The following is a 144179-nucleotide window of genomic DNA, read 5'->3' on the forward strand; positions in this document are numbered from 1 at the left end:
TGTACATGAAAACATAAAAATATTAATATTTTTTCATATACAACATGTAAACTTATATATATCCGGTCCTCCGAAGCGTAAAATAAACGCGCAGAAAACGAACTAGAAGCGGTTTCCTTGCGTTCGTTGGGTTTTGAACGCCAAGAAAAAGCTGCATGCAACGTTTTTTGATGCCGTATAAACGCGCAGCCGGACAAACGCACGTCACCAAAGCCCGTGTGAACACTCTCATTGACTCCTACATGTAGAAAACACTCGGCGCTTGATCCGCACCCGACACTACGAACGAAAAAAAAAACGCTCGATTTTAACGCCCGTGTGAACAAGGCCTTAAAGAGGGGTTATGGTAGAGTGGCCGGAGCGGTTTCCGCTTTGTGATGCGGGCAGTCCTCGCTTAAGTGCACAGGTGAGGAGTCGTCCGCATCTGTACTTATTGCCGGGAGTTGCTAATCGCCACACCTGATCCACGACCCCGTAATATATAATGGAAGCTTTGGGGGCGGAGCTTAATAGGGAAGACCAGCGTGAAACACTTGAGAGGATCGAAGGGATGACAAAGGACAGCACAGTTAGTTATGAAAATGAAATCCTTAAAGTGTGGAATTCTCTGCCAAATAATCTTATTAGGTTAGACAAATTATCAGCATGCATACAACAGCAAAAAGCACATTAATTGTTCAAAAGCATACCGAATGCAAACTTTTACCTTTCAACAAAAAGTTGTTTGTATCATTGAAAGCTCTGTTATTATGTTTTTCTTTTAAGACAAAAGATGTTAATGTATGAGTTGCTTTTCTAAACTAAAAGCTCAGTAGATAGACAGACAGAGCATCAGTATTGGCAATCCAGTCCAATTTATCATCCAGCTGCACTCCCAGGTATTTATAGGTATGCACCCTCTGCACACACTCACCTCTGATGATCACGGGGTCCATGAGGGGCCTGGGCCTCCTAAAATCCACCACCAGCTCCTTGGTTATGCTGGTGTTCAGTTTTAGGTGGTATTCAGGTTAAATTGCCATGTTGGCACTTTACGATAAATAAGTGGGTTTTGGATTGCAGTTTGGGCACTTGGTTTCTAAATGGTTCACCATCACTGCCCTATAGTATCACTCTGAAGAATCATACCTTTATTTTTAAAAAGTGCCATAGGTACTAACTAGGGCCAATTTAGCATCGCCAATCCACCTAACCTGCTTGTCTTTTGTGGAGGGAAACCGGAGTACCTGGAGAAAGCCAAACTCCAAATTTCAATAGTTTATTTAATAAATGATAGAATTATTATGGAAAAAATAAGATCTTCAAATGCACTTAATCAAATTTCTGGTTCTAAAGGCCACAGCCTGCATCAGCAGCCTTGAACACAAGGTAGGAACCAGCTCTGGGCAAAGCCCCATTCATATGTGTAACACACATGCCTATGGGGAATGTGGGAGGAAAACAGGAGTACCCAGAGAAAATACAAGGAGGATGTGGAGCATTCAGACGCAGGATACAAACCCTGAATTCTGGATCTGTGAGGCCATAGTGCTAAATGCTACACCATAAACCACATCTTCAAAGCTGTCTTAGGCTCTTAAGCTAAAAGATCTTGGATTTCTTCTCCCAGATCACAATTGTAGGTCCATGCTCCACCTCTCCTTTATATCAATGCAGGGCCAGTGATGCCAAAACCACAATTTCTAGTATAAATGGACATTTGCCAGATAAGAGCAATGCTTTGACCCAAGCTCATTTATAAATTCTTACTTTCTAATCTAATGATTTGACCCAAAGTTTGCATGGATAGTATGTGGTAGCAGTGAAAGGAAATAGATAACCAGGGGCCTCATGTATAAATGGTGCTTATGCCCTTTTTCACACTCACGTTGAGATATATAAAAACTAAACACTACGCACTTTTTCACAACTGCCTCAGACCATGCATATGTACGTTTCTGCTCTGTTTTGTAAACTGGTGTCAAAGTAGTGTGTCTTTTTTATGCCCGCATCCATGATGTGGGCTTTATTAAATACACTGAAATGAATTGTTTATCGTTTACAAATTTAAACTTGATTGTAATCATTCTGTATTATTATAATGGTGCACGGAATGGCCAGACTATTCAATCTACCATGGCAGCTTTAGCATTGTTAGAAGACATCGCAAATGGAAGAATTAGAAGAGAGAGCGCATATGTAAGATGATGATGACTGGCTTCTAAGTCGATTTCACTTTCCTAGACCTATACTCTTGGAGCCGTGTGCTGAACTGCAGCCGGCTTTACAAAGGCAGATTTTGAGGACTTATGCTCTACCTTTGCAACTTCTGTTCACTCTCGGGTTTTTAGCAACATGAGCTTTTCAATGTGAACTGGCTGGCTGGGTATTTCTCAATCATCACTGATCAGCTGTATGGCATATTATCCACTTGCTCTCCAGATTTATAAGATTTCTTACACTGTGGTTGAATGAGCAAACATCAAAGTGTAATTCGCATCAACGTCTGGTTTTCTAAATGTAATCGGAGAGATTGACTGCATGCACATTGCTATAAAGGTGCCTTCAGTTAATGAATTTGCTTATGTAAATCAAAAGCATTTCCACTCTGTTAATGTGAAAATTATCTTGGATTCAAAAATGCATTTCATTAACGTTATGGCAAGGTATAAAAATATATATAATTTTACCAGTGATTACAGTAGCTCGCTGCTCAAACGGTGTGAGCCCCAGAATTCCGCCCCTTCCTCTAGTGGTGTTGACACTCTGATGGTGGACTGCGACTCGCCTTTTCACGTCGACTTTGATATCTGACTACTTCTTTTTAATTTCGGGCATCTGTGTGAATTTTAAACTTGAACTTTTGAGTGCCTCTGTCACACTGTGCCATTCCATCAATTTCTTTTTGTTGCTTAAGCCACCAAATAGTATTTTTCCTTGCCTTGACTTCACACAGCAGGACCTCCATCTTCTCTTTTACACATACTTTAGCCTTTGCCTTTTAACAAAACACTAAATGGAAAGGGCTATTTATATTGATTTGCATATTCAAATAGGCAAAATTCTGGAAAAGGTGGGCTGTAGGCCTGTACGTTGATTTGTAAAGGGAAAATACACAGAACTTTGCTTACGCACAGTTTTATGCATCTGAATTTTTTGTGCATATGTACATTTCTAGTTTTGTCTATACGTCATGTCTTACTGTGAATTCTACACACGGCGTTATACATGAGGCCCCAAAAGATGAACAGACTTAAGAGATGAATGCAAAGGTGTGATCTGGGACTTTAACTTCAGGATACTGTAAAAGGTAAGGAGAACCAATTGATAAAACTTAAATATAAAGACAAAGAACAAAGTCAAGGAAACAAAGAAATGGTTTAAACAGCAAATCTTCTTAAAATAAATAAAATAAAATCAAAGATTGCAAAAACTAGGATTGCAGAACTGTGTGCTACCATGAAGGCGAAGTGTAAAAAAAAAAGGGTCACATAAACTTCATGACATATCACTAGAAACAGGGATATCAACAGTCAATTATAAAGCTGCAGCTGAGCCCAGATTGGCATAAAATGGTGGTGACTGTTAAAAAAAAATCCTAGTGTTACAAAATGTAGGTTCATAACATCTGATCTTTTTGCATTGTTTTTGATTTAATTCATTTTTATTGTTTTTGAATGACTTGGATTTCTGGACTTGTTTTGGGTTGCATTCTGCATTGCTGTCCTTGATCATTCCCTCTTTTACACCATTGTTTTTATGCTGTATCCTTCACTGATGAGCACACATTATAAGATATTTTGGATCTTATACTGCAGCAAAAGCCTTGGAGGATATTTATGATGGAGGACTCAAATCAGTCTTAATGTAATCTATACTAATAAAAGGAAAAGCCCTCACTCACTCACTCACTCACTCACTCACTCACTCACTCACTCACTCACTCACTCACTCACTCACTCACTCATCACTAATTCTCCAATTTCCCGTGTAGGTAGAAGGCTGACATTTGGCAGGCTTATTCCTTACAGCTTACTTACAAAAGTTGGGCAGGTGTCATTTTAAAATTCTACGCGTAATGGTCATAACTGGAACGTATTTTTGTCCATATACTGTAATAGAATGCAGCTCGATAGCCGTAGGAGGCGGAGTTTCGTATTAAAATAATTAACCAATCACATTTCAGCCATCATTTGTTGCCAGGCAGAGAGAATAGACTGCAGCTCGATAGCCGTGGAAGGCGGAGTTTTGTATTAAAGCATTTAACCAATCACATTTCAGCCATCATTTGTTGCCAGGCAGAGAGGCTTTCACAATATGTTGTGGAGGCACTCTAACACAGAATAAATGTTGATTAACTTGTTGCTTCAACCAATCAGATTTTGAGTTGGTGTCAGTAGGGCCCTCTAGCAAGCGTACGGCAACGTCACCATATTCAGACCCATTGATTGGATAGAAGCTGATATGAGGAACTCTCTGAAGCCACTGAACACACCGCAAACGTTCCGAACGAAAGATCATTGCGTGCACTACGGCCAACTCCATGGCAGGATTCTGGACAATATTATTTGCCAGACACAGACCAGATTTCAAGACCACGAAAACCTGATGTTTGTCACGCTCCTCGAGCCCCAGAAGTTTCGGGAATACAAGAAAAATTTCAGGCTTGCAGCCTTCTCCACTTTAACAAAAGAGCCACGGAGCGCTTTTTGATCTGTCTCGGCTAAAAACAGAACTGACTGTAATGTATGCCATGGATGATGCCTTGGAAAATCTCCCGCTGATCTCCTTGACTTCCTTCATCAGAAAAATCTGAATGAGAGCATGGGGCAGCTGTTCACATTGGTATATTTGGCGGTGAGCATTCCTGTGTACACTGCTTCTGCCGAGCGGACATTTTCAGCCCTAAAGCGAATTGAAACTTATGCCAGAAATACCATAGGGCGGGTTCACCTTTCAGCATTAGCTTTGATGGTGATAGAAAGTGAGGTTTTGATGGAACTGAAGCGCACGGATAATCCGTACGACAGAGTAATTGAAGTGTTTTAGAGGAAAGAGAGGACGATGGATTTTATTTACAAATAATCCGAATTTTTGGTGAGTAAAATGTTGCGATTTTTCTAAATAATATTGCAAGTTTCTGAGTTATTATTGATATTTTTTATTTGTGTCACGGCTGTGGCTGCAGTAGAAAGGAACTTGTTCATCCCTGGTTTGTCTATTCAATAAAGGCATTTATTGTGCCTACAGGAGTTATCTTTTATATATATATATATATATATATATATTGTGGTCCCGGCCGGGGACCAGAGGAGGGCTTGTGCCTCCTCCAGACCGCGAGGGGGCGTCCATCCTGGTTATGTTGGGGGCCACGGGTAGAGGGCTTGGAAGCCCAACCCTGTAGGGGCCCGAGGCCACCGCTAGGCGGTGCCCGGGTGCCAGAGGAACCCTGGAGCCCAGCACTTCCGCAACACAAAGAAGTGCTGGGGGGAAGACAACAGGGGACACACTGGTGTGTGGCTAGGACTGATTGCCGGGAAGCAGCTGGAGCCCATCCGGGTTCCTATAACAGGGCCGCCTCCCTCCAGTCATTGGCGGAAGTCGGGTGGCAGAGAGACGGAGCTGGAGAGAGGACTGGAGGCGGCCAAAAGAGAGAGAGAGGCATTGTAAGGCCTGAAGAGAGAGAGAGAAAGAGGCATTGTAAGGCCTGGACATTGGGGGTTCGTGAGTGCATGATAAGACTTGTATTTAACAACTGTAAATAAAACAAGTGTGTGGTGGAACCAACGATGTCTGTCTGCCTGTGTCCGGGTTCAAGTTCACAATATATATACACACACACCCCAATCTACATACTGTCAAATAAATGAACCACATGCTGTGGCACAACATGAGAGGCTTTGCCTCTAGCGCTGACATCCGAAGTTCGATTCCCAAGAGGGGGTGCAGTGAGTGTGTATGCCTGATGAGCCCAGAATTAGGGCAAAACACGTGCCGCGTACTGTTTGCATTATTTGACAGTAAAACTATTTCAATAAAGGTTAACGCAGAAAAACAGATCACCAATTGAAGCTTTATGAATAATGGATACTTTATTCACCATCAATAATTGTTTTGGTAAAGCCATACTCAGTGTAATCCTCCTTCCATTTTATAATTTTTCCACAACTAGCCATGATTACATGAACGGTAAAAAAGTAAGAGTGAAGCGAGGGTGACTTATTCAGGCAGGCAGGCGACAGCTCAATAGCTCGAATTTGGATATAAGTAGGTTCTATTTAGTCGACAGAAATATCTTTGGTAGGAATGGAAGTTGAATTTAGTCTTTAAATTTCTATGGTGAAGAAAAATTTATGCAATGATGACTAAATTTAACTTGCATTCCTACTAAACATATTTCTGTCGACTAAATAAAAATTAATTATATTTAAAATTTAAATAGAACTTGAACAGATACGATAGTTCATAATACCCATGCAGCACTAATACCTATGTGCACGTAAGAGAGTCATCCGTTTTAACAAGCAGTGTATTGCACTGAGACGAAATAGCCTGCCCATTTAATTATTTAGGAATGGATAGATAAATTAAGATTTTGTACAAATAATGTTTTTAATTTTTCTTCCTCGATAGATTCTGGCACCCCCAGCAACAGCTACTCGCACCCCAAAGGATATATATATATATATATATATATATATATATATATATATATATATATATATATACAGTATATATATATAGATAGATAGATACATATATATAAATAATATAGATAGAAAGAGATATAGATATAAATATGTGTATATATATATGTGTATGTATATATGAAGATATGTATGTATATATGTGTGTGTGTGTATATATATATGTGAAAGGGCGCCCGGACACAGACAGATGGACATCGTTATTTCACCCAACACACTCATATTTATTATGCCAATATTTGCATAAACAGTTCAGTGCACAAACCCAGTGCCTCCAGCACCGATCCCCCAAAGTCCAGGCCTCACAGTCAAATGCCTCTTCTCCTGGCCGCCTCCAGTCCTCTCTCCAGCTCCGTCCTTCTTCCACCCAACTTCCGCTGCTGAATGAAGGGAGGCGGCCCCTTATATAGGAACCCAGGTTGGGCTCCAGCTGCTTCCCGGCAATCTCCTGCGGACACACCCCCGTGTGGTGGAAGTGCCGGCTGCGCACCCGGAAGCCCTTCGGGTGTCCCTGCTCCTCTTCCCCCCAGCACTTCCTGGTGTGGTGGAAGTGCTGAGGTTCAGGGTTGTTCAGGCAACGGGGCGCCCTACAGGGTTGGGCTTCCAACACAACCAGGGCAGGCGCCCCCTCGCGGTCTGGAGAAGGTACAAGCCCTCCTCCGGTCCTCCTGGGCATCCCGGCTGAGCTCCACCCCCAGCCGCATGCGACAGTGCCCCATTGCCATATATATACATATATATATATATATATATATACTATATATACATATATATATATATATATATATATATATACTTTCATTATTTTTCTTCTCCTTTTGTGGTCAGTTTGCATTTTAATCACCTGCTCCAATAAGGATTTTTTGTGAGTAGAATGTGCGCCAATCAAAATACTAGCAGAGGATGGACTTTCAGGTAAAGACAGGAAATCAAGTGTGCAACTAGGAGGAAAAAAATTAAAGAGACGCAAGGCGCAATAGACGTGTAGAGCAGGAGATTTCCTTCTTAGCAAAGGTCTCTTCATTATCACTTGATCCACATCTTTGCACCATCATTCAGAAGCCTGGCCAAGGAGAAGAATCAGAGACAAGGTTTAGGGTTAGGTATATTTTGCTTTGGACAATGGCTGTCCTTAGAGTTAGGGTTAGCCAGATCAGAGGATTATTCATTTATGTAGTTATCCTCCTCTGCTATATTCTTCCTGCGATTACTTTACTTGGACAGTTAAAGCATTCAATCGGACTTGTGTTTATATCCATATTGTATCTGATTCTGTCATTTTATGTCATCATCGTGTGTATATTATTATGTAGGGAACGGGATTGTGTGTTGTAGAAGGTGTACTGCTCGGAAAATTTCTAGCACTCAGCGGTCTTCTGTCCAGGACACATATAATACACACTGCCCTAAAAAGGATTATTGCTGACCTCAAACAATTTGCACTGTCACTTTGCTCACTTCACCGCTATGAAAAATGGCTCAGAGCCATTAGCACTTGCACCGTGCCGATCACAAGGCTACTCAGCTACTACTCATACTGACAGCCACTAGTATGGATCCAATATGATCAATAATTAATACATCACTATGATATATGCTTTAAATGGACATGCCGGCATTTATGTGACTTTTTGCACCTATGCGTATTTCGTTCGCAGAATTAGCCTACATTTATAAGCCCATACAGTAGTACTAGGGTGTTATACCATGTTTGCCATTATTGAATAAAAAGTGTAATTTTTCTTGACTTCTCGCACAGTATAAATATATTAGTCTTGTCTCGAAATATGGGAAGCTCTGAGCTTTAGAAGAAGGTTCTTTGAAATGTATTCATCCAGAGATAAATTTTAAAACAAGAATGCAAATGAACATCACGCACAGCTTGCCTGAATATTTTAGGTATTGAGGAAAGCGTTAGAAATGGAAACATGGAGCATATGGAGTTGCTTAGGAGCAAATAGTGTAAATATTATTTGAATGAAGTGATAAAACGGAGCAGCCACATTACTCTCTGGCTGCTACTCTATTTGTTGTATCTTCATGAGTTAATGTCTGAGTTCGGTCATGTTATCAGTTATTAAGCCATCATGTCTATGGACCTTTCCTCCAACCTAAGGCAAATGGACACATCTGCTGAGAGTAAGAGGTCCTCAGCCTCAGGCAGAAAAGTAGCCTGTGTTATTAATATGATGCCCTGACAGATGTTTGTTTCAATAAATGATGCCAGAATTAAGCGCTAAGCAAAGTTCTTTTTTCTGTAGTCCTCAGCCACCTATGTTAGTGGTGAGTGGGATTTTGGGGTACCATTAAGTCTGAGATAAATTAGCTTTCTTTACCAGGAGTGTGTGGCCCTGTGTTATGTGATTTATCTTCCTACATGTTATAAATATTTCTCTGTTGTATCCGTAGGTCTGTTGACATTGTACATATGTTACTAACCTATGGAAGACACACAAATAAAAATAATTTCATTTTATTGTGTACATATACCAATACAATTAAATCTATTTTTTTTCTATAGCAAAAGGACAAATCAGTTAAATGCTAGGTTAAAGCTCAGGTACTTATTCAGTTCACCGTGGTGTTAAAAAAATTTTGTTTAGCTTTGCATATAATTTGGTGAGGTCTGGCTTTGTATACTACTGTTAGCACTTCAGTCCATTAATGCTGCCCATTATTTCACAATGGTCAACTACATTCTTTAATTTTTTGACATATTCATTGTTTTTCATAAGATAAAACTTATACACTTCCTGCAGATGAGATATGTGAACAATTGTATATAAGAGCAAACTTTTAAGGCCATTAACCAACAAGAAATCATTATTGTTGTGTGAGTAAAGAGCGTATTGAGTGTGTGGAAGTATCCCCTGAGGAAGATAGAAATAGTTCACTCAAACAGTCTTTATTCAGTCACGGATGAGTACATGGATTACACGTTGCAAGGCAGAAGAGCAAAGTTCCCCTGTTTCAATCAGCTTTTAATAATCATTTTCCTCCCTTACTTTTGAAACAGCATCTAAGCATTTCTCTTTATTATAATAAAAAAATCTTGGGAAGAGAGGCGAGACGTGACTTTCTCAGAGAGACACTTTCACATTCCACAAGACAAGACTTTGCTCCAAGAGATTTAACCACACCCAGGGCTGGAAATAAAAGACAAAGAGTAGATGACAAAGTAGAACATCATAAAGATTTAAAAAACGTTGCCATGGTACACATGCAGAGCAGATTAGAAATAATGGAAGTATGAACATTCGAAAGTCTCAAAAAACTGATAGTAAAGATCGCATTAGCGCAAATGGAAATTATTACTTGGTGAAATAATGGAACAGCGAAAAGAGATTGAATATATTGTTCATATTTAAACTTTAAGTTGGAGACTTGTAGATTGTCTAATTTGTGTTGCCATCAGGGAAAAGTAGTGTTTTTTCCCAAAGAAGAAGTGTATCTGCAAGAATTAAAAGATTTGTTGTTTGGTGACAGTGAAATCCCACGGGAGAAAATTTCAAGCCCCACGAGACAAGATGCAAAGAGATTTGGAAAAGTCCTGCCCACATCTAAAACATTTACAGCCATGCAAATAATTCAATCATTTCTCATTTGTGTGAATGCTATTGTCAGACACAGTTTGTGTAGAGAGAAAGAAACAATATTCACTCACTGGCAGTTATACGTTGCGTTGACACAATGTAATTCCAAACACAGAATCAAAATTCAATGCGATATTGATGAAAAGGTAAAAGCGAAAAGAGATTGAATATATGGACATAGGTAATATGACAGAAGTATGTAGGTATTGTTTGGTTTTAAACTTTAAGTCAGAGACTTGTAGATCGTCTAATTTGTGTTGCCATCAGGGAAAAGTAATGTTTCTTCCCAATGAAGAGGCGTATCCGTCAGAATGAAAAGTTTTGTTGTTTGGTGAAAGTGAAATCCACATACGCGAGCGGCAGAGACACGAAGTTGTTGGTGCGTAGTGCAGGTAGGGGGGTTGGCGAGCGAAGCGAGTCATCTTATATTACGCAAATCGGCCAACCGTTTCTTTTTTGTGTACGTATCAAGAGGGGTCCCAAAGAAGGAAAAGTCATCTTGCCTGTGCTTAACGGACGCATGCTAAATAAAAAAGTTGTGTTAGGTCAGCTTACTGCAACCTGTCTTATGACAGACGCCTGTATGAATAACCTGCCATTATAATAAAGCAGCTTTTAACCCTTAGTAACTTGCAAGCAATTAAATTTTCTTTCACAAGTGAAGGCTTATTTTTTCAAATGTTTGGAAGAATTATCATCAGTCTTTGTATATGTACATTTATGAAAATTACTCATAACTGATTCTTCACTTTTATCACATTGTGTTATTTTGCAGCCTTATGCTAAAATCATTTAAATTGATATTTTCCCTCATCAAACAACACACAATATCCCAGAATGACAAAAGTAAAAACAGGATTTCAGGAGTTTTTGTGAATTTGTTGAAAATAACTGTAAAATAAATATCACATAGACCCAAGTATTCCATCCCGTTGCTATGACACCTTGTTTGGAGACCACCCGTGACAATTCAGTTGATTACACATGATTAGTCAAGGCACACACCTGTCCTAATCAGGTCCCATAGTTGACATTGTGTATCAGAGCACAAGCAAAGCCATGAAGTCGAAGATGTTGCCTGCTGAGATTAGAGACAGGATTATGTTGAGGCATAGATCTGGAGGAGACCATAAAAGTATCTGCAATATTGCAGTTTCCCAAGAGCATAGAGGTATCCAACATCCAACCTGACATAGCTGCAGAGAAGAATGGCAGAAAATCCCTCAATCCGGGTGTGCAAAGCTTGTTGTGTTAAACTCAAGAAGACACCAGGCCATAATCTCAGCCAAAGGTGCTTCGTCTAAGTACTGAGTAAAGGGTCTAAATACTTCTGTCAATGTGATATTTTAGTTTTTTGTTTTTAATAGATTGGCACAAAATTCTGAAAACTGTTACATTTTCTGTATGCTTCAGTCATTGACACGTAGTGAATAGTTGTCTCTGAGCTTTTATAATGGAAATGCTAAATCCAGAAATTTAAAACTTGGCAGTTGCACCTTTGCAGTCACTGAAGATTTACAGTACGTGTCAGCCCTTTTAATGTATAATCACAAGGCCAGGTCCATATGATAGTTTACATACAGCAAAAATAATGCATCTGTACAGAAAATAAACATAATCTTGAAAATTTGCATTCATAAGTTTCATAATGCCACCTAAAATAACTCTTATGTTTAACTTGGTTTATGCCTGATGGAGGCGAAGGCACAAAGGCACCTCAGATATCCTTACAGTACAGGATATATTGCATGCTGGTGTGCAGTAAATGATCACTTTAAATTAATCTTGTCTCTTAAGTACATTGTGTCATGTCACCCTGTTTTCTGGTTAATTATGTGCTGCTGAAAGCATACACAAAGGTTTTAATCTAAAAAGTCGATATCTATTACAGTAAAAGTGTTTTCTTCCTTAAACATGTAATTATTGCCTACTAAATGAAAACAGCTGCTCATTCAAAGCTGGTGCTTTCGTATTCTAAACCTGTATTAGAGTAAAAGATTTCTTGAACATAAATTTATTCTTACTGTGCTTAGTTAAAAAAGGGATCTAGTAAAGATAACAGTGTAATAAACTGACTGCACAGCAAGATTATGAATCAGTTTGTACTTAACTGAAGTAGATATTTAAATATGTACCATATATATGCACATATAGATCTACAACGTAGATAGATAGATGAGTCAACAGGACACTCCATGGTGATGGCTGCTGAGAACTTGGGCTTCGTTCCTCGACTATAAACAGAACTCTCCTATTGATAGGTAATCTCTTTATGTACTTTTATTAAGTAATTCAGAATACTCTACCTATCTTAAAGAAAAGACTATAAAGAAATTAATATATTTTCTTGGACAGACAGCTGCATATTAAAAAAAATAGACAACTTTAGGTAATTTTCATGCTCTCTTCTGTTTTCTTTCACAGAATTTCTAAATGGCTATCATCAAGCTATTGTGATGTAGTAAGCTAAAGGACTAGTTTGCCTTTGATTAGCTTGGAAAATGTGTATCCAAACTGAAGAAGGCAAACAAGTAAACTCTCTGGATAAGGGAGAGAATTTGGAGTGTGAAAACGCAGGAGCAGACACCAGAATGCCTTGACGATGTGACTAGGGACAAGTTGGTAGGGTTAATTCTCCCAGGTTTCCTTGACATCTCTGCAATATAAGTTCAAACACACTGTAAAAGAAATAAGAGAACTGTGATAAAGAGTTGGGGTAGCAGCCTGGTAACCCGGTATAACTGAATTGCAAAGCAAAAGAAAAAACACACAATAATTACAGAGACATCTTGTCAGATGTTATCTTGGGATGGAACTGACAAAGATGGGAGAGCATCCGGTTTCTGGGAACAGATGGCTGTCCATGTAGATGGACACAACGGAGGTGATGTCAGTGATGTTATAGCTGCCAATCATCCAGTCTGCAGTGGAAGGAAGAATAAAGACATTAGGACACAGCACCATCACCAGGAGGGGCAGTAGAACTGCAGTCACTAAAGCTCTTCAGCCATCCTCTATGCACACATACGTGACAATACATATTATGATAACACATTAAGAAAATAATTTATAATGCCTAAATGTTGTTAAATTGCTTGCTAATCTTTCAATCATCTATTTTGTTACAATCTACCACTTTGATTAGTGGAAGAGTTCACCACATTGTCAGTGACTGCATGTGCACACGGTATGAAAGTGAAAGCCCAGATGGTCATGGCAGTCTGCTTTTGTTTGTGGTGTCAGAATGGGGGCTGGAATCAAATCTTCTGTTGGCTCATTTTACTAGAAATTAAAGCAATTTACAGCAAAACAACATAGAATGCATTTCTTTAATATCAAATAAATACGTATCTTTCAATCAATCAATGTTCATTTATTATGCACCCACCCATTCCTGAGTGGCATGGTCATGCAGTGGCTGCACATTCTCAGTTTCATGTTGGCCATATTTTGGCTTTGAATCTCATGTTTGGTCATTGTCCGTATGGAGTTTGCACGTCCAGCCCCAACATTTGACTAATCTCTCTCAAATATATAAAGAATTTGAGTTTACAAAAATCAAGTTTTACACTTTTTTGTGTTTTTAAAAAAAGTATCATATTCACAATAATCAATGAATGAAACGGTATGGAAGAAATACAACTGTCTCCCTACCTTTATGACTCCAGCAATCCCTCCCACCATCCCAACCCATCGTCAGTCAGGAATAAAGTTCATTAAGTGACTAATTAGTGACCATGGTATGGAAATTGTTCCCCAACTTCAGACATACCTTAAAAATAAAGTTGGGTCTCAGGGAACCTCATTATGGAGGTTATGGAAGATCTGCATTGCAGTGTCCTAGGTGAACACAGTCCTGTTGTAAATGGATGTATTTGATGTTCAGTTGATCTGTAAGGAATTGCAGCTTATAAATGGAGGATTCCAATTTTTTTCTATGGAGGGCCAGCATTGGAGACCTTCAGTGCGAAGCAAGGATTGATTTTGATGTAAGAGAGCTAAAGCCTCCACTGGTTTGTGTTGAGAAGATCTAAAAGAATTGAAGACTTGGTTAAGAGGAGGATAGCTACAGAAATAAAAGATGACAAAGAATGACAAACATAAGTCCTTAATGGAAAGACAAGAGGATTTTGCTAAGAATATGAAATAATAATTATAGCAATAATAAGCAAGAAGATAGAAATAAATAATACAGAAACGATTCAAATACTATATAAAAAACACATTGCTTAATAGACTGGATGGTGGCAGGAAGTATCATGGTGAGCAGATAGCTGTAGATCTCTGCACCACAGACCAGGAACCAAACCAAAAAGGCCGCAAGAAAGGAATTTTAGTCATCACATGCTGCACAGCATGGTGAGCTTCCTTTTAAAGATGCCGTGTTCATGATACAGGGCCCTGACTTCAGCATTATAGCCACTGACTTTAGACTGCAGAAGGTGTATTCCTTCGATAAAATTTGCTTGTTGTCCTTTTATCCAAGTAATGTCAGCTTTTAAGTAAGAAAAATTATTTTGAATATTTAAATTCAGAGTTTTTAGTATACTGTGTTAGGAGGCTCTTCGTTGCATGCTAGCATGAACCTATGTCACCTGTAACATCTGAAGATGGAAGGCTGTGCCCAGAAGACAACATAGTTAGTGCTACAAGATAGGCAGAGTATTCTGAATTACTTAACAAAAGTACATAAAGAGATTACCTATCAATAGGAGAGTTCTGTTTATAGTCGAGGAACAAAGCCCAACTTGTCAGCAGCCATCACCATGGAGTGTCCTGTTGTCTCCTCCAAATATTTTTAATTTTTCTTTGTGGACAAACAATCTATCTATCTATCTATCTATCTATCTATCTATCTATCTATCTATCTATCTATCTATCTATCTATCTATCTATCTATCTATCATGCCTTTGGATTTATTTAAAAGTTTCTCAATGATATGAAAACTATACAAAACTTGAAACCAAGTGACCTGAAATCAGAATTAGAGGAAGTTCCAAATTTCCTGGTATGTTGTAGCATGACAGTGGCTTCATCAGTATTGTCACTGCTCCACAGAGTTTGGAAACTACTGTAGGTATATTATCTTGGCACACTGCCTCCTATGTGGACTCATTTTCATGTTTGCCTGACTTTTCTTCCGGATTATATATTTTTTTCTTAAAGTTCATAGTCAGGCTGGGTATTAATGGTGCCCTAAACTGTAGATGTCTTTGGGTATTTCTGTGGATTGGAGCCTCTTCCAGGACTAGCTGTCAAGAAATGCTCTGAGCTCTTCTTACCCCAAACATCAAAACTGGATGCAACAAATCCAAAGCATGGCATCCAAGCCATGCAAACAAATGTTGTTCCAGTGTTTACTAGAAAGTGCTTTAAAAATTCATGTCTGCTCATTGCCTGATGCACTGCTGGAAATGACACCAGTCAAATACAAAGTATTAAATTGCAAATTGCCCACTGACACAGGAACAGACAAAGCACTCTAACCCAGGCTTTTGAGTTTTTTACATTTAATACCAGACGTCTTAAACTAAAACAACACATCATACAGTATGAAGTACAGCTATTTATTATAAATACATAAAAACAGATTGTAAAGGGGTTTCACATTGCTATTTGTTGACTGACTCATTGATGACAGGCCATATACATTAGGATGGAGACACCTGGGTTCTCTTTACAACATGCTTTTACTCTTTTAAAATATCACATATCATTTTTTTGTGTTACAGTACTTACATAACATCCCTCAGGTGTAATAAACCACAAAGAAAACAACAGTACAAATAGTATCAAGTACAGAACTGAACATTTCCTTGGGCTGATTTATTTTAAAGTGGTGATCTACCTTACATTGTCCCAACAAATAAATAAAATATTATAGTGTGAGAAGAATTTTGGTTTTGCTTATGACTTTGATAGATCTGCGTAAAATTACAAACCACACACTGCCCCTCTTCTTATAAACTAGCCAATATTTTGTCTATATAGTGCCTTCCAAAGTGATTGTTCCGCAAGTGGTATGCAAGTACAGAACAACCAGACTGATGCTTACAGTCACATACTGGTGAGTGAGTTTCATGGCCGATTAAAAGCCAGTAATGAGTAAACTAAAAGGCTCAAATTAGTGACCCTGAACACTCCAGTCTAATGTCTCAGGTGTGGCCATTCTGCCCTTCACTAAACTGCATAAAACTTAAAGCAAATTAGAGATGATTTTATTATATTGTGTTTTTGTACTGGCAAAAGGCACTATATAAAATAAAGCTTGAGATTCCACTAATTCTGGAAATGCATCCTTTTGTGGTGATTGAGGAAAGTTTGTGGTTGTGCCCATTTTCATCTGTGTGCAAAGTTTGCTTTATTTGCATTGTTTTCTCTTAAAACTTTATTTATTTATTTTTTTACTAATTTTATGTCATGTATTCATTCATATTCCTATCTGTTTCTAATTTGTTTATGTTTTCTCTTTTAACATCTTCCTTGACATCTCCTAAAGCACTTTGAGCTACGTTCTTTGTATGCAAATGTACCATACAAATAAATGCTGTTGTGGGTTTTTACCAAAGTGTTCTTTTTATAGCGCCTTTCCCTGTAAATGTTGTTTTTATCAGCTGCACAGGAGCATATTGAACATTTGTAGTGGGCAGGCAGATGCAGACATCCTAGCATGTCAAAAAATTAAGTGATTCATTGGTGTCTTCGCTGCTTAACTGTGTAATTGTGATTCCGTATAAAGAAGAAAATACTTGACAAATCGGTTATGTCATGTTCAAACCAGCAAGTGTTCGTGTCAGTGAGGGCCTGTCACATTTGCCGACTATGATTTTCAGCCATGTCCTCATTTAAATAATCTTAGCAACTCTGAGGCAGTCAGTGCTGCTGTCCCATGAAGTGAATCGTCTAGTCTGACATACACAGCGATTCACTTCGATAAGTCCGAGACTCGTCTTGACAGCATACAACAGGAATGATTTTGTCTTTAGTCATAGAGCAGGCTCTGTGTGCATGATGGTCAATGGATGCTTGTCTGGAAGTACAATGGTTTAGTCCTCTCTTGGGTTTATTTTTATTTTACATTTTACATTCTGGTGTTTTAACAATACTCAACATTCTAGAGTGCCCCATACTGTTTACACCATCTTTGCCTTTTTTAATTCTGTTGCATTAATGCAAGCACTTTTTAAAACAAACCAAAGGACTGCATTTTGTAAACCATCCATGACTTAAAGAGTTTGGGGTTGGTAGTGTTCATCATGGCACGCTGCTAAGTGCTAGTTGCTTGAATCCTGGCCCTTTCACTCTCATTAACATGTTCTCTTAATATTGGTTTGGTCACAATATACTCAATATAAGTGTGGATGTATGCCCAAGTGTGCCCGGCCCCATGCTGCCCCTTAGAATTGAAAATGGTTTCAACCAGGGGAGGTGTCAACTTCTGGGTAGCTAGTGAAGTAGAAAGGGGCAGCTTTCATTTCAGACATATTTGCAGAACACAGAATACAAGGCAGTCAGTCAGTCAGATCTTCTCTGGCACTTCATCTCCATAGAGACTACGCAGTGAGAGGAGCTGGGGATCTCCATTTTGTAACATAAATCCGGTGCACTCGCTCTGCTCCCTTACTGAGGAGTTGAGTGTCCAGGTGGATCTGCGACTCAAATGGCTGGTTGTGGCTCGGCTTCCACCTCTTCCTCCTTCTGCACCTTCTTCTTTCATGCAGCAGCTGCTGCATATGACCCATGGGTCTGCTCTCCTTGATCCAGATGCAGCTTTGCCATAGGAGGGCAGGATGGGCCCCAAGGTCTTGTGACAGGCACTGCGGAATGTTGAGGAGGATATGCAGAAGATAATTGGGTCCAGGGCACTACTGACATACCAGAGTGGCAGAGACAAGTAAGACTTGAGGACGATGTAGAGGGTGTGCACTGCTGTGGACCACTTGCTGATGTAGACATGCATCAGGGAAGAAGCCAGGTCCGGGAAGTTGCACACAAAGAAAGCCACAATAACAGCCCCTGGAGATAAATATGGCAAAGACAAAGAGAAGTAAAAGGTTTGTATTTTCCATTAAACAACTTGAAGTTATGGATTTGAAAACATTCTTGTTTAACATGGGAACTGAGAGATTCAGAAAGTTACAAATTGATCTGCTATGCAAGTAAGCATTTCACTAAACTCTACACATGACTACTGCTGCAACTACAATATACCCACACACATTCAGCAGTCATACCCCCTGCGCTCCAGAGCTAAAGCTAAGTATGCTGAGCCTGGCCAATATTTGGATTGGCGAGTATCTAAGATAAGCTTGGGTTGCTGCTAGAAGAGGTGTCGATGAGGCCATCAGTGGGCTCTTACCCTTTGGTTTGTGTGTGGATACCAATGCCCCAGTTTACAAATTGTCACCTGCCTTCAGATGAGGCATACAACTGAGGCCCTGACTGTTTGTGGTAATTAATGATCCCTGGAAATCTTTCAAAAAGAGTAGGTTTTATTCTGATGTCCTGTCTAAACTGTCCACCATAGCTTGGTCATTCTGGCGTCCTAATCATCTTCTGTCTGTAATTGGCTAACTGTCTCTCTCACCTCTTCACCACCTAATGACTAAAGTATGGTGAGAACACTGGCACAAGAATGGCCTCTATTACATCATCACATCATCCAGGTAGGTGCTCAACATTGATAGTGGCTGAAATGGCTCCCCACTGCCTATGTAAAGCACTGTGAATAGCGAGAAAAGTGCTATATAAGATAATGAATTATTATTATTATTATTATTGCACACATTCAAACAGGGCCTATGCAGAGATACAACATAATTGTACCTGCCTGTCTTTAGGATATTGGAGAAAACCAGAGCATGGCACCATCTCATGCCCAGTAGTGTTAGTCTTTCACAGTTTTATTGTTTGTCAAGATTTGACGATTCTTACCCTGCAGAATTCAATTGAATTCTTCTTTTTATTATTGTACACATTTCTAATAATATTAGCATTTTTATTCTAGTTTTTATAATGTTGTCTTGCCACCATTTTGTGTTGTGGTTTATTTTCATGGGTGCCACCATTTTGTGTGTTTTTAACATGGCTGTAGTGGTGCTATTTCACTATGCCCATCGCTCACTCACATGACATATTATGTCATTTTTACCTGCCTAAATAAGACAACAGGACATCACCCTCAGTGTCAAAGTGTCCAGATAATTACAATAAACTTATGTGCAAAATCTTTAAAGGAGTCAGGGCTTTTCACATTTAATTCAACTTTCTTTCTAATTTATATGCTTGTCAAGTTAGATTTTGTTTCTTTAATTTATTTTGGGCTGTATGTTTTTTTTTATTCTGTTTTAATTTTTAATATTGGTTTTGAAATATGGGGAATCTAAGGGCACCTTTATTTTTTAGAAAAAATAAGTTAATGCTTAAAAATGATTTGTTTTTTTCTAATTAGCATTATATTTAGAATTCCTGCAATGCCATTTTGGGTAAAAGTTGCTAGGATGTGATTTTTGGTTTAGTAATTTCACCTCGATGCACATTAGATTAGATTCCCTGGTTGCGATCCTAACTTTGTTGCTTGACTTTATCTTGATCTCCATTCTTGATTCTTGATCCATGAGCTCTGCTCACCTCTCTAGTGCAGTATAATATTGCTGCTAGGTTTTATTTTTGTCTTTTTGGTCCACACTTTGTTTTCAACCTCATTTTCACTCTAATGTTATGGTTCTTGCTAAATATTTTATTTAATTTAAAAATATTTATTTAAAAAATTCTTTTTTTCCTTCTGTGCATTGTTAAGTTTTAGGATCACTCAATAGTTTAATGAAGAACAAATTCTTATTTTGTTTTGTCGTTTTTTTTTTTAGTATAGAAATCTAGGAGCCCAGGACTGAATAAGATTGCCTGGAAAATGTGTACATTTCTTTAAGTTTTGTTTTGTTTTTGATTGTTGTCCTGGTTTAGTCCTAATTGTAAACCAAAAGATTATGCGACTGACTGCAATCTGACAGTGAGTTCTAGTTTGTGTGTAGTGAACTTAGCTTGTGGACTTCTAGTTTTTTTTCTTTTATAATATTAAATATGCAACATTTAACCTATTTTATTTTAACAGTATATTTGTGATATCTTTTTGGTGCGATTTTGCAGTTTGATTTTCTTGTGGGAGCTGCCATTTTGTTTATGTTTTCGATGATTGCCTGCATGTTATTTATCACTATTACGTGGCTGGATTCTGTTAATATATGTGTCGTCACTTTGGGTTTCCTATATAAGATGATGGTGTATGATTCTGAGTAGACAATCTTTTGAATGGGCGGAGTGGTGGCTCTGAGGCTAAGGATCTGCACTGGTATCCCAAAGGTTGCCAGTTCAAATCCCTGTCTCTGCCAAAAGAGATCCTACTCTGCTGGGCTCTTGAGCAAGGCCCTTAACCTGCAATTGCTCCAGGGACACCCGTACAAAGGCTGAACCTGCACTCTGACCCCAAGGGGTATGTGAAAACTAACAAATTCCTAATGCAAGAAATTGCATAAGGCGAAATGAAGAACAAAAAAAAAATCAAGTAAAACCTTGTCAGTGTTAGCATTTGTTAGGGGCCTTCATTCTAGTAGTGGTTGTTAACTCTGCTTTGATATTTTGAGAGTGATTTTTGATTAACATTTTGGTTTCAGTTGCTAGATCTTCTGCACTTTCTTTCTGGATGAAGACCACACTTGATTTTTGACTATTCTTTGTTTTCCCTGTGAACATGCTGATCATTTTCTGGTGAAATATACTACAAAAATAAATATGTCCTTTGGACAGCTTATTTCCATTTGGATATAATATTGTGGGTATAATTTCATCTCTGCCATTTTAAAAAAACTATACAAATGATTTATTGGGTTATAGGGAAAATGATGACTTCTTTAGTTTTATTTCATTACCCGAATCATGATACTTTCAAATTAAAATATTTAATTCCCACAGATTATATCTTTAGTTGATGATTTTTGACAGTTGTTATTTACTGTCTTTCTGGTGCCATCTTCAGTAGCACCATTTTGTTTCAATTCTATCAACGCTGCACATTGCTAGGGTGCATGTGGCTTTTTCAGGTAATCGTATGATGTCTCAGTTAAACTGGTTATCATGGAGATGCCTTCAGCTTAGTGTTAGCTATTTATTCACATAGTTAATACTCATTATCTGAAAAACACTAGCTTCTGAAGCAGTTTGCTTTTGTTTAGATTTTGTTTCTGTTTTTTAAACTCCTGCCTGTTTAAAGTGTACAAGATCTGATTGGTTCCTTTGTTTTTTGTGACTTATAAGCACATTCATTTCATCCATCTGACTTCTCTTTTGAAAACTCCCCTGAAACATAATTTCTTTGTTATTTCTTCAGTATAGATTTCCACAACTGCTTTGTTCAGATGTTTGTAACAAGCATGACAGCCAACATGCTACCTCACAGCTCCAGGGACTTAGTTCAATTCTCAGGCTGGAAATTTCTTTACAAAGACTGCTGGGTTCATTAACATTGTGCACATACATGCTCAGGCCATCCAGTGACCGCTGAGCAAAAGCTTAAACACGTACACAGCATGCAATCAAGTGAAAAGAAATTAACAAAACTCACAGGCATACATTTAATGCTGTATGTTTGTGCAGAGGAGTACATTTACAGTTTAGGGCCACTGGGTGCCAATGATTTTCACAGCAGCACTGGGTGTATGGCAAGAAGCACACGTGGTGGCAGAAAAGAATGTGCTGTGTGTAATCGAGTAACAGAAATCCATAAGTAAAATGCCAGTTTAGTTTTAATGTAGTTATTTGCTATAAATATTTTGAAAGAGTCTGACCTGGTGGTGCAGCAAATCTTCAGAGGCTCTCTTTGGGAATGGAAAAGGGAGAAGGATGTTGTTTACTTCACAGCACATGAAGGACTAAAACGTATTTCTCAAACACAAGAGAATTATCATGCTTGGCTGTGTTTCTTTTCAGGTTCATGAAGGTTTATATATGGACTTAAGACTTAATAACAAATGTGCAGTTTTTACAAGAAAGAGTAATGCTAAAGTAACACACTGTTTGCAACGCATTAGATTTTTTAAAATGTGACAATATAATGTACTGTATGTATTTAGATTTTTTGGTAAGAAAAAAGTAATGTAACTTAAGTTATTTTTAAAAGTAACATTCCCCCAAACTGATCTTAACTAATCTACAGAGTCCACCTATACAGTACACCTATAACCTGAAGGATGGCTTCTTTTCTAAAGGCACAAAGCAATACATATTCTCTCCTTTTGCCGTTTCTTTCTCACTCTTCTCTGCTAGTGAGCCTTCACTCCAGCTCACTTCCATACATAATGCAGACACAGTGAGTTCTCACAAAGAATTCCCTTCCAGGCCTGAGATCCTACAGCTTTCATGTTCTAAGGTGGCTACTGCTTCAACACACCAACTCTCACTCAAGGTCAGTTTACAGAAGGTCTTTGTTCACACAGCCATTTTCCATTTGTCTATAGAATTTAGGAATGGGTTTTAATTTTAAACATCATAGCAGTAAATATCTCTGTTACAAGCAATATAAACTGATGTTAAAAAGTTACTTAGAAAAAAAATCTTTCTTTATTTAGCACAGGGAAAATGCAAAATGCATATTCACCCATAAGCTGAAGGGCCCTCTTTTCCGAGAATGGCAGCTTTCCACAGGATTTTTTGTCTGTGGACTGGTGTGGAGATGTTTCCATTCGCCTTAATCCCATTTTCTCTCGGTTGCGACTGTTTTGCTGTAAATGGCAAAAAATGAGGATGTAAAGACTGAAGATGGAGGCCAGAGGCACCAGAAAACAGAGGATTCCTCTCATCTGAAGAGCACCTTTGTAGATGGGATAGGGCTCTGTTTCAAGCAGCTCACATACTGTGGAGTACAACATGGCACCATCTGGAGATGTGGAGGTGTAGTCCAGGATGCAAGCATTAGCTTGGCCATAAACAAGTCCAAAAGGGGTTGAACTTCCTAAGGACAAAAGCCAAATGGCAATCAAGAGGTAAGGCAGACGAGACTGGCGAAGTCCACTAATGGACCACATTGGGTGGCATATTGCCACATAACGCTCAGCAGTGAATGCAACAATTGTCCAACTTGTGCTGCTGCAGTAAACCTGTCTAATCATGAAGTAGAGTTTGCACACAGGGTCGCTCAGGCGCCATGGGTAGTACTGCCAGTAGTAACGATAGAGAGTGATAGGAATGGTCATCAAAAGCAGGATGTCTGATAAGGTGAGGCTGAGCAGGTAGAAACGAATAGCACTGGTTTTCATGCGGCCATTTCTCATTAGGGTAAGAATGCTCAGCCCATTAGCTAGAATCCCAAAAACAAATAGCAAAGCATAAAAGGCTGTTACAGGAATGGCAATGAGCTGAGGCTCCCTCTGGGTGGCACCAATAAATAGATGGTCACGGCTTTGCTGGCTAAAATTGGGCAGATTAGTCAGATCACCCTGCATGGAGCGATTGTAGTCCAGTAGGTAGTCCAAGCAGAAAGCTGTGGTGACAAGTGAAGATTTATTCATTGTGCGGTGGACAATGCTCTGGATCTAGATATGCTGCTCTATTAAAATGTCAGAAAATGTTTAGGTATGGCAGTTAGTTTTCCCAGGGAAAAGTAGATAAAGTACTTTCTGACAAAACCATGGAAAAACTGTGATGTTTTGAAATGATGATGGAGTTATCTCTGCATTGTTACCACTGTGTTGCTGGGTAGAGCTTCACTATTATAAATCAGCTCCAGATTATTCCCTTTTTGGTCAGCAGTTCTCTTTTAAGTCACTAGGTGTCTGCCGTTCCTCTTTGGGGCTGCAGTCATAAAACAACAAAAGGGAAACTGCAATCCAAACCTGACAGAAAAACGACAATAAGAATGAATTGAAATTCATTAATTAGAAATGTTAGTGTGTTGTTTATTCATGAAAAGAAACAGAACATTTAAGAAAAATAGTCACCCATTTTATTAGTAATAGTCTAAAAAACATACTGCTGTATATATCATTTGGTTTGACTTCAAGCTTACCTGCTGATGACACTTTTTGGCTGAATGAACCTCTTGACAGTTCAGTGTTCTAGCCTTACTAATGCTCCAGGACTGGGTGAATATACCATCTGCGCAAATCTCTCTATTATATAAAAAAAATCCTGGGATGAGACAAGACTTTTTCAGAGAGATAATTTCAAGTCTTGAGAGACGAGACTTTGTGCCAGGAGATTTAACCATGCCCACGGTCCACCCAACTCTCATTTGTGTGAATACTAGCTTCTGTGCTCTCAGGTCTTATAAATTGTTACGTTTTCCTCATTTTAATACAAGACAAACAATCTATTTGTTTCCTTCGATATAGTCCTTTTCTAGACAATCTATACTAATAAAAGGCAAAGCCCTCACTCACTCACTCATCACTAATTCTCCAACTTCCCGTGTAGGTAGAAGGCTGAAATTTGGCAGGCTCATTCCTTACAGCTTACTTACAAAAGTTGGTCAGGTTTCATTTCGAAATTCTACGCGTAATGATCATAACTGGAACCTATTTTTCTCCATATACTGTAATGGACTTCAGCTCGATGGCCGTGGGGGGCGGAGTTGTGTCTTACATCATCATGCCTCCCACGTAATCACGTGAACTGACTGTGAACGCAGTACGTAGAAAACAAGGAACAGCTCCAAAGAGCGCTGAAGAAAAAACGCATACAAGCATATTCATAAGTGCAGCTACTGCACAAAGCACGGTGTAAGCCGTAAGTTTAAATTAAGTTTATAGACACGCTCACGCTAATGTTTGTCATGCCTTCGACGAATACTTTATTCGCGAGGTACAAGTTTAATGAGAAGACACGAGGTATAAACAAGACTTTGGATCACTTTCTAACAGAAATAAAATTGCTGTAGCGAAAAACTTTCAAGTGCCAGGTCTTAGCTAACATTAAATAAAGCTGTGGACATCGCAACATCACACAAGAGAGCAGCTCACGTGAACTGACTGAACACAGTACGAGTGATCACTTACATGCATTAAACCTGTTCAAAAAACACATTACACAATTGACAAGGTAGGAAAAGAATATGCTCCGGGCTGAGCTCCACAGCTAACGCGGTCTTGCAGAAGCAACTTTGTCACGCTGCCACCAAATACTCACAGAAAAATCCACAAGTTAATACACACGCTGTCTCTAGAGATTCTCCACACTCTGAATGTATTCCTCGCAACACCGTTATATCCTCTGAATCTCCCATTTTAATTCAAATTCCTCCAATTTCCAGTAAGTCTCTGCTTCGCGATGACAAGTAATAAGTCTCAGGGACAGACCCAACAAAAGGTTGCCATTGATTTGAGGCAAGATTGCTTTTCTCCTGGACAACTGTACGTTGCATTCTCAAGAGTGAGCTCACGCAGCTTTGTCATATTACAATGGAGTGCTGAACTGACAACGTGCTATATAAAGAGAACTAAAACAATCGTAATAAACGAACAATAAAACATTGGAGAACCCTTGGATTAAATAAAAAGGCAGCTTCCTTGGCGAAACAAGGAAAAAGGATGGCCTTATATGTCGTTCGTTTATAAAACAGCGGAGAAGCTGTGTAAAGGCTGCTTCACAAAAAAACAGCAGAGCGCTACACTCTAATTGTATTCCTCACATCACCATTATATTCTCTGAATCTCCCATTTCAATTCAAATGCCTCAAATTTCCAGTAAGGCTCTGCTTTGCAATGACAAGTAATAAGTCTCAGGGACAGACCCTACAAAACGTTGCCATTGATTTGAGGCAAGATTGCTTTTCTCCTGGACAACTATACGTTGCATTCTCAAGAGTGAGCTTGTGCAGCTTCGTTATATTACAACCGGAGTGCTGAACTGACAACGTGCTATACAAAGAGATCCTTAACAGATAGTTATTGGTATATTTTCCCTCAGTTTAAAAAGGTTTTCTTTTCTTCTTAATAAAAATTTAAAAGCAGTACTTCATCACTGCGAAGCGCCGGGATTTTGCTATATACAGTTTATATATGTAGATATGTATATATATATATATGTTTGTATGTATGTGTATAATATATATATATATATATATATATATATGTATGTGTATATATATATATGTAGATATGTATATGTATGTGTGTATATATATGTAGATATGTATATGTATGTGTATAGCTATACTAATAAAAGGCAAAGCCCTCACTCACTCACTCATCACTAATTCTCCAACTTCCCGTGTAGGTAGAAGGCTGAAATTTGGCAGGCTTCTTCCTTACAACTTACTTACAAAAGTTGGGCAGGTTTCATTTCGAAATTCAACGCGTAATGATCATAACTGGAACCTATTTTTTCTCCATATACTGTAATAGACTGCAGCTTGATGGCCGTGGGAGGCGGAGTTGCGTCTCACATCATCACGCCTCCCACGTAATTGAGTGCCTGTCCATATAAGGTAAAGTAAACACTTAATTATTTACTCCTTTCCCTGAGCTATAGCCTAGACAACTGCAAACAAGGGATCCCATTTCTAGACCGCGGCAAACTAATATTAAGGCGCTTCACACTTTCTTTTGCACATATACGATTATGAGGTAGTCAGGTCGGATTATGAAGACACGCACAGGAGTGGAGGACCGACAGTGCCATCCCGGCCAGTTAATAGCAGGGCTGTCTCTCCAGTCTACACGAGACCCGCCACGACGCTTCCCAAAAGGCGCTCATATCGTCAGCGAAGATGTCTCTCTACACCATATAAAAGAAAAAGGCAAGTTTCCTTTCTTTACACCTTTTTTCCTTTTATCCCAAACCAAAGCCTTTCTCTCTTAACACTGCAGAGGACACAAAACTAATTTTCTTTAATTGTTGGTGATGCCGGGAAAGCAGATTGCCACAGGCAGAAATTTGGACGTTCACATAGAAAATGTAATTTCTATACCACAGCCGTCGTGTAGCGCCTTTCAGAAGGGATCTACTACCGAGAGATGATCCATATACATTTTAGCTGCTGTTAGTACTACTTACCTGTTCTGTTACACCGTCTTTAAAATGTAGTTTACCCGAAACCACTCCAGTAGTGCCCAATGTATCTGTACTTCTTAAAACGTTAATGTTTTACTGTTTAATAACTTATAGACTACATTTTATTTTTTTCCCTTGCAATCAGTGACCAAAACCAATGGGTAATCAGCTATATATATATATATATACAGTATATATATATATATATATATATATATATATATATATATATATATATATATATATATATAGTCACGCACGCATGAGTGGGAGACCGCGGAAGGATCTTGACACACCTGGGAAGACATTCGCTGGCAGGGAATGGCAGGGGACTAACTTTCTCCCTATGCTTCCTTACAGGAAAAAAGACGCTCCACCACCATAAGCCGGGTTTGCCTGCACTACGCTTACTTCCGCCCTTCCTCCTCCATCTTTTCCTGACGTCATCGATCGCATCCTCCCTCACGGTTCCTTCCCAGCATTCCTCCACTTCCGGCTCCTCCTCCATAAAATGGCCGCCGACGCCATGATTCGGCGTCGCGCTTATGAACAGTTCTTTGTTTATAATTTTAACCAGTTTTTTATTGTGGATTGTCGACAATATACGGGGCCGGAAAACCCCTACCTTTTTGCTGTCTGCTCCTCACTCTTTTACAATATATATATTTTGTATGGTTATGGTTGTACGTTTGTATGGTTATTTTTATATATTTTAAGCCCTTATAAACTCTCCCACACTGTTAACATTATTAGATCCCTCTAGTCAAAAGTTTAAACTGTGCTCCATGACAAGACAGAGATGACAGTTCTTTCTCACAATTAAAAGAATGCAAACATATCTTCTCTTCAAAGGAGCGTCGTCAGGAGCAGAGAATGTCAATGAGAGAGAGCACGCGCGCGACAGAAAAGCAAACAATCAAAAAATCAATAGGGCTGTTGGCCTTTTAAGTATGTGCACCGCGATAAAGCAGCCGCAAAGAAGGGAGCAATGTGAAGGTAGTCTTTCAGCATTTTTAGAGTAGCGTCCATATCTTCTAGGCAAACAGCCTCTGTGCAAACAGCCCCTTTGCTCACATCCCGTCTGTCAGGCGCAGAGCATGTTAGAGAGAGTGAGAGAGAACAAGAAAAGCAAACAATCAAGCACCGTTCGGGAAGCACATCTTATATCATTGAGTAATTTTAGTTAATACGTAATACGTGCTCTGATTGGGTAGCTTCTAAGCCATCTGTTTCATTTATGTTAGGTAGAATGCCCAGAGGGGACTGGGTGGTCTCATGGTCTGGAATCCCTACAGATTTTATTTTTTCTCCAGCCGTCTGGAGTTTTTTTGTTTTTTCTGTCCCCCCTGGCCATTGAACCTTACTCTTATTCAATGTTAATTAATGTTGATTTATTTTGTTTTATAATTGTGTCTTTCATTTTTCTATTCTTTAATATGTAAAGCACTTTGAGCTACTGTTTGTATGAAAATGTGCTATATAAATAAATGTTGTTGTTGTTGTTGTATCCACCAATAGCATCCCTTGTATGAAATCAACTGGGCAAACAAACTGAGGAAGCATGTACTTTAAATTAAAAGACCCATTGTCCGCAGAAATCCGCGAACCATCGAAAAATCCGTGATATATATTTAGATATGCTTACATTTAAAATCCGCGATGGACTGAAGCCGCGAAAGTCGAAGCGAGATATAGCGAGGGATCACTGTATATACACACACACATATAGGCACATACATATATATACACACACCTATACACACATACATACACATATATATATATATTTGTGTGTATGTATGTGTGTGTATATATAATGTAGAAATGTATATATATATATATAATGTAGATAGGTGTGTATATATATACTGTATATGTATATGTGTGTATACAGTGGTGTGAAAAGCTATTTGCCCCCTTCCTGATTTCTTATTTTTGCATGTTTGTCACACAAAATGTTTCTGATTATCAAACACATTTAACCATTAGTCAAATATAACACAAGTAAACACAAAATGCAGTTTTTAAATGATGGTTTTTATTATTTAGGGAGAAAAAAAAATCCAAACCTACATGGCCCTGTGTGAAAAGTAATAACTGGTTGGACCACCCTTAGCAGCAATAACTGCAATCAAGCGTTTGCGATAACTTGCAATGAGTCTTTTACAGCGCTCTGGAGGAATTTTGGCCCACTCATCTTTGCAGAATTGTTGTAATTCAGCTTTATTTGAGGGTTTTCTAGCATGAAGTGCCCTTTTAAGGTCATGACATAGCATCTCAATTGGATTCAGGTCAGGACTTTGACTAGGCCACTCCAAAGTCTTCATTTTGTTTTTCTTCAGTCATTCAGAGGTGGATTTGCAGGTGTGTTTTGGGTCATTGTCCTGTTGCAGCACCCAAGATCGCTTCAGCTTGAGTTGACGAACAGATGGCCGGACATTCTCCTTCAGGATTTTTTGGTAGACAGTAGAATTCATGGTTCCATCTATCACAGCAAGCCTTCCAGGTCCTGAAGCAGCAAAACAACCCCAGACCATCACACTACCACCACCATATTTTACTGTTGGTATGATGTTCTTTTTCTGAAATGCTGTGTTCCTTTTACGCCAGATGTAACGGGACATTTGCCTTCCAAAAAGTTCAACTTTTGTCTCATCAGTCCACAAGGTATTTTACCAAAAGTCTTGGCAATCATTGAGATGTTTCTTAGCAAAATTGAGACGAGCCCTAATGTTCTTTTTGCTTAACAGTGGTTTTGTCTTGGAAATCTGCCATGCAGGCCGTTTTTGCCCAGTCTCTTTCTTATGGTGGAGTCGTGAACACCGACCTTAATTGATGCAAGTGAGGCCTGCAGTTCTTTAGACGTTGTCCTGGGGTCCTTTGTGACCTCTCGGATGAGTCGTCTCTGCGCTCTTGGGGTAATTTTGGTCGGCCGGCCACTCCTGGGAAGGTTCACCACTGTTCCATGTTTTTGCCATTTGTGGATAATGGCTCTCACTGTGGTTCGCTGGAGTCCCAAAGCTTTAGAAATGGCTTTATAACCTTTACCAGACTGATAGATCTCAACTACTTCTCTTCTCATTTGTTCCTGAATTTCTTTGGATCTTGGCATGATGTCTACCTTTTGAGGTGCTTTTGGTCTACTTCTCTGTGTCAGGCAGCTCCTATTTAAGTGATTTCTTGATTGAAACAGGTGTGGCAGTAATCAGGCCTGGGGTGGCTACGAAATTGAACTCGGGTGTGATACACCACAGTTAGGTTATTTTTTTAACAAGGGGGCAATTACTTTTACACACAGGGCCATGTAGGGTTTGGATTTTTTTTCTCCCTAAATAATAAAACCATCATTTAAAACTGCATTTTGTGTTTACTTGTGTTCTATTTGACTAATGGTTAAATGTGTTTGATGATCAGAAACATTTTGTGTGACAAACTTGCAAAAGAATAAGAAATCAGGAAGGGGGCAAATAGTTTTTCACACCACTGTATATATGTATATGTGTGTATATACGTTGTCAGGGACGCCGGGACGCCTTGAGGGACCGGAAGAGGGTCTACACCCACCCTGGATCACGTGGGGGCTGCCATCCTGGTTGCTTTGGGGGCCACGGGTAGAGGGCTAGGAAGCCCAACCCTGTAGGGACCCGTGGTCATCGCCGGGGGGCGTCCCAATGCCTTGGGGACCATGGACCTCAGCACTTCCGCCAGTGCTGGGGGAAGAGGAGAAGGGACACCCGGAGAGCTTCCGGGAGAACAGCCGGCACTTCCGCCACACTGGGGCGTGTCCAGGGAGGAATGCCGGGAAACACCTGGAGCTCATCCGGGATGAGATAAAAGGGGCCGTCTCCCTTCATTCGAGGCTGGAGTCGGGTGAAAGCAGGACAAAGCAGGAGAGAGAGTGGAGGCGGCCCGAAGAGTAAGGCATTGTGTGGCCAGGACTGTGTTTAGGGTTCGTGTGTGCACTAGGAATTGTAAATATTGTACGTAATAGTATTGTAAATAAATGTGTGGTGGTGATGAACAGCATGTCCACCTGTCTGTGTCCGGGGCGCGTCCACAATGTGTAGATATGTATATTGATATATGTGTATATATATATATATATATATGTATATATATACTGTATATATATATATATATATATATATATATATATATATCCATATATATATATATATATATATATATATACAGTGATCCCCGCTATATCACGCTTCGACTTTCGCGGCTTCACTCTATCGTGATTTTTTTCTCATACACGCTTACGTCACTACACATGCGCTTTCTGAGAACTTTTATCTAAGCCCTACGATTTATCCTAAACGTGCTGCTTTTTCTAAGCCTTCTGACAATAAAACTAAGCGCCGGAGGAAGATGCTTACTATCCAGGAGAAGGTGAAACTCTTGGATATGATTAAAGATGGCAATACCCTACAAAAGCCTCCTCACGCATATGAAAAGACAGCGCCAGCAACTGCCTATAAAGATTTTCTTCAGCCGTGCACCCAGACACCCACTGCCTACTACTTGTACTCCTTCAGCGGAAGAAGACAACAACGCACCTGCTGAAGATACTGCACCACCTCTGAATACTCTCCTACTGAGGTCGTGCCTTCATAGGTTAGTGGTTGTGTGTAAGAACTGTGTGTGTTTGTGTGCAATTAAATGTACAGTACAATAATCTACTATATAAAAGCGTTCGGGATTGTCCTTCCGTCCCGTGAGTGCAAAGCGTAGCGGTATTCCGCTTATTACAGACTTACTACTTGCGGCTTGAGGTACGGCGACGCAATGTGAGCAGAGTTCTGGTGCTCTCATCTTTCCCTTGCTTTTGTGCGCGATGCGCTGGAAAAATGATGTCTCTGGAAATAATTAATGTTGATGGAATACAAATGCCTCACCGCGTAGTATATATCAGGGGAGATGGTGCTTGCTTATTCTCATCTATAGCTTATTTAGTGCATGAAACTCCGTCTTTAGTGGTACAGATTCGGGCTGACATTGTACGACTTTGGACAGGCACTTGAGGGGATAAAAAAATTAGGTTTTCGGGAGATGTTATGAATGGGCACTTTGATGTTCTCATTCCCTACACTTACATGCCTGATGTACACATGGAGCGCACAAAAATTGAGGATAAAAGTCGGTCGCCTTAAAAGGCGAGTGCCTAGTAATATGATATTTATAATGTCTAATATGTCTTATTTTCTATTATTTTGTCTAATATATTGGGTAATACGAGTGTAATGGTGACTAAAAGGTGTTATTTTATGTCTAGAGAGCTCTAATAATGTTAAAAAACATATTTAGAAGGTCGTAAACAGGTTTTCTATACTCTAACTGATTAGATAAAGAATAATAAAGAATCCTACTTCGCGAAAATTCATTTATCACTGTAGAGTCTGGAACGGATTAACCGTGATAAACGAGGGTTCACTGTATGTAAACTCAAACCGATTATGACAGCAGCAATCCAAGCTGTGAGAAAACAGTAAAAAGGAAACGAAAACAACTTTGTCACACTGCTGCCAACTACTCGCAGAAAAATCCACAAGTTAATAAACACACTCGCGCTAAATACTCGCAGGCAAATCCACAACTTAATAGAGACGCTGCTGCTAAATACTTGCATAGCGATTTGGGTAGTGAACAGTTCGATGAATGAAACCTATTATCTTTACAACGGTTAACAAACACGGAATGTAACTTAAACGCAACACTTCCTCCAAATACGAACCTGACTGAAAGAAATAATAATAATCAAATCCTTAATGACAGCAACACTCATAACAGTGACAAAACAATTACTTTGACAATCATGTCACGTTATTTTTAAAATGTTTCCTTTTCTTTTTCATTACTTCTTTAACACACTACTTCTCCGCTGCGAAGTGCGGGTATTTTGCTAGTATATATATACATATATATATATATATGTGTGTATATATGTAGATATGTATATATATGTACATCTGTATATATATGTGTCTGTGTGTATATGTGTGTATATGTTTGTGTATATATTTGTTGATATGTGTATATATATATATGTAGATGTGTATATGTAGATATGTATATATGTATATGTATATATGTTTATATGTGTGTGTGTGTGTGTGCGGGTATTTTGCTAGTAATTTTATATGTTCTACATGAAACATCAATGACTAAACAAAGAAGAAAGTGCAGCGTGTCGAAAAGAGGTCCAAAAACATTGGAGAGAATAGAATTTTAGAAAAGAACAATAATAATCTAAGTACAAATTTGGAAAATAAGGAAAGTTATAATCAGCCCGGACCAAGTGGATTTGAAAACCTAACAGGTCCAAGAAGGGTTGGATAATAAAGACAAAGAGTAGAAGACAAAGTAGAACATCGTAAAGAGGTTAAAAAACGTACACATACAGAGCAGGTTAGGGATTATGAAAGTACTAAAATTCTAAAGTCTCAAAAAACTGATAGTAAAGATTGTATTAGCGCTAACAAACAGAAATTATTACTTGGTGAAATAACGTAACAGTAAAATAAGATCGAATATATGGACATAGGTGATATGACAGAAGTATGTAGATGGTCTAATTTGTGTTGCCATCAGGGAAAAGTAGTGTTTCTTCCCAATGAAGAGGCGTATACACAAGAAATAAAAGATTTATTATTTGGTGAAATTGAAATCCACAAACACTACAGGCAAAATATCCAAATCTATAGCACAATAATCTGTTCGCGTTCACATCATTCAATGCTCAAAACATAGATTTACATGATTCAGGACCACACGCTATGAGAATCTGTGGTCCCACAACAATTAAAGCTACTACAAGTTTAATTTCATAGAAACCACCATTCGGTCAGTTTTATATTTATAATCACGGAGAAGCAATGCAACATAGAATGGAAAGAGTTAAATGATCGGACTTATTAGAAATTTTGCAGCCAATAAAGGATACAAATCCATGTGTCCAAATGTATCACACTTTGCACAAAATTTATCTGCAAAACACGGACAAAGAAGTTTTCTTGGATTTTTATATGAATCCAAAAGATCACGCTCACATATATAATAAACCAGCTTGTGAAAAATTGTCAGCGATAATAGTTTCGAAAGACGGAAATATCAAAGACAGAGTTGATATTCATGTTTATCCAAAAGCACAGCACGATTTGGCGCAAGCGGAAGATCCGGGAAATGACTAGCACGTAGGGCCCACATTGTGGGCTGGCTTTAAAACAATTCTTTGTGACTTTGATTGTATTATTATTTTAATAAAATACTTACATGTAAATTGCACTTAGCAATAGCATAGAAAATTACACATAATATAGTGGTCTCTCAGTATCCACAGGGGATTGGTTCTAGGACTTCATGTGGATACCAAAATCAGTGGAAGTCTCTTATGCAAAATGGCATAGTATTTGAATTTAACCAATACACATCCTCATATATACTTTAAATAATCTCCAAATTATTTGTAACTAGCAAAATATCCGCGCTTTGCAGCGGAGAAGTAGTGTGTTAAAGAAGTAATGAAAAAGAAAAGGAAACATTTTAATAATAACGTAACATGATTGACAATGTAATTGTGTCGTCATTGTCATGAGTGTTGCTGGCATATATATATATATATATATATATATATATATATATTACACACACATATATTCCAAATCGTAACCTTAGATCTTCAAATGAGTGTCTCCTTATAATTCCAAAAGCTAAACTTAAAAGAAGTGGTGAGGCGGCCTTCTGCTGTTATGCACCCAAAATCTGGAATAGCCTGCCAATAGGAATTCGCCAGGCAAATACAGTAGAGCTGTTTAAAACACTGCTGAAAACACATTACTTTAACATGGCCTTTTTATAACTTCACTTTAACTTAATACTGATACTCCATATGTTCAATTCTTCATAATAATTATTCACAGTGGCTCCAAAATCCATACTGACCCCTACTCTCTCTTCTGTTTCTTTTTCCGGTTTCTTTGTGGTGGCGGCCTGCGCCACCACCACCTACTCAAAGCATCATGATGCACCAACATTGATGGACTGAAAGCCAGAAGTCTACGTGACCATCATCATCAGGTCCTTCCATGAAAACCCTAAATACAAAGAGGACTGTTTGACTTATGTTAGGTAGATTGCCCAGAGGGACTGGGCGGTCTCTTGGTCTGGAACCCTACAGATTTTATTTTTTCTCCAGCTTTTGGAGTTTTTTTTGTTTTTCTGTCCACCCTGGCCATCGGACCATACTTATTCTATGTTAATTAATGTTGACTTATGTTTATCTTTTATTGTGTCTTCTATTTCTCTATTCATTTTGTAAAGCACTTTGAGCTACATTTTTTTGTATGAATATGTGCTATATAAATAAATGTTGATTGATTGATTGATTGATATATACACACATATATATATACATATACACATATATATATATACATATACACATATATACATATATATACACATATACAAATATATACATATATACACATACACACATATATATACATATATATGCATATACATATCTACATATATACTGTATATACACATATATATACATATATATATTAGGGGTGGGACTCGATTAAAAAAATTAATCTAATTAATTAGAGGCTGTGTAATAATTAATCTTGATTAATCGTATGTAATTGCACATGAAAATTTGCTCCAAATTGCAAATGTTTTTTTTTTTAATTTAAAAGGGTTTTAGTGGGCAACAGAATCAAATAATAGACATGGATATGAATATTGTAAACTCAAGCTCTTTTAATTTCTGAAAAAAAAAAGCATTTAAACTGCATTTCAATTCAAAACAGAAACAAAAAATATCATCCCTGGCTAAAATTGGGCAGACTTAAAAATAAAGTGGTATTTTAAGTAATTTAAGTACATTTTCAGAATGGTATTGTCTTTAAATAATAATAACAAAACTTTCAACATAAAGTGCAGTTTTTCTTCTTAAAAAAATAAGGTAGAAGCATAAAAGGTAATTTGACCAGCCTCATCTTTAAACTCTGAGTAACCTTAGCCAAAATTATTTTGTACCATTAGGCTAAAACAGTATGATCATTGAACATTCTGTAATTAGATGTAATTAGAATTACTAACGGTCACGGAAGTCCAATGATGCCCAGTAAGAGCCACAAAGTCCGCTTTCTGTAATGCATCTAATTTTGCTTGCTTTTCAGTGTGTACAAAACCATGCTTTTATCAAGGCTTCCGTCGGGTAGTCTTTTGAAATGAAATTTGCCTCCGATCAGTCGTAGGAACGCGCTTCATTCCGACTCTAACATTTTTGTAGCTCTGATGTGTGCATCAATGTAATCGATGTACCAGGAAATCATGCACTGACAAAAGTTCCCCTTTGCGTGGAATGCAAAGTGTGATTAAATGCGTTATTTTTTTTAACACGTTATGGAGTACATGCATTGAAGCTTCTCAGCTGTGCTTGTGCTAAGAAAAGGAAACATTTTAAAAATAACGTAACATGATTGTCAAAGTAATAGTTTTGTGACCGTTATGAGTGTTGCTGTCATCAAGGATTTGATTATTATTATTTCTTGCAAAACAGGTTTGTGTTTGGAGGATGTGTTGTGTTCAAGTTATATTCCGTTTTTGTCAACCGTTGTAAAGATAACAGGTTTCATTCATCGAAGCGTTCACCACCCAAATCGGTACTCGTGAATGTAAGATGTTCAACAGGCATTCCTGGGATTTAATTGTGGAAATTGCCTCCGAACATTTAGCGGTAGCGTGTGTATGAACTTAATTTAATCTTTTCCAGTCCTGCAAAGTCAGTTGACATGAGCCGCTCGGAGTACATGCATCGAAGCTTCTCAGCTGTGCTCGTGCGATCTTGCGATGTCAACGGGTTTATTTAATGTTAGCTAAGACCCGGCACTTAAAAGTTTCTTGCTACAGCAATTTTAACTCCATTACAAAGTGATCCAAAGTCTCGTTTATACCTCGTGTCTTTTCATTAAACTTGTATCTCGCGAATACCACATTCGTCGTAGGCATAACAAACGGCAGTGGGAGTGTGTCTATAAACTTAATTTAAACTTACGGTTCACACCGTGCTTTGTTTCCGCAGTAGCTGCACTTATGAATATGCTTGTATGCATCACTTGCTTCATGATCTTTTGCTGCCTTCTCAATTGTGAAATGCCGTTTTCTGTTCAGCGCTCTTTGGAGCTCTTCCTTGTTTTCTACGTACTGCGTTCACAGTCATTTCACGTGATTACGTGGGAGGCGTGATGATGTCACACGCAACTCTGCCCCCCACGGCCATCGAGCTGAAGTCCATTACAGTATATGGAGAAAAATAGGTTCCAGTTATGACCATTACGCGTAGAATTTGTAAGCTGTAAGGAACGAGCCTGTCAAATTTCAGCCTTCTACCTAGATGGGAAGTTGGAGAATTAGTGATGAGTGAGTGAGTCAGTCAGTCAGTGAGTGAGGGCTTTGCCTTTTATTAGTATAGATAGCACTGGAAACACTAACACTTCCAGGAATTTGAGCTTCATTTTGCTTTATTGTGCACACACTTTATTCATTCCTACTGATCTTATGGCCCACTTCAGTAAACGATATAGCATTTTAAAAAGATTTTTAGATTTTTTTCTTGTCAAGAGATACTTTACGCTCTACCTTAAAGCCCTTTTATACTTGGACACAGGCTGCACACTTGAATTCGTACCCTGGTCTTTGTATAATGAAGTTTGGTGCATTCCACTGTGGGAGACTGTGCTGTTGCAGAATCCCCCATGTTTTCTCCCAAAATGTTCTCTTTGCCTTTTAATAGCAATCTCACAGATATTTCCATTTTTGCCTGCATAAACTTTCAACTTTGCGCATGGTCTGGGTGATATTTCAGTATTAATCTTTTGGCTATTAATGTGTGCTTTTAATGTATGTTTATGTAGGTATGGATAGAGACACTTCATACAACTGTTCCTTCAATGAGCGCACATTTTCTTGTCTAGTGCAAGTGCAGTCAACACACACAGGTGTGCAGAGGGTCACAAGGGTCTGCGGGCCAGGACTGATGAAGAAATCTATATCCCGTGCACCCTAGGAGACCACCCTAGCCTTTGAACTCACACTATTTAAATCCCTACCCTTTGTACACACCTTCCACCGCTAGTGATTGGATGGTTTAGTGAAGTCCTCAGATTGGCCCTACCACAATCACTTGCAGCATTTGTTAGAGTGCCAAAATGACAACCAAACTTGACCATAGAGGAAGTAAAGAAACATACATTTTATAAAGTGTAATTACCTTAAATTACAAGTGAAAAGCTAATAAGCATATTGGAAATACCAAAGAATACCTGAGAACTAGGGCTGCTGTTTGATTACAAAATGTAAACCCGATTAATCAAATGTTTAAAATTTTTAACTGCATATTAATTGCAAGTTATCATATTTCCTTCAAGCATATTTATATTTTTTTGTAATGCAGAAATGAAGTGTTACTTATTTCTAATAAAAGAATTAATAATTAAAATGAATAATTGCTTGCATATGCATAATAAACTGTTACAGTTAACACCCAATGAACACAACACACGCCCACCAGGGATTGTTAGAATATTTGGGAAAACCAAACAGTTGCTGTGTTGCCTACTTAAATCACTAACAATTACACAAACAATTATATATTAAAAAACAGAAACATCAAATCATGGTTCAGCTTTTGTGAACAATCAACACTTTTATAGCTCAAGTTGTGCTTAACTATGTGATCCACACGAGTCAACTCCATTGCTGTTATCTGGAAAGGAGGACTCTTTAATTAGATTGACAATGTGCATAGAGTAGGCTTTTAAATAGCAAAGGATAAACTGTAATGAAACTTCTACATATGAAGGGTTATTTATTTAGAGGTTTATTTTATAATTCATAAATAAAAGTAACTAGCTTAATCTTCAGCCCAGATGGATGAAAATATCAGCATGATCAATTGTCACTAATTATTGCCTTGTTTAATTGATTACATTATAGTGTACATTAATGTAGGTTATAATGTAGGCCACAGTACAGGTAGGTAACATACAATTGATTAAACAACAACAAATCATGTCTACGTTGGGGGTAATGTGAGTGAGGTGTAAGGAATCGAGTGATTCCACTCTCTGACATCTGCTCTTTAGCTGCTTGGACATGGGTGCACCGTGCTGTTTCTGGTCATATTCATTGCCAGAGACAGGGCTGATCCACTGCCCTTCTGTCTTACATTCAGTCCTATACCTCGACAGCCTTGTACATTTCATGGGTGACTTGCATCACCATCTTGTTCTGGATGTTCCGCTGCCCTGTGCAATGTGTTTTCTTTTTTTTTTTAACCATCAGTGCAGCATAATGGCAAAGTTGACGCTGATGCGCTATTTCGCTTATTGCACAGTGCTTGTCTGTCTGCAAAGTTAGAGTGACGTGAAAATGAAACTCATTCACTTCGCTATTGTAACTGATTTGATTTGTTCTCATGTTATTCTCTTCTCTTTGAAGAGCTAGTGTATAGTTGAAAGGATGTGTATAAAATCGTGTCCCTTACTAATTCAATGCGGTAATCTGTATTTTATGTTCCAATACAGGACAATCCTGTTTTACAATGGATAAGTGGTGACTCTTCTGGCGTATGTGGATGAAGACCATTATCAAGAAGCAACACTAGAAACGATCAAGCGCTGTTAATAGACTTGACGCAGTTTTATTAAGTGTAAAATACAATCAAATTGACCAGAATAGAGGTTCAAGTAAAAAAATTTTTGCAGAAATTTTAATGTGTTTCTCAAACATGTTCACAGAGATTTTTCAGCAGCTCTACCGAGAACACTGAAGTGCGCCTATCATCTCACACAAGAATTAAAAAGTGATGATAACTGCCTCAATTGTGTTTATAGTTCAGCACAAGGAAATGTCATTTCAAAAATTCAAGGTGATTGGATTTCTTCCACTGTTAACTTTCATGTATGAGTATCTACTTTGATAGATCTACTGTACATGGGTGCTCAGATGATCAGACAATGGGTAAAGAACTCTAAAGAGAAGAACACGCATACTATCTATCTGCCCCATAGTGGTTGCCTGTGAACTGCCTAAGTGTCAACGACAAAGAAGCGAGCTATTCAAAACATACAATCACCAGAGCCAAAACAGGAGCCTAAATTGAGTTTAAGAAACTTTGCAAAGATTCAAAAAAGCTAAAAGACTGCAAAATGAAAAATCATAGAGAAATCTTTTAGTATGTATCCACAATGGTGGACACCACATAGAATGCAGTGTCAGTTTTTAAAGCATTATGTTTGATTTGTTCCTGTCTAATTATACTAAGGAAATAACAATTTTGAATTTTGAATCTCCATATTTTCAAATCAAAGTAAAACTCATTAAGAACACAAGAAAAAAACTGAAGCACAAAAAAATCTTGTCAAATTATCAGTTTCAGGAATCATATTTGAGATCAAAGATCTTGCAAGACCTATTCATGAACATTTTATTTCTCTTGATCATAGCCACACTGACCTCTCTGTGTTCTTTCAGAGAGTTTTAAAGAAACCTTTTGCAGAAAACAAAGGAAGCTAAGCTCATTCTCCGATTTGGTTCACATGTTTCAGAAGCAGTAAATGTCTAGCTAACCTCTTCTCTCATCTTCTTTGCCTTTTGGACCCATCATTGTCTCTCACTGCGTCAATCTCCACCAGCTTTGTACCCTCCATCCTCTCCTAGACATTTAACCTGCTTTCATTTCCATCACTAAAGCTAAGAAGCTCCAGGTTAGGAGACAATTCCTGTTTTGAAAGGTATCAATAGAGTAAATAGCCAATAATTGACACGGGAATGCTACTCAGGGTAGGGCATCTGGGGCAGCACCTCACTGTTCTCTTCTGAACATCACTAGAGTTCCTTTTTGTTTTTGAATATTTCCATCATTTGCCGTTGAATGGCAAAATTTGCCAAAGTGTTTTTCATTCTGAATTTTCTGAGCTCACCAGTGATCTTAATCACCCAATTTTTCCCTGGATATTTGCCATGACAGGCAGCATAGATAAAATATTTTTCCCAGCACCACATGCTGCTTTGTAAGGCCAACAAGACATTATAGAGCTGTAGCAGTCAGTGTCAGATAAGGACATCACTACCCGATCTGCGTTATTTGCCCGATTTGTATTGTGCAAGCACAGAATTTTCATGAATGAAGACTGTAAGCATACCTCACCTCACACTTTATGCCATTACCTGTACTCGTACATGCACTTGTGTGTAATTTATGGTGTATACGTGATTGTGTAATCTCAATACCTGATTGGGCTGCATTTCACAAAAATGAATAATCTTGGCGATTATGATGCATATTTGTAATGTACAACGTACTTTTTTACGTGTGTCCCAAAGCCCCTCTTAAGTGGACAATTTACAAGTGAGCATAAAGTACTACTTTGTTAACTACTTAGTAAACCCCACCCATTCCTTTAAGTTGCCTATAAAAAAAGCATCAAAACTCAATTGAAAAGCAATTGATTAACAATAATGTCATTTTATGTTTTTGTTATTGGTCCTTCAGTAGAATCAAATGAACTTGTGAAAACTTGACAACATGACATTATAATTTAATAACTAAATATGACAAAGAGTAAGCATAAGTACAAAATTGAAAATGATGTGCAAATACCATGAAACAAAATCAAATTAGAAGGGATACGCTGTAGCTACTTTTTCCATCAACACCAGGTAAAGGAAATTTTCAGTGTATCCATGGCACCAGGACTTCATCAGGTAATTGGCAAAGCTGCATCCCTAGCCATCTGTACCATGTATTGGCACAGCGAGAACATTGTTTGAGTAGTAGGCCTCATGCTGAATCCAGGTAACGTGGGTACACCTGCCTTGAATTTTATCCAGCCAGGACCCACTCCGTATGATCATTAAAAACGTGGACTAAGTGGGTTCAGTTTGCTAAAAAAATCCAAATTAATTTCTGAGGAGGTTCAGTGTTAACTGTTGTTTCAGCTGCTCTCTTGTTTGTTGTCAACTGGCTGTATGTTTTATTAGCCTGATTTTTGACAAGGCTGAAGTAAAGCTGTTTATTTGGTAACAAGAGGAATTGATATTTTAAAAGGTACTGTATATACAGTACTGATATGTACCAGTAACTGAAAAGATCCTGTAAAATTCCACATTATAATTTCATTTGAATTTGACCTGGAACACTGTCACATCTGCTGCACTGAAGAGGACTTACTATGAGGTTTAAAAAGGCTCACTAAATGGTTACATCACATTGGACATTTGACATAAAGGGACTTCAGTGTCTCAGTTTTTTAATAACAATTATAGCTCAAGAGAGATTACATTGAGTATCTGTGATCTGCCCTGAAAACAAACTATCTAAAGCTTAGATTATGAAACTTTAAAGAGACTTTATTGCAGTGACATTTAAGAAAGTTAAGAAAATACAATCTGCTGTGATTCTTTGCAAATCAGCTCTTATAATTTGAATAGATGATTCTGATACATTCATGATCTACAGTACATACTGTATAGTGTATATGTGTACTGTTAGGGGTGTTACTGAGCCCCAAACACCAGGCAAAACTAAACCACTCACAGTCCTGGTGTCACATTATTATTATTAACACAATAGTACCTCTTTTACACTGTGTGGCACAGTACTTCTCTTTCTCGTCAGCTCCTCCCAGGCAAGTGTTGTCCTGCTCTTCTCCCAGCTCCAACTCCCCTGTCAAAGTGGAAGTCTCCCTTTTAAAACCAACCATGGAGTTCTTCTGGTCCCTAAACCATTCTTTCCAGGAAGGACTTCCGGATCAGGAGGAACCATCCTAGAATAGTGCATTCATCTTCCACTAGCTTCCCTTTTGGCTTCCAGCACAACTTCCATGCTGCTGTGTGGGCATCTTTACAAGAGCTTCTGTCATCCAGTGTTTTGAGGGGGGCAACCTGCATCTGGGGGGAAGTTTCCCACTGTCCCACATTTCTTCTGGCCTCCTGGTTTGGTAAGGGATTCCAATCCATTGCTGTTGGGATGCCAGTCCTTTTGCATCAGCTGCTGCAATGCCTCTGGTCCAGGTTAGGGAATGGTTCAATGTCGGCTGGAAGGCCTGTCCATCCTTCGCTATATATATATATATATATATATATATATATATATATATATATATATATATATATATATATATATATATATATATATACCTATACAGCATGTATGTATACAGTATATATATACATATATAAAGTATATATATATTGTCACACACGTGCATTTGGGAGACAGTTTTCTGGTTGAAATAGATGAAGTTACCTGCCGAACCAGCGATTGGTGCTGCCCTCTATCTCTTTTTCCTCTGTACCAGCTAAACAAGTGAAGAATCCACCCAGCAACATCACTTCCAGTTCCAACCCTCAAGATCCCACCTCTTCATAAACATCACTTCTCATTCCTGCAAACTTGACTATACTGTATATACCACCCTCATTTTCTCTTGTATCAACTCCAATTTGAACTCAGTCTATAAAGTCATCATTTCCTTTTCTGGTGTGACAGTATCCCCCAAAACCTTTCACGGTGTTCTTGTGGTTATTTTACTAAGATATATAGAGCTATGATATATATATATATATATATTATTGTCGGGGGTGGCTCGGAACTTTAGCTGCTGAGATGTCCTCAGAGTGGAAGGACTGGGAAGAGAGTGTGCAAAGGGCATTGTCTCCCTAGATTTCTAGATGGCAGACCCCTTGGGTTGCGGCAGCACCATGGATACCCACAGGGCATCATGGGAACTGGAGCTGTTTTACTCAGCACTGTTGGGTTCCATGAGTGCTGCAGACCGGGAGCAGAAAGGACAAGAAAAAACTACTGAGAGAAGACAAGACATAGAGTTGCAGAGTATTGTATATTGTGTCCTGCTTTGTCACTTTGTTTGTAGTGTGGGAAAAATTTGATAATGAAATGTTTCTCTCAAATAAAATACCTTTTGTATTGGTGACTTGTATCTGAACCTTTTCCGTATCACGTGTTTGAGGAGCTGAAGCACCACCTGGTGGCCGCAATGAATATATACATATTAGCTGTGCTACCCATCTAAAATGGGTTGAAATCGAAGTAATCAACGTAAACTTCAACATATTCAGTATTAATGTTTGCAGTGCGCCATCTATTGGAATGATTTTTGTAATGCATGTAATAATAAAATGGATTGTATTTTTCTTTTAAAGAGATGGCGCTTCACAAACATTAGCAATCCTTTAATGAAGCCCATACCAAAGACATACCAAATGACATAGCAACCAGACAGACACACACACAGACATTTGTCCTTTAATTAAAGCGGATAACTGAGTGTCCCCACACTAGCTCAGTTCCCAATAGCCCTACATTAATAAAGTATCTATCTATCTATCTATCTATCTATCTATCTATCTATCTATCTATCTATCTTTTCTCGGGATAGCCCTGATTCTAAACCTATCCCAGTGGCACCAGGCACAAGCTAGCAAGCATCACTAGACCAGGCCTCAGTACAACACAAGGTGTGATTGAGTCGTCCCTGTGGTGGACTTGCCACTCGCCCAGGGTTGGTTTCTGTCTTGCATCTGAGCCTGGTGGCAAAAGCCTGTCTCTCTGTGACCTGATATCAACTTGCTTATAAACACACAGTCATACAGAGTTAGTCACAATCATTTCTTTGTTCAAATTACAACATAAAAGTATCAAAGAATAATAAAATGCTCATGTAGAAAGGTGAAGTGACAAAAGGTTATGTATCAGCACAAATAATTCATTACTTACATTTTCACTCAGTCTCTTTCATCAGGCAGGACCTATAACAGAGAGTGGGCACACTGCATCTATCACACAGAGCTTCTGAAGCCAAACGATGCTTATTGAAAACCTTGGAACACTTCCACAAAAATCAAAGTAGTTGAAAAATTATTTTGACAGGTTTAATGAGCAAAGTAGTGAACAGATGGTAAAAGCTCAAACACCTTTTAGAAATTGTTTGAACGCCTAATGAGATCATAGAGTGGTCCAGCATTTCACCACCATAGGGTGGCTATTGATCTGAGACTTCTGACTTTACACTAATAATTAAAATTCTTTGACCTGAGATTTTCACATAATTGAAGAAAAGTGCTAGTAAATGGAGAAAGATTTGTTTAGCAGAAATTACAGAATGTAAGAGTCGATGGTTGTACTTGTGAAGATGATACTCTAAAGTTGTTAAAGATATCTGCAGGCAAAAGATATTTACAGTTGCTAGTACAGGGGCATCCTTGTTTAAAAAGGTGGAGCAGATTGTGTGACTCCCTCAGCCTTCTCAAGATTCACTATGCTGGAGCACCGAAATAAAGAGATTAGATAATAGTTAAACCTCAAATTTAGGAACAACAATGGAGAGCCTTTTATAGCCTTGGAACAGTAAGACAATGCTTTCTCAGATATCTGAGGCATTGTGGAAGTTTCCCAACCCTGTTTTCTCAAGTTTTGCAGACCGAGAAAGGGCTTAAGGTTAAGATACATTTACTCCAGGTAAGCCTTTGAAGATTTTGCTAGTGATGCATACTGTAGGTGCAGGCTCACTGTTGCATTCTGTTCTCTCTATATAATGTGCAGAACTAAGACTTAATTCAAGACATTAAATGTAGAGAAAAGCCAAGCAAAATGACACCTTTTATTGGCTAACTAAAAAGATTACAATATGCAAGCTTTCGAGGCAACTCAGGCCCCTTCTTCAGGCAAGATGTAATCAAAGGGGCCTGAGTTGCCTCGAAAGCTTGCATATTGTAATCTTTTTAGTTAGCCAATAAAAGGTGTCATTTTGCTTGGCTTTTCTCTACATTCGTAATGGCTAACATGGTACAACACCCTAGTACTTCAAGACATTAAGTAAGCCAATACCATTTAGGGTGAGTATAGGACTCCCCCAAGGGCTGTCATTTGAAGAATATCAATTCTGGGGTCCTCATTACTACATTTCAGGAGTGGGCATAATGCTGTTCTTTTGGTTTCATCAGGCTGTTGTCTCCTGTGTGCATTGGATCTGTTCATCAATGGATGTAATGAAGCTCCAGCACCTCCAAACCTGAGGTCATGGACAACAACTGCTTCATCACTGCAGGTGAGACCTCACGCCATGGAGTTTTGTTCTTGAATGACTGAGAAGGCAATTGATAGACTGATAGGGAATCGATGGCACTGAAAGTGTTGTACTGGGTGGTGGTGATGAAGCAGGAGCCAAGGCCCCTGAAAAAGATCATCATTTAGTATTCACTAGAAGAGTCAGGACAGAAGAGCATTCTTTGCCTTCCACCATGACCCTCACCAGAAGTAAGCACTACAGAGAATGAGATGAAGCAAGATGACATATTTATTACACATCCATCCACCCATTTACTGAACCTTCTTAATTCTATTCAGGATAGCAGAGAATAATTTTAATTATAAATATATGGTAGAAATACATCTTAAAAAACATAAAGGGCCACTGGAAAATAAAAGTAACAATCAATAAAATGTTGCAACACGGGAGAAAGAGCTACTGTGAGATACATGCAAGCACACACATTATTTTTGAGTTGCATAATATATATATACATATATATACTGTATATATATATATATAAATATATATATTATACAGTATACATTATTTATTATGGTGACATTAAAGATTGAGCAGGATTTACCTTTACAGTTGTTATATAATGAAGCAAAGTGAATGCCTCAGGGGGCTTTGTGATTTCACTTGTGCATTTCAATGTGACTTCTCTTTAATGTTTCAAACAAAAGGGCTTTGGAAAAAGAAAAAAGAAAAAACTCTTAGAACTCTGTAATAATATTCAATTACACTACCCACTAAAGTATAAAAGAAAATAATGATCAAATAATCATGAATAATTTAACTTGTTTCTCAGTGTTAGCTGGGCCAGATCCAGCCTGCAGCCCCACCTAGCGGCACATCCCGTCACATATCTAGAAGTCAGCTTATGGGCTCCTAAACTAACATGATAACCTCAGACCCATTTAATCCAATTTAAAACCCAGCCTCCTCCTCCAGAAACTGAGATATTTCATTACTTTCTAAGTTTGATGCAGTTTTAGATTTCTTTGTTGTTTGTTGCAGGTAACTTTGAAAGGCACTATACAAAATAAAGACTGTTAATGTTTCAACTTATTCACACTTAGCATTTTTGCATAAATGCATTCTTTTTTATGGATATTCAGTTCATTGTGATGTGTGTTTGTTTTGTAATATGTGAAATGAACCATAGTAATGAGTGTGGATAAAAACTTGAATCGACCTCTGGGTAATTGGAGCTTCTACATATGAACCATGCCAGAAAGCAGCACTTTCTGGTGACCTGTAACCTTGTCTGACCATATGCTGCTCATTGTGCTACTAAGTAGGTGTCATTCATCCATCCATTTATCCATTTTGTATTCCTCGATATCCTGGTCATGCATGCAGCAAGCTACAACCAATCTCAGAAGCACTGGACACAATGTTCAGACCCACCCTAGATGAGAGAACTACACCCAGCATTTCATATTGTGAGGTGCAATGCTTTGAGGAACTTGAAACAAACTGTGTCTTCTGTTCTTAAAATACAGTATGAAGTCTGAATGGCAGCATGTTGCTTTAATCTGTTTATTTTTAATATACTGCAGTGCTCTCAAAGCTTTTCACACCACAGTAGAGCAGAATAAAGGAGAAAGGAATGGCAAAAGCAGCATTTCACACAATTGGATCCTTTTAACCTCTTCTTTGTGCTTTAAACTAATAATTTACTGTAGTCATTCATCCATATGCCCTGCGTTGGGCTGGCACCCTGCCCAGGATTTGTTCCTGCCTTGTGCGCTGTGTTGGCTGGGATTGGCTTCAGCAGACCCCTGTGACCCTGTGTTAGTATATAGCAGGCTGAATAATGACTGACTGACTGACATTCATCCATATCACCATCCATCACATAATCAAATGTGCTTAATCCAGTTGGTGGTGTGGTCCCCGGCCGGGGCTGGAGCCCGGCCGGGACGCCCAGGAGGACGAGAGGAGGGCTTGTGCCTCCTCCAGACCGCGAGGGGTCGTCCGTCCTGGTTATGTTGGGGGCCTCGGGTGCAGAGCTTGGAAGCCCAACCCTGTAGGGACCCGAGGTCACCGCCAGGCGGTGCCCCGATGCCGGTTTATCCCGTGTGGTTCCGGGCCGGGGATGGAGCCCGGCCAGGACGCCCAGGAAGACCAGAGGAGGGCTTGTGCCTCCTCCAGATCGCAAGGGGGCGATCGCCCTGGTTGGATAGGGGGCCACGGGTAGAGGGCTTGGAAGCCCAATCCTGTAGGGACCCGTGGCCACCACCAGGCGGCGCCCTGGAGCCTGAGGAACCCTGGAGCCCAGCACTTCCGCCACACCAGGAAGTGCTGGGGGGAAGACTTATTGTGGCGACCGGAGAGCTGCCGGGAGGACAGCCGGCACTTCCGCCACGCTGGGGCGTGGCCAAGGAGTGGATGCCGGAAACACCTGGTGCTCATCCGGGAGCACTATATAAGGGGCCGCGGGAGGACTGGAGGCGGCCAGAGAAAAGAGAGAAAGAGGCATTGTAAGGCCTGAAAAGAGAGACAGAGGCGTTGTAAGGCCTGGAGTTGTCGAATCGGTGCAAGAGGCACTGGGGAGTTGAGCGCGACAACCTGTAAATATTGTAAATAAATAAGTGTGTGGTGAGCAATAACGATGTCTGTCTGCCTGTGTCTGGGGTCAAGTTCACAGTGGTTATGAGGGAATGGAGCTTTATCCTGGAAGTACTGGTTACAAAAAGTGCAGTACTAAGGACACTGAGATGGAGTTTGCCTGGCACAAGTTAAGTCTCCACTCTGGCAAGTTGGCCAGTTCATTACAGGGCAGATTCACTCCTTCAGTGCCAGTTTCAGAGGTGCCAGTGTGCTTAGCCAACATGTCTCTGAAATATGGAAAGAAACTGGAGTACCTAGAGACACGTCCAGAAGACAATGAGCAGGTTGGGATTTGAATCCAGTATTTAAGACCTGGGTTCAAAGCACATTTAAAAGGGTTATGAATAACAGTCTGAAAACTACAAGAAGTAGAAATATAAAATTCCACACAGAAACCTGTAGTAGCGTGAGAATATAAGCACAGAAACCTGCTGTCCTCAAAGATACTGCTGTGGACCACAAGATGGCCAGTGTTAGAGCAGATCCAATGTAACACTCAGTTAAATTCAGGTGATCTGATTTTGAAAAAAATCTCAAACAGCTTTGGTTGGTTACTGTTTTCACATGAAATTTGTGAAAATAGTATTTGATGAAGAAGCTCCAAGTCTTTTAACTGTTGAAATCTGAGAGAAAGCAAAAAAGGGAAAAAGTCGGCCTGTGTCATTAAATGCTTTGACCACAAAGATAAGCAGCCAGATGCACTGGAATATAGAAACACAAAGTTTTACAATTGCTAGTCTTTTGTAAAATTTTCCAAAGCTTTTCAGATTTATTTTGTGATATTTTTTTTGACATGTAACAGGTGACACCTCACTTTCAAAAGAGAACCTAAAATGAAAGTCAAAAGGATGAGTAAAAAAATCATTAAACTAAGAGATAAAAAAATCTATCTATTATAAAAACACAAAGAGGTTTTATTTATCCATAATCCAGTAGCAAAAAGTCATCGGGGGCAACCATTTATCTTATTGAGTCGATAGCATCACATACCACAGCAATTCTGGACTGTCACTAAGGCAACAAATAAACAAATGACAGCCCATAAAAAAAGTAAAAACCAAAATGAAATCAATGCAGAAAGCATAATCTCCATTATCAAAAAACCCCAAAAGGGTGAAAGAATAACATTTTTGAAAATATCTCTTTAAAGGACCAGGTTAAAAATAAGTATGAAATGTCATTATAACAGCTAGGGGGCTTGTCCCAGTAGCTACACTGTGTGAAATCACCAGAGTGTCACTGTTCATGCCAGTGATGTGTTTGTTAAGATTATGTTAATATTCTGAATGCTGCTAATTTGCAGATTGTTGTTTAAAATTATTTATTCATTTCTCAGTTATCTGAATTTGTTTAGGTTTTCTGAATTCAATTTTATCTTTATTTTGTGCTTTTAGTTTCATTTTAGTGTGAATGAAATTTTTTCACATTATATTTTTTATTTAACACAATGTCATTATGTTTTTTGAAGGCATTGCCATTTTGATAGTTTTATTGTTGGGGAAAAAGCTCCTTTGCTACCATGTGATTTGGAAGTTGTATCATTAAGACATCATCTCTTGGAGGGTATCTGAGATGGTGGCATGCTGTGTTTGGTGTCCAAGGTTATGAATATTTCTTTTTTTATCTTCTTAGGGACAAACAAACTATATCTATCTATTATTAAGTGCCCTTTCATATCTATCTATCTATCTATCTATTGTGGCGAGTTGCTGTGGCTGCTACCCAGCCGGGACACCCAGGAGGACCAGAGAAGGGCTTGCCTGGACCTGGCCCTGGACCACAGCACTTCCAGGAACACACGGAAGTGCTGGGGGGAAGAGGACTGGGGACACCAGGAGTGCTTCCGGGTGCACTGCCAGCACTTATTCCACACTGGGGAGTGCCAGAGGAAGATTGTTGGAATGCACCGGGAGCACATCCGGGTGATTATAAAAGGGGCCGCCTCTCTCCATACGATGGCTGGAGTCGGGAGAGAAGGAGATGAGGTCTTGGAGGAGGCAAGGAGGCGGCCTAAAGAAGAAAAGGCATTTTTGTAGTTGGCCTTGACTTGTGGGGACTTTTGGGGTTTGTGTGCACTTTTGTAAATAGCTCGAGTGTATATTAAACGTGTTGTGGGTGAACCAACGATGTCCGCCTGTCTGTGTCCGGGCTGGATTCTACAATGGCATCCCAGATGGGACTCTCCGCCTGTTAGCGTTGTTACTCTCACTGCACCTTCTTTTTTTCTTAAAGCTGCTCTCGTTGCCACAGTGGATCATGCTTCCTATTTGAACTGCTTCTCACACGGCAAACGCTTCAAAACCTTTCCTGTACGGACCTCGCGGTTCAGAAAGAGTTTCATCCCAAGAGCTCTAAACGCAATCAATCAGTCCATCAACTACTCCTTGTAGAACTGTTTGTACTTACAGTATTTGTACATTCACCTCACTGTAAACTTGCACTAAAGTTATAATACTGCACAACCTGAGTCACTTTATAAAGCGTATATTTACATATGATGACGATATTACTGTTTAAGATGAAATGCAGCAGAATATGTTTATTATATTATACAGATAAAACTTTAACTTCATTTAAATAATCTATATTGTTAATAATTAAAGGACACGGTGTCGCTACGCTAGCAAGGATCTGGCGCTCCGTTTACGGATTGCTCCTGCCTTACTGCATGCTTCACTGGGACTGGTGTGAAGGATATAATAAGTAAACAAGTACTACGAAGATATTTCAATGTTCCTTAAATGTTTTGAAGAATCTGCGTTCTAAGCTTACTGATGGTTTAAAGTCTATTACAGAGATGATTGTGTGGCAATTGGTTACTTGGAGAAAGATAAGGAAATACAGGAATTAGGGGTTAGTACGTTTGAAAGAGACAGTACTGCAATAAATTATTTCATCGAAGGTCACGCACAATCACTGCGCCACCGTGTTCCATCATGAGAATTCTATCAAGTATACATCTCAGTATTTTAATTATTCAGAGAGCTGTAATATTACGAATGTAATGTATTCTGTGTCCTGTCAGAGAAGAGAAAGCCCGGAAGCACGTAGTGATTCACACACATAAAGCACATTGAAGATCAAATACAAAATAAAGCATTTAACATGCGACTTTAGTTATGATGGGATTTGAGAAACTAGTTAATTAAATGATTTTAAGATGAAGTTTATGATGTTCTACTTTAATGACAAAATAAACTATGTGATTAAAGTGGAAATTTCGAGCTTAAAGTTGACATTTTGTGCTTTTTCCCCACTGTTTGCCTTTTTTTTCTCTGTATCCAAATAAGGTTTCATATGAAACTCAGACGGTGGGCTACAACTCAGCTTTTCACGGCGACTTTAATATTTGACTTCTTTTTTATTTCGGGCACTGTGCGACTTTGTGGACTTGAGCTTTCGAGTTTCTCCGAGACGCTATGTCACTCGATCAGCTTCCTTTTCTTGTTTATACCACTGTTTAAACCAACAAATAGTATGTTTTTCCTTGCCTCCACTTGGTATTCACTGAAATTGTTCTATTTTTCCTCATGGTTTTGCCATTGCGTTTTCACAGAACACTGAGCTTAAAGGCTATTTATATTGATTTACATATTCAAAGAAGTGTAAGTCTGGGAGGTGATGGGGCACGTGCACATTAATTTCCATGCTGACCGGGATTTATGTAGCGGAAGAACGTGGAAGTTGGCGAATGCACAGATTTATGCATCTGTATTTTTTTGTGAGTAAGTACATTTCCGCTTTTGTGCTTACATCATGTTATAGTGCAAATTCTACGCGCAGCGCTATGCATGAGGCCCCTGGAGACGTAGGCCAACTACCTGCCCACAACTGTGCTTTATCTCCTCTTCCACCATGTTCCTGCTTTCTGACAGACTTCAGTGGACTTGTTTTTTGTGTACTTTAATTAGTAGGATCTGCTCAAAGGAGCTTCAAGCCATGAAATTTCAGTGTTATCATTTCACTCCTCTAACTCCAGCCAGCTATCCATTAAAGGACACATTCTAAGTAATCTTAGAATCATTAGGTGCAAAATAAAATGAACCCTAGACCAGTCCATGACATGGCATACTAATGCACACATAGACACATGTCCTCACAGTGCCAACATTCAAATTATGCAACAATTAAAAACTGAACCAGGCTTTTAGAACTGCAAGGCTTCAGTGCTGGCCATACTAAATATTTTGATTTTGATTAAATTTCATCTCAGCAGTGCAGACATTGTGTTTCTGGCATTCTTTTATGCTTTAGTGCAAAATTAACTTGCCACTGATCATCTCTTTGTGACTGTGCTACTTTACAGCAAAAAACGCGCAGTGAAATAAAACAGGTGACACTTAAGTAAAAAAAAAATAATTCCAAAACCAGAGTAAAGGAGCAGTTTTATTGGACTACCGAAACCCCATCAATTGGTAGTGCATTGGACATGGAGTCAAACAGGATGCACCCTGTGGAAAATTCATCCTAGCATTTTGCACTCTCTTCTCCAAGAATGAAGAGATGAATGAAAATGCCCAGTTTCATCTCAAATGTAGTTTTGTGAATTGATACTAAACTTTGTTTTGCATGGGTTTTCGTAACCACAAAACTCATTAAAAAGAGTTTTTGGAGATTTCTAAGAATGCTGCTCCCTAAAGCCTCATTTACACTTTTGTGTTTGGCTGTGTTTCATTTTAAATTCAAACTTGCTGTCTCATCATTGCAGGAAAGCAATGGGCTATGGGAGGGCAGGAAGCTGTAAAACTAAACTAAGAGGAGGTCAGGTAGATTTCTGTCTTCACATTTACATATAGCAATTAGTCAAGGAGAGTTTGTAAGGGTGTAATGAGCAGTTCTACTAGATATACTGTATAATGATCTTAATTACTAGTTATATCAAAGAGGTGCCTTGAATGGCGTAAGAAGAGATTCTTGTACACATATTGGCTTTGAATTAGAAACACAGGTCAGAACACTACAGTTCAGAATAGGCACTGTTAAACCAAGCCCTGTTAACCAGATGGCCAGCAAATGTGGGACAAATATTACTAAATGTAATCTTAAATGTCAGCAGGACTAACACAATGGCTGGTAGAAGATAATTATAAATGGGAAAAATGGATTATACAAAAGAAACAGCTTATAAAGCTTGTGAGTTGAATGTTAGACATGAAATCTTTTATGGCTTTTATGGACAGTAGATTGAAGAATCAAAAGAAATGGACATTCATGGGAAAAGAAGCAAATTAAGTCGGGGCAGTACCCTGATCTAAAAGTTGTGGTAACTCCACAGCTAAATTCCCTGTCGCATTAAATACCTGATGCTCCTTCAGTCCTGACCTTAAATTCCAGTTTAAAACGTTAGAAATGTTAAAATGTTATCCGGGGGATAACAGGTGGGTGTCCTGCTACCCACCACCTCCTTATATTAAAATTCACCAGGCTGCTGTCCATGTCCCACAACAATGTTCTGGCAGTCAGCACATACTTAACTTTGTTTCACTACAGAAGATCAAGAGAAGTGTAGAAATTTGCCAATCAGAGAATTTGCACTGTACAGTGAATAATACCATAGAGGTGGAGGTGCATACACCCTGGAATTCATTGGATAACTGGGGTATAATGAAGGATTTGGGTAACTAAACAATAATATAAATACCTTTTCAGCAGGATTGGAAATAGTAATACTTTCTCGTAGACCATCATCGGAGGATGTTTTGTCTCAGTAGGGTTTTAGAATAGTTTTAAGTAGACATTAACAGCAGAGCTTGTCCTAGGATTTTTGCTGCCCTAGGCGAAGTTGTAAATGGCGGACCACCACTCCTTTGCTTTGAGAGGAATCATCACTGCCAGACCTGTACATTGAGACCTGCAGACAGGACTGAGGACGGCAAAGTATTTAGGACCTCGAATTCACAATCTGAGAATGTTGAGTTATACCAGCATCTGTTTACAAGACTTTCTCAGTAAAATACACTCTTGAGGGGTGCCATTTCAGAAAATAAGTAAGAATCGGGCTCTATTAATAGTCTTTGTTTATTCTCTAAAGAAAATTAATAAAGAAACACTTAAGATTTTGCTAAACCTATTGTTTATTTTCTATATTTGTCTGTTTAAACCACCAACTAAATGTGTGCCTTTTGATGATGGTGACATATAATTTTTTTAACAGAAATATGACTGTAACATAAACATGGCATTTAAATTAATAAAATAAATTGACATAGCGTAATGACAATATTCAGTGAAATTAAGAATATAATGATAATCTTTAATAGGAATCTTTACCCACACTTTCTATACTTTAGCATGCCCAGAGCTAATCTCACAAATGGTGTTGTGCAACAGAGGATCACATTTGTTTTAACACAAGTTTTAATGTGTGTCCATTTGGGAGACGGTCACAGTTTAGGTAAAATTTCAGCTTTTAGCAATTCACTCAAGAGCTACAGTCCTGTTGCTGTTCTGATTGTTTATTTAATTTCACCATGTCTGTCTCTTCTATACTACAGTTTGAGGATTATTATTATTGGCATCATCATCATTGTTGTTGTTTGTATTATCGTTGGACTGTATAGGTTGTCAGACTTTAAGACTGAACATCACTAGTATGCGAAAATAATATAAAGAATATAATCGGAAGTTCGCTTTGTGGCTAAGTGTTCACAGGTCTATATTATTTTAAAAAGTGTTCTGTCGTGTGCAGACAGTGCACACGCTGCTGAGGTGCACAACATAAACATTTGTTTGTGTTCAGGTCCAGTCCAGACAATTTTTTCTAAACAAAATAAAGATGAGAATGTCTGGATGGGGCTGCAGTAATGTGCCCTGACCACTACCGGGTGCCCTAGGTGCCTGCCTAGACCGCCTATGCCCAGAAACGGCCCTGCTTAACAGAATGTTCCAAATTTCATCCATAACCCTTGTATGTTTTCTTGTTTCAGCCTGTATACTGTTGAGGTTGACTGCTATTGTGGTTAAATACTCTCTCCCATTTTTACACCTATAACCCTAGGCAATTGAAAAGAGTACCAGAATGGACACAGTTACACTGTTTATTCATAGATTAACTTAAGTTTTACAGTTGTGCCCAAAATATAAACAGAGTCAAATAAGTGTGCAAATCTGGTCTGACGTGGTCCAGCATGGACATTGGGTGGACTGGCAGAGACATAGCGCAAACCTTCTATGAATGTGATAGCAGAGGCAACAGTGTGCCTCTGTAAGCCTCAAGTTATGCAATCCTGATGGTCCTTGACACACTTCTTGCACCAGTAGTGGTGTATTGCATCAGCTTGCTCTCAGGAATTACTCAATCTCCATTCCACCCCTGAGCTTTCAGTTCGGCAACCTGTATCCCCCTAGGCTCTCTTCCTGGAAAGGGAAGGGGTTCTCATGCTTCCAGAGCTTGTCTTTTTCCTGGAGGTTAATACATTCTACCTGTATCCATACCTCCGATGTCACAGATAGAGTATCAAAGCAGCAGCAGCTTTGCACTAAGCAGCTGTGTGGGTTATACTGTAACAATGCATTCTTGTAGAATTGGTTTCAACCAGATCAATGGAGAGCCTTCAACCCCCTACCACAACAAGCTTATTCTTCTTCCCCTTAAACATTATTATTTTTAAAATGGCTCAAACTCATTTGACAAAGGCTTCTTCCTCTTTTATCTTTTCCCACTTCTATGTAGTGTCAATGTGCTTGATTAACTTTCTCTGAAGAGTTCGGTCCTGCACCTCCTCCTCAATCAGACCGTTTTCTTTAGATCTTTTATTACTTAATCCATCCACCTCTGCTTTGGTCTTCTTCACTTTGTCTAACCCTGTACTTTCATTCCCATCACTTTTTTGCCCACATATTTATTATCTCTCCTCATCACATGTCCATACCACTTGAACCTTGTTTCCTGTATTTTCTTAGATATCTCTGCCACTTTTGTTGTACCTCTGATTGTCTTATTTCTTATTATGTCCTTTTTTATAACTCCCACACATCCATCTCAACGTTCTCATTTCTGCCACATATAACTTCTTGCCCTGCGCTCCCCTTCCTGTCAACGTCTAAACCCTAAACATCACTGGTGGTTTTAATACTGTCATAAAACCTTACCTTTAACTTTAAAAACAGTTTTACTTAATAATTATCACTACATATGTGAGATATTACTCTCCACTACAGAGGGATATGGTATAATTATTAACATCTATTGAAGTGTGTGAAATCAATTAATGGCAAAAGTAGAAGAATATCAAACAGTTCCAGAATAGTGGGAGTTGTTTAAACATTGAGGGATTCAATCAAATGTCATATGTCATATTAAAAGAAATGCATCTATTTAAAGTTTACTGGAGCAAAATATACAGTTGTTTACAAATAAATTGTGGAAGAACCAGAGGAACATTGGGGGAGGTTAAGAGGGCTTTTGAGAGATAAGCAGCCATGTTTTAGGAGTACATGACCTACCTTGCTTATTAATGTACTGTATTTACTGATGGGCTGCAAAGAAAGGTGCAAATGGCAGTTAAATAGCACAATGTAGAATGGAAGAGTTTTTCTAAAATACAAGCAAAATCATCAGCTGTGCAATTTCACCACTAGGTAAAAGAAAAGAAGCAGACATAGATTGACTGGCCCATTTCCTCAGAAAAGACATCTTTCCATCATGGTGACCATCTTTGTGGAATTTGAATGTTTTCCTTGCATGAGTTACTCTGCTAATGTTGTTTCAATGTTGCCATTTCTTTGAGAGTGACCTGTGACTAAATGACACCACGGCCAGGGCTGGTCTCAGTCTTGAGTTGATATTGCAGCAGTACGGATCAGCATCAGTCAGTCCTGAAATGGAAGTAGCAGGTTCAGAAAAAGACTGATTTAATGGTGAACAAAACCTCAAGAGTATTCAAAAGCCATCCAGCAGGACAGTGTCCCATTAGCATGTTGTACAGTAGGAGGCTCATACATTCTAAACTTAAAAGTGTCATCTTGGGATGAATATCCAGTTTTTATCAAAAGTGTTCTAATGTTCTAAATTGTCACCGTTATTTTAGTGCTTTTGAGTCAGCTGATTTTTTGATGGGGACTTTTGTGGGTCAACAAAAATCGGAGAACCATGAATTTGTTGTGTTTTAAATTCTGCTGCTGGAGTGCCTTAATTTGAGGCCATACTGAATTATACCTGCTTGAGTTCAGTGTGCAAGAATCTGTCTTTATATGATGTCAGGGACTTGATGTCTGGAACTCCTACTTACCATGGTTCTTACGTAAATGGTGCAAAGTGCAAGCCCTGCAGATGGGAAAAAAATCTTGAATGCATTCTCTTATGCCAAAGGCACAGAAGCCAATGGTTTAAAGATTATCCACCTGTTCAAAGTGCCAGGATGTGAAGCCTTTCCTGGTAGCACCGTGTGTAAGACATGAACCCATCCACAGATGGAAGACTAGTCAATCTTTTGAACACTTGGACACTCTTCCACACTCAGACTCACTCAGTGTCAGTTAAAAGCTGAGTAACAGAGGAAAAACCTGCCAATAGAACATCTATATATATAATTCACTAAGGCAAGACACCCATGGAAAGCACGCCGGAAGGGGCGTGGATTCACTAAGCCACCGACAAGTAAGACACCTATGGCGCGCAGGGAGGAGCCACGCCCACCAACTCCAAGACCATTGGATATGACGTCAACTGGCAGAGCCACGCCCACCAACTCAAAAGAACGGCGTCATTTATATTCGTCTGTCGTAGAGGCCTCATGTACCTCCGAGCCACCTGACTGTTCATAGAGGCATGCTTCTCGCAGAGATGAGTCGCCATATGCAGCGTGTAAAACGGTTTGCGAGGGGTATCCCATGGGATCCTTAAAACAATCCTTTACAATTGAGGTTAAAACACAATGAAGTAAGCAGTCTTTAAAAACCGAGTTTTCGGTTACGACACACGACCGCGTGCACCATAGCAAACTGTTTTACACGCTACATACAGCAATTCGCATCCACGACAAACATGCGTCTTCTTCACTCATGGACAATTATATGTTGCTCTCTCCAGAGTTCCATCTTTTCATTCACTTTCTGTTGTATCCTCAAACCCTCCCTTTTTAGACAACTGTGTCTTTCCAGAAGTGTTCAACCGTCAATAAATAATTATGCATGAGATTGAGCGTGTGTCTACGCGGCGCAGAGAGGCTTGGGTAAGCTGTTGAACCCCATTCGGGCTGCAAACCGTGGAATTCCCACTAATTGCTACTCATACGCTCCCACTGGTTACGTCCCTACCCTTTGTACACACCCCCCTCCCACCTCGCTACTACCGTGGTCGGGTGTCTTGGTGGATTATATATAGAAAAGCAGCCAAAACCACACAGAACAATGAAACGTCTACGTGAGTCACAGGTGCATCTGGACTGTGTAAAGACGACAACGACTCAAGTGACGAGTTAGAGGTGGGCACATGAACAGGCCGTGCATACTGAACGAGCAGACTAGCATGATGGAGGGAACTGAATGGACGTCCTTCTCCTCTCCTCCTGTTCCACACTCCGCGCCGTGCACTCCCATCCCTCCATCTGGCAGGAGAAGGCGCGATGGCGGTCCGCCAGTTTTCAGTCACGGACGATTGTGTGTTGGTTCTTTCCGTGCATTGTTACAATGTTGCTTTTCTTGCTGATTTATTACATTACCCATTTTTCAAATGCTAATTTTCTCCCTGTGCTTAAAAATCATTAAAAAACAGGGTTGGCTAGTACAACATAATACACACCCTGGAGCTGTCATGCATCACCACAAACCAAAGCTCACTCCTGAAAACAATCAAAAAGAGAACATTTTATTGAAACTTTGTGAGATTTGAAATGTTTTAATTCTACCTATGAAGCGTACTAACATAAATGGAAGAAATGAGGAGTGCATCTGTATTTTTTACCTAGGAGGCCAGTATACAAATCTGCACATAATTCAATACGGCTCACTGGAATATTGTACTATTAGGCTGTATAAAACTGGATACTGCAGCACCCATGCATCTTTTAGATAAGAAAGCACAATTTGACCAACAGAAATGACTGATACCTTTTTGTAAATTACACTTTGAAATCTTTCCATTTTATAAATGTGGCTATTAAGGCATCAAACATAATGACAGCTATTATTATTTCAAGGAAGCTCCATTTTAACAGCTGCCTAATATCAACAGATGCATTAGCATTAAAACTTCTGAAAAAATGATAGTGGACTGTTTACTTTGACGGCTGGCACCTACGATTGTAGAGTATGAAACCCATATTCATGTTGACCTTTCAGTTTTGAAGTTTCATAGGCTGGCATATCTGGTTTGTTAATTTTACCACTCACGAATGTAAATATCAGTTCTGTTTTATTTTACTTGATTAGTTTATCATTATGACAGTGACATCACCGTGTCACCATTTTGAACTGCAAGCTATTGCCAGTACTGTTCACATGTAGTGTCCCATTCTGCAGGTATGTCATGTGTGACTGAACTCTTGGTTTCTACCACAGGACTGCCAGCATTGTGATGTGTGATGTCGTCACTTTAATTGTATTGAAGACGGTGACGTGGTGAACCTGATTTCCATCCCTGTGGATATTCACTCAAGCAAATTTCTTTTTTAGTTACCATTTTAAAAACCAAATGTATCTTTAGGCTGCCAGGAAATTTTTCTCTTATGTATTAAGTAAGATTTTTGCCTTTTGATTTTAGAATTGTCACCAGATTTAGTTATTTCTTATTATGTATTAATGTAAATTATATGTACTGGATTTTATTATTATTTTTGTTGTTTTTGAATAGTTACGTTTTATTTTCATCTATCTTTGGTTTGGGCTGTAATTATGTAGTGTCTGATTAAAAATGCCTCCATTCCTTGTTCCTTGTGGGTGGAGCCCCACAAGGCAGGGCCACCCTGATGTCACAGCTGCTGGGCCCTCCCCCCGGCTTTATTTTCAGAGGCAGGACCTTGCAATCAGGCATTTGTTTTTGGTGGAGTTTGTGAGAATAACTGTGTTGTTCCTGTTTTGGATTTCTGGTTATTTTTGATCTCTTGCATTTGTCTGAAGAATATTGGATCAGGTCTGACTACATTGACTTTGTTGTGGATGGTCTTTTTAGGCATATTCTTTTGCCTATTTTTGCTATTTGGAGTATTTTGCTTGTATTTTTTTGCATTTTATTTGTAAATCCTTGGTTTATAATGAATCTGCATTGCCCTTCTGTCCACTGTTCTGTTTGTGGTTATCCTCCTATTGTTGGGGCTATTTGATATATTTTTGGGACGCTGAAGTTTGTTCTTGAGGCTAAAAGCCCCTTTTGGGTTTGAACTCCACTGGGCTGATGCCTTTCCCGGTAGGGTATGGAGACCACACCTAGCCTGGCCAGTAAGGCCCCTTTATGGGTCATTTTAAGAGGCCTCGCTCCCTTTTTGTTTTGTTTTGATCTTCAAATCACAACACTTCCAGTTTTGATATGAGCACATTTTCTGATTATTCTTTTTTTTCTCATTTTGTTCATTTACTAAGCTATCTTTCTTTTAGGCAGCTCACTATTTGTAATCATGATATAGAATTTTAGGAGCAGCTAAACAGCATCTGGATATGGAGGTGTTTAATGTTTTTCAGTAATTTTGATAGATTTTTTCATTAAGCAATATTTTTTCCTTATTTTATTGATGTTTTTACATTTTCTGGTGGTAAAATCATCAACAGCCAGCATACAGGTACATGTCATTGTAATGTCAAAGTTTTGAATTGTGACATTAGGATTACTGCTTTACTGTACATGTTATTGAACTGCAGTTTAAGCATCAGAAATGCTCTATATAAATAAAATGTGTTATTATTTTTTTTTAATACTGACTTCTCGTGTGAATTTAGGTTAGCTTAGGGTAGTAAATTATCAAATACGATTATGAAGTAGGCATTCTTTTGACCACAAGTTTGTTTTAATTTTTTGGGAATTCACTGTTTTGGTTTTGATTAATTTTGTTTTTGACTTTATGAGGGAAAAATGTATTTTTGATCTTGCCTAATCTCTTCAAAATATCAATCTCTGTCACCATATTCTAAAATAACAGATTTTTTTTTTTAATGGGACCAATGCTGCTGGAAAATTGCAGGTAGCATTCAGAAAACAACCGGATACAATAAAAATGAATATAATGTGAGAGTATACCATATCTTTTCACTTATCTTGCATTTCAGTGCAAATGTGAATGATGATGAAATGTTGTTAAGAATGATTATCTAATGTGGCCTTTGTACTTCTCCACCCCTGTTGGGTACGTTGTCTTAGTGAATTTTTTCAGTCTTTCATGACTCTTTCGGTACAAACATGCACTCTATTTTGGATTTTGTCTTCCTCAAGGATGTTCGTAGTTATACATGTTTTTTGCTTTACGGTTAAGTTTTGTTTTTCTAAAATTTTTTGAGTGTTTTGAGCTCATGTTTTCAGGAATGTATTTTCTGAAGTCATAAACCATCAAGTATGACTCAACAGGATAAATCTTCACATATGGTCATATTTGTATTGTGAGACCCTCCTTAATGATGACGCGCAGAAGCGCTACTGCTGCATCTGTTGATGGCTGCTTGTCCGTTGCCGAGGTAACTGCAGATTCAAAGCACCACAGAAACAACTAAAAGCTGACCGTTGCCATGCGCCCGATGTGTGATGCAGTGAACTTTATAACGTGGCCACTGACCTGGCCCTGACTCTGCCTGTTTGCTGAGTCTGTGTATAGTAGAATAGTGGATCCTGTTACAATAAATAACCATGCTGTTCCTGTTTTGAATTGAATAAAGCTGATTTTGCTAAAGTGCTGAGACTCCGCCTCGTCTCTGGGGTGCAAGACAGGGACTCACGTATCACAGGATCCTTGCTATTAGCTTTGTTAAAGATTTGCTGGATAAATACCTTTGCTTTTGTTGTTTCGTGTTTTGTTTTGATTGCTGTAATTCTTGATCTCCCAGTATTCTATCCCTTTGCAGTCTTTTGACGATATCTTTTCTCCAGGTTACCTTTTTAAATCCTTCATACTCTGCCACAAAGCATAACATTTATGTATGCATTACTTCACAGTTGCTACATTTTACAAATGTAATTGGATTAACACAGACTTCTTGGTGATTCTTGAAAAGATTTGAGAAGGAAAAAAATGAACTAAAAACGACAAAGCAATCTAATAAAGTATGCTGATTGCATGTAAAACAAGTAAATTAAAGACAGACACATATTCAGCTAATCAGCAATTTTTTAATCCTTTTAACAAGTTCAGGATCGTGGGTAGTGTATGAATTGTTCTGCATTTGTATTTGGAACGTTCAAGGGGAATTATGGTTAGTGTTATATATTGTTTTTTTTGTTTGTTTTCCATTTCTTTGTTAACAGTGTGGACTACTGAGGCGCTCTAGCTGCCCCAACCCCGACACAGACAGAGACACAAGTTCCAGCACAGCACACATTTATTTGCAACAGCACAGTACATAGAGCACCAAATATGCAGTCCCTTTCGTCTTCTTCTTCTTTTTCTCTCCTTAATGCAGTCAAGCTTCGTCCCTCTTTATCCCGACTCTGGCTCGTTGAGTGGAGTGAGGTGGCTTCTTTTTTGCTGGCCCTGGGTGTGTTCCAGGGGGCTTATTAATCAGAACTGGAATCACTCCCAGGTGTGGTGAAAGCCCAATGTAGGGCTTATCAGCTCCCCCTGGAGACCCCCACAGAACCCAACAGGGCTGCACCAAACTCCAGGTCCCAGCATGCTCTGTGGGAATCTGTGGCTCCACAGACACCCAGGAGGGATGCCCCCTAGCATCCCTGGGAAAGCAATGCCATGCGGGTGCTCTCCCTCCCAGTCCTTCCATCTAGCTGGGTTCTGCAGTTTTTATGAATGGAATCATTCACATTAGAAATGTTCTATTATTATTTAATTATTTTTCATTTTTTACTCCTTTTTGTTAATCATTTTGTAATATTCCTTTTTCTTCATTTTTCCTTGCTACCTTCATCTCTTTATACTGAGTGGGTGGGACTTGCCAAGTTGCTGTTAACAGGATGGCCTCTCAAGCCCCTCATTAAGAGGTATCCAGGCCACATGCTTACTGCCTTTCTTAACCTTTGTCTGTAACTCTTTTTTTCTCTCCTCAAACATGAGAAAGAGTTCAAACTCTGGGAAACAGAATTTTAAAAGGACTAGGAGAACAAAGGAAGCCTAAATCTTAAAAGGGCAAAACCAGAAAAACAACCAATCAAATTAAAAAAGCCCAAAATGCAAACCAATAGCATCTAGATGTTGTGACACTTAAGACTTCCCAAATAAAAAAGTCCCAACAGTTCCAAAGATGACCCCTACAGGGGAAAAAATATCAAAACGCCAGACTAATAGCACAGAAGACAAAAACGATTAGAATAAAAATGGTCTGTAGCATGAAAATCGGCTCTGAGAAGCACAAAGGCAAATTCTGAACAATAAAGGTAATCTGATAACAAACAAAGTCCCAATACATTAAGTTAATGAGAAATCAAATATCCAGTAATACATACAAAGCACAAGAAGTAATCACAAATCCAAGAACTTACCACCCCTAAACACATTTGAATGAACCACAAGGGACTGGGGGTTGCCCCTGCCTTTATAGGGCTGAGGACAGTTCCTTGTAGTGCAGCACATCTCGGGAAACCACCCACAAAACACAAGGAATGCAACTGAGGCAGACATACACAGACAAAAATAAATACAAAGAATAATAAATCAAATCAAAAATGAATAAAATAGACATAAAACAAGCATTTGAACTCCAGGCAAGTGAGGCCCCCTTGGACACTGTTATGGATGTGTAAACGTGCCAGAGGATTATTGTGAGTATAATTAAGCCAGGAGATGATTACAGTAGCCATAAACCACCATCAGTACAATTGGGGGTCACAATCCCATGAAAGTCAAGCAAATTTGAAAAAGCAGAAACTGAAGAGACAAGACAAAGTAGAAAGTCAAATGTGGAAAAATGATTGTGACCAGAACACACAACCTACCGCTAGACCCTTTTGTTTGAAAGCTATCACTAGGAAGAAGAAGGGTTTACTGTATTGTATTGTATTGTCACGTCCTGTGATGTCATTGGCGCAGTGAATGCAGTCACATGATCAGCTAACCAGGCATCATGTAAACAAAGATGACCACAAAATATACAAAAGCACACATATAAATCAGACAAATGCTACAGATGTCAGCAGACCTACAGCAGCAGTTTAAACAGTGCATTGTGTGTGTTGGCGTGATAGAAGCAGGATGGCGTGGAAAACAACAATACAACCAAAATTAGGCAGAATATTCCAAAATGCTTCTGCATGTGCAAAAATGTTTCACAAAAAGGTGGCTCGGTGACATCACCAAAATAAAATTAATAAAGGAAAATGTGAAGCTGAAAATAAAAATGCAAAATAAAACAGAAATGGACTTTGCGTAGTTAAAAATAAGCCTTAGAAGTTGAATGTTTTTGCTTGTTGAGTTTTGGCCTTTAATATTTTTTGTCCTTTTCTTAATTATTGTTTTTGTTTGTTTGTTTTTTTGCATTGTTTGACTTTTTGTGTAGTATGACTTTTTCATTATAGTATTTTTTGACCTCTGTATTTCCTTACCTTTTCTTCAGTGAGTATTTTTGTCTTGCTTTTTTGCATTGCTTGGCCTTGTTCTGATGTTTTTCTGTTTTACTTATTTTGAATTTTCAAATAAACAATTAATACATTAATTAACATATAATCTTGTGGTTTCTGGGTCTCCCCAGTTTATAAACCCAAAAACACAACAGTAGAAAAGTACAAAGTGATACATGTAGGTGAACTAAAAGATGGATAAGGTTGACCTAAAGGAAGCAAACACTCAAAAGAATTTAGGGGTTTATATTCATATAATCGTCCAGGCAATGTACAAAAGATGATCAGAATGTAAGGTTACATTATAGAAAATACTGATTGCTGATCAAGGAATATAATACTCAAATTCTTCATTACTCTAAGAGGTTGTTCTGTACAAGATCTGGACTCAATGTTAAAAAATAACACTGCAGCAATAGCAACTGTGCAGAGAAGAGCAATCACATGAATCTTAGGACTAAGGGACTCTTCAGAGTGATGTGTAGACACCAGCACCACTTTGTTAAGTACATCTGTCTGGTTAGTGGGCAGTCCTCTAATTTTCCCTCCAGAATAACCTGAATTATTCAAGGCATAAACTGAACAATAGTTTTGGGGCCATGCTTACTTGATAGTCTCAGTCAATTCCACCAGATTTTTTCAACCACACATTCATGCTGCTTACCTCTCATTACAGCTCAACTTTAAGGTCGGCTGAGATGTGGATATTGCATAGGACTCTAGAGTTAACTAAAGTCAGTGACATGCTTGTGAAATATTTATGTATTCATAAAGCACAGCCTGTGGTCCTAAGGGGATTCATATTGTCATCAGTAATGCTTGCACCCAAATATATTGTCACTATGGCCAACTGGGGACCACCTTCCTGGTTTTGATGCGGAATCCAATACCACTTTGGCATGAGAGGGGGAGTTGGGGCTTGAAGTATCTTCTATTTCCATCATTGTTCAGAGAAGATGCCAAGGAGGATGCCTAGCCCTGGCTCTGCCCCTTCATCCTCAAGCACCATAAAAATGGGGAGTCCCTGGAAGGTGGCCTTAATCTTTGGACCTGAGAAAGAAAAAAACTTAAAACATTAACTTGCATTCCTTTATGAGGAAAGGCTGACCTCTGATACTATCAGAAGACCCCGTGAAGAATGTAAGATCTTTATGGACTATAAGAATGTTTAAATTGATTCTAAGTGGGTATAAATAGAAGGGTGTATTCCTTAGGAATGCAAATGGCTGTTTATTTCATGTTTTAGGACATTCCAGTATGTCATAAATTAAGATTTAACCTTAATCTATGTTAACCACAGAATGATCTGCTAGGGTTTTTTTTTTCTTTTCTAGGATATAAAAGAGAGAACGGGTTTAGTTTAGGGATTCTGCTAAAACCCAAATCAGTTAAATGAGTTGGGAAGAGGTAGTCTCACATTCTCCCTACTCACCAAGAATTAAGAATAAAGAAATTATTTTTATTTTAATTGGGTTTAAGTTCTTCCGTTGTTTTCAACTTCAGCGCTCACAGTTTTGGCGCCCAACGTGGGGCAGAGGCGCGCGAATCCTTGAACGGGATCGTCCAGAGGACCGGTAAAAGGACCGACACCGGCCGGGTCGGCAGGACCAGATCCGGAAAAAGTTAGGACTGGCCTGCCTCGGGCAATTGAGGCGATGCGGAAGCGCAATGAGACGCTTTCTGCTGAAATTAAGACCCGAAAAGAAAAAGAAGAGATGTTGCTAGCATTACAAAAGAATAAGACAGAGACAGAGCCAGAAAATAGGCGAAAGAAATCAGATAAAAAGAATCCCCTTTACCCAATCATTCACACCCCATCTCCTTATCAACCCCCACCACCTCTTCCTCCTGCTCAAAATGCCCCACCGGCTTCTCTTGTAGCCGATGATTTACCCGGAGCAGATTCACAGCTTCACTATGACTCGTCTTATCATTCAGACCTGGATGACGAAGACCGCGGCGCCCGGCTGGGAGACAATACTAAATCCCAGCCACATGCTTCACTCCAATCCCCTATTTCTAGTCATACAAGAAGCCGAACATTACAATCACACCGAAGCCCCCGATTGGGATGCAGCTTTATTTCACTAAAGCCGCAGAATTCTGGAGCCGAATTTTCATGTCCTTTAATACAAGTCCCAAACCCCAGGCACAACCCCAATAAACCCGCGGGAGCTAATAATCCCACCACTGTTATGATACATCCAAATTGGGACATCCAAGAATTAAAAGATGTGGTGTCAGAACTGCCAGATCCAAAGGGAGTCGGCTTAAAATTTGTTGAATCACTTCAGCAGCTGGATGACATGTATAAACCAAATGCTGCGGAGTGGACGCAGGTGCTGTGCCGAAAGCTTGGCACCACCTGGGCAATAGTGAATCACGGAACCAGAGGGGATGGAAATGCTTGGAGATGGGATGAATCCTTGAATCGTGATAATCAGGAGCCCCAATTTTTAGAACAATGGGAATTATTAAAGACCGCAATTGCAGGAAAATACAAAAAGGGAACAGATTGGTCACATATCAGCTGCCAAGCAGCGGAAAGATGAGACGGTTGATGAATGGGCCCATAGAATTCAAGACCTGATGGCTAATCATTCTGGTTTGCGAGAGAACGAAGATCGAAACCGCGCTGCCGTTCCCCCTTTTGTCTCGGGTTTAAGAAGCGACATACAGAATAAAGTCAGAACGTCTTGCATAGGCTGGGAAAGTGCTACTTTTGAGGAAGTGAAACGCCATGCTGAGCATGCTGAGAGACAATCTAAACAAAAAGAATCTGATACGCAAACTAAATTGATAGCGGCACAGCTTCAATATTACACCGGGGGAACGGGTAGGGGCAGAGGATTTCAAGGTCGTGGTCGTGGCAACTCCTTCAGATGGAGAGGAAGTGGAAAGGGAAGAAGGCTCCAGCCCTCCATGCCTACTGACCAGTTCACCCAGATACCTAAATCATCAGAACAGTTTCACACACCTTACACCTGCTACAACTGCGGTGAAGCTGGCCATTTTAGACGTAATTGCCCAAACAAGCGCTCACCTCCACCACTTCCACTCCCGGAATCCAGTGATATTCCCTGGTCCTAGGAATTAGCAGGGACCCCCAGCCATTTTTCCCAGTTTCCCTTGCTCACCCGTCATGCTGATGCAGACCCTTTACTAACTTTGATAGTAAATGGTAAGGAAACTGTTTTCCTTGTGGACACTGGAGCTACCCGTTCAACTTTATCGCTGTTGGAGGTCCCTGCCTCGAAAGACACTGTGAAGGTCCTCACTGCCTCAGGACAACCTCATACTTTATCAGTATCTAAGCCTCTTCAAGTTCAACTGTCCACTGATAGTTTAATTTTGACACATCGATTCCTGTTAAATCATCTGTGTCCAGTTAACTTATTAGGAAGAGATCTCATGACTAAACTGTCTGTTTCAATCTCCTTATCTGAACAAGGATTCTATTGCTCCATTCCTAAGCTCCTGTGCCAAACTCTCCAACCCCCTCGACCTTCTTTTGCTGCCTGGACCCTAAACATTTCCCCAGAAATACTCCTTCTTAATGCCCTCCATGCTTTCCCATCCTGTAATTTTCCCCACTTCCAAGTCCCTGACACTCTTCACTGTACTGCCCAATATTTCCACACTGAAGTTGATATCCCTTGGTTTGAATCTTTTCTCTCCTCAGCCCCTTGTCCAGAGAGTCTTCACATCCCTTGTATTTTCATCTCTCCCACTAAAGCTGCTGCTTCAGTTCACCTTACACACTTACAAAACACTTTCTATTTAGAAGGTGCAGTCCCCCATGTTTCCCTGGCAAAATCTAACACTGCTCGTTGGGTAGAAATTGGGGACTGGGTTGAACAATGTCAAAATAGGGCTGATTGGACATACATTGCACCAGGAATTTTTGTCATCCTTGATCACCTGGTTACTAAGGTGATAATCCAAATCGACCTGCCAGTCGTTCGTTCCCTCTGTCACCCGTCTCCTTCTCTGTATTCCTTGCAAAGAGACTCTTTACCTTGGCTATCTACAATTCCTGACATTCTGTGGTCTCAGGGAAAAAACGATTTTGGCAGAATCGCAAATTGTGAACCTTTAGTGGTCTTCCCAAAGTCATCCTTCCGGCCTCGTCGTGCACAATATCCTCTTTCTCCCGAGGCTGAACTTGGAATTGCTGCTGTACACAAAGACTTAGTTGAACGGGGAGCTATAATTCCTATTCAGTATTCTCCTGTTAACTCTCCCATTCTGCCAATAAAGAAAGCGGATGGATCTTGGCGCTCGTCCAAGACCTCAGACAAGTCAATTCTGCTATCTTTCCTAGAGCACCGATTGTACCTAATCCTTCCACTATTCTGTCTACTATCTCTCCTTCTGCATGTTATTTCTCCATTATTGACCTTACAAATGCTTACTTTTCTATTCCTGTACACGCTGATTCGCAATTCTGGTTTGCTTTTACTTTTCAAAATCGCCGCTGGACCTGGACCGTTATGCCACAAGGTTATACGGAAGCTCCTTGTATATACGGACAGGCACTTGCTCAAAACCTGGAAGGCTTCTGGCATAACAGGGGAAGTGTATTAATACAGTACGTTGACGACTTATTGCTCTGTAGTGAAACAGAGGAAGCATGCATGCAAGATACGGAATTATTATTAAGATATCTTGCGGAAAATGGCAACAAAGTCTCTAAAGCAAAGCTGCAGCTAATTAATTGGGGCATGACATCACTTGTGGTACCAGAGCTCTGTCAAAAGACCGCATAATCACCACCCAAAATCTACCCAGACCGGTCACAAAGCAACAGGTAATGTCTATATTAGGCATTCTATTGTCGACATTGGATCCTAAATTTTTCCGAAAGAGCACAGCCCTTACAAATTCTAGCTAAAACTGTCGACCTTCCTCTTACAGGCCATGTACAGTGGAATTAGCAGGCTGAGAAGGCTCTGTGTGATTTAAAAAGTGCATTATTTTCTGCGCCTGCTTTAGGACTCCCTGACTATTCTCGTCCATTCACTCTCTTCGTGGACGAAAAGGGGGGATATATGAATGCAGTATTAACACAGCTCCATGGAGAAAAACAGAGGCCAGTAGCTTATTTTTCAAAAAAACTAGATCCAGTGGCTACAGGACTTCCGACTTGTCTTAGAGCAGTTGCAGCAACAACGGAGGCTGTGATGGCAAGCACGGATATTGTGCTTATGAGTCCCCTGACAGTGAAAGTGCCTCACGCTGTTCACTCCATCTTAGTCCAGGCCAAAACCTCACACCTCACTACTGCAAGGGCAATACATTATCAAAATGTAGTCTGTACCCTGTCAAATGTCACTATTGAAAGATGCTCAACTCTGAATCCGGCTAACCTACTTCCCACTGAGGGAGAGGGGGAACCACACAACTGCCATAATGAAATAACAAAGGTCCTGAAACCCAGGCCAGATCTCCAGGAAACTCCACTAGAAACAGGAGAAGTACTTTATGTGGGCGGCTGTTCCTTGAGATTGGACGATAGGACACCTCTCCACCAGTTATACAGTGGTCAAAGGAGATCACTTACTTGAAGCAAATCGAATCTCTTCAAACTTAAGTGCACAAGCAGCTGAATTAATAGCTCTCACCCGAGCTTGCCAGTTGTCCAAAGGGAAGGTCATAACTATTTACACGGATTCCAGATACGCCTTTGGAGTCTGCCATGATCATGGGGCATTATGGAAATTAAGGGGATTCAAAACCAGTACTGGTAAGCCCATACAACACCAGAAATTAGTGGAATCCCTTCTCGAAGCTATAACAGAACCATCAAAACTGGCAATAGTTAAATGCCAAGACCATACTGGGAAACAGAACCCAGTCAGCCAAGGAAATGAACTGGCTGACCATTTTGCTAAACAGGCCGCTTATAATATTACACCAGTCTCTTTATTCCAACAGAAGGATGATAAAGACCCTGATAATCAAATTATTTCTTTACAGAGCGCTGCCACTGACCGAGAAAGGATAAAGTGGTCCCGAGAAGGATCCCTCTCTGCTGGGGTCTGGACCCATAAGCAAACTAACAAACCTTTGTGGAAAAATAATAAAAAGTTGATCAGTATTGATCAATCTGGTGTACGTGACAAAAGCCACGCAGGCCTTGTTTTGTCTATAGTGCAAGTGCAACTTCTTGTTTCTCCTAATGAACAAAAAACCACAAGTGACCAACTGATGAACTAAAAACCACAAGTGACCAACTGATGAACTTAAAGGATGTGGTAAATGCTGATCCAAGCAAAATGTTATAAGATGTAACGGTTTGAAATTCTTGTGCAACTAAAGTCATAAGACAAAGGCTCTATAAAAGATTTGGGACACCGACCCCTCGGGGCAGATAAAGGGCAGGTGTCCTAGGACTGTGCTTCTCTGTCATCTTACCCTTGCCTGGTGTGTATTAATAAAAGATTTTTTACTAACTTTAATTATATCTCTCTGTCTTTAGTCACAAGAAACGATACTAAAGAAAAAGTGTCCACACCTTTCCTCCCAAAAGCTTCTTTTCCAGAAATGGCAAAAATTGCACATGGCCTGGATCATGCAGGAAAAGACACTATGACTCAGGATGTCGAGTGGCATTGGGAAACCTCAGGGTTCTCTACATATGCTGAACAATTCTGCCGACGATGTGCACTATGCCAAAGGTTTAATGTAGGTAAAGGTACTCAGGTAAGCCCCGCCATCACTTCTAACCCAATGGGTCCCTTTGAACACCTGCAAATAGATTTCATTGAGTTAACACCGTCTAAAGGCTACCGTTATTGTTTGGTAATTGTTGATGTGTTCTCCCGATGGGTGGAAGCTTTCCCTTCTAAACATGCAGATACCAAAACTGTGGCTAAAGCTCTAATAAAAGAAATTATTCCAAGATGGGGAATACCACAGAAACTGCAGACCGATAATGGTACCCATTTTGTGAATTCTGTAATAAATGAGCTGACTACTTGGCTCCAGATAAATGTGTATTATTACTGCAAATACCATCCCCAAAGTGGAGGTATTGTAGAAAGGTGCAATGGTACCATAAATCAAAATTGGCAAAAATCTGTGAGCAGACAAACTTAACCTGGCCAGATGCTCTACCCCTGGCCTTGATGGGGTTGAGAGGAAGAACACATCGACAGTTGGGACTATCACCATTTAAAATTTTAACTGGACGCCCCATGCCCGTTGGCATGGTTATCGGAAATGCTACTCTGCATACTGCGGACAATGATCTTCTCTCTAGTCTTGTAGGTCTCCGAGCCTCCCTGAAGGAAGTCCACGAACAAGTTAACAAGGCTTGGTGGACCGGTACCCCACCAACGGAGTTCAAGATCCCCCTTGGAACCAGGGTACTGGTCAGAGACACCTGAAGGAAACATTGGCATCAAACTCGCTGGAGGGGACCATTCCAGGTGCTATTATCTACACCTCACGCTGTTAAAGTCGAAGGACTTCCTGCCTGGATCCACGTCTCACATTGCAAAGAATGGCATTCTTAGTTCTATTATTAATAACTTCTTTTGTCCCTTGAACATGGGACAGCAAACTTATGGGTACCTTCCCACACTAACTTTCCAAGTAGGGAAGACTACCTCACTCCAGATTGACTTTTGTACTGTTGCTCCTTGTGGAACCGGTAGCCATGAACAATGGACTAGGGCTGAAAAATATGTGTGTGTGACTATTGTCTCCACTCATTATGGCAGTAATTGTGAAAAATGGCAGTGGGTATTTGCAAATACAGGTACCTATGACTGGGGTTATCAGCCCTGGAAGGCTCAGCAACATGATCTCAAGACAAGGTTCTCTATCATTAAAGGACATACTAGCAGAACGTGTTCACATGATAATTGTAACCCATTAATTATCACTTTAAAAGATCTGTCACCCTATGATGGGGGTATTTACATATTGGGGGCAGATGTCTCTGGAAAAGATCCTTTTGGGAAATTCATTATTCGTGTCACAGCCCTAAGACCCGATTCTGTCACTCCTACCTCCTTAACCTTCCCTATCACTGTCCTTCCTGATGACTCTCCATTGCACCCTGTGCAGTATTTAAATATTACCTCCTTGTCCTCTACTTTCGCAGTTGAGACTGGTTATGGGGACCAGAACCGATGGCTTCAGTGGGTAATTTACTCTGCTAAACAGGTGAACCAATCAAATTATTATGCATGTGCTATGGCCCAACCACATCTGGCCACTACCCCTTTCCCCTTAACAGACTTATTGCACTCTGCAGGTCTCTGTTGTGTGTTGCAGCTATTTTCCTCCCCGACTCCCCCTAAGGACCCCTTATATACATCTCGACATCATCTCTTTCCTCCTTTTCCCCCTATGACCCCGCCAATGTACCGTTCATATAAGGCCAATTATACTTGCTTTTTGCGAAACGGCCCTGATTCCTTGAACTTCGTTGGTAAACTACCACCTGAATGGTGTCATCAGACCTATAATGTGTCCCTCGGCTCAAGCACTCATAAAAATCTTTCTCATTCCTGGTTTTCCTCCCATAATTCCCCACGTGCCGATATATGGTGGATGTGTAAAAAGAACATGTTACTTTCAATCCTTCCCCCTGACTGGAGTGGCCGTTGCGCCCTAATCCAATCACTTATGCCTTTCTACCTCTTACCTCTTCACTCTTCTGAGTCAGTTCGTCCAGGTAAATCCCGGAAACGTCTTTCTACCCTTGAAATGTTTGATTCTAATGTATATATAGATGGTATCGGAATCCCCAGAGGAGTTCCAAACCAATACAAAGCACGTGATCAAGTGGCCGCTGGATTTGAATCAATTATATTCTGGTGGTCAACAATAAATAAAAATGTAGATTGGATAAATTATCCTTATTACAATCAACAGCGATTTCTAAATTTTACTCATGAAGCCATCGAGGGCATCCATGAACAACTAGACAAAACTTCTCTCATGACCTTTCAAAACCAGATAGCACTTGATATGCTTTTAGCTGAGAAAGGCGGTGTATGTGCCATGTTTGGGGACAATTGCTGTACCTTCATCCCTAATAACACTGCTCCTGATGGCTCAGTATCTCGTGCACTTGCTGGTCTTACTGCCCTTTCTGTAGAACTTGCAGAAAATTCTGGTATCTCCAATCCCCTTGATGAACTATTTGAATGGTGGTTCGGAATTTGGGTGTAAAACTATTTTCACCACTGTCCTCATTTCCCTTGCAATCGTGGTTATTTGTGGTTGCTGCCTCATCCCCTGTATTCGTGGCCTTCTTCAGAGGCTTATTGACACCTCTCTCACAAAAGCCTATTTTCTTCATGCTGACAATTCCCAAAACCCTGATTACAACCCTTTGCTTTCGGAACTTTCTCCCTCTTCTGAATATAATATTATTCCCGATAATTGGGTGTGATCATTCTCATGTGCACATTTTTTGTGCAAATGGGGGGAACTGAGAAAGAAAAAACTTAAAACATTAACTTGCATTCCTTTATGAGGAAAGGCTGACCTCTGATACTATCAGAAGACCCCGTGAAAATGTAAGATCTTTATGGACTATAAGAATGTTTACATTGATTCTAAGTGGGTATAAATAGAAGGGTGTATTCCTTAGGAATGCAAATGGCTGTTTATTTCATGTTTTAGGACATTCCAGTATGTCATAAATTAAGATTTAACCTTAATCTATGTATAACCTCAGAATGAACTGCTAGGGTTTTTTTTTCTTTTCTAGGATATAAAAGAGAGAACGGGTTTAGTTTAGGGATTCTGCTAAAACCCAAATCAGTTAACTGAGTTGGGAAGAGGTAGTCTCACATTCTGTCTACTCACCAAGAATTAAGAATAAAGAAATTATTTTTATTTTAATTGGGTTTAAGTTCTTCCGTTGTTTTCGACTTCAGCGCTCACAGACCCGACTCATGACAAGGACAGAGTTCCCACTGATGGAAGCCTATTTTGAGAGCACACAAGGCTGAATCAAGCCAACCCTGTTTTGCGCCAAGAGAACTGTTGTGTGATTTTTGTGCCAATTAAACGGGTAACTAAGCTGGTGCCCCAGAATTTCTTCTCTCATCTCTTGCTCTGTTCACCCGGTCACAGTATGTTGTACTGTTCATTTGACGCTGAGTTAGTATTAATAACCTACTGTGTTTCTGCCTGAATATTATTGCACTACCACTACCAATCTGTACTGCTGACTCAAGGCAAGATTATTTGATGGATTTAAGCAGTTTAGATCAAATTCTCATCCTACCGTCTTCATGTTACAATGATGAAGATTAATGAGACAAGACGACTTTCTTCCATCATGGAATCATTCAATTTTGGTGACCTCATAGTCACAGTATCCTCTACTTCCTGTTCTTAGCTGATAGAAAGGGAACCTAGCATGGTCCTCTGCTACCATAGACCATCCACCTCAAGACTGAAATCAACAATACACACCTTTGATGTAGCAAACGGTTAACCTTTGATGTAGTGAACGGTTACTAGAGTATTTGTGTTCATCCTTTTTGTTGGCTTAAATAAGACTCATTTCTCTCATTAACAACATGTACTCATACACATAACTGCTGCTTGGTGGCTTTAACTAGACCATTAGATCATTAAAACAGGCCATTTAGCCCAACATAGTCACCAGTCCTATTTATCTAGATTGTCCAAAATAACATCAAGTTCGAGATTTGAAGGTTCCTAAGGATTGTTTTTGTTTATTACTCCATCCTCTGTAAATGCAAGAGATTGTAATGCATGAAACACCAAGAAAAGCAGCTTGAACCATCATAGCAATCCTATCACAGTCAAAGCAACTTCACTATTTGTATATTTGGTTGAACAACAACCTGATGGTGTTTGCATGCTGAGATAGAGCCACATGGCTGGCATCTAGGGAACAGACTGTTTGATTGAACTAGTAGGGGGACCTGATAAAGCAGTCAATCAGTGTATACTACTTATAAATAATAACAATACTGGTGACTTTCTTAAGGTCATCCACTTACTGTATGTGTCTACAACAGATCCGAGCTGAGAGAGTGAGGACAATTGAATGACATAGTGAAGGCCATGGAATGATCCTACATGAGGACAAGCCACAGTGGCCACTAAGGATGAACCTAATTTCTATTATAATGTTATAGGAAGTGAGATGAACTTCAGTCAGGGTGGCAAATCTACTGTAAGTCTGTTTTGGACTGCTGCTGTGTAACTGATCTTTCAATGTTGGTGTAGTTGTTCACAAGCCCTGCCTCTCACATCCTAAAGGTGTGTAGGTTCTGCTCACCAACAACTCTAAATTTACCAGGTGTGGGTTTAGGCATGAGTGTGACATATGTTGGACCGGCTCATTATCCAGGGTTGGATCCTGCCTGATGCTGCTAAGATGACCCTAACTATGACCCTGAACTGAAGATATGTTTTCTGGAAATGAATAAATTGATGAATGATTCTGCCTGCTACTTCTGCAGAGGTCGGCCTGTGAACCTACCCCTTCATGGTGCAGCCACTCCACTCAATGCAAATGCCACCTCATTAAACTTTAAAGGTCCCCATTCTGTATCTCAATATCATTCCATATGATGAACGAGTACTTGAAACGCTTGTTATGGCGCCTGTGTAATAGCAAGTGATGGTGGTGTGCATTTTTTCTACAAGCTTTTTTTAGGGAAAGTGACAAAGCGCTTCCCATTATAATGATCAGCATTGTCATTTCACTGTTCATTTTGTTTGCCACTACAGTAGCCATGTATTTGTTAGACAAGGAGTGTTTACTATGCCACATAGCAGAGTTTAGCAACAAATCAATAAATCAGCCTGAGAGATTTTCATTCTTTTAATCTGTTACAACTTCAAGCGTCTGGGCATGTACATAGAATAACAGAGAAAAGAAATGAGAGAAGAAAAAAATAAAACAAAAAGTGTACTCAATAACACTTACAAAATATTTTTTTTCAATTAAGTAAAGGAAATGGAAAACAAAAACCAACAGCATTTTAAAATTGTTTTTTCACCGTGAGCAAGGATCACGAATAAAAAGAAATCAGCCATTTTACAATTATGTAGTTTTTCAGTACTTCGCCAGTCAGTCCCTCAGCTGCAGGAAGAAGTTCAAGTGTGGGGTGCAATGGGGGCTCAAATAATCTATCAGTAAGCACAACACTTATTGGAGTTCGCTGTAACCCAGCAGGTGTTCGGATGGCATCTTTGTGAATTGGCGATTTCTCATGCAAACTGAATGTTGAAGTGGTTTGTGCCAGCTGGAAAATCTTCTCTTCATGAAAAGCCAATCCATCCGCCTGAGCTGATCTAAAGCCACTAGTGTTTTTGCACAGCTTGGAGTCATTCGAAAACAACAAAACACAATCTGGTTCTACAGCACAGTGAGGCCAACTCCATTTATCACAGCACTGTGATTCAAAAAAATGGAAAAAAGCTTTTATCTTCAAAATGTTGCATTGCTCCATGTTCCCCCGGCTCTCGTTTTTCTCTGCTCATGGTTCTGAGGTGCTGCTGCACCTGGCAAAGGATCCGGGCGTAGTTGCTAATCTGGTGCTGTCTACTTGACTAATGTTTGGTTTCTTCTCTCATGCTGGCAGGAATGCAATCGCTACTGAAGAGGACCAACATCAATGGGAGGAAAACTGCTGTCAGACGAAACGTCGGCTGTCTGCGGGTGTTCAGACCCACTAGGATTGTTAGCATTTGATGGAACTGTAAAGAATCCCATTATGTCCTTTTATGCTGTCTTACTGTGCACTAAACAAGGTGAACATGCTAATGTTATGTGTGGTTTGCAGTGCTCTCTATCTATCATTTGCTGGTGGGTGTGGCGGCTGCATCCTTGGCACCCCATCATCCTCCAGTCTCGCTGTGTCCCACAATGGCCAAAGGCCTCCTTTAGGGCTAGCCAGTACTGCCTGAGAGCCATCACTCTGAATAGTGCTAAAACTGGATAGAAGAGTAATTTGTACTTTTGGCTTTTATAACGGAAACCTTTGGTCTGTCAAGGCTCATGAAAAATGGAATGGCAACATCGCTGTATTTGACCGGCAAGAACAATTTGTTGAATTGTGATGTTATCTTTAACCGTAATTATATTAATCCAATTTATGACTGCAGGAGTGCAAAGGGGTGCCAGCAAATTGCAGGTACCTCTCACATGCAATCACCCAACAACAGGCTGATTCCCTTGATGCGATAATCCATAAAAAGCTCACACAGATAAATGGAGACCATGCAAACTCCATGCAGACAACAACCAACCCAGGCTTTGAACCCAGGACACAGGAGGTATGATGCAGCAGCATGAACTCTGTGTTACCATGCTGCCCTAGCTTGTTTAAGGGAACACTTCACAGAAAAGTTTATCATATGTTACTTATGCGGTTTCTAGTGCTGGCCGAGAACAAATTTTAACCTCATGCTTTCATGCAGAAAAGACATAAAAGTTTCTAATGGAACAGAAATATATGGTGACCAGCATTGGACAACAGCAAACAAAATAAAAACATCCATGAAAAAAACCTGACTTTACTTTTGTTGCCTAATCCATATACCAGATATCTAGTTGCATGTTCAATATTTTACTAAAATATTGTTAAATAAACCACTTCTGAAAACTGAATTGTTAAATCTCCTCTTGTCATTGCATTAACATTCATACCTATTGCACAACTAGAGAACTTTGGAATTATTTAGTGACAGGCTGTGAAACTACACGGGTGAGTTGACCTTCTGCTCACTGAAGCATTTGGATGTGCACAAGTCCGAGGCGTATCCAGCCGATAACACACGGCCAACTTAGAGTAGCCAATTCACTGGTATATTTTGGAGTATGTGGGAAGAAAATACAGATAGACGCAGAGTGAATGTAAAAACTTGACTTGTGTTTTGAATCCATGAGGCACCAGCGCTTACTACTGACCTGCCACCTAACAGCACACTATAAATGTGCTGACAAGACATCTGCAGAATTTGTCCCCTATCATTGAGGATGACTTCTTACATAAATTATTAGATAAGGCAGAAACATTTTAAATTCTCACTGCTGAGGTCTTAAGGAGTGTTAAGCATAAAAACGGAAAAACACAACTATGGGAGGAAAACTCGATGACAAAATTTACACAATTTGAAGTTTTGTGCCAAACCTATTAATATAATATAATTAATATAATTTTTGCCACAATTAACCATCTTGTAAACCTTTAGGAGGATGTTTCTCTGAATTATTAAGAACATCTACAGTAAATATAAGTAATTTGCCTCGTTTCAAGAACAAGATTTCTAAATTAAGAATAGAATGCACGTCAAACTACAGTTTTCCATTCTATATTTTCTGATCCACCACGCACTTATCTTTAACTTTTAATGTTCTGTTGCATACATTTCTTGGTGAACTTTGCACTGTTGATACCATGTGGCGCACAATGTTAGCCAATGAATAAGCTGTTACTGGGCTGAGGAGACGGGTCTTCAGTTTAAATGCTCAGTTTTGTTTGAGTGTGTTCTATTTTAGTTCTTGAGAGTATTTTCCACAAGTAATTTATTCAACAATATTTCAGTAAAAATACATGTGTTTGAGACATTGTGAGCACAGGACTGGATATCTGATATCGGGATTGTGTGACTCGAGAATTTTTTTATGAACGTTCTGACATTTTTTGCTTTTGTCCTGTTTTGGTTACTATAGAGTTGTATTCTAATAGAAACGTTTTATTTCAGTTCTTCATGAAAACACAAGATTACATTTTTTTTCTCAGTCATCACTACAAACTACACGGGGTAAGGAACACATACTGTAAAAATTTAATTTTTGGGCAGAGTATCCCTTTTAAAATTAAACTACGGCTCTAAACCATTCAGAGACCAGGAACACTTATTATTAAAAGGTGATTGTTAATTGTCAAGGGTAGAAATTGGGATTTTTTCCACAAAATGGAGCACATTGGTATACAGGAAGCATGGTCTTTTATCATTAAGCACATTCCGCACAAACCACACGCTTATCTGGAGACAAACACGGGATACTTCAGTCACATTTTTAATATATTGCCGTATTGTTAATTTTCTCACCTTTCATTAATGAGTGACTTGGTTTGATGTGGGGATTGGGCCATTCTTGTTACACTGTGCTTTCCGAGGCCATTGTTTCTTTTTCTAAAATGGACAGGGCAAGTTTACAATTTACTTGAAACTAAACAAGAGGATGAAAACGCTTGTGGAAATCTGAATTTTGGGCAAACTGTTTAAATTGTAACTATACTAATTCATGACTCTGGACTGGCCCAGTATGAGCGAATCTCACTTTGTGGGTCAGTATGTCCTGTGAAGGACTAGCATCCCATCCTGGCTTGGCTCATGCCTTAAATTCAGTCCTGCTGGTCTAGGCCTGGGAACAGCCATGCCTGAACTGGATAAACAGGATTCAAAATGGATGGATGTATCCATGAATGGTTTATGCTTTTCATGTGATGTTGCCATGCTTCATCATTTTAATGGAGAACAAAATAACTGAGAAAACAAGGTCAGAAAAGCTGAGGTTATGGCTGGTCTGGTGGGCTGTGAGAGACAGGACCACCTGCAGCAGGTCACAGCTGACAGATAAGCTGTCCATCATTACCTATGATGATGATGATGAGGTTAAACACTTTCATTTTATGTCTCCCAACTCCACTGAGGTTTTGGGGCTCTGTGGAAGTAAATGAGATCTTTACCCTTGAGGAAGTCACCAACAGAGGCTGCTGTGCCTAAGGGAGGTCCAGTAAACAAGTGCCACTTGTTTCAATTGAAGACCACTCTATAAAAGACAAGTGAGGTATGTCCGAATTGGGGGTCCCAAGGGTTCAGCTCTGATCTTGAGGTCAGGGATTGAATTTGGGCTGAAACCCCTTTGTGTCTGAGTCTAACAGAAGTGGAAAAAGCAAAGAAAGAAGGAGCCATGTCTGCAGTGCAGTAGTAACCAGTAACATGCATGAGTGCAACAAATAAGGCAAAAAGCAGAGACAGGTAATGGATGAATAGATGAATAGATACATGGAGGATCCTTATTATTTTTGGTTACATACATGTGAACACAGGAGACCCAGATATCTAATTCCAGATTACAAGGGGCTGAGTGGTCAGCTGAATCTGTCACGTCCCTCCACCTTAGCTGTGCCTCCAGGCCCTCTGTGAATCTGATGGCAACACACTTAAGAAAACAGCGGGTTGATTTTTTTTTTTTTAAGAATTACAGAACTGTATGTCAAAAACCCTTTTATTTAATGCTCTTTCCAAATGTGAGTCAGGCATTGTGAACAGAGCATGACAGAGGGTACTGGTGAATCAGAAGTGGCAGTAATTAAGGATAATGCTGGAGAAAAAGAAAGTGCTCATAATTTCTGGACACACTGCAGTGAATGCACAGCGATGGCTAACTGTGAGACGACATGGGGCACATTCAAGGTGAATGGAATCAATGCTCTGAACTCTACAGAAAAAAAAAAACATAAATGTAAAAAAAAAAATGCCGTAACTTAGAGAATGTTAACATCAGAACAAAAAGTGCAGCAGTGGTCTGAAGAGAACAAATCACGACTGACTAAGTCCTGCCAACAAAAGACTGGCCCTGCCAGCAGAAGCGTTCAGACATTTACTCGTACTAAATAGAGATTTTCACATAATGTGTTTAAAATAACACAACAACTAAACAAAGGAATTACTTATTTGGGGTCAGCCCAGCAGCCAAGGATGGCATTTGATCCTTTGGCCTACAGCCGACGATCCCGTTTTACCATTAAAATGTATTTGTTTGATTGTAAATCTCGCATAAAGCATCCACCTTCCTATTTTTTGAACCGGGCAGAGCTTATCGCAGCAGCATCTCTCTTGAAATAGTATCCAGACCTGAATCGGATGGCAGTTTATCGTAGGGCACACTGACACACACACAAAACTCATATTTATTCACACTGGAAAATTTAGTCACTATTTTACCAGACACACACATATTTGGGATTTTGAAATAGAGCAGGAGCACATGGGCATGGGGAGAACGTGAAGAGAAAGCGACCAAGTTAAAGATTCAGACACAGGATGCTGAATCCAGAGAGCAGCATTGCCAATCCCTGTACTACATTGCTGTTTAATTTGTTGGTTACACCAGGTACAAAATGAAGAGATCTTGTCATTCCTCAGTGACGTCATAATGTGGATGACATTTTGGGACCCTGTAAACAGCTCAAGATTGCCAGCAAATTAAACAAAAAGATACAAAGGCACAAAACAGGGTAAAAGGAACCCCAAATGTTTATCGAGCTGAAGTTCTGTGCTGGTTTCAAGGTGTGAAATGTGGTAGGTTACAGAGGGGGTGGTCTATGGCCCCATAATTTTGGGATAGTTCATGAATATAAGTTATACATTATTTGGTGTGGATGATAGGGAATTCATCCAAAATGTATTTGCATCCATTGCCAATGTGAACACTCATAAAATTATAATGGCTGGGGATTTTAATTGTGTTTTAAATCCAGACCTAGATAGGACTCCTGTCACGGGGCAATGACATCTAACACTGCAAAGACAATTACACAGTTTGTAATTGACCACAACTTATCAGACCCCTGGAGATTTCTAAACCCAAATTCAAGAACATATTCCTTCTACTCACCAGTGCATCATTGCTATTCAAGAATGGATATTTTTTTGTAGATAACCATTTCTTGCCTACGATTAAATCCTGCAAGTACGACGCCATTGTTATTTCTGACCATGCCCCTCTGATCTTGGAGCTAAAATCATCATGCCCCACATACTCATCTTGCAGATGGTATCTCAACCCACTTTTATTAGCAGACGAGAACTTTACACAATTTATATCAAAACACACAATTTTTTTCTAGAGACAAGCACATCCTCAGAGGTCTTTGCAGGAACACTCTGGCAAACCCTGAAGGCCTTCTTAAGAGGACAGATTATCTCATATCTTTCCCAAGATGTTTCCAGGGCAAGATCCAAACTGTGATTGCATTCACTACACTATTAGCACGCAGACTTATTTTGCTAAACTGCAAGAATCCTAACTCTCCTCTTTTAAGTCCGTGGGTAACTGATGTTTTATACTATTTGAAATTGGAAAAAATCAAATTCTCACTTAGAGGATCTGTGCAGAACGTTTTCAAAACCTGGCAGGATCTAATCAATAATATTTTAGAATAAGCTTTTAAAGCACTGAGGAAGCAGATTCTCTCCCTATTCCGTTTTCTTTTTCTTCTCCATTCATCTATAGTCACTTATCAATTCATCTATTTATTTATTTATACTAGGTTTAAGTTTTATTCTGCTGCCCATGCTCACTTTCTCAGGGGTGGGGGATTTGTTTTTAATCCTATTCTTGTAAAATTGATATATTTGTATGGAATGTTGTGTGATTTCAATAAAATCAATAAAAATTAAAAAAAAAAAAATTCTTTGGTGCCCAATCCTGGGTTGCAAAACAACATTGCAGCAGTCAATATACAGGAATTAATAGGCTCAGCTGGGGAGAGTGCTTGAGAGGCAGCAGGTTATCCAGAGTCCTTTGTCAATTCTAAAGTTAGTTAGACGAAAGGGAACCGAGTGTTTTATATGAAAAGAATAAATGAGATGTTAGTCCTTCCCCTGGTCTCATTGATGCTGAAGATTGTGACCAGAGAAAGTGAAGGCAATTGCTGGTATTGTGATAAAAACAATGTTCATGTTGCAGAAAAAACGCTGTTACCTTTAAGGTGATGCAATTCTTTATTTTGTTCTCTTAACCAATTAGAACTACATTGCTGGTCAGTGGCAGGATGGAACTGCAGCAAAATGGTTCACAGCATGCAGTCACCAAGATGAAACTAACATTTTAGTGCTGCACACACAGCCTGTTAAGCGTGTTCATGTCATTGTAACATAAGTTTAATATGTCACTGTGCTCTGTACAAATATGTTGTAAATCCACTTTTCTTTCCACTCACATGCACAGCTAATACAAAGCCAAAATTTAGCATACAGGAGTTCACCATATAAGAACTGCTAGGCAAGCAAGACAAGACAGGGACAAGTGCGAAATGGGCATTGTATATGATTTTTGTGTGTCAAACTCAGCATGAAACTATCCTCTTTGCCTTGTTTGGAATGGCATGATTCACCAAAGTGGGGGCCTGCACATGAAGAAAGAGTATAAAGCCTAGGAACATCGCCCGGCACACTTTTGAAGCTGACGGACGGATGGGAGATAACGTCATCTGATCCGGAAAATCCTTCCAATACAGCGATGAAAATGGCAGACTCTATACATTGGTCCCCCACTAACAAACTGGGTTCTTGTCATGGCTTCCTTCATCTGTTATGCCGCGTAAACCGGCATTAAAGAAAGCTTATTTCTCCTATGTGATTTCTTACTGCTCTATCACTAAGGGACAGGTATCGCCTTTTTATATTATATCTATATAGTTTCAGGTTACGTAACATGCCGCAATTACAAAAGAACGTATTCCAATAGGGGGTGCTAGTGCCCCGCGCTGGATACAGTCATGGAAAGTGGTCTTGGTTAGAAGTATGAGATATGGCAAGACTTAGTTTGCAGATTGCTCATCTGTGTAAGGTTTGATTTATTTACTTAAGATATGCAAATCCTATTTAATCGCGTTCTCCATAGCAAATTGATTGTATTTTTCATAGTACTAACAAGGCCCCCTAATTAACATGAGCCATTTCACATACTGGTTAGTATGACTATAAGTTAAATTCTAGCATTTTAGAATAATATCCAAGCCACACTTCCTTTGTCACGCTCTGCACCTCCACCCTTTGATCCTGCACAATGGGGAGAATATGACTACAGGAAAACTCGAGCGCCTTACATTCCTGGTTATATCAGATGGTGACTGTACCACGATAAACATAATACAATCCTGAAGAAGCCACAGATGAACAGATGGCACTGGTCTTTTAAAGTTCATCCTGTATAGTAGGGGCTGATGTTTTGCTCCAAGTTTTTTGGCCACTCTTTGCACATGACGCACCTGATCTGCTTGACTAAGTAAGGGTTGTTAGGTAAAGCCATTTAATATTGACAGGGGTGACAAAATAACGAAAGCACCATGTGAAAAAGGACTTCACTTTTGAAGTAACTAAATGACATTTACAAATACAGCTGCGAAGATGACTCATTTTAGCTTGATTGCCAATTAGCAGCATGTGGCAGCTGTAAAAGAGTTCTGACAATTAGCACTTTGAAATGTGAGTTTTCAAATGAACACGAAGCAACCAACAGGGCTCCAAAGAGACCAAACATTCAGTGCCCAAATTGCAGGTGCACTAGTCGCAAAGACTGAAAAATGATTTCTTATGTCAATGGCAATAGTTTCTAAAACAATGAAAGCGTATGCCCAAATGTGGAAAAACAGCATTGGCAAAGAGAAAGAGCGGCCACCATGACAAGCATAGAGAGATGCAAATGTACAACCACACAAATTCTCTGTGACAAAGCCTCCACAAAGCCTGAACATTGTGAGTTTTGCAAAGCTGGAATTTATGGCAGGCTTCCATTCCGCTATCAATTGTATCCAAGGTCAGCACACAAAGACACATTACATTGTGTACATTGTGTAATGAAAACAAAACGTGGACCTGGATAATGGATAAATAATATGATCTAGTGAGTCATGTTTCACATTCCTACATCCATATGATTTGTTTGAGAAAACGAAAGAGTGTCTTCTGCCTACAATATCTGCTGTTGGTGGAGGATTTATAATGGTATGGACAGCCATTGTGTGAGCTGTCCAATAATTGCTTTGCATAGTCAGATAACAGCCAAGGAACATGATGCTGTTTTTCTGGACAGGCTCCCTGATGTGCAAATACTGCTTCCTCATGAGTTTCCCCATACTCACTACTAAAGCAGTTTAAGGGTGGTATCATCAAAAGCAGGACGACTTGAAATGCGTTTTCAAACCTCCCCACTCACCATCTCTAAACATCACTGGAGTGCAGAGAGTGAAGCAAATGTTCACCTCCTTCATCTCTCAAAGAACTGGAGGCTTTTTTTCTTGAACGGCAGCAGGAGAAGGAGAAGCTGCGGAGGAGAAGTTGCTGCAGCTCGGTAGACAAGATGGCTGCGGACCGGAAGTCCCTCCCCGAGACAGGCAAGGGATTGGACGGAGTGTCTTGTGTGCCTGCCAATGATTGGATGGAGGCGGGAACAAGGAATGTCCATCCCGAGCCGGGGAAGGACCCAATTGGGCCAGAGGAAAGGCCCCAAAGGAAGCAGCCGGCTTGTGTGACTGATCGACAGGTAGGTCCACCGTCGACTGACTTTCTGTGCTTGCCGGCAGCTCTACGTGAGCTGGAGGAGTGCCTTCAGCCTGCAGTGTCGCTTTCACAGGTGATTTGTGCCCTTTGTGAGGAATTGCAGAAGCTGGAGAGGAAGGCAGTCGTGTCAGTGAAGTCGCTGCATGAGTGGGTGGAACGACGTGACATTGGATCCTTGATGTTAATGATCGGAATCAAGTAAGGAGGGCTCCGATCGTGGATGCGACGGTGAGAGATGAGAGCGCAGTGGGGGCGGAGAGAGCGAGAGGGCAGACGGGAAGCAGGCTGATGAGTGCCACAGGTCCTAGCGCCCTATGCCCCAAGCCAGCGTCTGTCTCATGCAAATCCACAGGAATGCAGATGGGACAGGGTCTATGCCTTTCCCATAGGAAGACCCAAACCGTCACGGCGTCCCAGAGAAAGAGGAGGAATCGAGGGAAGACAGCCGGTTCCTCCGATAAGGGCGGATGTGAGGCAGGATGCTCACGTCCAGAGAAGGGCTGCCCTCTGCGGAGGCTGAGGAAAACCCCAAAGCCAACTGAGGTGACGGAGGTGCAAGTGGTCCCGTCGGATGTCCCAACTAGGGGGGCACGGAAAGACGCCGGGTGGTGGTGTCCAGGCAGCATCTCCACCCCTGTTTCTGCCTATGGTGTTCCAGGACCAGACCAGGAATACGCAGTAGGACCCGCTTCATTGGAGATCTGCCCTCGTGGGACGGACTGCTCCACCAGATGGGTCTTTGCTGGCGATGGGGCACTGTGGCAAGTGGCTGGGGTGGTACCCAGCTGGGATGCCCAGGAGGACTGGAGGAGGGCTTACACCTCCTCCAGACCACGAGGGGGCGACCACCCTGGTGGCTTTGGGGACCACAGAAACTGAGCTTGGAAGATCAACCCTATAGGAGCCCATGGTCACTGCCAGGGGGCACCCAAATGCCTGAGGAGCCTTGGCCCTCAGCACTTCCGACACACCAGGAAGTGCTGGGGGGAAGAAGACCAGGGACACCCGGAGTGCACACTGGGGAGTGCCGGCGGAAGATTATCAGGAGGCACCTGGAGCATGTCCGGCTGGGGATAAAAGGGGCCGCCTCCCTCCATTTGTTGGCTGGAGTCGGGAAAAGAGAAGGATAGAGCTTGAGAGGAGTGGAGAGGAGGCGGCCTGAAGAGAGTGAGGCATTGTGTTGAGGCCTGGGCTTTGGGGGAATTGTGGGATTGTGTGTGCACTATTGTAAATATTAGTTGTATAATAAACATGTCGTGGGTGAACTAAACATGTCTACCTGACTGTGTCTGGGCCACCTACCACAGGAGATTATTTCTCTGATGGGGTGCATGACATGGTGCACTAGGAAGCCGGCTATTAAGAGTGAGATGGTGCAAAGTGAGGTGCATTTGGAGATCACAGGAGACAATTGCAACTTCACGGGGAAGATTATTGCTCTGATGTGGTGCATGGAGTGGCACACCAGGGAGGCAGCTTTATAGAGTTAAGTGGTGGGAACTGCTGTGCTCCACCTTCACCGATAACCCAAACTTCTATCTGATTTGCAATATCAGATAGATGGTGAGGGGCGGCACGGTGGCGCAGTGGTAGCGCTGCTGCCTCGCAGTTAGGAGAGCCGGGTTCGCTTCCCGGGTCCTCCCTGCGTGGAGTTTGCATGTTCTCCCCGTGTCTGCGTGGGTTTTCTCCGGGCGCTCCAGTTTCCTCCCACTATCCAAAGACATGCAGGTTAGGTGGATTGCCGATTCTAAATTTGCCCTAGTGTGTGGGTGTGTTTGTGTGTGTCTTGCGGTGGGTTGGCACCCTGCCCAGGATTGGTTCCTGCCTTGTGCCCTGTGTTGGCTGGGATTGGCTCCAGCAGACCCCCGTGACCCTGTATTCGGATTCAGCGGGTTAGAAAATGGATGGATAGATGGTGCTATTGCTTGTGGTCAACCAATCAGAACAATTTATTACCCAAGCCGACTCATGATAGTACATAGGGAGTAGGATCTAAAAAAGTACCCGGAATTATAAATGGCCTGAGTTCCTGCTATGGGAAAGCTTCAAAAGTTTCTGAGTTTTTAAAACGTTCTTGGTTCCTGAAAAATGCTCCTGCAGTGGAAAGTGATATACTGCTAGCTGCTTCTGTTATTTTGTCGAACCCTACGGCACATTGTCGTATAAAAATAGCTGATGGAAAGATGTATACAGTGGCATGAAAATGTTGGTAATAGTTTATACTTTGAAAAAATCCTTTCATAATGCTTTTATATCAAAAATACGGAGGCCAAGGCAAAAAGGTCACCCTATTCGCAAATTAAAGGCAATCTGGTGAGAGGCAAATAGGTAAGAGCAGAGCAATGAGTGAGATGCAGCATTCATGTTCATCCTCAAGGTTTTATCCGAGTGGGCCACAAGATTACAAGGCCCCACTAGGGACACCCAAGCAGGTGGTGCAAGGCCCTTTATTTGAGAAGATCTCATATTTTCATCCTTTCCCATAGCTGATGTTTTTTTGCACAGCTTTTAGTGACAGTTGCTTATGAGTTGAAGCTTACAGCAAAATGGAAAAAGGGACCACCAAATCTTAGAAGAGCACCGGGAAAACACAGCATGAAGTAAAAATTTTTGATTGTTGTAACCAAGATGGGGTGCTCCAAATTTTACTTTAGGACTAAGATTTCTTCTTTTGACTCTAAACTGGATTATGTGGATTTAAAAATGACCATGACTGTCTTATGGGCACTAATTATCCAAAATATATGTGAAGACAAATGCCATTAAAAATCCATCCTGCTACTCTTATATATAAATGTCTATACGTGGAAGTGTGTGTGTCTGTGTGTCCGGCCTAGAAATGCGAGACTATAGCATGAAGCTGAAAGAAAGTGACTCTGTACCACCGACGACACACAAACTCTTTTAGCCGCTAATACACATGCGAGGCGAACACACTGGCAAAACAAAACCTCAGAGGAGAGAGAAACTCGCTTAACCGCTGATAGACAAGGGGAGTGAGTACGTATGCAAAACAAAACCACCGACTCGCATTTCAGTTTTTTCACTGACGATTTCAATAGTTTGTTGGAACCCAGGCCTTTTACAGCATGGGCTTACACAGCTAGTGATCAGTACGCATGACAAACCTAACAGGTGTTCATGTCTGTCTAAGAAATGGGAATAAAACTTAAAAACACTCTTCCCTTACCCTCACCCTCACCTTGGAAATTTAGCTGTCTAGTAAAAATATTGGTCTTCTTGCAGCGGCTCACCAATGCAGAGCATCCAGAAGGAACGAGGGAAAGCAAAACCAAAATTCTTTGGATTTAGCCTTTAGATATCATCAAGCGATGCACCCGCAGTGCTCACTGTAAAGTGAATAGCAGCAGGAGCTGTTGTTGTAAGTAATTAAAGTAATTTTAAAACTGAATTATCTGACATCTATTTGGTAGCAGAACTTTTCCAGTTGCAATCCTTTTCATAAGAGGCATAGTTTTGACAAAAAAACAAATAAACACTGATAAAATTCAATAAGAAATATTTTTCTCTTTGAAAATAACTATGTTTGACAAATCACTCAAATATAAGGCAGCACCTTTCTCGGATTTTGTGCCCTACAAAATTTTTGTTTCAGTACTCAAAATCTGGGAAAATATCCTGTTCTTAAAACTCACAGTAGTAAACTGGAAAACATACCCCCAGGGTCAAAATTTTGAGTTCCAAAGTAATTTATTGCCTTTTCCTGACAAAGTGGGAAATGTGTGCAAAATTTTATTGTGGAATTATATATTGAAGAAACACACACTGCCATGCATGCATGTGGCGCATGACCAAGGTAATCAATGCCACTTTGGTGCAAGAGGGCCCTCTGTCGTTAATGGTATCATCTTCTTTCTCTACAGCTCAGAGAAGATGCCCACTGAGGGCATGCACAAGCGGCCATGATATCATTAATGAGTCCCCCTCACGGTCACTCCGCTGTTATAATCAATGAGAAAGAATGGAGGCGACTTTATCACGATCAGGAGCAGAGTGCAGTGCAACTTATAGAGCAAACAACATTAGATAAACCACAACAGGCTGACATTGTTTCAGTGTCTTTTGAGTTCAAAGTTATTCTTATTAATATGCAACTACCTGTTTATTGTTGACGTTTTAATTGAATTAAATGGGATTACTAGAGTGGTTCACCAACTGCTTCCTTGCCACCATTCACAACACACAAACACCCACATTAAGCTTTATATATAAGATAATAAAGTGTGCAATAAGAAGCTTGTCCATAGTAAACTGTTATCATATGATACAGTACTTCTTAAATCTTCTTCTTTCAGCTGCTCCCATCAGGGGTTGCCACAGCGGATCATCTTCTTCCATATCTTTCTGTTCTCTACATCTTGTTCAGTTACACCCATCACCTGCATGTCCTCTCTCACCACATCCATAAACCTTCTCTTAGGCCTTCCTCTTTTCCTCTTCCCTGGCAGCTCTATCCTTAGCATCCTTCACCCAATATACCCAGCATCTCTCCTCTACACATGTCCAAACCAGCGCAATCTTGCCTCTCTGACTTTACCTCCCAACCATCCAACATGAGCTGACCCTCTAATGTACTCATTTCTAATCCTATCCATCCTCGTCACTCCCAGTGCAGATCTTAACATCTTTAACTCTGCCACCTCCAGCTCTGTCTCCTACTTTCTGGTCAGTGCCACCGTCTCCAACCCATATAAACCCATATAACATAGCTGGTCTCACTACCGTCCTGTAGACTTTCCCTTTCATTTTTGTTGAAATTTGTCACAAATTACTCCTGACACTCTTCTTCATCCACTCCACCCTGCCTGCACTCTCTTTCTCACCTCTCTTCCACAATCCCCGTTACTCTGTACTGTATCACAACATACTCATTTCAGCAAATATTCAGCAAAATCAGTGTATAAGTCACAATCATCAAGTCAAGCCAAGTCAAGTTGGGGAGCATGCACTGGTACAGTGTGTTGCCGCACCCACTACATGACGAAACAACTCAGGATCCCGGTTGGCAACCCCCCAGGCAGACACGCGGTCCAGTCCCACCCACTGGAAATGACCCTCTATCTGCCACAGCCATGTGTTACATGGGTGACCCCTTGGCCTGGTCCAGCGACTCAGACAACAATGAGGATATTACGAGCCGGATCACCCTCTGGGAAATGCGCCACATGGCCGTAGTGCCGTAACTGACGCTCCCTCACAATGCAGGTAATGTGCCTCATCTGGGACTCCATGAGCAACCTCTCATTCGATACAAAGTCAAACCAACGGTACCTAAGGATTTTCTGGAGAGACACAATACCAAAGGAGTCCAGTCTTTGTCTCAGGTCACTGGATAGCGTCCATATCTCGCAACCATATAGCAAGACAGGAAGCAGTAAGACTCTAAAGACTTGGACTTTCGTCTTTTTGCACAGATATCTGGAGCGCCACACACCTCTTTCCAGTGACCTCATGACCCCCCATGCTCTCCCAATCCATCTACTGACTTCAAAGGAAGAGTCACCAGAGACATGAATGTCACTGCCAAGGTAAGTAAACCTCTCGATAAGGTCGGCACTCTCTCCGAAAACAGACACACTCCTGATTGCTGTGCCCAAGAGGTAATTAAAGGCCTGGATCTTGGTTTTTATCCAGGACACTCACAAGCCTAGACACTCAGACTCCTCGCTCAGACTCTCAAGAGCACCGATCAGAGCCTCCATTGACTCCGCGAAGATCACAGCATCGTCAGCAAAGTCAAGATCCATGAATCTTTCTTCACCAACAGATGCCTCACAGCCGCTGGAAGCCACGACCTTGTCAAACACCCAGTCCATATAAGCATTGAACAGAGTAGGAGCAGGAATACACTCCTGACGAACCCCAGAATCAACTGGGAAAAACACAGAGGTCCTGTCTCCACTGTGCACAGCACTCACAGTACCAGTGTATAAACCAGCCATGATATCTAACAATCTCAAGGGGATTCCTCAAACCCTCAGGATGTCCCACAGAACAGCTCGATCAACTGAGTCGAATGCTTTACGAAAATTGGCAAAGGCTGTTCTCCTGCTGTTGCGGTCTTCACAATCATCAACAAAATAAGTAATAGATACAATTTACAAACAATTTTTACAAAGGGTGCCATACTGTTTCAGGGTCTCGAGTTTGTACCCTGGCACAGCCACTGTGCAGTTTTCCTCCCACATCCCAAAGATCAGCAGACAGAGGTAGCACCATGTGAGTGTGAGTCTGGATGTTATTGTGCCTTTTAGTAGACTGGTACATCATTTAGGGTTCGCTTTTGCCTTATGCACCTGATACTACTGAGATAAGCTCAAAAATCCCTGCCACTCTAAACTGAATGAAATTTGTTGGAAATAGATGAATGGACAAATACATTCACTATAAATGAAACATTAAGTATAAACATGAGTTTATTTTGAATGTAAATTTATGTGTATAATGTTTACAACATTTAATACTGTATTCTATATTGCTATCTAATTTCAATACAGCCACTGTATTTACTGATCCTTTATCCATTAAAGGGTGATGCAGAGCTGCAGTCTATTCCAGAAACTCTGGTGCAAGCCCAGGACAGAAAGCTCGTCCTCTGCAGAGTAAGTGTTCATACTCATACTATGTCATACTATGCCAGTTTAGAGACAGCAATTAACCAAACACACACACCTCCATGGGATGTGAGCAGAAACAGACAGGTAATAGCAGTGCAGGAAATTGACAACAAGTATCCAGGGCTGTGAGGCAACCACACTAACAACTTTGCAACCATGGATATATATACACCCATCCAAACATGTTCTGTATGTGCTGTTTCTATTATAGGATTTAGCTAAATTCCTAGAAGAATCGACTCAAACCTGGAAAGAAAATGCCACTCACAAACATTAAATACACACTCAATGAAACAGAGCCAATTTGAGGAATCCAATAACAGTCACATGTTTGGGACATGAGACTAAAGTGGAGTAGCCAGTGTAATAACCAGACATGGTAACAGCACACACAGACTCTGTATAGGCAGACAGTCAGATAATAATTGAATTTAGTTCCCTGAAAATGCTAGCAAATGTGCCACACCTATACAGTATATTAGCGTTTCTCAACCTTTAAGTATTTGCGACCCGAGTTTTCATAACAGTTTTAATCGCACCCCCATAACGTTTTTTTGAAATGTAGATGGATATTTTATTATACCTACCAACTTTTATCAACATTTATTTAACTATATATTTATTGTTCTAGTATCAGAATGTAGTTTAAGTTAATTTGCTTTGGTTTCAACAGATTTTGTTTTTCATATTTTTGATTCTTGTTTTCTTTTTTTCACATCTTTGCGCCCCCCTTTTTGGTACTTCATGCTCCTGGGGGGCCCGCCCCACAGGTTGAGAACCACTGCAGTATATAATTACATGACAACAACCCTGGGTTCAGATTTTTTTATTTTACAGTATACCTTGTACAGGTTTCTTTCTCCAACCATACACACAATTCCTTTTCTGGAGTTCTTCCTCCACTCTTCCCAGGCAAGCTTTGTCTTTCTCCTTTCCCGCCACTGACTTAATGATTGAGATCAGGAGGTCCCTTTTATGCAGGACCTGGGAGTACCTAAAGTGCCAGGATATTGGACAGAAGAAGCACTTACAGTATGAGTCAGGAGGAAGCCCCACCAAGTAGGGATAGCCAACCACTGTAGCTCCCGCTGGTGGCGTCTACTGAATGGAACTACAGTTCCCATTAGGGCAGTTAGATTGAATGTCACTGTTTTGTCTTGGTAGAGCAATATTTTACTCTACTTTCCCCTTTTGTATTATTAATATGTAGCCTTTGTCAGAATGCCTCAAATCTCACTGACTTACCACTGTTTATAAGGTATTATAGTATATAACTGCTCCCCACATTCCCTCCTACATCTATAACCTCAGAAAATTAGGTGTAGTAAAAGAGAAGCAGGAGTTAAGTTACACATAAAATAATGTATTATTGATAATATTCATAAATAATAACAATATGCAAAGTACATTTGAATATTGGCAACCATACAACCTGATAAACGGTGATGTATAATTTCAGGTGGCACACAGACTTGTAGTTATTTAAAATTTCTCTAGTTAAGGCATCATTTGAGGTCAGCTTTCTTCAGAACAGGCCGCATGCCTGTCTCAATATGGCTGTCGAGCTGTGCTCTTCATTGTGTTGCCCTTTCAGTTCATAGATCAGTTTGGTAAGAGAGAGAGAGTGAGTAAAGCAAGCTAATTTATAGATGTTCTCTCCAACCCCTAGAGCCAATAGGACATTGTGGTACTTAAAGGCTTCTGATACAAGCCAGATCCAAACAGCCATACTTCAGACCAATGGGGGAATAGAACATCTTAACACCTGCCATCCCCCAAAACCATTTTGTTCAGATAAAGCTTGGCAGTTAGGCAACCCGACTTTGAATGGGGGATGAGAGAGAGACTCTAGCAGAGAAACATTTGTTTCAAGCACTTCCCCCAACTCTGTCGTAAAATTCACTTTCCTGACTTAGTTTTGCTTAAGTTACAAATAAAGACATACAAAATATTTATCAACTTATATGCAAAATGTCACATCACAACAGTCACAATTCAAATATAATTCAAATTTATTTAAAAAAAAAGATCTTATTCAAAGGTAAAAGCTGGCATTAGATTATAAAAGAACAGTAGTTTGTTTCACCTGCAATAATTTTGGCATTGAGTTACTCCAGACACGTTGTACAAAGCTGCATTATATTACTGATCTGTTTTTGCTCTTCACTTCCACAATCAGCCTTTTCATAATTTTGAGTGGTTTGCATGTTATCTTAATTAGTAAAACTTCTAGCTAAATCTCTTCATAACATTTTTGTGTATCCCATTCCAATGCACTTTGATCCACAAGTGTACTGAGAGCAGTTTTTCTAAATCCTTCTCCAGTGATCTAAAAGTGCCATCTTATATCTGATTCTATCCCATTTTCTTCTAAACCTGAGATGCCTGTCTGTTGTTTAATGCTAAGACCTTCTCATTAAAGCAAATGGAAAATAATTTATAATTCTGATTTCCCTTTTATTACAACACATTAAAATCTCCACTTTAAACAGTCTCATACCAGCTAACACATCATGTCCCAGAATAAGTCTCTGTCTAATATGGCTGCTGGTTACCCATAATGCCTAAAGCACTTTGGTGTTATTAAAACTATTCCTACCATCTTTATTAAAATATTGCTGTATCTCTAAAGGAAAAAGGAGACAGACTGTGTAGACCCTGACTTGATACGGTGATGATCCTGATTTTCTGGGTGAGTCCAATAGTGCTGACTGGCTTTATATTTTGAATGTCACGATTTAATAGTTACCCTATCGCTGTCTATTAGGACCAGATTAGGACCCGAGTGCAGCCATGCAATGGGTGACACCTCAGCACCACACTAGTGCAGATGGAATGGAATAGTGTGAGGCTTTTTTGTGGTGGATAGAGTGCCAGTTCTGCCACCAACCCCAAGTTTTTCCCTGCAGGTTGAAGGGCCTTCTTAGCTCACCCATATTCCTCGTGATCCTTGTCAGGACAGCGAGTGATTAAAGCAGCCACATACCGGACCTTAAATCCTTACAAGCTTCACATGCTGACACTGTGCTCTGCAACATCATTATTTACATATTTACTTTTTTTTTTTTTTGTGACCGCAAAACATAAAGCATTTCTGACAATATTCTGCGGGTCCCGTTTGTAGCACTTAACAGGTGTTCTGTACTACAAACGTATTGTGACGTGTCTTTCTGCTGCACAGGCGACTGTGAGGAATGGGAAACAGGGTTGGGGTTGAGCCCAGCTGAAGCACTTTTAGTAAAGGTGCAAGGCTCCTCCATAAGAGGAGTAGACTGATGGGGTGAAGGATCGTGTGTTTGTGCCTAATAGGCTGAGCGGCTTTAAACTTGTGGACCTAACCATCAATACGAGCTTGAAAACGAGACAACGGTATTGACACTTCCACTTTATAGGGTGCAGCTGCTCAGGAGTTTGATGCTTTTGTATTTAAATAAGAGTTGCCCAAGTACCGCTACAATTTTTCTTTGCTGTTGATGTTTGATCTTGCTGTGGCTGCTGCTACATCCGTTATTATAATAATAAAGTACATAAAAAGCATGTACAAATGTACACCTAACACCAAGAATCATTAACTGAAGTTTGAATATATTCAAAAATATATTTTTTTGTTTGAACATTTGAATTTTATTTTTTGGATAATTTGACAGACCTAGTTCCCAGCATGCCCTGCTGTGTGTACCTGTCCAAGAACACTGCTACTTAAAGTATCGGGAAAGCATACAACCTTGGAAGACTGCCTCCCTTGGTCCATTCATTATACTGACCTCTTAGCTGGGTAAGGGTCTTCTGGTCACCCCCTCTGTGATGCCAGGCCATCTATTTTGACACTGGACTTGGGTCAGCTCTGAGAATCAGGGGAATATAGTGTGCCATACGGGTGGCCTCTGACCCCAGGTGAGGCAGTGCTGGGTAGCATGAAGGGGACAAAGGGAGAAGTAGCTGGAAGTGTGTGGCACTGCAGAAGACCTGAGTGGTGGTGGGGACAGCACTGAAGATACCAATGGTCCTTTTTAAGGCCACTTACCAGCAATCAGTGTTAAGAGGATAATTCCATTCCTCTGTCTCTTGCAACCCCAGGTCATTACATATTGTGGGAAATCGGCCTTGACACGTACAGATACACAGACTCACAAGTTCCAAACACGTTTTATTCTCTTCCACCATTTACACAGCAGCACACAGTGCTCCAACTCACAATGCTCAGTTCTTCCTTTCTCTTTACCTTTTCTTTTATTTTCTCTTTACTGCTGCCTCCTCTACTCTCTCGCAAGCTCTGTCCTCTGCCTCCTGACTCCGGCTCCCCGAATTCAGTGAAATGGCTCCTGGTGTGGCAGAAGTGCTGCATGGGCACCCGGAAGCACCCCGGGTGTACCTGCTTCTTGTTTCGGAAGCACTTCCTGTTGTGGCAGAAGTGCTGCAGTTCATTTCTCCGGGACCTATCCGGGTGCCGCTATGCCAGGGCAGCTTCACTCTTGTGTCCCGGGAAAGGTATTTTCCCTCTCTCGGTCCTTCCTCTTTCCAGGAATCCCCAGCCATCCGCCACAATATATACAGTATATGAATACATGTATGCATTTGCGTTCCAGCTTAAGGGCTCTGGCAATGCTAACTACCTGCTTTTTCCTCCTCCCTCTGCAGAATGGAGGACCGTCAGCCAATCCCATCTCTGATGTCAGTTCCATTGTCTGTCCTCCTGGACCCGTTCCTTCCTTTCTGGATCCCATTTGTCCGGAATGTAATGTTTATGTTCTGCATTGGACTCTTGTCTAAAAAAACGTCATTGCTATCTTTGCGAACTGATCATTTCTTTGTCAATTTATTTTCATTATATGCTGTCACAGATATGCCTCAAACCTTTTTCATATCTGCTTTATGTCTATATACAAATTATATATACAATCTCAATTCCATAAAGGTTGTCATGCTGTGTAAAATGTAAATAAAAACAGAATGCAATAATATGCAAATCTCATAAACCGATATTTTCTTCACGATAAAACAGGAAACATGTCAGATGTTAAAAGTGAGCCATTTTACCATTTAGTTAAACTTTTTAGCTCATTTTGAATTTGATGGCAGCAACACATCTCAGAAAAGTTTGAACGGGGAAACAACAGGCTGAAAAAGTAAATGGTAGTAAAAAGAAAAAGCTGGAGGAACATTTTACAACTAATTACAGTAGTTTAATTGTCAGAAGGTCAGTAACATGATTGGGTATAAAAAGAGCACAGTCTCTCAGACGTAAAGATGGGACAGAGGTTCACCAATCTGCAATAAACCTGCATCTTCAAATTGTGGAAAAATTTCAGAATAATGTTCCACAAAGCAAAATTGCAAAGACTATAAAAATCTCATCATCTACAGTACTTAATGTCATCAAAAGATTCAAAAAATCTGGAGAGATCTCTGTGTGTAAGGGACGAGGCTGTAAATCACTATTGGATACCCGTGATCTTCTGGCCCTCAGGTGGCACCGCATTAAAAACAGGCATGGTTCTGTAATGAAAATCACTGTGGGGAATCAGGAACAATTCTAGGAATCATTGTCTGTGAACACAGCTGGCTGTGCCACCCACAAATGTAGGTTAAAGCTTTAAAATGCAGAAAAGAAGCCATATGTGAACATGATCCAGAAATGCCACTGTCTTCTCTGAGCCAAAGCTCTTTTGAAAAGGACTGAAGAAAAGTGGAAAACTGGTCAGATGAATCAAAATTTGAAATTCTTTTTGAAAAATATGGACACTGCGTCCTCATGACTAAAGAGGAGAGGAACCATCTTGCTTATTATCAGCACTCAAAAAAAAAGTTCAAAATCAGCATCTATTAAAGTATGGGGTTGCATTAGTGCCTATGGAATTCCAGCTTGAACATCTGGAAAGGCACCATCAGTGATGAAAGGTATATATAGGTTTTAGAGCAACATAGGCTTCCATCCAGATGACGTCTCTTTCAGGGAAGACCTTGGATATCTCAGCAAGAAAATGCTAAAGCACATACTGCATCTATTACAATAGCATGGCTTCGTAGTACAAGAGTCTAGGTGCTGAACTGGCCTGCCTCACGAAACAAAAAATATGGCAAAGAAAACTGGGACTGTTGAGCAGCTAGAATCTGATATCAGACAAGAATGGGACAACATTCCCCCCCCAAAAGCCCAGCAACTGGTGTCTTTAGTTCCCAGACGTCTACGGACTGTTGTTAAAAGAAGAGGGGATGCTACACAGTAGTAAACATGGCCCTGTCCAAACTTTTATAAAATGGTACACTTTCTCAGTTTAAACATTTGATATGTTTTCTATGTTCTATTGTGAATAACATATGGGTTTATGAGATTTGCAAATATATTGTGGTGGACGGCCAGGACTTTTACCCGTCCTGGACCCCTTGACCATGGAAGGACCTACAGAGGGCCAAGGGTCAAGAGCATGGAAACTCAACCCAGGGACCCTATTCGGCAGCACTTCCACCACACCCGGAAGTGCTGCCGGAAGAAGCTCGTTGGGCATCATGAGTCCTTCCGGGTGCCCTATAAAAATGTCCAGTCATGAGAAGTCATCGGCCAGAGTTTGGAGGAAGAGGACAAAGCCTGTGTAGAGGACTGAAGGAGCGGCAAAAGGACTGTGTTGGTGCTTTGCTTTGCTGTACTGTGTTGTGCTGTGGGAAGCAGAGAAAAGTACTCCCCATCTGTAAATAAAAGTGTGTGTTGTGTGCTGAACCTGTGTCCTGCCTGTCTGTGTTGAGGTTATGGTGGCTGTACATGTCCAGGCATCACAATATATATTTATGTATATTTATTTATATATAGTTATATTGTCGGAGATGGCTGGGGTGGCGACCCGGCCGGAACGCCTAAGAAGACCGGAGGAGGGCTTATGCCTTCCCCAGACCATGTGGGGTCGGCCACCCTGGTTCCTTTGGGGGCTATGAGTACAGAGCTTTGAAGCTCCACCCTGTAGCGGCCCTGGACCTCAGCACTTCCGCCACACCCTGAAGTGATGGGGGGAAGAAGAGAGGGGACACTCAGAGTGCTTCCGGGGATGCAGCCGGCACTTCTGCCACACAGGGGCGTGTCCGTGGAAGATTGCCAGACCCCACCCAGAGCACATCTGGGTGCTATAAAAGGGGCCGCCTCCCTTCAGACAATGGCAAGAGTCGGGAGTGGAGTGGACTGAGCTGGAGAGGAGAGAAGGAGGCGGTCTGAAGAAGGGCATTTTGTGGCCAGGACTTTGAGGACTTGTGGGGCTTGTGGTGCACTTTGGACATTGTAAATAATGTATAGTAAACGTGTGTGTGGTGAAACCAATGTGTCTGCCTGTCTATGGCCGGGCCAGTCTCCACAATATATATACAGTGGAACCTTGGTATGCGTCCTTAATCCATTCCAGACCCTTTGACTTATACCAAACAGGACGTATACCAAACAAATTTTTCCCATAAGAAATAATGGGAAAATGATTAATCCGTTCCCATGAAAAAAAAAAATCCTATTGCTATTGGCATATTATACATTGATGGGGTTGTATAAAATAATTTAAACACTGCTTAATACTAAAATACATAAAAACAAAAGCAATTAGATGAAATAAATGAAAATTTGACCTCACTTTACTTTTTAATAACATCTTTGTTTTTCACAATCGTAGATACCGTCGTTCTCGGAAAACGGTATGCAACAGCCATGTCCCGGATACGCATGCCACCTTCATACTTTTCAACAATCAATTCAAATTTACATGAAAAAAACACAAAATCACGTTGTGACGATGCAGGTTTGCTGTATGCTCCCATCTGCTGCCGGGGAGCCCTTGAATCCTACACCGTCGGTAATGTGCCTCGCTGCTAACCTCATCGGTAACAACAAAGCAAGGGGATGGTGAAAAAGTGCAAAGTGCTTTTATTAAAACAATTAACAAAACAAGGTGTTCAAATTAAAGTGCAGTCTCCAAAGTTCCAATAAATAATCCATAAAATCAGAAGTGAAACGTGGAGGTTAAAAACAATAGAAAAAAGTCTTCTTAAAAACAACGAAGTTAAAAGCAGGAAGTATTCTTTAAAAAAAAAACCAAACAAACAAGAAGAAGCCCGGTACCTGCTTCCCAACTGGGGAGTCGCCCTACTTGCAGCTGACCTTCGCTCTGCCTGCTTCAGCCACTTCATCCATGCGCGCTCTCGCTCACTCTCTCTCTCTCTCGCGTCCGTTCTTTCTTTTTACTCCCCTTCAAGCCAACTCGCGCTTCTGTTTATCAAGATAAGCAGCCCTCTCTCTCTCTCACTCACTCAACCTCCCGTCTTTTTTTTCTTTTTACTCCCCTTCTAGCTGACTCGCGCTTCTGTTTATCAAGATAAGCAGCCCCAGGAACAATCATGAATGCAGACGGTCCCTCACAAGTGCACTTTGATGAGAAACGCCCACATCGCTAATCGCCCTGACAACCTTCAGCCACATAACCACCACGCCCCCTCACCAAGCTGCGAGCGCGGTGATTATTTATTTTAAAGCTGGACTTTGACAGGAGCTGTGGATCCGCTATATCACACACGTGAAAGTTCACAGAGAGTTATAGCGCGGGTTGTTCACTGAATGCTAGCAACTGGCGCACTAACGCTCGTGGGCAGTCGTGGCTTTGTCTCGAGAGAGGTAAACAAGGTTAGCATGCGAGTCGTATTCCAAACAAAGGTCGTATACCAAGCAAAATGTTTTGTGTCCAAACAGGACGTATACCAAGTTGGACTTATTCCAAAGCAGACGTATACCGAGGTACCACTGTATATGCAATTGCTCCATCCTGGGTATGATGTTAACCTGCATCCAGCCCTGCAAGCAGGTCCTCCATATTACAGGGAAAGGTTGGGTGCTGGTGTCAGGATTGGGATCCCAGCCACTGTAAAAAAAAATCTTACACTGTTCCATTCCATCTGAACTAGTGTGGTGCTGAGGTGCCACTCGTTGCACAGTGGCACTTGGATCATAATTGGGATCCTGAGGTGGTTTGTCATGTTGAGGGTGTGGCAACAGTGGAATCAGTGCATGCTTCCAACCTATATATAAAATATAGCATTTTGTCAGGCATGATATCATTGGGCATGTTGCATGGTTTTGGATCTAACTGGATTAGTAATAGGGGAAGATCTGGGTGTGACACAGCCTCTAACACAATTTTTGTTTTTCCTAGAATGGGAGGAGAACTCTCTAGAAGACTACTGATGTCACTTCCTGTCACAGCTCCTCAGCCTTGCCTCTTCCGTTGCCTCTCCTTTAAACAATACAGTTACAGGATGTCCAATGCCAGACTTCTATCCGAGGTACATGAATGTATATACACACACACACACACACATACACACACATATATATATATATATATTTATATACAGGGTGGTCCAGATCTAACTATGCAGATGCTAGATCGTCTGGATGACTTTGATTTATGTGGAGACGATTCCAGTTTGACGCGAAGACGATTCTTCATGTCATCAGTTCGCCCACTTCTCGATGGTCCGGGATTTTTCGGGTGATTTTCTGTGTAATGAACTTAGTAAGTTATAGCGTAATAAAAATTGCATAATTAGATCTGGACCACCGTGTATATATACAGTATCCTGTCTGTAAAACTGCAAATACTATTAGCCTTTTAAACATAGGGATAACTTGCAAACTCCATGCAGCCCATTGCTGGGCTGGAAATTGCACTGAAGTGCCGTCAGTTCAATCAAAGCTTATTTCATATTATGCATTCTGAAGCATCACTACATTACTTAATAAAATCAGTAAATCATTCATCCTCTATAACTACATGTTTTAGTCAGTGATATCTGGCAATCAGAGCCCACTGCAAATTCATCAGGAAGAAGGCAGGACGGAACCCTTTCATGATGCACCAGTCCATTTCAGAGTACAGACAAACACACAGAGTCAGCCTTAGAATCACCAATTGGCCTACCATGGATGCAAGAAGGACCTGGTGTGATCATGCAAAACCCTTAAGAAAATATGCAAACTTCACACAGTCATTGATCAATCCAGAAACTGAACCCAGGTCTGTGGAGCACACACTGCTAACCACTATGCCACAAATAACATGTATATCCCCTCCTTTTGTGATGACGATGTTTCCATTAGTGGTTTGTCGGGAGTCTGTCCTGACTACACAAGACACAAAGACCTGAAATGGTATGCTGAAACCAGAACACTCAGTCTCATTCATACTAGGACAGTTTAAAATTACAAAAGTTCCGACTTATATTTAGTCTTCAGATGTAGGATAAAAGTCAATACCTGGAGAAAACCTTGGGGAGCACAGGCAGACTCTACAGAGATGGTGTCCAGTCGGAGAGATCGGCTGAAGCTAACCACTGCACTATCCATGCTATACTCTGCCTTTGCAGCTGTCACTGTCTAACCCTGCAGCATTAAGTGCAAAGTGGGAATCACCCCTGGATGGAAGCTGGTATGTCATTATTGTGTTGCCCAATGTTATTTTATGTTTTGTATTTATGTAAATACAACATCAGAATCACTTTAAATAAAATGCAAATTTAAATATGCTGCTTTTACATCTCTTAGTTAGCTAAGCCTTTGGTTAATTAACTGTAGTAAAATAAAATTCTCAAACTCGCTCAGTTTAATTTAGTGTTGTGTTAATTGAATAAATTTGTACAGAAATATTTAGACAGTCATTCAATTCCTACTTCTACCTCACTGGGGAACACTGAGTAGGTCATTTAACCTGTTTGTTTTTATTCTGTAATAATAATATAATAATCATAACAATAATAATATTAATAATAATAATACTTTGAGTGGACACCAGAGTCTAACAAAAGATTTATAGCTAGCAATCCAGTAAAAGTCATTGCCTTGTGTATGTTCTTTGAATTTCTGATATAGGTGGCCACTTGTCTTTACAAAGTCTAACTCATATTGGAGTGATTATTGAAACACCACATGCATTTTATGATCAGTAAGTGGTTTTCAAATTCATTGCCTCCATCCAGATACATTAAATAAGAGAAGATTCTGATAAGAAAGTACAGCTGCTTCCATACTGCTGCCACATTGGTTTGTATAAGCTAGAGTATATAACAATACACATATTTTACAGCACATAACCACTGATGCAAATGTTGCACCGTCACAAAATGTAAAAATAAAGTAAGTCTTTTTTTCCCTTGACTTATTAAAAATAAATCTGAACATAAAGGAGGTGACTACAGGTACTAATGAATGCCGTCTTTCCCCATTAGGAGTAACTTCTGAAAGTGATTTGCCAGCTTTAACTTCTCCATCACTTTCTTCTTCAAATACTTTTCCCATTAGGCTCAATTATTAACATAAAAGCCATAGAAAAGGTCCTACTTACCAGTTCTTGTAAGTAAAGGGCTGCCCCTGTATTGGATGATCCGCCACGCTGATGTTTAACAATGTGTCCGCTAACAGCTCCCGGTCAATGAGCACCTTGTGTTCAGGCAGCAGGAAATGAATTTACCGTATGAGCAGAAAATCCATGCGTTGTCATCACCAGGCAACCTCAGACACTGCCCTCTGAAAAAAACATTGAGTGTAATTTCAGTTTAGCTGCGCGTTTTAGAGAAGAATCACAGGGTACATCTACTGAGCTGCTGCTGCTGCTGCCTTTGCTGCTTCTAATCTTGGTGGAATGAATTGTCTTATGCCAGGATCGGAGAAGGCGTTTCTCATTTTAAATGCCATGGACAAGAGATTGACAAAGCAGCAAAAATGCCAAACTTAAAATTTGTGCTATTCTGTCATGGCATGAAGTGTATCCCATCAGCATTCTGCACTTTCGAAAGCATCCTCGCCATGTTACGTCTTTAGAACATTGACGGTGGAAGCTGAGATTCCACCAAATTCCTTCTGATTTTCTTGTCACCTCAATAAAAGTTGAGCTTCTTAATCCTTGAGGAATGAAATGTTTTACTTTCAACAAATAGAAATATAGGAATGATAAGAATAAAATATATGAATAACTTTTAAGAATCCAATGATTAATTGAAATTTGCACAGGAAAGGAATTCATCGATATGCATTGATGTTAGATCTGATGATTGACAAATTCTGGTCAGCTCTTATGGCGGCATCCATTGACTCTTGTCTGGATAAAATAAGCAGTAAGAGGCAGACGAGGAGACCTAGTGAGACGTCACGGGCTAGACTGAATAGCTTCTGCTTTTCACATGCTGGTTATGTTCACAGATGACACTAAATTAGTCGATTGGCAGATATCCCTGAGTCAGCAGAATCAAAAAGCAACGGTCTTGGATAGAATTCAGACTTACTGTAAATAAGTGTAATGTAGGAAATAAAAATATTGCTCATACTGAAACAACTGGGCATCTGAAAATATAATGTACACCTTATGGGGACTTGGGGAGTCTTAGTGGACTCATCACGGTCAACTACCAGATGGAAGTGGTTAGAAGGCTAACAAGATGTGGGAATTCACACACTAGCTCAATAAGTAGAAAAAAATCAACGGAGGTTAAGTGTAAGCTGTACAATACATTTAGAAGACCTCGTCTGGAATATTATATGGTGGCGTGGTATGTATTATGTGGTGCGGTGAGGCACATTACCTGCATTGTTAGGGAGCATCAGTTACGGCCATGTGCCGCAATTTCCTGAGGGTGATCCAGCTCACAGGGTCATTGTTGAGGGCCTGAATGGCTGAACCAGGCCAAGGGGAAGCCCACGCAATACCTGCCTGCAGCAGATAGACAGTCATTTCCAGAAGGTGGGACTGGACCGTGTATCTGCCTTGGGGGTTGCCAACCAGGATCCCATGCTGTTTCGTTGTGTGTTGGGTGTGGTTAAGTGCTGTACAAGTGCATCCTCCGCAACCTGATCTAACCTGGTCTGGTCTTAATAGGACATAACATTGCAAGAAAAAGTCCAGAGAAGATGTGGGTTATAAATAATAAGGAAAGGTAGAAAGAGTCACCTCTTTTGACTGCTTTTTTTAATTTTATATTCTAAGACATGTTATCTGTTCCTCACTCCCAGTAATGGAAGTCACATACTGAAATTCCATTTCAAAGTGTAAACAACCACAATATTATTGAAATTTGAACTAATGAAATAAGTAAGAAAAAAGAAAGTTATAAGGAATATTGAGCCATCTGAAGGAGCATGGCTTGGATGGGCTACAACAGAAGAAGACGATGTCGGGTTCCTCTCCTGCCAGTCTAGAACAGGAAGCTAAGTCCGCAGAGGGCACAGGCTCAGAAAAACTGAACAACTGAAGACTGGAAAAATGTAGTTGAGTCTGATGAGTTTCGATTTCTGCTCAGTCACTCTCAAAGGCATTGATGAAGAAGATCCAGCAGAATTCTTTCAGCTTAATGGGGAATCTCTCACTCGAGGAAGCCAGTGGAAATTAAGGAGGAGTGCTTTTTAAGCCATGAATCACTTCTTCATGCAAAGATTTCTGGGAATCTGGAATAATGTACTGAGTGATTTAGTTGAAGTAGAAGTCTTGACAACCTTTAAGCAGTATCCGCATGAGATATTGGGACAGCTTAGCTATTAGCTAATCAAACACGCCTGATGGACTGAATGACCTCCTCTTGCTTGTCATATTTCTTATGTTGCTATTTTAATGAGATAGGTTGAATTCTGAATGTGCTTATGTGAGGAGTGAGTGAGTTGTTGGAGCAAATTAAAGCATATGTTTTCCAAGTAATGAAACTAGTAATACAGTCTGGCTCTGGTGAGTGTTCTAAAGAGGCTCTAGGTCAAAAAAGGGTGAAATCCCTTTTAAAGAAAAATACTTACTTACAACTGAGCCAAAAATGATTAATTTAATAATTAACTCGAACCTCTAGAAAAGCTTCATTATTCTTTGACATAGGCAGTTCAAGTAGCTGAAACTGCTTTGGAGGTCTGAAACTATTTTTGGGGGTCTGTGACATAAATCCTCCATTGAAATGCCATCATTACTGTTTGGGCTTTGTATCTAGTGTCACACACACAAAACTGGAAGACAATGTCAGGGTTCATCTGCTGATAATTCCCCCCCAAGCTGAGGATGCATCTCTCTCTTTTGCCTTTAGACCTGAAAAACAACGGCGTGAAGAACAGTGACATCACTTCCGGTTTTGGTGACTTGAACCAGCCCCTTCCTCCTGGGCCACCTTAGAGTGCAACTGCCACATCTCGTTAGTCTATGGAATCACATCTGAAAAGATGTTACATTTTAGAGTTAACTGCTATTTTTTGTCAACTGTTATTTCTGTCTTTTTTATCGAGTATTTCCATCTGGTGCTCCCACACTTTTTTTTATTTGCCTCTTTTATCTTAAACTAGATATAGTTAAGGCAGATTACATTTTCACCTGGCCTTAAAAGTGCATCTCCAGCGTTGGCATTATTTCCACCTTCCCTCCAGAAAATTTAAATCACATTTACATGGTTGTCATGTGCAGTGGCCACTATCTGTTTCTCATCACCCCCAAATCTGGTCTAAGATGCATTAAATTATGTTTTTTAATGTGGATGAGTCCTATCCAGTTGTGATCAGATCACTTAATAAATAAATAGTACCTAAGAATTTCCCATAGATCCTCACATTGGTTTGACCTCTGGTTACAACATAGTTAACATCATAGTGTACATCATAGTCATGCTCTTAAGTCCATTCATTGATGAGTTATATCTTTGCAATGATAACATTTTCATCCTGAACAATGAATGAACTCTGAATTCAGGACAGGTCAAGCACTGCCTCCCTATCCTCAAGCAAATGGCACAGGCATGAAAAATGAAATAAGCTGTAAACTCACCTCATTAAGTTAACATATTGTTACAATGTCTATAGAAAACCCAACTTAGTCATCACAATCTAATTTTCTATGACACACTCAAAGCAATTACTTACCAGAAAAATATTTTCTTCTTGGAGTAAGTGACATTTTCTTTGTGCCTGGTGCAGTTATCCTGTTTCTGGGTTGCTCGGGCAGAAGACGTAACTTTGTTCATATGTGTCCATGTGTGGTCTGAATTTGTCAGTTCTGTCCTGGAGTTTGAATGCTAAAGCCCTTTAAGTGACCTAAGCAGTTGAGTTTTTGCAATTTTGTAAGTTTAGAGGGTACACAAACATCTCAATATTTTGGAGTAGTCATCACCAACACTTACAGTACGTCTACTGACCAAAAATTTGAAATGAGTGAATATTCATTTGCATTTCTGCCATAGGTGTTGAATATTTGATGAGATATCAGGGTGTGAGGAAAAAACATTTTACCCAAGACTGTCAGTTGATCGTGAAGGGGAAAAAAATGATTGAAACTGCCCGTCTGTTTAACTCGGACATACTGATGTCATTTCTACCAGCACATTTTAAATCAGAGACGAGATTATATAACATTTTAAATTTATATTTTAATCTCTGATAACAGTTTAGATAGATAGATAGATAGATAGATAGATAGATAGATAGATAGATAGATAGATAGATAGATCTTTATTGTCATTGTCACTTTTACAAGGGAACAACGAAATTGAAGGTGCAGTAGCCTCAGTGTGAGGTATAAGAGTTAAAAAAACAAGAAGAGAGAAAATAATAACAGACTGAATAGTAATAGTAAAAATATACAAATTGCACTTGTTGACTTAAGGTCTATATAGCACATTGGGAGAATGATATGGAGCCGTTTTATTCTGAGTTCAGGGCCATAATTGCTTTTGGATAAAAGCTGTTTTTAAGGCGGTTTATCCTGGTTTTCATTGCTCTGTATCTCTTGCCTGATGGCAAAAGCTGGAAGAGGCAATGTCTGGGATGTGATGAATCCTGTGAAATGTCTGTTGCTTTTTTGTGGCATCGGGAGGTGTAGATTACATATAAGAAGTCTTATTTCTATGAATCAGATATTAGCTTAAGATATTTAATATGTTTAACTAATTTGGGACTTTATTTTTTTATTAAATTTTATTGCAATCCATACAAAGCAATCAAGTTTTTACAATAATTTAAATGGGACTTTAAACATAATAATTCAAGGCATAAGTGATATTGTGCTATTTCCTCTACAACGCTAGTGTTTACCTGTATGTACAGAGTCAGTAACTATTTATAGATTTTCTTTTCAGTTATACAATGTGGCACTTCACCATTCAATGCTCAAGGTGTGTTATGAGGACTCTGGTAGTGAGAAATGGCTTGGTAGCAGTGAATGTGCACACAGCATTGCAGGTGTGAAAGGTGGAGGACTACATCACTCGATCCTGGTTGGGATGTGATGAGGCATCCTGGCGCAATGCCCTACGCTGCAAATGAGAATGGAATAAAAGTTAGTGAAGCCATTTTGCAGTGAAAAGAGGGCATGATGAGAAAGTGTTTAGTTGTTGGAAGGTTAATTAAAAGTTGGAGTGTCTGTGGTTGAGAACACGTGTGTAAGCATAACTTGCAGGTTTGTAGGCTTTTTTCTGGGTTACAGTGTATAGAACACGATACGTAGAGGCACTCTTAGTAATTGGAGGGATTAATGGAAGGGAATATAACAAGGGAAAGGTGGACAGCTGAAGACGTCTTCGTTGGCAGTGAAGTCTGTCATTAGAGGAGGGTGTACCATGGAACTCTTGAACAGCCTGAATAAGGATAGGAGGGGGTACTCTTATTTATCCAGTAGAGCTAGAGAAGTGGGGAGAATCTCAGTGAAAACTGAAATCTTGTATTCATGTGAGTATTCAGACCATTAATTCATTACTTTGTGGAAGCCCTTCTGGCAGTAATTAGAGCTTTTGGTCTTCTTGGGTAAGTCACTACAAGCTTTGCACACTTGGATTTGAGCAGTTTATCCCATTCTTCCTGTCAGATACTCTCACACTCCTTTAAATTGGATGGGAAGTATCTGTAAACTGCCATCTTCAGGTTGCTTCTCAGATACTCTATGGGTTTTAACTTTGGCCAGGCCATTCAAGGACAAACATAGACCTGTCCCAAAGCCACTCCATCATTGTCTTGGCTTTATGCTTTGGGTCATTGTTATGCTGAAAGTTGAACCATCACCCCAGTTTGAGATCATCTACCTTCTGGGGCAGGTTTTCTTCAAGTATATCTCTGTATTTGGCTGCATTCACCTTCCCTCAGTTTTCACCTGTCTCTCTGACCTAACAATTCCCATGGCATGATGTTACCCCGACCAGGCTTCTTCGTAGGGACAGCATTAGGTAGATGATGAGCACAGCCTGGCCTTTGACGGTAAGAGTATTCAAAGCAATTTAATTTTTGTCTCACCACACCAAATGTTTTTCCTCATGCTCCCAGAGTCCTTAAACTCTCATGTGCCAGTTTTCCATAAACACTGGATTGCTAGTGTGCTGCTGAGATGGTTGTCCTTCCAACAGGCTCTCCCATCTCAGCAGAGGGCCTTAAAAGCTCTGTTAGAGTGATCACTGGGTTCCAGTCATTTTCCAGTTTGGTTGGATAGTCGGCTGTAGGAAGAGTTTTGGTGGTGTTTAAACTTCTTCCATTTTACGATTATTCTTCTCCACTGTGCTTTAGAAGTTGTTTTATTCCCTTGCCCTAATCAAGGCCTCATCACTATTTAATTGTGGAGGTCTACAGAGAGTTCTTTGGACTTCATGGCTTGATTTTTGTCCTGATGTGCAGTGTGAGGCGCGGGACCTCATATACACAAGTGCCTGCCTTTCTAAATGATGTCCAATCATTTCAGTTTGCCGCATGTGGACTCCAATCATGTTGTAGGCACAAGTCAAGGATAATTCAAGTGCCACAGCACATGGGCTGAATACTGCTATGAATGAGAGATTTTGGTTTTTCATTTTTAATACATTTGCAAACCATTCTAAAAACAGGTTTTCACTTTGTCAATATAGGTATACTGAGTGTAGAATGATAGGCAAAAATGGCAAATTTGTCCATTTAAAATTATAAATCTACAACACAATAATGTGTACAGAATGAGAAGGGGTCTGAATACTTTCTGAATTCACTGTATATGTTATATTCACTGCATACCACCTCTGCTCCTTAGCCTTAGACTTATTAAAATGAGCAGATGTTGTATGACGGTTCATTGATTGCCTTGTCACCACTGGCCACTTCTGGACAGCTTTGGGCTAACTCTCTGTTAGACCCCATAATCTTAGGCCAATTTACCAAGGCAACCCTACAATAAACACAAGATTCCCAAAAAGGCTCCTTAGCTCATGCAAACCCCTCTACTAAACTAAGTTCATGATTGTGCACCAAACCCGGTGTGCTCTAATAGTTCATGGATAAAGAGTCGTAGTTCTCATATGAACACAATGAGAGCATGCAAACTCCACACACAAAGTAGCCTGGCTGGCCCCTGTAAGTGGGGTACTACATGGACTGCCTTGGTCTCAACTGAGGTAAAACATGCTCTTAGGAAGTTTCTGCTTTTTTCTTTTCTTTTAGCCCATACTAGGAAAAACAGTTTAGTGTAAGTAGCACAAGTCCATTTATATGCTTACCCTAATTGCTTAATCGTCTTGTGGAGTTGAGTGAGCAGCATTTGTTGTAAAGCAGGACAATCCCTGAATGGGTCATTAGCCTTTTGTTGTACACGTTTACTCACACCATGATGATATAGCATCACCATATCATCTAATAATCACATATTTTACTCAGGAGGTGGTGGTCAACCAGTTGGTCAAAATTGCAGTGTCTGACTTTGTCTGTTACAACTGACCAGGGGTATATTTTCTATATTTTCTCCAGTGATGCTGTTCACTGGAGTTTTTGTTTTCCTCCAATGTCAACTGGCCAAAGTTCAAAAATGTAAGTAACTGACATACAGTAGATGGTTAAGTTCCATTTATGTTAATCAGTTTCACGCTACTTTGTTTTCCTGTCTTGTAAAGGATGAGTTCAATATTTTTCAAGTTGTACTGTAGTTATTTAGAACATAAGAACATAAGCAATTTGACAAATGAGAGGAGACCATTCAGTCAATCAATCCTGTTTATTTAGCTAATAGCTGAGTTGTCCCAATATCTCATTCATATTTTTCTTAAAGTTTGTCAAGGTTTCTGCTTCAGCTCTGTATCTCAGTAGTTTTTTTTTTTCTATAGTCAAACAACTCTATGTAAAGAAGTGCTTCCTGGCCTTAATCTTAAATGCACTTCCCCTTAATGTCCACTGTTGTCCTTGAGTATGTGATTCACCCTTAACTCTTTTAGGGCTAATTTTTTTTCTCATTTTCTCCCAGGGCTGAATAAAAAAAGCACATAAAGCAATGGTTTCACACACAAATCAACATAAAATACTTATTTATAATAAATGCCACTCTGTTTTATGTTCCATGAGCCTCTACAGTGTGAAAACTCACAGACTTATTATGTACTGTTTGTCTCATCGCTTATAAGCTAAAAGGCACTTTCTGAAAAAAAAAAAACAGTTACCTGTCTTTCGTTTTCTGTTTCCTGATAGCTTGCATCCAAATCAGAGTTCGATAAGTTAGAGTCTGATTCAGTAATAATACACAAAAAAAAATTTAAAAAATAAATAAAGAATGCACAGAGTATTTTACTTTGTGCATTTGTTTTGCTCTCTTGCCCGACATCAATGACATTCTAGACGTTGTTTACTCTATGCCACTCACACACACGCAGAGATTCAACATCAAGTCAACGAGAATTAAAAGTCCTCATAGCAAAGAGGGTCTACCTATAATGAAATGTTGAGTTTTATCAACATTTGCAACTGATTATTAACCTCAACCCCTGCTGTTGACAAAAGTTGACATCCGCTCTAAAACAGTTAAGTTGAAAGAATGTTGCTGGATCTACTTTATCAGTGTCTTTGAGGATTTTAAATGCTTGAATTAGGTCGACACACTATCTCCTCTGCTCAAGACTAAACAGGTCTAATTCCCAGGGTCTGTCAGAGTAGGACATGTCCCTAAATCCTGTGATGCACTTGGTTGCTTTCCTCCGCACAGCGTCAAGTGCTGCTATGTCTTTCTTGTACTGTGATAACAAGAACTGAACACAATACTCCATATGCAGTCTCACTATTGCATTATATAGTTTGAGCATAACATCCCTTGATTTAAATTCAACAGTTTTTATGATATAACCTAACATATTTTATTTGTCTTTTAAATTGCTTCTGCGCATTGCTTAATTGATGAAAGTGTTACATCAACATATACTCAGAAATCCTTTTCAGAGGCTGCTTATTCTATAACTCTATTGTCTCCCATGTTATATTCATAATTGATATTCATTTTTCCTATTTACATTATTTCTTCACAAATATGGTATGGATGCATTTGCTACACAAACTGTGTTCCAAAGTGCAGTGTTTTCTATAAATATGCACTTCCATACATTTTCCATTGGAATTAATGAAGCACGGGTAGAAAAGCCTTTAAACTTACCGCATACATACATTTTTCAAACAAGACAGTTTTTTGTGTTTTGATCTGCATCTTGTAATTACGCACACACACTTTAAAATAGTCTCCATATGAAGTTTTTTGAGATTCAGACATTTTAAAAGAAGACCCGCTGTACGAGCTACCTCAGAACTTGCAGTCTTCTGCTCTAACCTTTGACCCTTCTTTTCTTGGTTTCCTCTCAAAAGACCAAATCGCAGTAAACTGTTTGTGTCATGTGGTTAGTTTTGTTTTGGTTTGCTTCCATATTTGTGTGACAATTCACACAAGCAAATATAAAACATATCCTTACCTTGAGAAAGACAGTACCAGCAACATTAGATAAAACTGTCAGTTTCAGATCCCATTTGTCGTCACAAACATGCATCAGAAATACAAAAGGCATGTTTTGTTTTATCGAAACTCAAAGAGGATGTATTTGGTAAGTTTAAGGGCTTTATTATCCGGTGGTGCTTCATGCCGCATTGCCTCCACAATAAAGCGCCAGTGTGGGCAAGATATGTTTTAAAATGAATAGAAAGTGCTGGAGTTTGGGACACAGTTTCATGTGACAAATACATATATAGCATGTTTGTGAAGAAATAACTTTGACTTGAAAAATACCAAATGTATCCTTTAAATCTGTGTTTTTATGTGTATTCATTGTCACCGCATTCTGCACTAGCACTCAGAAAATAGTAAACTTGAATTAAAATTAAAAAAACTTGAAGGAAAATAAAAATACCTGGAGAAAAACTGTACACAGACACTGGAGGGCACATGCAACACCAGTCAGCCTGGGATTCAAACTGAGTCTCCCAGAGATGAACAACAGCAGCTCTCAGCACTGTGCCACCTTACAACACAAGTCCTTATTGAGTAGGGGGGTTGGGGGAACAAGGATTACACAGATTAAAGCAAATAAAACTTGAAAGACATTATAGTTCCCCAAACCAGCTGATGGCCTGATCTGGTACCTTCATACAAAAAAGCCCACATCACTTTAATATTTTTTGCATTAAGCTTTTTAAATGAAGTGCATCTTAAAAAATGAGCGTAATGATTGAAATGCATTTTAAAATGAGCATACAGCTCTTGGTTACTAAGGAGCTGAAATGCTGCTTCCTTTGCTCTTTGATTCCAATCTACATGGGTTGTAAAGTAATATTTGTTCATGACAAGCTGAAGACATGTCCGTGTGTTACTTGTCTGTGCTTTCCTATACCATGGTCATTACTGAAATAATAAGAAATGTCAAGGCATTTCAAATTAAACTCTCCTGGTGGGAAACCCTTTTTTTATCTAACAGTACAATTTTTTTGAAAGTCACTTCTGTTTTATTAACACTGTGAAATTGTGAGGATAGAAATTAATTTTCTTTAAGCATTATACTAATTTACAAATTAATGATCTTGTTATGTTAATTCAGTTGTTTAACAAGTCCATTCTTCTTTCTCATTTGCATTTAATGCAAAACTGAGAAAACTGCCAGCCAGAGTCAGTAAGAAAGTAAAAAGGGACAGAGAAAGGCAGGAACACAAAAATGTCCATTAGGACACATTTAACAAGTGACAATGGACTAACATGATGTACAATTTGTTAAGAAGGCAAAAAAAAAAATCTGAAAAACAGACTCCAATGCTCTAGACTAAGCAACCTAATTAAATTATAGTTTTAACAAAGAATTCCACAATTAGCCAATTGATTAACTCTACAACTAGAACATTTACAAGGATCAGAAATAAGCAGTATTTAACAGGGGAAAAGTATAATGCCTCATTGGAGACAGTAGAAGGGATGGTAATCACCAGGGGCCTCATGTATAAACAATGCGTACACACAAAAATGTTGCATAAGCCCGTTTCCACGCTCAATTTATAAAAACTAAACTTAACGTAAAGCCATGCACATTTTCATGCCAGCTAAAACCCTGGCGTACGCAAGTTCTCCGCTCAGTTTTGCAAACTGGCAGCACCCAGCATCAAAGCAGTGCTACTGTTCCAGTGTGGTTTCCCTTTCGTTTTTAGATCCACATTCCTGACGTGGCTTTATAAATACACTGAAATTAACCGCATATTGTTTATTAGTTTAATGCATCTGATTGTAATAACCTGTAACAATATAATGGTCCACGGGATGGTCAAACTATTCTAAATACCATAGCTGCTGTAGCGTTGCTACCCTCACTGCACCTTCTTCGTCTTCTTTCAGCTGCTCCCGTTAGGGGTTGCCATAGCGGAACATCTTTTTCCATATTACTCTCACTGCACCACTTGGAATATTTATATCACTGTATCTGAGTGTGGAATCACAGCTCTACAGGAGCTGATCGGAAAGAGAATTATCAGTATACAGCATCAAGCATGCCTCAGCCATGCTGACTATTTGAATTGCTCTCACACGGCAAATGCTTCAGAGCCTTTCCTGTATGGACATCATGGTTCAGAAACAGTTTCATCCCAAGAACTCTAAACCCACTCAATCAGTCCATCAAGTGCTACTTGTAGAATGCTTTGTACTTACTAGTACAATCGCCTCACTGTAAACTTGTGATACAATTATAACATTGCACAACATGAGCCACTTTATAAAGAGCATATTTACATATGATGATGATATCGTTTTTGGGATGAAATGCAGCAAAATATGATTATTAAATTATACAGATAAAACTTTAACTTCATTTAAATAATCTATATTTTTAATAATTAAACATATGAGGACACAGTGTCGCAGCGCTAGCAATTCACAGATTGTTCCTGCCTCGTGCTGTATTCTCACTGGGACTAATGTGACACTGGAAGGATAGATGGATAGAATAATTAAACATGTACTACGAAGATATTTCAATGTTTCTTAAAAGTTTTGAAGAATCGGCATTCTAAGCTTACAGATTGCTTAATGTTTATTACAGAGCTGACTGTGTGGCGATTGTGTATTTGGAGAAAGAAAAGTAAGGACAGGAATTGAAGGTTAGTACGTTTGAAAGGGACAGTACTGCTGCAATAAATTATTTCATTGAAGGTTGCGCATGGCACAGCAAGCATCTTGCGTGAGACATGAACAATCACTGCGCCACCGTGTTCCCATGTTTAATAACGTGCTTTAACTCCTATCATCATGAAAATGATATCAAGTATACATCTCAGTATTTTAATTATTTAGAGAGCTGTAATATCACGAATGTAATGGATTCTGTGTCCAGTCAGAGGAAGAGAAAGCTCGTTTAAGAAGCACGTAGTGATTCACACACATAGAGCATATAGAAGATCAAATACAAAACAAAGCATTTAACGTGCTACTTTAGTTACAATGGGATTTGGGAAACTAGTAAATTAAACGATTTTAAGATGACGTTTATGATTCTACTTTAATGACAAAATAAACTATGTGATTAACGTAGAAATTTTGAGAGAAAAGTTGACATTGCGTGCTTTTTTCCCTACTTTGTGCCTATTTTGTTTCTCTGTACCTTAATAAGCTTTCATATAACACTCAGACGGTGTGCTACGACTCACCTTTTCACGACGACATTGATATCTGACAACTTCTTTTTTATTTCGGGCACTGTGCGACTTTGTGAACTTGAGCTTTCGAGGTTCTCTGACACTCTATTTCACTTGATAAACTTGCTTTTGTTGTTTAAACCACTGTTTAAACCAACAAATAGTAAGTTTTTCCTTGCCTCCATTTGGTATTCGCTGGAATTCTTCTATTTTCCCTTTCTTTTTACAGAACGCTGAACTTAAGGGCTATTTATATTGATTTGCATATTCAAAGAGGCGTAACTCTGGGAGAAGTTGGGGAGTGGCAGCAGGTGCATGCACGATGATCAGGGTTTATATAGCGGAAGAACGGGGAAGTTGGCGAACACACAGATTTATTCATCTGGATTTTTTTGTGCATACACACATTTCCACTTTTGTCCTTACGCCATGTTTTAGTGTGAATTCTATGCACGGCATTGTGCATGAGGCCCCAGGAGATGAGTGTAATCAAACGAAAGAACCAAATATCAAGCCAATCTTTCATCAGAAATCCTAATCAAAATCAAAAATCAGGGACAGCAACCAAAAATTAATCAACTGCAAACAGAAAAAGATCTTTAAGACAGTCAGAAAGGTTTCAGGGTTTTATCTGAACAATCAGATAACCTGAAATTGCACGGGTCAACATTTGTATCAGACGTGTTGTGCACCCTAAGGGATTCTGGGTAGGATACTATAAGCAGACAATGCTAGTGGTCCATAAATGGTGGCACCCAATTGAAAAGAAAGATGGGTTTACTGCAACATGCAAAACTATTATTGTTTACTTACTTTGTAAGCTTACTTTCAATTCCAACTGAAATCAATTTCTTTGAGTCAAAAAAATAAATAAATCCCAAATAGATCAAGCACATCTATACAGAAATCATATGGTAAATATGATGACAAGCTATTGTTTTTTTTTCCAAAAAATCAGATTAGATTTGATAAACTTTGTTAATTCTAAGGGGAAATTTGAATGCTTACAGCAGAAGAAACATAAAACACAAGAATACAGACTCAAAAGGCAAATAATACAGCCAATCAATCAAATTGATAGATCTATACTAATAAAAGGCAAAGCCATCACTCACTCACTCACTGACTCATCACTAATTCTCCAACTTCCCGTGTGGGTGGAAGGCTGAAATTTGGCAGGTTGATTCCTTACAGCTTCCTTACAAAAGTTGGACAGGTTTTATATCGAAATTCTACGCGTAATGGTCATAACTGGAAGCAGTTTTTCTCCATTTACTGTAATGGAGATGAGCTTCAACGCCGTGGGGGCGGAGTTTCGTGTGACATCATCACGCCTCCCACGTAATCACGCAGTACATAGAAAACCAGGAAGACCTCAAAAAAGCGCTCAAGAAAACATGCATTATATAATTGAGAAGGCAGCGAAACAAGAAGCGAGTTCTGCTACTTCGGAAACAAAGCACGATGTAAACCTACACTTTAAATTAAGTTCATAGACAGGCTGCCGCTGGCGTTTGTAATTTAGTGCCTGCCCATATAAGGCCATCCGTCAGCGGCAATCCAATAGCAAACTGCCACGGGTAAATATTCACGGGTGAAGGACTGTGCTTATGGAGAGGAAGATGAGATGGTCAGGGTGGTGTTTGACACAAACTCAGCGAAACTGCCAGAGAAAGTTTTAAGTGCCAGGACTAAGGTAACATTAAATAAAGCTATGGACATAGCACGAGATGGCACCAGCACAGCTGGGAACCTTCGATGCAAGTACACCGAGTGGCTCACGTGAACTGATGCAGTGCACAGATAAAAGCAACAGTTCCAAAGTCGCTGAACAAAACCGAATTACACAATTGAAAAGGCAGCAAAAATATGAAGCGTCTGATAAGCATATTCATAAATGCAGCTACTGTGGAAACAAAGCACACGGTGGAAAAAGTCAATGTCCGCTAAAGGAAGACAGCGTAAAAAAAACCCGTGCATGCAGTTTGTCACATCACAGATAAAAAGGAAGGCGAGCTGTTTATTGATGCAGTAAGGAACTAATCGATGAATGAAACCTCTTATCTTTACAGCGATTGACAAACACGGAATGTAACTTGAACACATCGTACAAATACGAGCCTGATTGAAAGAAATAATGATAATCAAATCCTTGATGACAGCAACATTCAATAACACTCACAAAACAATTACTGTATATTGACAATCATGTTACGTTATTTTTAAAATGTTCCCTTTTCTTTTCATAACTTCTACTTCTCCACTGCGATACGGATATATATATAAATGTATATCTATAGCCCGATCTACAATCCATACTTTAGCATAGACAAGCGGTGGCGCAATTGTAGAGTCTTCGCCTCTAACGCCGACATTCGAGGTTCGATTCGAGAGGGATGTACTGACTATGTACGCTGCTTCCCGATTCATTTTACCTTCCCATCTCCTTGGTTTGGGACGTATGAAAAATATTAGGTTAACGCAGAATCATGTTACGTTATTTTTAAAATTTTCCCTTTCTTAGCACAAGCACAGTTGAGAAGCTTGATGCATGTACTCCATAGCGCGTAAAAATAGCGCATTTAATCACACTTTCAATTCCAAGCAAGCGGGAACTTTTGTCAATGCATGATTTCCTGGTACATCCATTACACTGATGCACACATCACAGCTACAAAAATGTTAGAGTCGGAATAAAGCGCGTTCCTACGACTGATCATTTCGACTACCCGCGAAGCCTTGATAAAAGCATGGTTTTGTGCACACTGAAAAGCAAGCAAAATTAGATGCATTACAGAAAGCGGACTTTGTGGCTCTTACTGGGGATCATTGGACTTCCGTGACCGTTAGTAATTCTAAATACATCTAATTACAAAATGTTCAATGATCACACTGTTTTAGCCTAATGTACAAAATAATTTTGGCTAATGTTACTCAGAGTTTAAAGAGTAAGCTGGTCAAATTACCTTTTATGTTTCTGACTTATTTTTTAAGAAGAAAAACTGCACTTTATGGTGAAATTTTGGTTATTATTATTTAAAGACAATACTATTCTGAAAATGTACTTAAAGTACTTAAACTACCACTTTATTTTTAAGTCTGCCCAATTTTAACCAGGGATGATATTTTTGTTTCTGTTTTGAATTCAAATGCAGTTTAAAAGCTTTTTTCAGAAATTAAAACAGCTTCAGTTTACAATATTCATGTCCATGTCTATTATTTGATTCTGTCGCCCACTAAAACCTTTTAAATAAAAAAAAAACATTTGCGATTTGGGGCAAATTCATTATCGATTACATACGATTAATCAAGATTAATTCTTACACAGCCTCTAATTAATTGGATTAATTTTTTAATCGAGTCCCACCTAATATATATATGTAGATATATATATGTAGATTTGTATATATGTGTATATACAGTATATATGTAGATATGTATATGTTGTATATACAGTATGTATATATGTGTGTGTGTATATATACAGTATGTGTATATATATGTATATGTATATATATGTATGTGTGTATATGTATATATATATAACTGAATATATATATGTGTATAGATGTGTATATATATATATGTTTATATGTATATATATGTTTATATATGTGTCTGTGTGTGTGTGTGTGTATATATATATATATATATATATATATATGCCAGCAACACTCATGACAATTACAAAACAATTACATTGTCAATCATGTTACGTTATTATTAAAATGTTTCCTTTTCTTTTTACTTCTCCGCTGCCAAGCGCAGGTATTTTGCTATATATATGTATATATATATATATATATATATATATATATAAATAGATAGATATGACAACAACACTCATATCAATGACAAAACAATTACATTAACAATCATCTTACGTTATTTTTAAAATGTTTGCTTTTCTTTTTCATAACTTCTTTAACACACTACTTCTCCGCTGCGAAGCGCGGGTATTCTGCTAGTAATAAAATAAGCCTAACAAGTACTTTGCGTGTAATGTAAAAAAAATAGAAACTTTTTCCTGTGGTGTACCTCCTTATTCACTACTCTGTAAGTACACATTCAGGGGCAGTATGGTGGCAGCATTTTCAATGCTGGTTCACAGCTTTGCGGACCCCATTCAAATTCTGGCCTGCTCACACTATCTGTCTTGATTTTGTGGGGGTTTAGTGGTGTTCATTTACTGTATGCTAAAGGTTTACTATAATAAAGAGTGTTGTGGGCTACAAAATCTGTAAATTTTGGACTATATTTTCATTATATTTTGTTCAAGACAAAACAACAGATGAACTTAATAGTTGCATAGACAGCTAAGTTCAAAGGCAATCTGTTTTCCTAAATCACAGTACCATTTGTTTAAACTGACCAGCAATTCAGGAGATTCCTCAGGCTATTTATTATTTTGAAACCTGAGATCTGGGAAAACAAAGTGCTAAATTGGTTTACAGCCTGGGAAAGGAAGACATACCAGTAAGTACTAAGCAACATCAAAAGTATTATTGTTTCAGAAAAACGGGCATATTCAAGATTAAAGAATCTGAGCGAATCCATTCATCATTTTGACAGCCAGCCAGTCAGGTGTATCTAACCATGTAGAATTTTATAATCCTCGTCTGAAGAGCAACACAAGAGATGAAGACATCAGGAGAAGAGAACAGAATGACGTCAACATGCGGCTGTTTCCATCTAATCGTCAGAAAAACATCTAATGAACAACTATGATTGCTAGATCTAAAGACTATATATATCCAGACTCTGTTATTCTTTGTTCTACTGGTATTATTATTCCTGTAATAAATATCATGCTGCTTTTAACTTTCTATGCTTTGTCTTAATGTCTAGTGTGATTGAAGTAATACGGTAGATTTCTTTGAGCACCTGGTGCAGCCAGACATTTGCCATTACCTCTGTGCTGCGAGGTTTATTAAGGGTTGAGGGTGAGAGCTCCACCCAATAGTAGGGAACAGTACATAAAGTAAGGCAGTCTTGGCTGATAAATGGCCTATAGTCAAGGATGCTGAGCCTTTGTATGTTTAAATGTATTCTTGGAGACCAATAGTAATATTTAGGTCTGAGATATATTTAAAACATCTTATGCTGTTTGCCGATAATAAGTAAGTCACTTGAAGTGCTGAGATAATGACAGGCTGTGTTATTCCTAAGGTACTTGTGTAGTTTAAAGTGCTAGAGATTAATCAGCTCTGTGTTTGTCATTCATAAGGCACTGTTGAGGTTCTGTGTGTATGCCTATATCTATGTACATGTGTGATAATCTTAGGGTGCGACAGTAGACCCACCCAGTAAGGATCCTGATGAGTACACTTACCCCTAGGTAAAGGGTAAGTAGAGGGAAATACCACGATAATACAAAGAGTCATTTTTAAAATACACACCAAAAAGTATTACATTTTAAATAAAAAATAGACACAAGTGTAAATGAAGTCACAGAGTTAACTTGAATGTGTATGTCTTTTGTAAAGCACCTTGTGATGGTGTCCTCTGTGACTTGTGCTATAATAATAAAGATTGGTTGATTGTTTATCAGCATCATCTCAAGAAATAAAAAGAAATAATATTTTGTAACCAAAGGTTCCTTATGCACATTAAGGAGAGGCTGTCATAATGTAAATGCTTTACAGAACTGGGTAGCAATTCAGCAGTAGACTAAATCAAAAATGTACAGGGAGGCTTGTTCTCAAATAAAGCTAAGCTATCCCCTCTGAGTCTCCACTTATTCAGTCATGAGAGGTTTCTAGTGACCCTAGCTGTCAAAACGTCATGTAGCCTCTGTATATCTCAGGTCTAAACTATGCATTTGTTGCATTCACAGACTGCACAACACTGATGAGCTTAGCACAGTGTAGGGAAAGGGCAGTTATAAGGCATATGTGATATTTTTAGTATACACAGCATTCATTATCATTCCGAGATAATTAGCAGGGCATTACACTCCGTGGCTTATTATGCAAACATTTCAAAATTTTATAGAACAAAAAGGGTCTGGCTAGTTGTACACATTCATCAAATGTAGTAGTGGCAGGCATGATTATCACCCTCAGACAGCCATCATAATGAAAAAGATAAACATAATTAAATATAATAAAAATTGAACTAGAAAGTGGCAGCTCTGAGTGAGCAACAAAGCTTGCAAAAATCTAAGCAATTTTATTTTCATTTAATAGGAACTTCTCAATACAGCAAGATACCTACCAAAAGGAGTAGCAGTTCTGTATTTTAATGAGTAATGATCCTGCCCGGTTTTGCTGTTAACTTCTTGATGTCTGCATTTTATATGACTTCCCATTAAATGCAGCTCCTCTGAATGCTCACTCCTTTGTGTTTTGTCACCTGTCTTTATTCTATATGATCAGTTTTGGTGAACAACATTTGGTGGATTGATGAAAGTTATGACTGGCGGCTGTTGATTCTAGAACTCAGGAAAATTGTGCGGAAATAAAACTTTTTGAAAATGATTCAACATTATTATTAAGCATTTTAATAACATATTCCTCAACAGATTAATAGATCCATCCGTATCTGTATGTTTACCTATCATTCATTACTTCTCAGCTATATAAATTTCTCATTTAGAGATACTTCCTTTCTTATTTATCATTAGGCATCTATCTATCTATCTATCTATCTATCTATCTATCTATCTATCTATCATCAATTCTTACTTAAACAGTTTCTTATTTTAGATGTTCTTCTTTTTCCTGTTTATCATAAGCTACTCTAACTGTCTCTCTGTCTATAATAAGATTCTTGTAATTCACATATCTGACGAGGCGATAATGATGACAGGCAGGCTGAAGTGCAAGGTAATAGTAAAGATAATTCAGTTAAGATGGCAGTGCATCTAAACCAGGTAAACAGTAGTGTTTCTTTTAAGTCACAAGTCTTCCTGGTGAAATTGTATGATAAGATTATGACAAGGTAGTAGTAATAATATTAATAATAATAATAGAATATTTTATTTGCACTACATCTGTGAGGCAGAAATATGATCAGACTCCTCAATGTCTCATTGCTTTGATCAAAAGGCTCAGTAAAGACTGTAGCTGCAGGATGATGATCTAATGGTAACATTGCAATTGACCAAAGGCACCCCAATATAATGGAAGTGTTAGTGAATTAGTTATTCCTGGGAAGTAAACATGAATGAAGGATAGTAAAGAACTACACAGTGTAGTTCAGATCCTCCAAGACAATAGGAGATTCTTTAATTTCCATAATAATCTCCACCTAGAGGTTCTCAAATTGTAGGGACACCCGAGTTTTAGAAAGGCAGCCTTTCCTAAACCTAGAACTGAATTGTATGCCTGCCCTCGATTTGTTTCTTAGCCTGATCCTTTGTAGCCATACTGCCTTGGGGGTTGGAGACAAGAGCAGAATCAGAGGGAGGGACAAGAGAAAGAGAGACCAGAGAATTGAGACTAAGTGGAAAGTTAGTAATCAATGCACTCTTTGAATGGGTAAGTTTACCAGCTAACCTCAACCAGCTGAGCTTCAAACCATATTAAGGAAGGTCCAGATGGGCCATATGTTTGTATTCCCTTTAATTTTTGTAAAACAGTCTCTATTTCCTGGTAATCACATATTATTGTTGAAATACGTCACTTCTCTTTTGTATGCTCTGGACTGTTCGGCTTTATTTCAGGTGTGGGGGAAGGTTGGGGCTGAGGTTTGTTCGTGAGCGCCTCTTTCCAGCTACATAAGACATTGGAAGGTACTTTAACAGCCAACCATCTATTTGTCTGTTATAGTAAACCTACTGAGTTGCATTATGTGGTTCAAATTAGAATCATAATAGATTTAGCATTAACAACCTCACATGGTGATAAAGAAACTCATTGAGTTCTAAATCTGAAGCCAAAACAGAAAAGCAATGGGCAGGAACAAAGAGAGCAGAGATATGAGAAACCGTCCAGGATACAAAAAAATAGTTAGCAATGTCCACCTATATTGGTTCATCATGAGCATCTATGGATCTAATGAAGTAGAAATCTAAGTCAGGAACATAGAATAAGAGGATGGAGAGCAAGCAAGACAGTGGAGATGAGCCAATGTTAGAAAGCAATGCTCTGCGCCAGCCATATAACTCCACTGAAAATGACGTGATAAAAACAGAACTGTAAATATGAGCTGAATGGGAAGATTAATAATGTGATCAACATGTTGGGAAACAGGTAGGAAATCAGATTGCGGAGAAGGTCAAACAGGAATGGGACAGAATTCTAAAAGTAGGAACAAGTGAATCAGTTAAGAAGCAAAGAATGGAATCAACATAAAGAAGAAAATAGAATAAAAATGGAAGAAACCTCAAAGAGAGATGAGGAGTGGTATGAAGGCCATAAACCTGAACTTCACTCAGAATTTATTTTTTCTTTGTCATTTGCCTTGATGTCTTTTTCTTTCACTGTGCCAGTGACCTGGATGTTTCATTGTTATAATTATTGAAGTCTTTGTTGCAGTTTTGACTTCTTCAAAAACATTTTGTTCTCATAAGGGATGCAAATAAGATACCATTTCTAATATGGTATGTATATGGTAATTAGTGTCACTTTAATATGTTACTTTTAAACGTGTTATTTTTCTGTTTCTTTTTGAGAAAACTTTAAAGGAAGTTACAAGCAGAGGGGCCACCCTGGAATCACTTCCAGGTCAATCCTATCTATCTAGCTATCAGCTCTGTCTTTCATTTCCATCTACCTGTCTTGTCAGTAGACAATCCTGCAGACCTCTAGAACACATGGCCTATGATGGCACACCGGTCAACAAAAGATCTACAGCTCACTCTTCTTCTTATTACATACCTATTTCAATATCTATTTATATTTCTGTTTTTTTACTTTTTTTCTGCTCTGCTTTATTGAATTGACTATACACAGCATTGTTGATTTTTGTTTTTTATTTAGGGCCCTTTCTTCTCCACCTCACGATTCAATGCTCTTTTTTATTAAATTTTCTTTTCAAATCTTAAAGCTGCTGGTCTGAAACAACAATATACTTTTATATTCCAGGTTTTTCATTTTCTTCTTTGACTGAAACAGCCCTATGAAGGTAATTCCAGACAGATGCGTTCTCCAGAAATTGGATAGGTTCTTTAAATCTGCGATTTATCACAGACTTAGTAGGTGGGCGGCAGTTTATCTTTATAAACACAGATGATCATGAACAAAGCATAAGTGAGAATGTGTGAAGGCTTACACAACATGAGCGTACACACCTACAATACCCATGAGGAAACCTGGGGGTCTGGTCAGACTCATCTTGTCTATGAGATTTATTACAACATGAAGCCAGCTTCCTCCTTGATACCTGCAGTTCCCTTTACTATGAGTCATGTCAAATGAAGAGATTACGAACCCATTTTTCATTTGACACCAACTTGGCAAAATAAGACTTTCATCCAGCTGCTATCTACATTATCATTCTGACAACACATAACTGCAGATGAGCTAAGCCGAGGCACTGCTCAACCTGAAATATGGAGGAAATGTGCCAACATTGGCAAAGAAGACACGTGCATCATCTTTTACATGAGGGGGATGGTTATAAAAAGTAAATGTCCTGTGGGCATCTCTGGAAATCTTTCCTTTGTCTCATTGGTTAAGGTACAATTCATACCATGGTGACATATAAGGGAATGAGGCATTTTGAGGAAAATGGGCATGATTATGCAAATTATATATTAACACACTTTTTCAGTTATCTACATAAATCATTTTAAACATACTTATGGTAGGTGCAGTGGAACAACGGTTGTTGCTGCCACCTCTGGGACCCATTCTGTGTTGAGTTTGTATGTTGAAACCATCTGTGTAAGTCTTTCTCTGAGCACTCTGTTTATTTCCCCTCAAGTCCCAAACATGGGGATGTTAGATTATTAGTGACACTAAAGTGATCCGGTCTGTTTGGCTGAGCCTTGTGATGGACTGCCCAGAGATGATTCCTGCCTTGTACTTTATGCTGCTAGGATAGACTCAGGCACCTGACAACTCTGAATTGAGTTAAGTGAGTTTCAGGATGTTATGTTATCTTGTGTTAAATATGTGTCACAAGCTACCGGAGTCCTGCTAGTAATCAGGACCAACCAGGACCAGAGGTACCAATGAGCAGCAAGAGGACAGCAGAGGTTAAAAAGAAGGTTGATTTATTCAAAGCAGTTTTTAAAAAACACACAAAGTTGACGATAGAAAAAGATTTACAATGAAAACAGAAGAAGGATGATCATAAATGTAAAATAAAAAATAACACAAAGGTGGATGGATAAAACTATAAAAAACTACCCAAAGCCCGCCGTAGCATACGGTGGTGTAAGAATAGGAATGGAAAACGGTGAGAAAGGAATTCAGAAATCAAGAAAAAATAAATACTTCTTGAAAGACACAGTTGTGAATAGGTGTTTTGGTGGTGACGACAGATAATGAGTCGAAAGATCTAACCCTAGAAAAAGCCAAGTACAACTGACCGTGGCTGAAGACTAGTTGTTAGAATTATTGTGAAGAGTAAACAGCATGTGGGTATGAGGAAGGCCGCGCTTCTGAAATCTGATTACGTAAATATAATCAATAACAACCTCAAAAAGATGCTGTTGTAGAATGTCTCTAAGTAATTCCTGCAGCTTAATCCAAAAGACTTGTAGTACAATATCAGGTCTGTGCTCCGGTCTTTGGGTATCCAACAGTGCATGTAGAATTTCCGGCCAAGCAAGATTACATGTGAAAGTGATAAATAAATGAGGCTGTCCGAATTTACGTACTATGGCCATGGCATCCTGCTAGTTTTGTTGCATGTATCTTGGACTTCTTGGAAATATGGATGGTAATATGATCATTTTGCCTACACGTACGTTGTTATTTTCAGTGTTTGCTTGCAGTGCATCTGACAGTCCTTTGTATTGTTCCACGTACAAATCTTGTTGATCTAATCTGAGATAGTTGAGACGCGTGCCCTCTGTTTTAACATACGCATCTAAGACGTATCGCAATTCATATTGAGCGTGGAAATTTGTTTACAGGAGTTTCCTATGGGACAGATGAAAATGTCCCTTTCGACAGGCGGTTCGCCATCTTCTCCGATGAAAATTGCTGCAACATTAGTGTGACATGTCGGGGAATTGTATCGTTGTAAATCCTGTCTAGGGTTTTCCTCGAAAAGCATTCGTACAGATGCTGTTGGATTGGACTGAGTGATTTCATGCATGTGTTTGTATGATTTAGTAAAGGGTTTGATGGTTCTGAGCATCGAATCTAGCTGGAGAAGTACTGTACATTTTCACTGCATGTAGAGTTTGCTTTATTTTGTGAGCATACTGCAGAAGGTTGGCGAGAACGGTTTTGAGGTGGAAGCAGGACGATGGTCCTAGCTTCCTAGCTCTGATGGTATGAATCAGGGTTTTATAGACAAAGGTTTTCCCTGTTCCTGCAGCACCATCTAAGCAGAAGCATGTTTGTCGCGGATGGGAATCGCTGTATGCAGCATGTAAACATGTTTGGTGAGGTGTTGGGGGTGGGCACATGAGCAGGTAGTGCGCATGCCTCGACAGTGAGAGTGGACACGGGAGGAGGGTTAGAGTTGGAGGGCGGGGCTCTGTCGTGCGTGTCCCATGACACGGGAGGAGGGTTAGAGTGTTGGCTTCTGTCATGCATACCGCATGATCGGGCGACTTGGTCGATTATATATATAGAAGATATAGAAAAGCAGCCGGAACCGAAAAGAACAATGAAAAGTCAACATGGCTCAGAGGTGCATGTGGACTGTAGCAGAGACGAAAGTGACTGAGGCTGTGTTTGGTGAGGTGTTGCGTGCGAGCACATGAGCAGGCAGTGTGCGTGCCTCGAGAGCGAGGGTGGACACAGGAGGAGGGTTAGAGTTGCCGGGCAGGGCTCTGTCGTGTTTATCCCATGACATGGGAGGAGGGTTAGAGTTGGCGGGCAGGGCTCTGTCGTGCGTATCCCATGGCGTGGGAGGGGGGTTAGAGTTGGCAGGCAGGGCTCTGTCGTGCGTATCCCATGGTTGGGCGATTTACTCAATTATATATATAGATACCACACTGTGCTATTTAGAAAAATATATAAGCAGTTTCTTAAAAATACACACAGTTGATGATGGAAAAAGATTTACAGTGAAAACAGAAGAAGGATTATCATAAATGTGAAATAAAAAATAATGCAAAGGTGGGTGGACAACATAAAAAAAATAACACACTGTTCTATTTACCAAAATGCTCACAAATCATCCTACACTGCTGAACATGAAAAGAAATGGGTAAATTAAAAACAATTAGCCCAATATAGAAACAGCAAAATAAAAGAAGAACAAGAAACCAGGAGCGCCCCCTGGATTTTAATGCTGTTTGTAGCCTCTAATTTAACTGAACCACCAAGCTTAGGTTTATATTAGCTCTTTCTGTCTTCCACTAAAGCACTACAACAACAATCGACCCACCAACACCAACCCCCTATAAAGGTTGTCCCAGTTCCTATTAGGAGCTTGCATTTTCCACACAGCCTACACTCATCTAAAGTGAAGCAATTTCCAAATTATGATGGAATGTGCATGCATGAAATACACCACATGTGGTATCATGACTCCAACAGGAAAAACATAGCCTAACCAAAATATTATGGACTTGTTAAAACACAGTAGAAAACTATGAACAATACTAACAAGTTTCATCAGTTCCATGACTGGCCAGGGCACTGGATTTAAATTCAAATGCATGACCACGTCAGGGAATGGTGATGACTAGATACTCAAAAGACGGCCTTGTAGATAATCCTCCAGTTTTCACAAACTTCCTTATTCACTGTAAAATTAAGCCAATATGCTTTATCTTACCTTAAGGTTGTTTAATTCACTCTATGTTCTGGAGCACACAATGCTAAATGCTGTCTGCTACCTTTTACATCTAAAGCCATACCGCCTGCAGTCTGATAGTGTGGTGTGGTGAGGCAACCGATGTATCTCTTTTTGGTGCTCTGGAGGAAAGGCCCACCTTTAGTGCCCATCATTCACCAATCTGTTCATGCTATGGCATCTATGAACCCAGAGATAAATGATGAAGAGTTAAAGAAGCAAGAAAACAGAAAGTAAAATGGGTGAAGAAGCACTAACTTCACCTCATATGACCGCATTCTCAAGAAGCTCATTGAAGATTGGTTGATTGCTGCTCTTTAGCTGTCGTTTATTGATTCTGTAAAGTGAAATTTTTCAGCAGCCTGCAATCACTCCTATCTTGGAATCTGAAGAAGGTCATAAAATTATAAAACCAGTAGTGGTATACTTTTGTAAACATGCTGTTTTATTTGTTGCCATGTTGCTCACATTGTCAGATTCTAGATCTTTTCTGCTGCCCGAGGCATTCAATCTCAGACAAAAATAAGTCTTTTGTTTTTCATGGTGATTGATTTGCACTGATATGTGTGATATATACCATATATATGGTACAAATAATTACACAAAACTTCATTCACATTTTACCCAGGATCAAATGAGATTCTGCAACCTCATGACTAGTGCATGTCATTCAGTAGTTTCAGTTGGTAAATGGCAGTTAAATTTCACTTATGTTCAAATTCAAAAGGCTAAAAAAACCCAACAGGTGGACATCAAGCACACAAGCAACATTTATTTTACACCTTTCTATAGAGAACACCATTCAAAGGTAAGTCATATTAGTGTTTCTATTCACAGGCAGATTAGGTGTATTGCTCAGGACCACACACATCCAGAGATCATGACCAAACCAGTAACATTGTGGTTTAAATGCTAACCCCTTAACCACTATATCACACTGCCTCTTAATACAGATGTCTATACTATGACAGACTACAGTGTGTAACACACTTGCATATGGGAGACAACCTCAGGGTTGATTGTTACACTCCAAACCAGGGGGGCACTGTTGGGTAATGCCTCCCTCCACTTCTGACATTACCTCCAGTTTCTGGCCTCCTGATCACACCCATTCGGGTTTTCCACGTTAAAAACTCGCCTTAATGCCATCTTCAAACAGTCTGAATAAGACTGCACTAACTTTTATTGCCTTTCTTTCAATCACATTTGTCATTATAATATACAGGGTCCATATTTGGTGTCCCAAACCTTCATGTCATGTCATCTTGTCTCAAGTGAAATAAAGGACTATTGCATATCCATCATCAAACCAGCTTGGCCTCCAGAATATTTTATTCTCCTGCTCCCTACAGAAGTTTTTCAACTTTGCAATCATTGTTGGTTTGTTGAAGATGGGGGATTATCAGAAATATTGTCTCAATTCCCATGACTCTTTGTACGCTGTTCCATTAAAAGGGGCATTTGCATAATTAAATTTGTGGTACATGCTCTTCATCCATTTATCCATCCATTTTCTACTGCTTATCCAGTCCAGATCACAGGGTCAGCAATCTAAGCAAAGATACGCAAATGTTCCTTTTCCCTGCCACCTCCTACAACTCCAAGGCAACTACCAAGGCATTTCCTGGTCAGATGAGAGATATAATCTCTCCATTGTGGGTTAGGATTGCTGCAGGGTCTCCTCCTGGTTGACCATCCCGAAAAGACCTCTGCATGGAGCCATCCAGGAGACATCCTAATCAGATGTCTGAACCATCTCAACTGGCTCCTTTCGATGCAGAGGAGCAGTGTCTCTGCGTTGAGCTCCTCCTGAATGTATGCGTTCCTCACCCTGTCTCTGAGGCTGAGCCCAGATCCCCGATGAAGAGCTCATTTCTACCGCTCGTATCCGTGATCTACTTCTTTCATTCAATACTCAATGCCAATGGCCAAAGGTGAGGCTACAAACATAAATTGACCAGTGAATTCAAGAGCTTGGCCTTTCGGCTCACTGAATGGTACATTGCCCTGCGTAACTGCTGATGCTGCTGCAATCCGCCCGTCAATCTCACATCCACTTCTTCCTTCACTTGTAAACAATAATCTGAGATACTTGAACTCTTCCATTTGAGGTAGCACCTTCCTAACATGGAGAGGGCACTCCGCTCTTTCCCGGCATTTATGTGTTCTCCTAATAAAAAAACTAGCTGTGCTACCCATCTCAGATGAGTTGAAATCTAAGTAATCAATGCAGACCTCATGGTTTTTATTTGATGCATAGGTTTTCCATATGGTCTGCACATTTTTGGTGCTTCCTCTCAGCATCACTCATCCAATGGACTACTCTTATAGTATTATGATTAATTTTATTTACTTCCAAAATAAACCGCTACTCATGATATTGTAGCATTGGCGCTGAGTGCCACAATGGCTTGATTCTCTGCTTTTTACATGGTTCTTTGAAGTGGCTCGCTATCCTTGAAAGAACTGCATGCCTTTTGCCTCCCTTGTTGGAAAACCATGCAAATTTGCTTCCCATTTATCATACGCATTACAGCATATTGCTTGCTAATTTTGTGCTTTCTGATCACTTAAGTTGGATGTATAAGGTGTGCTTTTGTAAAATTCTTCAGATAAAGGCATCTGCGAAATAACAAATATATATACAACATATCATAACACACTTGCGTCCATATTTTTACAGTTTGAGAACTGGCAAGTTGAGTGACTCTTCATGAAACAGTCAGTGAGTCAGCTGCAATAATCAATGCTAAGAACAATTTCCATTGTGACGCTTTGGCTTGAACCTGGCCTTATTTTCCATCTGTGTTTGTGTTGGTTTTTTCCTCAGATCGTGTTTCCCCACTACTTCAGATATATTCTTGAATAAAGGCGCACTTGTTTTGTTATACCTTTTGTGAAAGTATTTGATATTTGAACTTCAGTCTTCACACATTATAACATTTCACATCAGCTTTTTATTAATTTTTACTATTAAATGAAAATAATTCTGCTTTAGTTATGTGTTCAACATTTCTTGCCACCCTACATTTCATTGTAGACATGAAACACACATGAAATGTATGTATTCCAAATAACGATATATTATTTACCCTATACAACTCCAGGCACCTCACACCCAGAAAAACAGACTTGAGCTGGAAGAACTTAAACTGCGTCGGTGGTGAATGAGATAGCAGGCTGCTTGCTGCTTGTGCTGATTGACACATTTGAAAAACAAAGACGATGCTGATGAGGAGGTGCAAGGGAATTTAAGGTGGCCCAGATTTACGACTTTTTTCCTAGGCTTCAGGGATTCTTGTGTTAAATCCAATTTAGAGAAATTGCAGGAGCCTGGCACTTAATTAACAATTGATATGATAAGTGGAAGGAGATAGTTGTTCTTTACCATAATTTGGCTTAATTCTTTATCATCAATGCACAGTCTTAACCCTCCATTCTTTTTCTCGACAAAGAAAAAGCCCATCCTCACCAGGCTGTAGGAAGGAACAATACATCCATTCTATAGGTTTCCTATTATATAGTCTTCCACAGTTTGAGTTTCTGGATTGGTTAATGTGTAAATTGTATTCTCAGGGAGGGGTGTGTTAGGTAAAATATCAATAGTACAATCATATTTGTGATGCCGGGGGAGTTCTTGCGCAAGACTCTAGTTAAATCATAAAAATCTGAATATTCATTTGAAAGTATTTTAATTTGTGCACAAAGAATAGGTTTTTATATCTGAATTTTAAGCCATTCTCTCCTTACATTTCATTCTCCAATTCCTAATTTCTTTTCTTTTCCCAATCCAGTACTTGATTATGTTTCCACATCCATGGAAGACCCAACATAAGCTGAGAGATAGAGGATGAGCTGATGAAGAAGGTCTGTATCTCTTTATGAAATAAACCCACTTATAAATGCAGAGGTGGGAACATATATTCTCAGCACGTAATGTGGGCCACTACATACCAATTTCAACTTAGAGTACTGGCAACATTTATTAGTGTTCTGTGAGTGGGTACCGTTTGATACACAGGGGATTGATCGACTCCTTTGCTTTTCGATTAAATGTCATTTCATCGCCATGAACAGTACCCCCAGTAATTTGGTTCCACTTCCAGCACAGTGTAACACTTTCTGGTCCACTGAAACAACATGCAATCTCATTTTAAAAGTTGGGTTCAATCACCAGGCTATTTAATAAAGAGGCAGTAATAAAATTCCCTACTGCCCCACAATGAACTAAAGCAAAAACTTGGACATCGTTAACTAATGTTGGTACCATAAACACATTTTTACAGAACACTGGATCGCCCAAATTCACCCTTCCAACAATCATTGAAAGATTAGGCCTTTCATTCATGTTTCCTCTAAGAACTTGATTCTTTCTTAAGTTCTCTCCTTTTTTTTTGTAACACACCTTGTTTCATGAAATGTCCCCCCATTTCCTTTAACTGCCTTTAATTTTTAGATAATGAAACTTTTTTTCTGGAAAACATCTATATCCCCCTTTATTTATTTAGATTCAGAAAGAAACTTCTGTTCTTTCTAAGATTATGTATTGAGTGGAAAATAGGAGTGATGCCAGGAGAAAGAGCAGAGTCAGGTAAAGTGAGGGTCAAAACGAGAGAATGTCAGAGCCAAATTAAAGTCATAAGGTAGTGCTTTGTTTAAAAAGCCAGCAATCTAAATGGCAAAGAAAGTGGGTAACTAGGCTTTGTCCTAACTCGGATATAAGTGACTGTTTTCGGGGACTCTTTATACAGATGCACCATGGGAAAATCCCCATGGAACCAGATGAAGCAAAAGTCACAAAATGGCGGCACAAACTGTCAAACCAAAATAGGGGCAAAAAAGACAGCAAAAAAACCGAATCAGCTTCAAAATGCGATCTCTTAGTAACATTTTTGACTTTTGAATTGATTCCTTGGGTATTAAAACCGTCACCTTATCGTGGTGGAGGGGTTTGCGTGTCCCAATGATCCTAGGAGCTATGTTGTCCGGGGCTTTATGCCCCTGGTAGGGCCACCCAAGGCAAACTGGTCCTAGGTGAGGGATGAGACAAAGAGCGGTTCAACAAACCTCCAATGAAAAATAAAACTGGACGACGTTTTCCCTTGCCGGACGCTGGTCACGGGCCCCTCTGGAGCCAGGCCTGGAGGTGGGGCTCGATGGCGCGCCTGGTGGCGGGCCTGCACCCATGGGGCTCGGCGGGCACAGCCGAAGAGGTAACGTGGGTCCTCCTCCCCATGGGCTCACCACCTATGGGAGGGGCCAAGGATGTTGGGTGCAGTGTGAGTTGGGTGGTGGCGGGCGGGACCTTGGCGGTCTGATCCTCGGCTACAGAAACTGGCTCTTGGGGCGTGGAATGTCACCTCTCTGAAGGGGAAGGAGCCTGAGCTAGTGCGCGAGGTCGAGAGGTTCGGCTAGATATAGTGGACTCACCTCGACGCACAGCTTGGACTCTGGAACCAATCTCCTTGAGAGGGGCTGGACTCTCTACCACTCTGGAGTTGCCCCCGGTGAGAGGCCGAGCAGGTGTGGGCATACTTATTGCCCCCACTGGAGCCTGTGCATTGGGGTTTACCCCGTGGGCGAGAGGGTGGCCTCCCTCCGCGGGTGGGGAAGGGTCCTGACTGTTGTTTGTGCGTATCGCCAACAGCAGTTTGGAGTATCCACCCTTTTGGAGCTTCTGGGGGATTCCCTCGTTTTGCTGGGAGACTTCAATGCTCACGTGGGCAATGACAGTGAGACCTGGAAGGGCGTGATTGGGAGGAATGGCCCCCCGATCTGAACCCGAGCGGTGTTTTGTTATTGGACTTCTGTGCTCGTCACGGATTGTCCATAACGAACACCATGTTCATGTTTAAGGGTGTTCATATGTGCACTTGGCACCAGGACACCCTAGGCCTCAGGTCGATGATCGACTTTGTGGTCGTGTCGCCGGACTTGCGCCATATGTCTTGGACACTTTCGGGTGAAGAGAGGGGCGGAGCTGTCAACTGATCACCACCTGGTGGTGAGTTGGCTTCGATGGTGGGGAAGATGCGGTCAGACCTGGTAGGCCCAAACGTGTTGTGAGGGTCTGCTGGGAGCGGCTGGCAGAGTCCCCTGTCAGAAGTAGCTTCAACTCCCACCTCCGGCAGAACTTCAACCACGTCCCGAGGGAGGTGGGGGACATTGAGTCGAATGGGCCATGTTCCGTGCCTCTATTGTTGAGGCGGCTGACGGAGCTGTGGCCGCAAGGTGGTCGGTGCCTGTCGTGGCGGCAATCCCGAACCCGTTGGTGGACACCGGTGAGGGATGCCGTCAAGCTGAAGAAGGAGTCCTATAGGACTTTTTTGTCCTGTGGGTCTCTGGAGGCAGCTGATAGGTACCGGCAGGCCAAGCGAACGCGGCTTCGTTGTTGCTGAGGCAAAACTTCGGGCATGGGAGGAGTTTGGAGAGCCATGGAGAGCGACTTTGGACGGCCGAGGAGATTCTGGTCCACCGTCCGGCGTCTCAGGAGGGAAGCAGTGCAGTGTCAACACCGTATATGGTGGGGATGGTGCGCTGCTGACCTCGACTTCGGGGCGTTAGGGTCGGTGGGAGGAGTACTTCAAGACCTCCTCAATCCCACTAACATGCCTTCCAATGAGGAAGCAGAGCCTGGGGACTCTGAGGTGGGCTCTCCCATCTCTGGGACTGAAGTCACCGAGGTGGTCAAAAACTCCTTGGTGGCAGGGCCCGGGGTGGATGAGATCGCCGGAGTTCCTTAAGGCTCTGGATGTTGTAGGACTGTCTTGGTTGACACGTCTCTGCAACATCGCATGGACATCGGGACAGTGCCTCTGGATTGGCAGACCGGGGTGGTGGTCCCCTCTTTAAAAGGGGACCGGAGGGTGTGTTCCAACTATAGAGGGATCACACTCCTCAGCCTCCCTGGAAAAGTCTATTCGGGGTTCTGGAGAGGAGGGTCCGTCGGATAGTCAAACCTCGGATTCAGGAGGAACAGTGTGGTTTTCGTCCTGGTCGCGGAACAGTGGACCAGCTCTTCACCCTTAGCAGAGTCCTGGAGGGTGCATGGGAGTTTGCCCGACCGGTCTACATGTGTTTTGTGGACTTGGAAAAGGCATTCGACCGTGTCCCTCGGGAATCCTGTGGGGGTGCTCGGGAGTATGGGGTACCGGACCCCTGATAAGAGCTGTTCGGTCTCTGTACAACCGGTGTCAGAGCTTGGTCCGCATTGCGGCAGTAAGTCGAGCCCGTTTCCAGTGAGAGTTGGACTCCGCCAGGGCTGCCCTTTGTCACCGATTCTGTTCATAACTTTTATGGACAGAATTTCTAAGCGCAGCCAGGGTGTTGAAGGGGTCGGTTTGGTGGACTCAGGATTGGGTCACTGCTTTTGCAGATGATGTTGTCCTGTTTGCTTCATCAGGCCGTGATCTTCAGCTCTCTCTGGATCGGTTCGCAGCTGAGTGTGAAGCGGCTGGGATGAGAATCAGCACCTCAAATCCGAGCATGGTCCTCAGCCGGAAAAGGGTGGAGTGCCCTCTCAGGGTTGGGGGAGAGATCTTGCCCCAAGTGGAGGAGTTCAAGTATCTCGGGTCTTGTTCACGAGTGAGGGAAGAATGGAGCGTGAGATCGACAGGCGGATCGGTGCGGCATCCGCAGTGATGCGGGCTCTGCATCGGTCTGTCGTGGTGAAAAAGGAGCTGAGCCGTAAGGCAAAGCTCTCAATTTACCAGTCGATCTACGCTCCTACCCTCACCTATGGTCATGAGCTATGGGTAGTGACCGAAAGAACGAGATCGCGAATACAAGCGGCTGAAATGAGTTTCCTCCGCAGGGTGTCTGGGCTTTCCCTTAAAGATAGGGTGAGAAGCTCAGTCAGAGCCCGGGAGGGGCTCAGAGTAGAGCCGCTGCTCCTCCGCATCGAGACGAGTCAGATGAGGTGGCTTGGGCATCTGATCAGGATGCCTCCTGGACGCCTCCCTGGTGAGGTGTTCCGGGCACGTCCAACCGGGAGGAGGCCCGGGGAAGACCCAGGACACGCTGGAGGGACTATGTCTCCCGGCTGGCCTGGGAACACCTTTGGGATTCTCCCGAAGAGCTGGAAGAAGTGGCGGGGAGAGGGAAGTCTGGGCCTCTCTGCTTAAGCTGCTGCCCCCGCGACCCGACCTCGGATAAGCGGAAGAGGATGGATGGATGGATGGTATTAAAAACAAAAACAATTGCCAAAACAATACCAAGATGAATTTTCTAGCCTGAGGAAAATGAAAAAGAAACTGAAATCATAACACTGACACCATTTAATGTGAATCAGTCAGTCATCTTCCAACCCGCTATATATCCTAATACTGGGTCACAGGGGTCTGCTGGAGCAAATCCCAGCCAGCACAAGTCTCATGGCAGGAACAAATCCCGGGCAGGGTGTCAGCCCACCGCAGTCCATTTAATGTGCTGAAAACTAAAGCTTTAAAAGATGAACTCTGTCAATTTCTGTAGAGTTCCACAAGAATGCTGCAGGTGAGTGCAACCTGCCACTCCTCTTTACGAGACCCCGGACAAAAATAGCAACTGATTTTGATAGTTACACATTTTTGAAAATACAAAAGAACAAACTGTGGAAAAAGCTGAAGCACTTTAAGAAATCTTCTTGGAGAAGGCCAGCTATTAGTGACCTTGTATCTGAAGAGCTCGTAAAATAGTCTTTTAATGCAGATGTAAAAATGATGACATTTTATGCTGATTGCCATGGGGGTTTATGTTTCCAATGGCAGCAATTAGTAGAGATTGATTTAAATTGTAAATTAAAAATATTTGGTGTCTGATTAGAGCAGGAACAGTACAGCTTTGGTTTTTATTGGAGACAATCAAGAAGCTATATGCCAGCATGCATTAATAAAAATTACGAATAATTTAAAGATGCACTGTGTTACATTCTCCAGCAATAATATGCCGGTCCCTGCTGAAATCACTCTTTACTTTTAATCACCATCTTCACATTTACGCCAGCTTGGCTTTAAAAATGATCTTTATTCTTTTGTTATCGCTAGCCTTACCTATCAATGATTGAGTGTCTCCTTTTATAATGAGAGTACAGCCCTGGAGCCTCATGTATAAACGGTGCATATGCACAAAAATGTTGCATACTCCTGTTTCCACCTCAAATCGCGATGTATAAAACCTGAACCTGGCGTAAAGCCACGCGCATTTTCACACCAGCTAAATGCTTGGTATATGCAAATTCTCCGCTCAGTTTTGCAAACTGGCGGCACCCAGCATCAAAGCAGTGCTTTTGTTCAAGTGTGGTTTCCCTTTCTTTTTTAGATCCACATCCCTGACGTGATTTTATCAAATACACTGAAATTAACCACATACTGTTTATTAGTTTATGGCATCTGATTGTAATTAACCTGTAACATGGAATGGCCAAACTATTCCAAATACCATAGCTGCTGTAGCGTTGTTACACTCACAGCTCTACAGCAGCTGATCGGAAAGATAATTATCGGTATACAGCATCAAGCACACGCTGCCTCAGCCACGCTGTCTATTTGAACTGCTCTATTGCGACAAACGCTTCAGAGCCTTTCCTGTAGTGACCTCGCGGTTCAAAAGCAGTTTCATCCCAAGAACTATAAACGCACTCAATCAGTCCATCAAGTGCTCCTTGTAGAACGCTTTGTACTTATTAGTGCAATCACCTCACTGTAAACTTGCGATACAGTTATAATATTGCACAACCTGAGCCACTTTATAAAGCACAAATTTACCTATGATGACAATATCATTTTTAGGATGAAATGCAGCAAAATATGTTTATTACATTATACAGATAAAATGTTAACATCATTTAAATAATCTATATTGTTAATGATTAAACATGTGAGGACACGGTGTCACAGCGCTAGCAGTTCACGGATTGTTCCTGCCTCACCCTGTATTCTTCCTGGGGCTGGCGCGACACTGGAAGGATAGATGGATGGAATAATTAAACATGTACTGCGAAGATATTTCAATGCTTCTAAAAAGTTTTGAAGAATCGGCATTCTAAGCTTACAGATTGCTTAACGTCTATTACAGAGCTGATTGTGTGGCAATTGGGTATTTTTAGAAAGAAAAGTAAGGACAGGAATTGGGGGTTAATACGTTTGAAAGAGACAGTACTGCTACAATAAATTATTTCATTGACGGTTGTGCATGGCGCAGCAAGCATCTTGCGTGAGACATGAACAATCACTGCGCCACCGTGTTCCCATATTTAATAACATGCTTTAACTCCTATCATCATGAAAATGATATCAAGTATACATCTCAGTATTTTAATTATTTAGAGAGCTGTAATATCACGAATGTAATGGATTCTGTGCCCTGTCGGAGGAAGAGAAAGCCCATTTAAGAAGCACGTAGTGATTCACACACATAGAGCACATAGAAGATCAAATACAAAACAAAGTATTTAATGTGCTACTTTAATTATGTTGGGATTGAGAAACTAGTAAATTAAATGAATTAAAAATGAAGTTTATGATCAAGTCAAGTTGGGGAGCATGCACTGGTACGGTGTGTTGCCACACCCACTACACAACAAAACAACTCGGGATCCCGGTTGGAATCCCCCAGGCAGACACGCGGTCCAGTCCCACCCTCCAGAAATGACAATCTATCTACCACAGCCAGGTGTTACTCGGATCCCCAACAATGAGGATCTTACGAGCTGGATCACCCTCCATGATCAATCGCTCATTCGACACAAAGTCAACCCAACGGTACTCAAGGATGTTCCGGACAGACACAGTACCAAAGGAGTCCAGTCTTCATCTCAGGTCACTGGATAGCGTCCATGTCTCGCAACCATATAGCAAGACAGGAAGCACCAAAGGCTTGGACCTTTGTCCTTTTGCATAGATATCGGGAGTGCCACACACCCCTTTCCAGTGACCTCATGACCCCCCCATGCTCTCCCAATCCGTCTACTGACTATATAGGAATAGTCACCAGAGACATGAATGTTACTGATGAGGTAAGTAAACCTTTCAACAAGGTCGACCTTCTCTCCACAAACGACACACTGCTGATGGCTGTGCCCAATATGTCATTAAAGGCCTTGAAGTTTATGATGGTTCTACTTTAATGACAAAATAAACTAAGTGATTAAAGTGGAAATGTCGAGATTAAAGTTGACATTTCCTGCTTTTTTCCCCATGATGTATTTTTTTTCTCTGTACCCTAATAAGCTTCATATTACACTCAGATGGTTACGACTCGCCTTTTCATGGTGACTTTGATATCTGACGACTTCTTTTTTATTTCAGGTACTGTGCGACTTTGTGAACTTGAACTTTCGAGTTTCTCCAACACTCTATGTCACTCGATCAACTTTCTTTTGTTGTGTATACTACTGTTTAAACCAACAAATAGTAAGTTTTTTCTTTGCCGCCAAGTGGTATTCACTGAAATTCTTCTTTTTTTCCCCTGTGCTTTTGCCATTGCCTTTTCACAGAATGCTGTGCTTAAGGGCTATTTATATTGATTTGTATATTCAAAGAGGCATAATTCTTGCAGGAGTTTGGGGAGTGTCAGCAGGCATGTGCACGTGCGTTACTTTTCACGCTGACCAGGATTTATGGTGCAGAAGAACGTGGAAGTTGGCGTTCGCACAGATTTATGCATCTGGATTTTTTTGTGCACACACCCATTTCTGCTTTTGTCCGTATAACAACTTTTAGTGTGAATTCTACGTAAGCCGTTATGCATGATCCCCTGGTTATTAAAATACTGTAAATAGTTTAGGTATGACATATTTTAACTTGTGTAGAACAACATTCTTTGAAAAATACCTTAAGCATAAAACAATGAATTAAAAATATATTATAAACTATAACATTTAGTTCAACAACAAATTTTATGAATGAGATCCCTATGTTATGTTTTTACACTAGAGTAGACATGTACAAATGTAAAAACACACACACACACAAAATAAAGAAATTAACATTTCGACTAATAGTCAAAAATCTATAAATGCCTCAAAATGTGATTTGGCTTCTTTGCTAAAAAGAAGAATGGCAATCCGTGACTGAAAAAAAAAAAACAACACATCACAAAAGAGGAGTTAAAACAACTTATGGAAGAGTTGAGAAAAAACTGAGAAATGTTGTTTTCCAAGGTGTGTGAACTTGTGCAGACACCGGAATCCACATTCCCACAGCACCAGTGCATGTGCTTTGGTGTGTGGTGTTCTGCCTCTCCTCAACACTGTAGTTAGCAGAGATTCATGAAGATGATACCCACTGTCACCTAGAAACAAACCAGCCAGCAGTATACACATGGGCCCTTGCCATCTGACACACTCCACAGTTTGTCCAGATATAAGCATCATGTGTGCTCCCAAGATGCTTGGCCATGAAGTGGGCAAAATGTCCCTGATGATCCGCGGCATATCACCGGGACATTCAGCACTGAGAACTCTTTTGAACAGGAGTAGATGGGATTCAAGATCCTGGGAGTGTGAATAGGGATGAGCGCTCCATCCACTGCACCAACAATGCCAGGTATGCCTGCAATGGCATGAAAGCCAATTTTAGTGTCCTGCAAGGAATTGTATTATTATTATTATTATTATTGTTATTTTATTTTATTTCTTTATTAGTTACTTATTTGGCTGATGCCTTTATACAGGGCAGTTTACAACATTTGAGATACAATTGGTTACATTTCTTTTGTTTTTCCAGTTGGAGCACAGACAGGTGAAGTGATTTGCTCATCACCACACAATGTCCGTAGTGGGACTTAAACCCACCACCTCAGGGTCTGTTGCATGCATGGTGCAATAGTAATCTGTTCACTGCATGCACAGATTTGGATGCAGCAAACTTGCTGAGGCCATGTGCATCACCAATGGTCTGCAGAAATCCACTGGTGAAAGTGACAGCTGTAAGAACCTGCACAGTGGGAACCCGGGCAAAAAGTGTGTTTCTCTTTCCAATTTGTCCTGCACCAGTCCAAGGCGGGTATATTGGGAGAAGGATGCTAAGGATAGAGCTGCCAGGTAAGAGAAAAAGAGGAAGGCCTAAGCAAAGGTTTATGGATGTGGTGAGAGAGGACATGCAGGTGATGAGTGTAACAGAACAAGATGCAGAGGACAGAAAGATATGGAAGAATGGGACCAGCCGAAGGAAGAAGAAGAAGAATGTCTCTCTGAATTACATTTCCCAAGATTTCTTCCAGTTTTCTTTCTACAAAATTTTATTTAGATAATTTTTCTTGTCTACTTAGGTGAGTCAAGGCTGGGGGGCTGTCAAAAAACAGGATCCATTAAAGCCCCTCGAGGCATTCCTTGTGTGATTTTTGGTTATTCGAGAAATAAATTGTTGTTGCTGTAATGACTTAGATTCCACTTGCTGTGCTACCCTTTTAAGATGAGTTGAAGTCTTAGTAATCAACATAGACCTCAGTGCTAATGTTTGCAGTGCACTGTCTATTGGAATGTATTTTGTTATGCATGTAGTAATAAATGCATTGCATTTATCATTCCAACAGATGGTGCATCACAAACATTTGTAGTAATAAAAGTTTGTGATGTACCATCTGGTAGAATGAAAAATGCCATGCATATATTTCTGTTATATGCCATTTGGTATAGAATTCGTAAAAGCAGTGTTGATGTTTGTGATGGGCCATCTGTTGGAATGACAGAGAGAGCAACCAGAAGGGCACACAGACACTTATCCTTTAATTAAGGTGGATAAGATTGTTGGCCTTCCCTATTTTATAGCATAACTTGTC

The 144179-nt window shown here is 40.0% G+C and overlaps 1 protein-coding gene across 1 annotated transcript; it reads right to left on the reverse strand.

Moving 5' to 3' along the window:
• Window positions 1-15810: 15810 nt before the first annotated feature.
• LOC120542500 (neurotensin receptor type 1-like) lies at window positions 15811-105243 on the reverse strand. Its single transcript, XM_039775015.1, has 3 exons — window positions 105025-105243; window positions 22930-24163; window positions 15811-18296 (listed from the first exon to the last, which is right to left on the reverse strand). The coding sequence occupies exons 2-3, from the start codon at window positions 23837-23839 to the stop codon at window positions 17800-17802; spliced, it is 1407 nt and encodes a 468-aa protein (XP_039630949.1). The 5' UTR covers window positions 23840-24163; window positions 105025-105243; the 3' UTR covers window positions 15811-17799.
• Window positions 105244-144179: the final 38936 nt, after the last annotated feature.

This window comes from Polypterus senegalus, chromosome 1, assembly GCF_016835505.1.
Source record: "Polypterus senegalus isolate Bchr_013 chromosome 1, ASM1683550v1, whole genome shotgun sequence".
In the NCBI taxonomy this organism is placed as follows: Eukaryota; Metazoa; Chordata; class Cladistia; order Polypteriformes; family Polypteridae; genus Polypterus; species Polypterus senegalus.

Coding starts and splice junctions, on each gene's coding strand:
- LOC120542500 (XM_039775015.1), bottom strand. CDS start 23,839: ATGAATAAATCTTCACTTGTCACCACAGCTTTCTGCTTGGACTACCTA. Junction 18,297..22,929: donor GAGGGCCCTTCAGCTTATGG/GTGAATATGCAT, acceptor ATTTATCTCCAG/GGGCTGTTATTGTGGCTTTC.